Genomic DNA, 121334 nt, shown 5'->3' on the forward strand with positions numbered 1-121334 from the left:
TGATTTTCATGAATGCCAAGGTCCCACAGGCATGAGTGGGAGGGAAAGTGCATGGTATTATGTTAGGGAAAAAAGGTTTTTCTAAAGAAAAATGCCTACATTTTCAGTAGCGCTTATAATGATCCATATATTCTAGACACTAACAGAATGGTTTGTGTCTATACATATTCTTCATATACAGAGCAGCTCCACAGTCAGAGTAAGGAGAATCTGACAGGACTTAAGGTATGATCCTGCACCACTGTCTTCAATGGGTGCAGGACTGAGTCCTCATTTAGAAGAAGCATGACAATGCTCTTTTAACTGACTGAATGGGGACTATAAAACGACCTGCCGTGCACCTTGGCCTGGACTGCCTCAACTGCGTTACCAGCCTCTTCAGACTTTACCTGCAAACTGAGGTAGTGTTGTCTAGTGGTTAGATCATAGAACGGGGAATCAGATGTGGGTTCTATTCTTGTCATTGCCATTGGATCAGTGTGTGACCTTGAGCAAGTCACTTATCTCACTAGGCTTCAGTTTTTCCCACTTATACAATAGGAATAATGATATTTACTTCTCTTTGTGAAGCACTTTGAGATCTAATATGAAAAAGTACCTATAAAAATGCAAAGCGTAATGATTTTTTTCTAAACAGCCCTTCCATCCCAGTTGTCAGCCTCTTCATTGCACAGTTTGATAACTGTGCTGAATGCAGATGTGAATACCACAAAGCTCTCACAGGGTTAGTTTGAAAGCACTCTCTCAGAGTATTTCATTTGTGTACTAAGCCAAGATGTGAAACCAGGTTTCAGCAGAAATAGAAGTTAGGCATGGTAACTCACCGTCCTCCTCTGGGATCTGTACATATTCATTCTGGGGTACAATCCGTGATGTTGGTTTAGAAATTCCTAGAATAAAGTGACCATTTGAGCTGTATGATGTTGACTGCTCTGAACTAGTCACAGTATATAACAAAATCTCCAGCTGGAGCTGAACAACTAAAGCAATTATCCAGTGAGTCAAGGATGTGGATACCCCAGAGCCCAAAAGCAATACAAAACACGAGGTGGGGTCCTGGGTGTCTAATCATTCATCATTTTCATTGTCAATTAAAATATGCCATTGACGGAGAGAACAATATTATCAAGATCAATAAGCAGCATTTTCCCCATTCCATCCTTACCCTGGCTTTTTAAAAAAATAATCTAAATGCACATCTATTACAGTTAAACAGGCCCATAAATTAAAGTCTCTGACTAAAAGGGTAATGGAAGTCCATGGAATATGTGCAAATGACTCATTCCCTGATGCCAAAATTACTAATAATGCTTCACATCAGCCAGCATACCTTTCAGCAGAATCCTATTGAATTTAGGGCTAGAGGTTTTTTAAGTGATCTATGCACTGTTCATTCAGGGATTCCTTTGCATTGATCTGGAAAGGCAAGCAATTCATTTCCATAATTTATCTTGAGTATGTCTCGGAGTCCTTTACATGCATTTGCATTCTGCACAACTAGCTGTTTCAGATGTTTTTCAGTTGGACAGATGGATTTACATGAGGCTTCTACATCTACACAAGGCTTTAGCCATAATCTTTAAACTTGGGCTGCTCTTTTAAAAGTAAATACTAAATTACATGGGTGGATTCATTTTACTCCTTTTAATAAATGTTCACAAAATCAGATTATACCACGCTTAGATTACTAGTAAATGAGACCTCCTGCTTATTCCCAGTTCCCCAAGCCAAGCATAACAAAGACAATTAAGCAGTGGGTCCCCTTTCCATCCATCCCTTCAGAGATTTCAGTCGTTGTGAACCCCCTCCTCTTCCTAGTACTGAATAAATATTATTTGATTCTCCATGCAAATGGACAGCCCCATGTCTTTCCTTGACAATATCCATAGCGCTGTGCAAAGAGAGAATATGTGCAAATGACTCATTCCTTGATGCCAAAATTACTAATAATGCTTCACTTCAGCCAACAAGCACTGGAGTAAAAAAAATATCTGAAAGCTCTTTAGCCATGATTTGAAAGCAGATTTTAGGCTTCAAATTTCATCAAATTAGGCATATGTTTGCAAACCTAGGTTCCAATGCAGGAAAGCATTTAAGCCCATGCTTAACTTGAAACATCCTACAGTGGGAAGCATGTGCTTGCTGGATCAGGGCCCTAATTTGCACATATAATTACTGATTTGTGCACACAAGATAAAGAAATGGCATGCACAAATAACCACCATTAGCCCTTGGCAGGTGCAATTACCTAGTATGCAGATGCAATTGTGCCTGGATTTTGTTCCTGCCATTGTTTACCTAATTTGCTTAAAAACCAGCTTTTAGTTGTTCGCTTTTATTCTTTCTGTTTAATATTAATACATTACGTCATGAGGTAAAATCCTCATCACATAGATGGTAACTATCAAAACTGTTGACCATTAAATTATATTGGTCCAAATCCTGGCATCTCAATCAAAATTCCCATTTAGTTCACTGGGAGTAAGGACTGCAAGGTATTCAAGGTCTTTTGCATTTTCCATATACCCCAACAGTATTTGGGCTGGTAAGTCTCTGGGAGAGTCACATTCCTCGCTTGATAAATTAATGGAGACGTGAAGGACGTTGTGTGCCTGTTACATTTCATGAAAAAGAGAACCAAAATTGTCTGGTAAATTTCATGCCATTGGATGGTGGAGATTACATCCCATTTGCCAATGAAAAAATTGCTTAGCCTGGTATACTGAGACCCTTCTGCACTTATCCCTAATGAGCTCTCATGAATGATTGCCAGTAGACATGGAAGAAACTAACTGGCCATCTATTCTCAACGCTCCCCGCTCCATCGTCTCGATCACCACCTGCTAGTGCAAAGAAATTCCTCATATTTTTTTGAACACTACGCTGTACTTCAGTGCTGCCTCACCTTCTGAAGGATCCTTTGCGCCCCACAAAAGAGCTCTGCTCTAGCATGGAACTCTGGTTAGAGAAGCTCGAAGACACAGGGAATTAACCTGAAAGGTTTTAACATTCACCCCGTTGGCCCTATCTTGCAGGATTTGCTTTTTATTCTTGGTTATTAAGCGCCTGTTTTGCAGCACAGCTTCTCACTTCTTCTCTCAGAGCCCTTCACTCACTTGCCTGACAAAGCTGCCCCTAGACCCTTCAGTGTCCTGTGACATCCAGATTAGTCAACAGCTACAAGCAAAGACCCCAGCTTTGCTTTTCTGAAAGGGATTAGTGTGTTTCCAGAAGCATATCAGCCCCACGAGCCATTCGTTCTGCTCTGCTCCATGCACACGTATGTGTGCTAAGGGAGAAAAAAAAAAAAGTCAGATCACCTCACTACTTCCCAACTTTATCCCTTTTCACCTTTATCGGGGAGCCAGAGTCTAAGCCGCAGCGGATTCTGTGACTGGTGCAGCAGCTCACCATGCTCTGAGTCAGATGTTAGTAATTATTTGGCTGTTTAGTGTGCAGGGAAAATTAAATTGAATTTACATGCACCACTACAGTGGCCTTTAAAAACCTTAACATGAAAAATGCCTGGTTGCCTGGGCATTATTTATTCAGCGATGGATAGAATTTTATGAAGATCAGACTCCTTGGTCAGGACAGACAAATCTGGCAGAATTAAGTCTCAGATCTGTCATTGAATTGGACTGACTCCCTATTGCGAAAGTGAAAAGCCCTTTTACATTTAATATTTTTGCCAAGATTGAGCTTTTGGTCCTGGTAGCCCCATTTGTTTCAGGTTTTCTCTTGCTGCAGTCCAATGGCTGTGTGCATGGGCAGTTAAGAATCTCTGATGACAAATGCCCCTAAAGTTCCTCCCCTCTCTGTTTTTTTCAATTGTGACTCCTATCTGAAAAGAAAGTGCAGTCTCTGGTCCAGATGTGTTGTGAATTCTAATGAGGCACATCTCAGACTAGTCTCATAAACTGGTCTGATCCAGTATTAAGCAATACACAGACCCTACCATACATGCACAGCCACTCCCCACAAGACACAGAGCCCCATCGGTCCTGAACAAAAATCTACACAAGTCACTGCTGTCTGACAGCTTGCACAGGTCTGAATGGCAGTAAGACTAAGCATTTATATAGCACCATCCAATGTCAAAGTTCCCCGTAAATATTACCTAAACTCATTAGCTAGCGCTGACTGAGCATCTGGTCGCTCTGTGGGTTTCTCGAACGATGAATCTGAAATGTTTGGGGTCCTTTTCCTTTTGTGATTTGCAAGCTTTGAAAACATTCAAACATCCTCTGTACTGTGAGAGCTGATTAGTAGCTAGTACTAAGACATGCAACCTGAATTAGTATCCGACCCTGCATCCTTTATACGCTCATTTCTCCTGGGAGTGGGAATTCAGTCGTACAAGGAGTGCAGCCTGGGAATGAAAAAAGCAGTTGACTGGTCATTCCTGTCTGATTTCATCACACTCCAAATCCCATAAAACAGCATATCCCTTCCTTTCAGTCCCTCCATCACAAGCTCCTTCTTCTTACACCCATCTTTTCCCTTAATCTTCAGCATTTTGTTCCAGACTACAAGGAGAGGAAAGACAAAGAAAGATAGTCCAATGATTAGAGCACTAGCCAGAGACCCATGTTCAATTCCTAGCTCCATCACAGACTTCCTGTGTCCTTGGGCAAGTCACTTAGCCTCTCTCTATACTTCAGTTTCCTACCTGCACACAGGAATATTGTGAGGCTAAATTCATTAAAAGACTGTGATGTGCTCAGATATTACAATAATGGGTAACATGTAGGTATCTTAAAAAGACAGTGAAAGTTTATCCCACCAGTGATCAGATACCTCAGTGATTGAGGCCATATACTATGATACCTAGATAGGTATCTTATAACAGGGAAGTGTGACTGTCATTTGTTTCCTTCCATGGGTGGTTACTTCTGCTCATTTTCTCTCATACTAATTGTCTTGCTAAACATCCTGTTATTTCCCTAAAGATCTTTTCATTAATGTGAAATGTGTATCTCTGCAGCCGCCAACCTCCAGCTCCCAATTGATCAGTCTGTCATCTCTAAGCAATAAGGGAAATCCTTTGCAGCAGCGTATGCATGTAAACAGCTACAAAACAGTGTCATATGGCTATTTTAACAATTAGTGCATAATAAAAAATGCATGTAAAACAAAATCATCCAAAACCACAAGGAAGTAGTGAGTATAGGCTGCTTTCTGACCTCCACCCCAAAATCCTCAGGTAGGCATGCAAATGGACAACAGGTAGGGTCAGGGAAATGATTAGAGGCTGGAGATCCTCCATAAAATCTAGCCCCAAACCCATGAATATTGTGCCAGCCTTACAGCCTTTCATACCTCACCTCAGCTCCCCATTTCCCAAACAACAACTTACGGATGTGGGACTGTGCCCTGGGCATTATGGCTGGGGAAGGATTATTAATCATGTTTATTACTGCAATAGCTAAGGATCAACCAAGGATAAGGCTCCATTACATTAGGCACTTTAAGACACCGAGTAGGAGACAATCCCTGCCCCAAAGAGCTTACAATCCATTTAAACTAGACAGAGCAGAGTGAACTATGTGAGGGTGGCAGATGGTATGTTGGTTTTTGGTTTTTTGTTTGTTTTTAAGGGGTATTTAGCTGGAAGGGAGTAATCTAAATGGAAAGAAAGTGAAGAGAGAGGGGACACTAAAGGAAAGGGGGTGAAAGGAAAAGGGCAGAGGAGAAGAAGATTAAAAGGGCAGGTGTGGAGAGAACTGAGGTGGAGAGAGAAGGTTGGAGTAAATAGCCAATCAGCACAGGACAGAGAAAGTTCAGTAGGTTTTCTTAGAAAGCTCTCTGAATGCCCCAAGATCCCTATTTTGACTATTTCAAGTTATATTAACTAAGTCTCAATTTTATGCAAGGTTCAGTCTGTGGTGGAGTGGGAAACGTTGCTTAGAGTGCTTATTATCCATCCAGCCCCACAGCTCTCTGGCTTTCTTCCATGAGGACAGTAGGCTTTGATGATATTTTGCTAAAGAAAACAATTATGCAGAGAGAAAACATCTCATATATTTTTTCCCAATACATGCTGTCCCCTACTTTACCATGATTTTGCTCTTCTTGCAATGGGTGGGAGGATAGGGGCACTATAGCACAAATGGGCTTGGCCCCTTCCTGGCCCAGTGGTGGGGCTCTGTGTTGTCCATACAGGAGCCATGGATTGAATTCCAGTCTCAGTTTGTATAGCAGGAGCTGGAAGGGAATTGTGCCTTGCATCTCTCAACAGCAAACCCTCTTGGGAGCAAAATTTGACCTGCTCTATAGGGAATCCCAATGGAGGAATTCACCAGAAAGATACTAGCTACAATACAGAGCTTCAAGAAATGAGGTAAGGGATGAAAAAAAAGAAAAAAGGAGGGTGAGGTTACCATGGATCTTCATAAAGGGATATGGGGGGGAAGTCCCCTGTCCCTCTCTGTGCCACCCCCCTCCACTCACCCACAAGCATGCTGTTCAGATGAGATGCAGGCTTTATCAGATAAATACATTCTTATGCATGTACTATGTCAGTAGAATATTTCTTTCCCCTCCTTTTTGAAGGCAGTAAATGTATCATACACATCATATAAAATACAGTAGTGCCTCAGTGCACAGTAATGCTGTAGGAGCAATCTACTCTTAAGCTTGCTGGAAAATTGCTGCTTGCTGTAATGTTACTCAGGGGAGCAGTGCTCACTAATATTTGTTTAAGGCAGCCTGGTAAAGTAATGACCTTATCCACTTTGTGCGTGCAGGTTGCTCACTACAATGCTGAGCAAAACAGATTCTCCACGCAGCTGGGCAGAAGGTTTCTTTGCTACAGAATTAGGGATCATAATCTTTAAAAAAAAAAAAAAAAAAAAAGGAGAGGGGAATAAAAACTAATATGTAAAATGAGATTAGGCAGTTGGCCCCTCTCTGGGATGGAGCATGGCTTCCTACTGCCTTATATAGATGTTTACATAAATCTTGTCCTCTAAACATAGGTTTGGCTGTTTTTTTAAGGAAAGAAGCACGATCATGTTGATTTCAGAAAAAGAGTTTGCGGGAGTCAGGACCCAGTCATGTGAAATGCTGAGTGACTTCAACTCCTGCTGAAGTCAACACAGGGTGGAGGCACATAGTACCTTGGAGCATCAAGATCTAGATGCCCCTTAGAAAAGGTCCAAAGAGAACTAAGGACATAGGAAAGCCCTGGGGAAGGGGCTAGCAGCACTGACAGTCAAGCCCTGGTAAAAAGAGCCACCAGCTGACTTGTCCGGCTCATAACTGTGTCTATATTAATACAGCAGAAAAAAAATCCCAGGTACATAGTAACATCTCTTGCAGTACTGAAATATCACTAGGAGTCTGGCTTTCATTGTCTGTCTTTGGGGTCACTAAAGTGCATTTGGTGAAGGTGATATGTCACACGTAGGGAGGCAATTTATACCCTTCTGAGAAAATTGCCCAACACTTGTCTGTCAGTGTATACAGCTGCCAACTGAGAGTATTAGTCCATGTAAACAAAGAAAGTGATCTTCAGCAAACCTTTTATTTCTTGTAGTTTTTCTCTGTAACAAAAGCATGTCCATAAGAGAAGAGGAAGTTTATAGAGAAGGACATGTGACCTCTTTAGCACTGCTTTGGTGTTCTCCCATTTTTCTGACATTTGTGTGTCAGAGCCAGACTGCTGTTCTACACCAAATTTCACTCAAGGATGAGTTTTCTGAACATATGCCATCCATATTTGCATTGTGAAAGCCTCCAGAAGGGGGCATAATAGGGCTTGACCAAAATTATCTACCCACACTAAGCCACATTCCATTATCCAGAACAGTCAGAGATTTCATAGAGAGAGATTTTCTGGTGCTGGCTGGGACACAGGGGGTTTGGCCTGCTAATTCCGGTATGGATGGTAACAGCCACCCCTCTTTTTGGAAAGGAAGAGACCTGTCTGGTAAATGGCTTGTATTTTTGCCTTGATAGCCACAATTAAATACTGTTTACAGTCAAGCAAAAGTAAGGGTAATTTACACATTTTCCAAGCACCCTGGACCAGTCCCCATCTTCTTAATTTATCTGTGGGGCAAATCCTGAAATTCTTACTCAGAGCTTATATCTGTCACCCTTACTCATCTTAGGTAATATTTTACACTATAAGTAGCTACTACTCAGTGAGAGTAATGGTGGCAGAATCTGACCCTTGTTAATTACTCCTGCAAAGTAAAAAACTTCAGTGTTCTTATTAATGTTTGTAAAATGTTTTGAGATCCTAGAATGGGAGGTGCTTTGCAGTGAAACAGTTAATATCCTGCATGGGTCCTTGCAACATGGCTGCTAGTAGCCAAATGACAATAAGTGCCCCTTGCCCTCCCCCACTCCACCTTTTTCCCCCCCTTTAAAAAGTATGGCTTGCTGCATCCAAGATTATCTGAGTTCAGTTGTAAAGAAAATGTTAAAACTTGCTTCAGGGGGAAAGACATATAGTAGGATATAACACAGAATCCTTTGTCACTTGCTTTATATTTATCATTCATCAGCCACATTTTGAAGATGATGCAGGGGAAAAATTAAAATCACTCTTCTTGAAAAAGATAAAAATATTGGTTGAAATCATTCTGGGTATTCCCATAACACATTGCCATGTTTATTGTTACCATAATGGTTTCATGAAACTGCCATACATATATGCTGTCTTTACATTGGATTTTCATTTCTTGACTGTAATTATTTGGGCTGAATATTTCTCTGTCACACTGAAAACACAGAAAATCGTCTCTAAGCATTTATCTTTTTTCCCTAAATACTGCAAAGAGGCCTGGATCTATGAATTCCTTTCATGCTCCACGTCACTTTCATGGACTGGAATCACATAAGAAGCATCCAGTGTGGTACCCATAGGGCATTTGGTGCATGGTAGAGTTGCATTTTATTAATTTTTATCTTTTGTAACAGAGTAAAAAAACCAACCCCTTGTGGAATGAATTGTCATAATACTTTGCATTTCTATAGCACCTTCCAAATGAAGATCTCAAAACTAGAATTAAAGAGTGAAGCTTTGCAACCCTCCTTTGAGGTGAATATGTATTATCCCCATTTTACAGATGAGGAAACTGAAGCCCAAAGCAGTTAAGTGGCTAAAAATCACATAGGAATTTTGTTGAAGTGGCAGGAATAAAATTAAATCAATATAACCCAGATCTCCTGATTCTCAGTCTACTGGTTTAACCACATTCCATCCCTCCTGCCCTTAGAGAGATGTACTGCTGTACTGATCTCTTTTTTTTCCTATTCCATGTGAACAATGTAAGGGCTTAGGCTGTCCCCAAACCATGCATTGGTAACACATACATTGGAGCTCACATTAACAAGGGAATTTATCTGCAAAAACAGAACTTCTTTACTTGGCAAATGCACATTTTTGTAATGTAAGGAAAACCTAATTAGATGTAATTTGTTTACTTTATTTATTTAAAGATCTCCTTACCCTTTGCTGCCCTGGAGCTCTCTGGCACTAGAAAGCTATGGCTATTTGTCAGTCCATTGGAGACTGTTATTCCAACTCTATGTAATTAAGAACTTGTTTATTTCACTGCAACTAGACTAATCTATTAGTTTTTAATTCCAAAGATCTTCCTTATGTGTCCACTTCTTGCCACTCTTTAATTAACCCTTTATGCTCACTCTTGCAGGCTCTATACTTGACCATGAATTTAGTTATTGGCCCAAACCAAAGGCGAGGGTGTATGAGAGTGCCAAGATCAATTATCTTGTGCTAGAGTTCTCCAGTTAAATGATCTATTGCTGTTAGAACATGCCATTTAACAAGGGCTGATTCACAGCTAACATTGTTTTAACAGCACTTTTTCTGAAAGCAGTACTAACAGATGATCAGCATCAAAGAGGATTGTAGGGTTGCAAATATACAGCAAGATAGCCAAACCTCTTAGCAGGTGTCTAATGAGAATTCGGAATTCAGTGGAAACATTTATTGAGGTATTTTGTTTTTATCATCATAACTGGCCCTTTTATAGTACCTTGAAACCAAAGATCTCATAGTTCTGCAATAATTAATTAAGTCTCCCAACATCCTACTGAACTATTATATCCATTTGACAGGTGGATAAACGGAGACATGGAGAGGTTAAGTGACTTGCCCAAGGCCAACCAGAAAATTAGTGGGCAAAGGATCATAAAAATTAGAGATGGGAAAAAAGTCTAAGATCCCTCTGTCCAGCTTCCTGCCAATGCAAAATTGTTCCCTAAAGTCAATTATCCATCATGTGTACAATACATTTTTAAAAATCCCAAGTATTTGGGTAACTTTAGTATGCTGGCAAATGAGAAACCAATTAGTCACCTTGACTTATATCTAAAAGGTGCTAGAGAAATAAAAGATTTCTATAAACAAGAGAAATTGTGTCAGGTTAAGAAATTAAGGAACATTTTGATCTGAGAAAGAAATTCTACATGCTACAAAACATTAATGCTTCCCACAACTGACGAGAGGAATCCTGAATTTCATTTGGTTTTAAACAGATCAGGTTTGTCAAGGAGCTGGCAATCTTCAGTGAACCTTTCAGTGAACACAGTTCAAAACCAGATGTGTTCCACATCTCCTTTCAGCCTGTCATCTGTCTTTCTATGACCAGAAAACACAGTATACAGCATTTACAAGTGGGTCTGAGCAGAACTCCAGATCTGAATACCTCTGATCTTTCAAGATGGTTGTAATCTGAACTTGCATCCAAATTTTTGTGAAATGGCCTAATCACTAGAATAGGATTAACCAAAGCCCCAGATCTAAATATATGAGGCATTCAAAATACAGATTTTTATGGACATGAATGAATCACTACCTACTGATGCACTGACTTTCAATTGGAGTTGGGCACATAACTTCCCAAATTCCAAAAGGAACGAGTGCCACCTGGATCAGTCTCTGACTAGGTCCTTAAGATGATCTGGCTGAATATTTAGTTTATGTCCATCACTGGCAATCATATTACACCACCAAAGTTTTTGGTGCCCATGTGACTGCCAGTCATGTAGCAGTATTCTTTGATACACACTTTGGAATTCTTTGTTCTTCCATTCTAATAAGTCCATACCAAGAAAGTTCCCAAAACCAACCCAGTGCTGATGGAAGTGGTCACAGGTTTCAGCTTCAGAAATCCTTATTTCTAATCTTGTCCTTCATGGATATGGAGCAGCTGACAAAGTAAACAAGAACCAAAAACATTGATTCAGAGTTCTTCAGCCTTACTCAACATCCATGTGTCATTTCTGTATAACAGAGTTGATATAAATGTGCTTCTATGGAACTGTAGCTTTCTGTAGCATACTTGATGTCACAAAGTCTCCACAGGGGCCACTGAAAGGCCTGAAACATGGCAGCAGCTGCTGCTATAAAAGCATCCACATCTTTCAAGCATCCTCCAGGACTGTCTATGATGATGCTCAGATATTTGATAGTTGCCACCTGTTTGATGTCCCATCTGGATGGGTTAATATTGAGCTGGTTGTACTCAGGAGCTGGGGTCTGCTTGATGGTAATGGCCAGGGATTTGGGTTTATACTGATTAATAACCAAACCAATGCACACTGCTTCTTGCCCAAACAGATTGACCATCAGCTTCAGCGATTCACTAAATCCAATATGAGCCAATATGACAATGTTGTCGGCGTATTAGAGATCTCAAAGCAGAACAGCGTTCAGCTCAATGCCACCAACAGCTGTCTCTTTAAGCTTAGCCATTAACCAATCAATGCTGATAATTAACAATGTGACAGAACATAGCCTTGTCAAAGTCCCGTGGAGATACACTACAAGATTTCCTATCTGCCATCAACTCCAACTCAGCTTTCCATTCCATTATAAAGCTCTTCTTTCAGTGATACGATCTTCCAAGGAATGCCAAAAATCACCTCATCAGATCCCACAAACTTGCTCAATGCGCTGAATGAAAGGTCTGATGGAAATCTAAAAAAGGTACTGCACATAGCTTACTAAATTCAGGCACTCTTCTCAAAAAGCTGTCTCAAGGTAAAGATCTGGTTGGCAGTGGAATGACCAGGTCTAAAGCCACACTGAATATCCTGACCTTTACCCTGAAGTGCATCGCTGATTAGACAGACATTAACATGGAAACAAAGACTTTCATTGGGATTGACAATAAAGTAATACCTCTAAAAAGGTTACATGCAGCCTTACCACCCTTTTTGAACAGGGGCAGAACACCACCCATCTTCCAGTCATTTGGGATGATATTAGTGCACCAGATGGTATGAAAGAGCCTATACAAGCAGCCACCATACAACAGCATTCTCATCTCTCTGCAGCAACTCAGGGGTAATGTAACAAACCCGTGGTGCCGTCCCAGACTTCTGCTTACGACTGTCCCGGATCTCTTCCTGGATGAAGGAAGGTGGCTCTTTTTGAATTTTCTGCCCTTCTTTAAAGGGAAAAGGGACAACAGACAATTGAGGAGAGTCTTTAAATGATCTTCCCATTGACACAACTGATCTTGCAGACTCTGGGTGCTGCTGCCATCCCAATTCTTTACTGGACACGCTGGTGCCACCTTCCCCTAAAAACAACACAAAGTTGAATATAAGATGCAGAGAACATGCCGGGCAGCAGCATGTTCTAAACCAACTGGCTGAGTTGACCGTCAGGATTCCTCACCTTTTTTTTACACAATGACTTGATGATGTTTCAGAGTCAAACCCATTCAGCTTTTGCTCTCACTAAACACGTCTTGGAAGACTCAAACTGTAGCTTTGTTTGATGGCCGTAACCAGTTCAGAACAGAAAGCTGTCCAATAGCTTTGTTGTATTAAGGGCTTTGGGTTGAATTGGACTAACTTTAAAGTTATAGGTGACACTGACCATCATCTTCTGACAAAAGTGCAAGTTCAGAACCTCAGAACCTGTATAGCTGTTGGTAGAGTTATAGATGCTTCTGCTACATATTAACCATTAACATATGTTACACGATTGTGCATGCCCAAGGAATGCTGTCGGATATCTGTTTGGAGCACATGCACCAACAAATGTGTTTCACTTTCAGCAGCATTTTGCTGTTCTCTGAAATATTACTTGGACTTTTAATAAATCACATACATAAAAAGCCACCAGTGGAAAATGTGTCTGTTCTCATTTACATTGTATAATACAGTCACATTTTAAAGAAAAGAAAGAAATTGTACTAGTATGTCAAGTCTGAACTTGGTAATGGAGTCAGAAAATAATCACCATTTAAGAGAGAAATAGTTCAAATTTCAGGTGAAAATGGGTTCCTGATTATGAGCTAAAAGTCTATCCATTATCTGGAATCCACAGAGGATTCAATGGGAAAGCTAATGTTGCATTTCTTTTATACTTGCTGGCATTCAATATCACTTTGTATTCTTTTTTTTGACATTAATATATTGATGTTTACATCACTACTATACATAGATGCCAGAACTGGTAATGGAAAGAGAGTAGAATGCAACTAACATCAAAATTACGAGGGAAAAAAGTCCTTGAGGAGATTTATAGCTCCCAATTACTCACTGATGTGGTGTGGTTTTGTACTGTTTGGGAATTCAAACTTACTTTTAAACAGCTGTGAATAGAAAGTGATCTAAGATGTTTAGATTTTGATAAAATACTCATCTTGTCCTTTTCTTTTTAATTTCCCCTGAAGTAAATATTTGTGTTTGGGATAGGTCAGGGATTGGTAGTGCTGGGAAGTGGTATCCTTCGATCTAAGACAGAGTTTTTGACATGGTTAAATCATTTTCTTTTAAGGAGATGAAAGGTAATTCAATTTCGCTACATGCTGGATTCAAACCCGCCTCTAATTCTCAGACTCCCCCTCAATGGACTATGATAGCTCCACAATCCAGCTGTAGTTCCCTGCTGAATGAACTCAGCCAAATTCAGGTTGGACTCTAAACTGGATCCCAAAGGGATAAAGTCAATGCTTTCTTAATGCATAGCAATGTTGACTTTAAAGAGGACATTTTCTACCATTGCATGGGTAGGTACTGGAAGACACCATCAGTCAATGCTCACAAGGTTACTGAGAGATAGAGCTTAAAACACTGCAACAAAGACTTGAAAAATGTTGTCACAAAAATTAATTGTCATGTTACCTGGGGTTCTGGTTCTTGACATGCTCTCCCCACTGCTCTGCGACTGTCAAAATGGAGTAAATACAAAAATAATGCTCTAAAGCTGGGGTGAAGATACTTCACACCGTCTTTGAACTGGACTCCTCCATAACATCTCTGAGAGGACTGACTAACCCGTAGAGCTGAACTTTTCTCTCCTCAGAAACTCCTGGCAGAGAAGAGAAGGGATGATGGCACAAGTTCATTTCCTAAATTTTCATCGTTGGCTATTCTTTGATACGAGGATGATGTCTGCCAGAGCAAAAGTCAGGGATGAGACTTAAGAAGACTGAGGAGTCCAATTTGTGCTCTACAGATTTTTCCACACATATGACAGGTGGTTGCTTGGAGACGGCACAACTGCTGGCCAGGATTCTGTACACTTTCCTTCCTCCTCTGCCATTTCTCAGTCTCTTGAGCAAGGAGATTCTCTTCAAAATGGGTTCAGGCTTGATGTAAGAGGTGACACCTTGCACTCCATTGTCAGCCAGCTCTTCCCTATTCATGGGGTCAATGCCTCCTTTCTTAAGATATACTTTCAGGGTGTCCTTGTAGCGTTTCCTCTGTCCCCCCACTTACCACAACGAAGTTGAGAAAAGAGGACTTGCTTCGGAAGGCAAGCATCAGCCATCCACACACAATGACAAGCCCAGCAAAGTTGATGTTTCACAATTTTAGCCAACACTGGTGATGTCAGTCACCAACACTGGTGATGTTAGCTGCAGAGAGAATGCTGGCATTGGTGCAACGGTCTTCCCATCACACTGCACAGTACAACACTGAATTATGCATATGGGTCAGGCACTTGTGTGAAGGAGATCTCGGGGGAACCCCAACACAGTATACTCAGTCAGCACGTACGCTTTTAAAAATATAATCAACCTCATTGTGCCTCAATCTATAAAATGGGGATAATGAACACTGGCCCCTCTACAAGACAAAGGGTTGTGAGATTTACATAATTTGTAAGAGTCTCCTAAAGCCTTCAGTATTTAATTTTCATGAGACTTCCAAGACCCAAACCTACAGCTTTTATGAGGAAAAACCAGAATTTAGATAAAAGAGTCAATAGAATGATCAGAAATGGAATTAGTTTATTCATTTTGGGCTTTTTATTTAAATAATATTTTTTCCTATTATTCTTTCAACTCTGGTCAGAGGCATGATATGAAATGGTATCTAGATAATAGCTCTGAGTAGGTGGAGAATATCAATTTCAGCATCTCAGGTATAGAAACTGTTGAGCCTAATCATATTCCCAACTGCTATGTGTCATGATCTCCAGAGTCGGTACTAAATCCCCTCATTAGATGCTCAGTCTAAACTCACAGGTGTTCTCAGATGTTGAGTTCCTAGCTCTGCAGATATTGCTTAAAGTAACTTGTTCATTGTATTTGTTGGTTGGCTGGTTTTCCTTTGACCTCTGAACTCTAAGTCTCTAACACAAATTTCTTCAAAAAAGACTAAACAAATCTCTCCTGATCCTCTATTGTCATTATCATGCACTGCCTCAGGGCAAGCTGCAGGCCCCTGATGAAATAATACATAATTTCAAGTATATATTTTCAGTGCAAAAGTCACAAAAATCTACTTCTTGGCGAAGACTGCAGAACTTCATATTTTCCTGTCCTTAAATATAGTATGTTCCTCCGGTTGACTAACCAGAGAATTTACACACACACACACACAAACAGAATCTAATCCCATATCCTGCAGCTCTAGATTATTTTTAGTGTTTAACAAATGCATAACTAAGTAGTCCAGTTGACTTTAGTGGAATTACTCAGGTGCTTAAAATCATGCACCTGTTTAAGTAATTTGCTGGATTAGGGCCTAAACTGGGAAGACATCCATAAACATTTGACAAAATCTCTGAATAATCTAAGAAATTATTAAAATAAATTCTAGGAACTTCTGGTCACTCAACACTGATTCCTTCTATTCTTGCTAATGTTGCTAATTTTGTTATCCTTATTGAGTAAATCTTTTATAATTAATAGATACAGCAGGGTAAAAACCATTGTTTGCAGAGGTTCTAGACAGAACTCTCTAAGTATAGAACTGGAAACTTAGTAGTTCAGTACTGTATTTCAGCTAACTATTTCCCATACTCTAGCAGCCAACTAGAGATCCCTGGAAAGTGTCACTATTAACACCAACAATAAACACCAACTTTTATCTACAGCTTTTCATCAGTACATCTCACAGTGTGGTCAGTATCATTAGCCCCATTTTACAGATGGGGAAGTGGTGAAGAGACTTGACCAAGGTCACCCAGCAAGCCAGTAGCAGAGTTAGGAATGCAGCCCAGGTCTTCTGAGTCCAGTGCTGTATCAGGCCACTCTGCTCAGTAGAGTTGTTACCAGTCTCTGTTTACTATAATCTCTGAATGGCTCATGTTATGCCTCACTGGACTGGTGTGCCTAGCAGGAGACTGTTAAAGCTGTGCCACTCAGATGTGATATAAATAATTAGTCTTCAAAAGAAGACAAGGAAGAGCGAGAGAAGCATTACACCAGCAGAATGGCTGAAATTCATCTGGTCTATTATTGCAACACACAAGGGCTCTGATTCAGGTAAGCATTTAATCAAATGTTTAAATCCATTCTTAGTCAGGAAGTACATAAGCATAAAGTTAACTTTGAAGTCAATGGGAGTTACACACATATTTAAAGTTAAGCACGTGCTTAAGTGTTTTGCTGAATAGGAATGATTTCCTGAACTGCAACCAGGGATTGTGGGAGTCTCTTCAGCAAGGAACCTGGGAGGAAAGCTAACAAAAGGGAGAAGTCTGCAAAGGGAGAGTCAAGGAATAGACAGGGCAAGGAATACATCCAAAACTGAAAGCAGGAATAAAAAGACCTACATTAAAAAAAAAGAGGGAGAAAGTGTCTGGGGATTGTTGAAAAAAAAATTAAGACATGAGCCCTGTAAACTGGAGAGAGAAAGGGGATTGGGACGTGAAAACCAAAGGCACTATTTTTCCCTTTTCTTAAGTGTGAATTAATTCCCTAATCAATCAGAACAGGATTGTAATCTACAATCTGCTTCTTGTTTCCCTGACCTGCAAATGGAAGTGGGTTTCTATTATTATTATTCATTAAAGCAACTGTTCTTTGTGGGAGCACAACAAGCCTCTTCTCCTCTTATCAATTCTCCTTCATGCTCTGGCCATGCGTGATGAATGCTAATGAGATCAGACTTTTTCGAACCCCCATGCAGTCATGCTCTTGGCATCACAACAGTACATCCAAGACGTAGCTCTTTGGACTACTGTACTAAGTGGGATACCTCATTATCCATAGTGTATTTTGACAGTATCAGGTCAGGTATCAACACCCATCTACCTCTAATATGCAGCATTCATAGTTGGGCAGTAGATGTTCCATTCTGAGTCTGTGTAGCTCTTGTTATTTCAAATCAAAGTGAAGGTTAAGAAAAATAGTATCAGATAGGACCTATTTATGCTCTGTAATACTTTACAGCATTCGTCTATTTCATTCCAGAATATATTTCCGGGGTAGCTATTTCATAGCATATCTATATTATTGCAGGAATGATATATTCACCTGTGTTAATACCAGTTACAGGAATAGCAAATGTGATATTGCAACACATGCTACAGGGTTCATATTTTCCATGCTATAGTACATTTCAGGGTAGTATATTCCACGGGGTAATGAAAGTTGCAGGGATAGTACATTCTATGCTATATTGTAGCATACTTCTCAGCTGTCCTTCATTACGAGGAGTAGCTGTAATTTTCAACTCCAGTTCTCACACACACATACAATTGAATCAGTTTGTGTGTATTACTCTAGGTTTGTGACATCAGAAACACTGAGCTAGGGAAAAATTTATTTATAATAAAAAAAATAAACCCTGCCATCTTTCCACACTTCCTATTCTAATATGCATTTTCTTCTCGCTGCTTTTCATATCTAAAGGCCATGCCTGCTAGACTGGCATCTCAGGGGATTTGACACCTCTGGCTACTTTAAAAATGCAAAGGGCAAAATGTTTACCAGTAAAGGACTCCACAGACACAGATTAGCACAGCTCCTTTATCTCTGTGAATAGCCATGAGGAGAAGGCTGTTCCTGGACACAGTAGGTGAAATTGAACCTGTGCTGAGGGCTGAAGAGTGAGGACAGGGTCTAGCTGACTGAGTGGAGGAAACAGAAAATGGTGTGGGGGGGCTCTGAGGGCTCAAAAGAGAAGAGAGCAGAGCATGTTTCAGGGAGCTTTTACAGTCTGAGCAAATTGCAGGTTAGTTGTGCTGGGAGGTTTGGACATGAAATAGAGGCAGCTCCCTGTGGACAGGGAGTTATGTATGAGTTTCTAGTTGATAGGCTGAAGGCTGGAGAACACAGGTGGTGTAACAGCAAGGGAGCAAAGTGTAATCCGTTATTAGTCAAAGACCCCTGCAGCAGAGCAGACTGCAATGCTGCAGTCAGTGAACTGCCAGCACAAAACCAGGGAGTGAGAACTGGTGTCCAGGAAAAGATTAAACACCCGAGAAGTCTGAGGTTATTTTAATATTTGATGATGAGCTGCCGGTCCTGTACGTTCATGTTCTAAACAGCAAAACCCAAACAGCAAATGGGGATCAGCGAGCAGGTGGGACACTGAACAAGGATGCCTTCCCAGAAGGATCCTGGTCTCGGTGTCTCTCCACCTCTTATATCTCAAAGCCTTGATGCAGGTTCCCTGGCTCCACCACAACCATGTGCCAAGGGAAGGAGTGGAGAAGAGCAAGGAACAGCATTTCTCTAAAACATGTCAATCAGCAGCCAAAAATTTAATTTAATTACTCGCCTTACCAAGAGTCTATTTCACATCTTGTTCCTCAGAGATGCTGTGATTTCTTCCCTCATTTGAAAATGTCAATTTCACCTTGTTTGCCTGTGTTAACTCCTTTGGATGCCCATGGGCCCTGACATGCCAGACTTGGCCCTTTCTGAAAGGCTGCCCCAGTACTGGCCACACAGGCGCATCTCCCCCAGCTACAGCATTGCTTCTGCTAAGACGCCATTGCCTTCTAATAGCTCACATTTTATACACAGAAGAATCCTGATGCTCAAAATCAGTCAGGTGACACCAAATCTGTTTAGATCACTAAGCAGTTGGAAAAATGGGAGTTAAGAAATAGGGATATGATGGAAGAGACAATGGGACAGTTTATTAGAAAAAGGAGGTTCAGATCACTGTGATTCTATCAGAGCATCTTTCTTACCACACTATCCATGACCTGTGGATGAAACCTTGTGATTAGCACAGGAATTCGGGGACAGTAGTACCATCCATTCATGTGCTCAGGAGTTGCATAGGACAGATCAGGGCAGGCAAGAAGAATAGCACCACCAGATGCACTTTGTGTGTCTCCTCTTTAAAGAGAGCTCAGCCTTCCCCTGCAGGCAGTGGCATACCGTGGGTCTCTGACTCCCAGGAGCCAATGTTTGCATTTGAGTCCCCCCCCTTCTGGCCGGGGGGGGGGCCCTGTGCTGCTGGGGGGAGGGCATGGCCTGGGGACCCACACTGATGGGGGGAGACACATGGCTGGGGAGGAGCGCACTGCTGGTGCCGGGGAGACACACAGATGGGAGGGGTGACCTGGATGGGGGGCATGCTGCTTGACAGAGGGGAATGGACGGGGGACGCACTGCTTGAGGAGAGGCATATGCAGCTAGGAGGGGTGTGCTACTTGGGGGGAACAGACGGCTGGGGGAGGGGCTGCTAGGGGAGGAACAGACAGCGGGGGGGTGGGGGGGAATGGCCAGGGGGCATGCTGCATGAGGGGAGACACCCACACAGCTGGGGGCACTGCTTGCGGGGGCGTGGCCGTGGAGCAGACAGCCAGGGGGGCAGCACTGCTGGGGGTTGGGGATTACCTCGGTCTTGTGTCGGCCGGAGCCTGGACTCATCCCAGCACTGGCAGGCTGGGTCCCCGGCCCCGGCCCCAAGCAGTGCGGTGGCTGCCTCCCCTCCCAGCCTCACCCCTCTTCCACATTGCGCTGAAGGGCCCAGCCAGCACCCCACAAAGGCCGGCACTCGGGAGCCATGGTCCCCTTCTGTCCTCCCCCCCTCCCCGGTACGCCACTGCCTGAAGTCTCATCACACACACAACCTACGTGCATGTCAATGCTACTGCTCTCTCAGCTAAGGTTTTGCACTATAGCCTGAGGGAGATGAATGTCTTGTCTGCAGTGTTTCCCCATCATCACCGGAGACGAAAGGAGGCCCACAGTCTGCCACTGACCGTGGAAGTGTGCTGACTGTGCATCAGAGAACAGTTAAGAGGCAGCCCTTAACTTGGCATTTCCTTACTCTGCAGGGTTTGCATTGTGGGAACATCACCCTTAAACAACTTCAACTGGTTTTAAATGAAGTTATATACATGTATACACATGTGAAAGCTTCTGATAACAGCTCCTCAAACAGGACTTTGTCTTTGTTTTTGGTGGCACTGAGAGGAGGATTTGATTTTTATTGTACAGCTCAAAGAATTCAAAGGGTACAGAGGCAGCTGCTTGGAAGAGGGAACATTCCCTGCCCTGCCGTTAGCATTTTATGCTATTTTTCTCACCCCTACCCCACCTCACCCTGTACTGTGCAGCCCGAAGAAGCATAAAAGCCTTCGCCAATTATTAAACCTTTCAGTTTCTCTTTAGTCTGCTGCTCAAAGCTACCATGACTGAGCAGTTCACTCTCTCACAGGCTCTTTCTTGGCTAATCAAAGATGTAACTTGACCTTGAACCTCATTTCTGTTCCAAACAGAGCTGAGAAATGGAATAATTACATTAACAGACAAGAACGGGTTGGAAAAGCTGGCCTGTTTCTTTGATGGAATAGTGAGTTGCAGACTAGATGGAAATGGCTGCAGAGATCTGCTGGAGGCCACAACAGCTGTTTTCATTACATCTAGATTCCTCAGCTACACACCCTTGAAACAGAGAACTGCTAGAGGAGGAGTACAACCTAGTCACTGTGGATCTGTGGTCCATACAAGGCACCTTGCTATGTCCAACACAGCACTTTCTGGTTGGCAGCCCATGCTGGCTCAGACAGTGATTCTAGAGAGAGAGAGGCACTAAAAGTTCTGAAAGCATGATACAGCAACGGATTAAACATCCAGCTTCAAAAGCATAGTGCACACACATGGCAAAGAGAGGGTAACAACAGTGCCCAATAACAACTTTCTTCTTCTCTAAGGACCTGTTCGCTCTTTTTCTATCTCCCTACTTGTGTGTTGTGCTTAAAAGTGTAAAAAGGGGGTGAGAGCTTCAGGATTATTGTAGCCACCAGTGCATGACTAATGATGCTGTGAGGACAGCATGTGTGTGAAGTAGAGGGGTGCATGGAGATGAAATAGAATCCTACTATTCCAGGGGATGGGCCTGCAGCACAGAGTTTGGTTATGAATCTATACTTCCCCTAATTCAGGGCTCCTTTCTTGATTATTACATAGACTGGACTAGGCTGTAAAGCTCAGATCAGAATCTGAGTTTTCTTAAAGTTCAAGGGTCATCAAAAGGGTTTGGATTCAGTGTTCTGCTCATAATGTCAATCTCTGGATCAGGATAGGAACATCCCCAAAATTCAAGGGACGCAGTTTGAGTTTTTGACTGTTTTCAAATATTTATTTGAACTTAATGTAATGGGTTTGATTCAGAGGGGCTTACTCATGGGAAGGCTTTTTTAGACTTTGATCCATGTGGAGTTTTCATCCTTTGAGTTTCATTTTGAACTTTAAAGGAACCCAAATAAGCAAAGTGTAACTCAGCCAGAATGGCCAAGTTTGTCCTGGTTTCTGGTTGAAAGTAGAAACTTCTGGAATACCAACATTTGGAGATGAATCAGCTCCAGGGTTTTGGTTAAACAAAGGAGCCATTTGCAAAATTCAGATCTAGAGCCTAATTTGTAGTGTGAACTTCTCCACAGCTGTGACTTAATCTGAGGTTTTGATCTGGTCTCACATGTAGTGAGAGTACTATGTGAAATCAGTTGAGTCTTATATATTATCCACTTGATCTGAAACCATGAATTATCCCAAAGTCACTCTAAATTCACCCCCAGCATCACTCAAAATGCAGCCTTCATTCACCAGCTTATTTTAGTTTCAGGTTTCTAATGAATTCCAAAAAGCAGGGAGAGGGTATAAAGATGATGCGTGTCTGAAGGTGTGGGCACGACCCCTTCATCTGTCACAGCTTCTTAGATTATGAGGTGTTCTTCAGTGTCCTTCACATGGGACTAATGCATTCCACTAGTACATAAAAAATAAAATAATTGAATAGCCACCTTTTTTAAAGACGTACCAAATTCATCTCATGTTTCATCATAATCCAATCACCACAGAGCAAGGAAAATCATCATACGGGAATGTGCTTGTCTCCATCAATAAACCAGTGATTATTCAGACAATAACTAGGTTTATTCTCTTTATTTCTTAAATGTATGGAGTCTTATGAAGATACTCTGCAGAAGGGATTATTTATATTGGCTTCTGGATACCAAAAAAAGTGATGGGAGCATCAGAGATGTTCATTTGAAAAGAAATATAGACATCTTAATGATTTTCACTCTGCAGAAGGAAACTGAAATTTTAGGTTATTTATCAGATTAATCATGCATTGCTCGTTCCATTTTGTTACACCAAGGTCCTGAATGTAATACCAGAGCTGGAATTTAAATACCAAGAGAGCCAAGAGTTTTGCTTTGATTTTTATTTTTAAGTTAGCATTGCATCTCCAGCCCACTGGCCATTATTTCATTACTCATACTTGGAAACTCGGTTTCAATCATAGGACCAGATCCTTAGATGGTGTAAATCAGAGTAGCTCCATTGACTTTAACAAAGCTACATCAATTTAGACCAGCTGAAGATCTGGCCCTGATTGTAATAGGAAAAAATATTTAGTTCATCCCCACATGGATGACAAAATGCCCATTAATGGGAAGGTGGGGGATGAGGAGAATGAGAGAGAGAGAGAGAGAGAGAGAGAGAGAGAGAGAGCGCAAATTCAAATCCAATGACATCTACCCACCCATGCACTCCAGAAGACAGGTGCATGCTGTAGCATTTCATACAAACAAATGTGTTCACTGAATGCACCAAGATTGCCTGAGCCTTTTATGAGAAAATAGAGATGTCAGGAAAGAAAACCAATTCCCTCCATGATCCAGTTGCCCTCCCAGCTATTCCTCCAGATGTAAGTGTACACATGTGAAGACCACTCAGGCAGCAGAGGTTCTAGTTATGTAAGACTAAAGTGATTCTGAGGAGTTAGAGAAAAATATTTTCTTAGTGCAAACAGCAATAAATCATCTATGAATTACTGATAAAAATGTAGAGTCAAGTACTTCCGTCCTCACTCTGGTGAAACTACCATTATCAATGGGGAATTTTGCCCAGATGATCTGACCAATAATTATGATGGAGGCATGGTAATGATTTCATAAATAGTCCCAAGTAGCAATCATGGTGCACTGGATCTCAATCTCCTTTGAAATATGGGAGAATCCAAAATTAGGTAAGAATTTCATAACCAACACCTGCCTGAGCAATGATGTGTAAGATCGTGGGATGAAACCGGGAAGGACAAGATGTTATTTTGCTTAAGGTCCTAGACTGGGAGCCTGACTTCAATTTCTTAAATCCCTGGATTGGGATTGGGACTGGGATTGGATTGGGAGATTCTAGCTTCAATTCTTGAATGTCAAACTTCCTGCATGACTTGGAACAAATCACTTAACTTCTTTGTGCTTGAGTTCACCATTGGCAAAATGGGGATAGTATCATCTCCTTCCTTTGCCCTTTGTCTGTCTTATCTGTTTAGACTGTAAATTTACTACCTTATGTGTTTGTATAGCACTTAACACAAAAGATCTTGACTGGAGTTTTTAAGTGCTACTATAATAGAAATAAAAGAACAACCACCACCACCAATTTTAAGAGTTCCCATATTTTCTGCTAAAGCCTCATTTGATATTCCATAATCAGCCCTGGCTTGTTTTACTGCCTTTGAGAGAGGACCTAGCAGGGACTTACCTCCTTACTTGCTGGAAAACAAGCAGAGCCTCCCGACCTTGTCAAAGGACTGAACCAGAATATCCTAAAAAACACTTTGGGGAACATTGAAATTTGAATATACCCTCAGAATCTGAACTTCATGACTTGGATCCTTGGTTTCCAGAGAAACTTCCTATGAAAAGTCATTTAGCCCACTTTCAAACATTCACAATAAATCTTCTTTTGGCTTGACATTTCTATAATACGTTGTTGCAAAATGTCCCCTTAACAGCTGCAGGCAACTTGTGCCATCTCAGTGACCTTGTGCAGCAATGGTGTGCAAACTTTGAATGATTTCACAATCTTACAGTCAAGCTGGTAAGACAGGGAAAGGAGGAAATATCAGCAGGAGACAATACAAACTAAAGTGGGATAGGGGAAGAAGTTTGGGGAACTAGCTTGGAGAAAAGATAAATGAGGGGCAATCTATACTTGCATGGGGAGAGGCAAAAATATAGAATAATAAGTCAGACCACAGTGGGAAACTGGTGGCAAATGGACCCAAGTCCTGCTTTCATGTTTGAGCTCAGACACATAGTTATGGGTAGATCAGGGCAGTTTCCCTCTAGGGCTCCTGGAAGTAGATGATAGTGCTGTCCCAGGGTGTCCATGCACTGGAACAGCACCTACCTCAGCCACTGAGCTGGGAGCGCCACATCACTTATCTGCATAGGGAACCATGCTCTCACCAGAATCCCTCAGGTAGAACTATGGCCATGTGTTGCAGTGCAAAGTTAGGCTCCTTTACAATTTCAGGAAGCTACTTTTATTTCAATTTAACTGAAATTATTATTATTACAATAATGCCAAGAGGCCCCAACGGAGATCAGAGCTTTATTGGACTGGGCACTGCACACACACATTGTAAGAGACCATCCCCGACCCAATCTAAATAGGTAGGAAAAAGGGTGGGAGAATTTCTCTTTTCTTTCAATATATTCACGCAAAGTGAGCCTCACATAAATTTTAGTTTTCTAGTGAACAATCAAAATCAGAAAAAGCCAGCAGATGCTTTCTTACTGCCCTTTGCAATTATTCTATGCAAGTATTTTAAACAGTGTATATGAAATACTTCAAAAGAGTTTCCTGGGATATCACACATCCTAGACTTATTTGGACTTGGTTGGAATCAAGCAATCAAAAAGAAAGAAAAATTACTAGAAGGTTAATAAGATTTCAAAAGCTAGGGAAAAAAGATTTCACAGAGCTCTTGTGTGAGAGACTGTAAACCCATTTCCTATTCTCAGTTCTTATTTTAATGCATCAGATTTATGTTAGACTTGGCTGAATTTACAGCCCTTTGGTCTATCAGGTACTTTAAGCTTTTAATACCCAAGGGGCTCTATGATCTGTCAATTACCTTGTTGCTCTACAAGGCTATTTCTCTATAAGAATTCTTTATAACGTCAAAATAAGTAGTATGGACCCATTATGTGTGGTGTAGCATCTCCTCTGCTCCTACCAGCTTCACTGGAAGTTCAAGATCTTCAGTTCCTAGCAGAATGCACTCAGCATCCCACAGGATTGGATGTTCTGAAGAAAACGATTAAAGTGACCATGAGATAAATCCATATTCACCTAGTTCGGCATCCTGAAAGTTGCAGGGGAATGGTTTACATTTTCATTTTGAATGTGAAGCACCGCTGTTAATTTTGATGCTTAGTGTCTTTGCAAACCATAGCTTGGAACGCTTTCGGCTTATGTCTGTACAATAGCTTCTCTCCATACAGCAACTCTCCCACCTATTGTATAAGCACTGGCTGGCTGCAGCGAAGTCTTCCACTCAAGGCTTTCTAAGGTGTTCCTCTCAAGTCTTGCTGAGCTTTCCTACATTGTAGACCAGAAACCACAACCATGGCAGCTGCCCTGGTTCAGAAAGTACCCATTTGTCCCGACTTCCTCCCAGAATGGAGTACCTTGAATTTAGAATCTATCCAGAAGCCCCTGTTCATTGCAATAGTGCTAGGTAGTTGCTCCCGGAGACCCAGGATGCATGGGTGTAAAAGTATGCCATCTATGGACACAGCAAAATGGCTTTGCCAGAAAAACTGTTTTCTACATGCATGAAATCAACTATTTCAAGGGGAAACGCAACAGTCAATCATTTCCTCAGTAGTAGCAATTTTTCAATATGGCACTTTTCAGTTTTTCAATATGGTATTCTAAGCAGTGAGTTGCGCCATCTGACTGATAAAGAGATGGGACACCATATATGTGAACTATGTCTGATGATTTGAAATGAAATTCTCTCCACTTTTGTTCTAGCTGTGTTAAAAGAAGCTGTGTTATTTAATGTTTAGACCTAAGAGTCTGGAAACGCGAATTCTATTCCCAGTTTTGCCAATGCCCTGCTGTGCGACTTTGGGCAAGTTACTAGTTGTCTCAGTTTTCCTTTCCCAGCCTCGGTCTTGTCTGTTTAGGCTAAGTACTTTGGGGCAGGGAATCTCTCTTACTCTGTGTTAGCATAGTGCCTATCCCAGTGGGATCCCAATCATGGTCGGGGCCTCTCAGTGCTATCATAATACAAACAAACACAAATATAGGTGTCGGTATTCTTTATATACTTATGAATCTCAGTCACCTCTGGTGAAAAGTTCCAGAGAGGTAGCCGTGTTAGTGTGTATACAGCAAAAACAACGAGAGTCCTGGAGCACTTTAAAGGCTATCAAATTTAATTTCTGCAGGCATAAGCTTTCGTGGGCTGTAATCCACTTCATTAGATGTCTGACGAAGTGGGTTACAGCCCACGAAAGCTTATGCCTGCCGAAATTAAATTTGTTAGTCTTTAAAGTGCTACAGGACTCTCGGGTTTTTTTTACGTCACCTCTGGCTTTTTATTGATCTCAGTTATTAACATAAATAACTTTGTAACTCTGATGCTTTCGTTTGCATTTCAGACTGCCCTTGGCTGCAAATATGAGATATGGAATAAAGAAGACTTCTGCAGGGGCATTCCTTGGGATAGCTTATCTGTGTATCCTGTACAACATTCTTCCCAGTCACCAAACAAGCAGGCCCTTAAAACAAGGCTGGACTGGTCCCTGGGCTCCCCTTTGCATTGTCCCTGACTGGCAGAGGCAGCAATGCTTTCTCCACAACCTTCTGACACTGTTGCTCTGAAACACTCTGCTGCTGCATCAGATCTCTGCTTCGCTTCTGGTCCCACAGTGCTTTCCTCATTGCATGGCTATGCCCTATATTTTATCATGCTAAGTGAGGCTCAACACAGCACTACCCAAGTGTATTGACACAAAGCTCTATCACGGCTCCCGTTTCCTTACAGTGAGATTCACCAAAGTAGTTATTATTCGGACCTGATTTACCCCTTCTTCTCCACTCTCATGCAGCTAGAAACCATGCCCACATAACACTGAGTAATTATATTTTGTGCATCTGTAGCACCTTCCCTGTGAGGATCTCAAAGCATTTTACAAGCTAACTAATCTCCAAAGAACCCTTGTTAAATTAGGTGAATCCACCTATTTCAGATAGTTTATCATCAGAATTAGGGGACCAATTCTGCAAAGCACTCAAGCATGTGTTAAGTTGACTCCAGCATGACATAAGAACATGTTTAAGTGCTTTGTTGAATCAGGGCCAAAAAAAAAGACACCCTTTTTAAAGAGATAATTTTATTTAAATAGTGAAAAGAAAGACTAAATTGAGTAAATTACATTATACTGGATAGAAATATAGGAATAAAAATGATCCCACATTTCATCTTAATTTCTTATTCCTTTAAAAATCAGCCTCGAGAGCTCTGTGGCTCAGCATTGGGGCTACTTTGACTTATTTTTAATACTGTATTTATTGTACAATGCTTAGATCCTGCATGACAGGCATGCTAAGATGATGTTAAATAAGCGTGAGAATCTGTGCCTTGGTCCTTTATTTAACAAGTGGCTAAGAACCACTTAAGCAACATGGCATTACCCAAATGTGTCCTTGCTAAGTGGAAATTGTTAGTGCTTCCCAAGTGGGTAACAGTCATTACCATTCACAATTATTTAGGCTAACTCAGTTCCCAGAGAAAATCCTAATGAGGGGGCCAGCTATAGTAAGCCATGTATATGTTATCACTATGCTCAAATTACAGATGAGGAAACAAAGGCACAGGCAGTTTGAGTTCACACTGCAGATCAGTGGTACGGATTGAAACAGAACCCGGGAATCCTGATTCCCAGTCCCTAGTTCTAATGACTAGATGCACTGACATGAAATGCATGCACATGTGCTTTCTTCTTTCCCCTAGCTTATTATTGTATTCATTATACTTGTTGCCATGCCAATCACATTAAAAAGTGATTTGGGACTATTTGGGAACTACTTAAATGATCACATTATGATGAATGGACAGGGTTTTTAATTCTTTTTGTTCACCATAAAATACAAATATAATAATTCTACTTTATGGGTAGGAGATATTAATGTTATATAGTTGAACCAGAAGAAGTCAGGAAAAGCAAATATGTAGGGTCTCATGGTAACAATAATTTTCCCATGTTGCACATTCATCATAATTCCACTCTCTAGAATGGCTACTAATGCCTGATTTTCAAAGACCCAAAAGGACAGAGTCATGCTAAAAAATGCACATCTCATTTGCTAGTGCAATTACTGCAGCACACATCCAAATCCAGATTTTGCAGTCAATTAGTTGTAAACAAATATCTGATTTGTAAATACAAGCTCAATAACTGTGCATGCAAATTAGGTATGTAATATTACTACATGTCTGCATGTGGCTCTGGCTTCCCAATGCATTTTTATTTTGAAAAGTAACTACACAAATGGGTTCCTGCATCAATTAAGAGATGTGCAGAGAATAGGCAGTGGTCCCTGTGCTGTGAGGCTAAATATAAGAGTTTATTTACACAGAAACACTCAGGAAAATGAATCCAAATTAACCAAAGTGAATTAAAGGAAACCAAATTAAGGCCACTTCCAGTCTGAATGAGTGTCCACACAGGGATTTACTGCAGTTTAACAAATCCACTTTAAATTCACATTTTTAGTTAATTCAGATTAACTTTCCTGAGTATCCCAGTGTAGACAAGCCCTAAATATTGAACAGCTACCTCCTTTACTGTGTACTGTCCAGCCTGCACACTGAATGAGATAGCCGGGGAGGGAGAAACTGAATGCAATCAAAGGTTGTATTGTTCTGCATAGGCCATAGAGGGCAGAGTTAGGACTGTGCAGGGTCTTATCTTGGGCACTTGGTTTTTGAGCACTTTACTTAGCATCCTTATTGAGTTTTCACACAGGCATGCTGTATGGAACGTAGAATATAGCATGTGCAGAGCTGGTGCTTGACTATAGCATGGAGGAGTAGGATGATCGTGTGGCTAAGGCATTAGTCTGGGACTGAAGAGATCTGTGTTCAGTGCATGATTTTGCTACAGACTTTCTGCATAACCCTGCACAAGTCACTTAACCGCTCTGGGCCTCAGCTCCACATTTATAAAATGGTCATCATTTGTCTGGCTTGTCTATTAAGACTGTAAGCCCTTTGGGTCAGTCGCTGTCTGTGTGTGTATTTTTAGCACTCAATCAGGGTCTCTAGCTGCTACCGTAAGGAACAATTTTTTCATTTCCTGGGGTGGGTTCTGGGTGTGTGTTTTCATAGCTGTGCATCATGGATGTATTTTGTCCCTTGTATCCATGTGACAAACCATTCAATTTCACATGAGCAATTTGGAGGATGAGATGCAAGTTGTGGCATGCTTCCTCTTCTCTATTCTAAATTTCAATTCCAGCAGTCAGATAACTGCAGCAGCTTGTGTTGCAACCCCCCATAGCTTTTCCGTAGGGTGTTTCCATCCGAGTATGGATGGACTACAATATCACCTCCAGAGACAAGGCCACTTTAAACCAACTTCTTGGTCAGCCTCAAAGGCAGAGCCAGTCTTGGGCAGAAAGCTTCTTGCTTTCTTTGGCAAGAATTGACAGTGAAGGGGGGATTGAGCCAGCATGGCTATCGTTTCTAGTTCTCTGCTGCACCGGAGTCACAGCACAGAGCTCAATGGAAGGAATGGGATTCCTTCCTCCATACCCCTTGCAATCCACTGAATCAGTTGGCTATGCTGGGATTGAAATATGCATATACTTTCTCTGGAGTCTAATTGGAAAAGACAGCAGTCCGAGTGCATTTGGAGCCTCCTGTAGTTAACAGCAGCACAAAATGCCCTTTAATATCCTGTATATCATTTTGATTAACAGCTGGAGGACATTAAGTCTTATATCAGTGATGTGGTATATCAGCTAAGAACAAAGACAACAACAAAAAGCTTTCACTCCTTTCTAAACCCCTCTGGGGGTGGGGGAAAGTTTTAAACTTTTCTGAACTTGGAAAAAGTGATGTGAAAAGGATATTGTCAAAGTAGCTTCCTCAGTTTTTAAAATCCTATTTTTTCCCCACTGTTTATCATAATCTTTAGGAAGCTTCAGACTGAAAATGAAAGCTTCTTACCCAAAGGTTTCTTCCATTGCTCTGTTATTGTAGCAGTGCTAGGGAAGACTAGGCTGCACACAGTTTTGTTACGTTATGTTATTACTCTTCATGAATTCTTGGCTATTTACCCTGGGATTTTTTTCCTTAGGAATGAAACTTGGGATGCTGTGCTTAAGAGTCACATGAATTTAGCAAACAGATACAAAATCAGGGGATTTTTCAGGCCTCGTCAATGTTCCTTTAGATAAACAAGATGCACTATATCTTTAGAACATCAAAGATTTAAACTTAAACATTGGTATAATTGGCATGGGATAAGAATGTCTATTCCAGTATCTTTCATTCATATTTGGACAAAATATGGATACTGGCAGCAGAAAATAAAATATATTAATGGACACTAGAAATACAGTTACTCTTTATTCTAAATTAGGTCATTTTCTTTCAGTTTGCTCAGCTGCTGGAGTGGGAAAATTGCCGAAAATGGACAAGACTATTAAAGAGAGTTATAACTGGCATAAACAGTTCCAGTTCTCTCCAAGAAAGAAATTCAATGGAGTAGCATTAAAATGATAACTTTTAGTACAGTCCAGTGAAGCAACTATTCAGAGTTTATACTGTAATTTGCGAAACCTACAGGTGACTCCAATAATCCAGAGTCAAGGTAAAAACAAAAAAAGCCCACACGTACACACACAGTGATGTGAATTATTAAGACATATAGGGCAGATCCTCCATTGGTGCATGGCCCATTATGCCTGTGTGATGTCAACAGCTATAGATGGGGTTGGAGAGACAAACAGATATGGAATGCAAGGTGGTACAAAAGTTTATCAGCATGAATTTGGAACAGGTGCATTACTCGGTACTGATGAAAAGTGAGTTATTCCAACAGGCTGATAATACCTTTATACCACTTTACTCCATCATGTATCTTGGATATGCTACCTATGTTACAGAAAAAAGAAATTTGAAAAATGTTTTAGTGAGTTAAAAGTATTCTCAGTATTTATTTTTATCCCTGTCTCTGTAACACAAGGTTACTTAGTTACCATGAGTACCATCACACACGGCTCAGAGGGAGCCATTGAAACATCTAACAAAGATCTTAAAATAACTCTACTCTAAGAACATCATGAGTGAAATGCTGGCCACACTGAAGTCAATGGGAATTTTGTCACCAAGTTTAATGGGGCCAGGACTTCACCCCCTGACAATAAACCAGGATTTTGGGTCCTTCCAGGGTAAAAAGCCAACTGTGTGTTCTACGGGGAAGATTAGAATCTTTCCTTTCCCATGGGATAAAACTACTGGACCTGATTTCTAAAAGACCTCGGCTCCCATTTAGAACCTGGCCCAGTAGTGGATGCTGAGCAGATTCTGAAAATCTGGCCACTCATTTCCAGACCTAGTAGAGCTGTGAGATCACAAGCTTTAAAGCCAGGAGGTTTTTCTCTATCACAAAGGTGCGACTGGTACATGGCTAAATCTTCCCCATGCAAGTTCTCCTTTGCAGCCTTGCTCGTGAAGGTAAATCAGTTAGATCTGCCTGTAAATGGGATTGTGCACTGAGTGTGAAATGAACATCCTTCCTGAACTAGTTGCAGAGAAACACCATAGCTGTCCCTGTTTGTCTCAGGAACCCTCCTGTGCTAATTCCACATGAAGCATGAGACAGCAAGCAGCTGATCTGAATGGCTTGTCTTTCAACCCCAAACAAGAAAACCTTCTAGAAATTGCCAGACCAAATTAAAATTGTAAAATGAGAACACACCACCAGTTGATTACATGTGTCATGGGTGTTGTCTCTTCAGAGCATCGGGCACCAGACCTCCATTTCTTTTTATATGCCTGACCAGTCACCACTCACCCCTAAGTTTCCATTACAGCAATCTCAAGGTAGGATTATTTTGGAAAAATTTGATAGCTTTGTATCCCACATTAAGGGGATCAGACACTAACATCCTCTTATTTCCGAATAGAGCCATTTGTCAGCAGGTACTCACAGACATTCGGGGTTATATAGTAGCTGGTCCTTTTTATAGTACAGACCCATTAAACTGATAATTAATCCAATAACGCCTATACATCTCCTGTTACCTCACAGTAACACGCAGCCTGAGCAGGACATGGTTAACATACCACGCCATTCATTGTCTTTATAGTAGCTGCAAAAGCTTCAGTGAACATCCACTAAGTCTGTTTCCAAAAAAACTGGATTTAAACTGGGGGTGAAGTTCTAAGTGGAAAAATAAAAATAAATGGCCCTTTTATTTGGAAGATGGGTTCTATAACTCCTCCTCCTATGGTGGTATTCCCAGAAACATAGAATCCAAGGGAGAGATTGATTCTTTGGAGGAGCGCTCCCCCAATGAGAGCATAACCTCTATCCTCTCCCTTTTTACCTTAAGAGAGGGATAGAGTTGAGACGCCAGGATCTCTAGCTAGCTAGATGGGCCAGTACAATGCATGGAAAAGGACCTAAAAAAAAATCCTCTTTGATCGAACAGATGGAAAACTGCTAATAAAAGGCCACTCACATGGAACTTAGAATGCAGCCTTCATGTCTTATTCAAGGTAATGAAAATAAACATTTGGCTGGGTCCTAGGCCCAGCATTGAGTGAGGTCTTTGTGCAGAGCACATTATGGGCCAGATTCTCAGCTGGTATAAATTGACATAGCTTCATCTGACCCTAGGCAAGCTAAGGAGCACACTACCCTTCCAGAAGAGGTGATCAACACCTCTCAGGATCATTTGTCCCAGAGATGAAAGGGCTTTGTTTTCCACAGATTCCAGACTTTTGCTTCCTCATATATCTCTCTCTGAAGGAATGTGCAACTGGATAGAGTTTCTATTTGCTTTTGAAACAATGTTATTTGCCTTGAGCTCCTTGTGTTATTACAAAACATCAATACAGAAAAAGAAAAGAAAAATCAGAGCTTTGAAACAAGTGGAAACCAGAGTGGGAATGGTTTTTGCCACGGCAAATGAACACATGCTGTAAACAGAAAAAGGTCTATTTCATCTCAATTACAATGCTCTTCTTTCTAGTGGAAGCTGAATCTAATGGTTTTCAAACACTCCAGAGATGAGAATTCAAACGGAAATTTTAGATCATGCGCTTGCACTCTTCAGGCAATATGCTACAGACAATATAGTAAAAATAAGACAGATCCTCTACCAGCAGTGAGAGAGACTGTACTTGCCTCTCTCCCAAACCCATTGCAGATGACTAGGTTCATGGAGTTCATATAGGCACATTGCTGAGTATGTCCTGCGACCCCCTGAAGGTAAGCAGTGTTGTCTCAGAGAGTCACCTTTCACTTATATGTCCCTTTCTACCCCAGATGCCCTTTTTTCAATCATACCATAATAAAGCATATGGCATCAGACTGTGTCACTGAAGTTACTGTGATACCTTTTGTGTCACACAGCATGTACATCCCTGATACAACTTATATGTTACATAAACAGATAAACATGAATCCCCATCCAGCACTTTAACAACAAGCTTACAGTCAGTCAGCCCCCCAACCTGAAGCAAATACTCACCAGCAACCATACACCATACAAGAAGATCACTGACCCAGGAACCTATCCCTGCAACAAACCCTGTTGCCAGTTCTGCCCACACATTGACTCTAGTGACACCATCATAGGTCCTAACCACGTCAGCCACACCATAAGAAGCTCATTCACCTGCACATCTACTAATGTAATATATGCCATCATGTGCCAGCAATGCTCCTCTGCCGTGTACATTGGCCAAACTGCACTGTCACGACGCAAAAGAATAAATGGACACAAATCAGACATAAAAAATGGTAACATCCATAAACCAGTTGGAGAGCACTTCAATCTCCCAGGACACTCTGTAGCTGACTTGAAAGTTACCACACTTCTACAAAAAAAAAAACTTCAAAAACAAACTTCAGCGAGAAACTGCAGAGCTGGAACTCATCTGCAAACTTGACACAATCAAACTGGGTCTAAATAGGGACTTGGAATGGTTATCTCATTACAAGAAGTAATTGTCACTGTTCACACATTATCACCTTCTAATCAATGGTTGTGAATAGGCCTCAACTACTCTAACTGAATGGTCTTTGCTCTTCCCTACCTTCCCCATTGTTATTCCTTACCCTTAGATGTATATATATACCTCCAATCTGGTTTCTATTCCTTACATCTGACAAAGTGGGTTACAGCCCATGAAAGCTTATGCCTGCAGAAATTAAATTTGTTAGTCTTTAAAGTGCTACAGAACTCTCATTGTTTTAACAACAAAATCAAACTTTCCTCCATCCTTCTACCCAATTATAGCCTGCAAAATGCTCTCTCTGCAGGTAATTAGGCTGTTTTCATTTAGTCCCTATACAAGTTATTATGGACAGGCTCTTGCTACTGAAAATAACAGCAATACCTACAGAAGAGAAATCCAGCATAAAAGGGCAGCCCTGCTACAACAGTAATGGAGTTGAAGATTTTGTTTTTGCCTTCTGGTTTTAACTGCCCACCAGACAGTAAACTGAGCTGTTTTTAATGCATTCCTCAGTGCATACTGCATAATCTATCCTTATTCATTACATTTTATACAGTAAATGGAAAGATGCAACTGGCATTAAGTAATCAAAAATTTGCCAATTAAATATCAATGTTATTTTCCAATCAAGTTCTCTTATTAGAGACGCTCTGCAAAACTTTAGAAGTGTTTTAAGGAAGACTCCGTTCACACTTGCAGATTTGATAAATCTGATAACTGGCATTCCCTGGCAATACAGCGGTCTTAAGACATCACCTTCACCGGTCAGACTCAAGTCATCACAGACATGAGTTTCTTCCCATCACTAATTCATATTTTTTGACTCATTAATTCATACTAGGTTAGGGAAATCAAACAACAAACCCATTTTTAAAAGGTAATGAATGTAGTAGAACCCCTCCACGAGCTGTTGTCAGCAGCAAAAAGTGCTAGGTTCAATTATCTAGGGGTTCCTGCTGAAAACTTAACTCCAGCTTTAGCCCCCACCTAGAAACCCAGGAAAACTAACATCTCCTATGCACACTTGATAGGCAATACTTCCCCCTCACAAGCACTGAGTCCGAAACAAATAACTTTATTGGGTGGGGCGAGGGCACAGAATAAACTTGGAAAAGCCAGCAATTAAACCAACAACTGCCCAGGGTGTCTTTTCAATAGTCTTCATTTCCACACACCCCCACCCTATGGATATGTGAGTAGCTGCTGAGGCAACACATTCTCACATTAGCCACTTATTTCCACCCCTACTCCCCACTCACAGTTTATTGTCCAGGGTTGACAGAGTCCAAAATTCAGGTCAGTCTATCTCCAGCTCCTCAGGGAAGTGCTGCCTGGCTTGCTCCAGGAGCTCTATCACCTGACCCAGCTCAAGTGATTTCAATTTTGGTACTGGGTAGGGAGGCCCTCAAGCTAGGTAGCTGTTGCTGCTTCAGTCCAAGCCACCTCAACTTGAAACTGTCTCTTCGCTGACTCTTACCTCATCTCTATCTACATCCACACTCCCCTAAGTCTTCAAAGAGAAATTAATGGCGTATCGGACCCTTAGCAGAGTCTTTGCCTGTAGAGAGACTCTGCCCCTGGCAGCCAACAACCACTTCATACTTTTTCCCTCTTTCTAGTTTTGGCCAGGATTCTCTACCCATCTGAGCCAGCGTGACCCCTCACCCCAGGCCCTCTGGGTGCTGTTCTGTTATCCTTTCACTACCCAACAGGGATAATAATGTTTTATTGCTCCCAAACTTAAAACTTAACTGAATTTTCACTGAAGTGCCCCAAACTGTCACATCAGAAATGCAAACGAGGCCTGGCCCATTCAGTCACTTCCACTCGCTCAATAACATGGCAACAGACAGCTCCTGCCCTGCCCCCCATGGGTCCCTGTCCATCTGAGTTCTCAAGCAGCTCTGTGCTGCTCTTCTCCTGGTGCACCAACAGGTGTGACTAGGAGCTCCTTACTCTCTAGGGCTTCAAGCCACAGAGCTTATGTAGCAAAAGGACGGAATCTCTTACTTATGCATCTTGATGATATCCTGAAGAATAACAGGGGCACAACCTTAATGGCAATGGGGATCTCCAGGGAGTGGGGGAACTCTAGCCCTGCACTCACATAGAAGCCACTGGATTCTGCACAGGGGAGAGACTCCAGCAGTTGGGGAGGCAGCTCTGGGGTATCTTTGTGCTGGTGAAGCAGTGCACAGCTGCTCTAACACAGAGGCAGATCTAGCCCTATAGAAGTGTCATTTAGGAACCCAAATGTGGAATTGGGCACCTTGATTTAACTTCTCAGATCTAAAATCAAAGCCAGAGGGCACTGAAAGGGGAACAGAAATAGCACCATAAAATACAAACAGCAGCCAGACAGGACTGCACACAGGCTGTCAGGTGGGTCCTTTTCATTGCGTAACTGTAATAGTCAGTATATTTATTCCTGACTGGGGACTGCTATGCACACAGGTCCAGAATCAATACAATGTTACCCACCTAGGGTTTGCTGACAGCTGCAGCATTTCTGGTGATAAAGGTTTGTGTGTTATTGTTTCTAAATAGGCTCAGTAAAGAGACCATTTGTTTTGTTGAACTGGATGCCTCAGTAGACAGGTTCTGCTTGTTTTTTAATCTCTCTCTCTCTCTTTCCTTTTCTCTTCCCCAACTACCCAATCCCACCCTCTTCGTCTCAAGTCATTTTTTAGGAGCTATCTTTGCAGCAGTTTTATTGTATGCAGCAGAATGCAGGTTGATTTAGATAGGGAATGTCACGCATATTACCCAAACAATCTTTCATAGGGCTGGTGAGGCTGTTTACACAGGTCTCCCTAATGGTCCAGTTTGGTTTGGTTTAGTTCGGGTTTGGGGGTTTTTTTTGTTGGTTTTTTTTGGGGGGAGGGAGGGCAGAAATGTGGGTTACTGTGGGCAATATAAGGATCCCGATTCTTAGCATTTCATATTGTCCTTGTCATAGAACTTTAGAAGTTAGAGCTGGGGGGAGCAGAGAAGGCCATTCTGTTAGATCAGACAGATCATGCAGGGTTGTTCCTCAGAATCTCTCTCTCTCTCTCTCACTCTCACACACACACACACACAAAACTCCTCACTTCATTGTGTGTCACTGTGAGCTCATGGTATATTGTTTCTTTTCAGATTGTTGTTGCCATGTTATATATGCTACAAGGCGGAAGGCAGGTTTTGCAGATCCTCCAAACATTGGGCTCCAGCCCTTGGTGGGATCCCAATAAACATCTATTATTAAAAGGAGGAATCTTTACTAGGGCTAGGAAAGAAAAGGTAATATTACCCTAGGAACAAAGGTTGAGTGGGTAGTTATTGAAGGTACAGAATAACTTCTTACTAAACCCCTAGACAGGTACAAAGTTATTATTGTCCTTAAGGGTGCCGCTTCAAGTCCACTTCTCTCGGGGGGGGAGGGGGGACGACATTAAGCCTTGGGATCTGCCTCTGGAGTCATGGACCTCCTTGTTGTCTGTCTCCCATCTATCTTGAGGGCCTACATCCTCCACTATACAGCTGTGCTCCTTCTTTGGTAACAAACCAGAAGCCCTCCCACCTCCCCAACCCCGCCTGGCTTGTCCAGTATGCCTGTGTAGCTCTGCGATTGCTGCCTCCATCCTGCTGCTTAGCTACCCTGTCCTCTGTGTGTCACTTCCCCTTATGAAAAAGTCCCATAAAACTGAACAGGGAACAAAACTATTGGTTTTTATGAAAGTTACAATACAAACCTACTCAAATAAATAAAAAATAATCTCTCCTCTCGATACATTTTTGAGCCACCCTACAGAACTCTATAGGAGGAGATACAATTTTCTGTCACAGTCTACAGAATGGTCCAAAACACTTGTAGAAAAGGTTTTTTTTTCCTCCCTTAACTATTCATTAGGACTTTCCTATACAAATACAGTATGTTACATTGTGCCCCCTGCTGGTCAGGAGATAATCTGGTCCCTGCCCTCCCAAAATGACCTGTGTCCCAATTATTTCATTCCACCTGAAGGTGGCATCTAATGATGTGCTATAAAGCTCACTACACTGCATTTTCTGGTGTTGTATTCATCTTCATAAAGCTTTATATGTTTATTAACCCTCCTTGCGAATCTTGTGAGGTGGATGAAAATAGTTATCTTGATGCTGCACATACTGAGACGGAGACATTAAAGATAACATGGGGATTCAGTGTCATAACCTGGATTAGAACTCAGAAGGTCCTGGATACTGTCCTACAGCCAGGCTACTGCACCCGGCCTCTCTCCTTAGCCATGGTTGGTTTTAAGGCTCACAACAGAATTTTTATTTGTCAGAAAGGTGGGAATAAAAGAGGGGAATAAAGCCCTTGAAGCTGTATTTAGATTCCCTCTCATTATTGTCAAGGGTGGGGAGCATGCATCTTGCCATTCATCACTGTAGGGCTGAGTGATGTTCTGGTGCTGAGGACTGGCTCCAACACCGATTTGTATGTGCCGTACATTCTTGCTGGCTGAAATGCATTGTCAGACAGTAGCATGCCAAAACAACTCCCAGCAACTCAAAACCAATTAGCAGGCTACTCCATCTCCTCTGGTCCCTTTTATTTATTTACTTTAATAAACAATAAATCATTGTTACAGATAATTAAACTCTGTGTATTTTAATCAGGTGGAATATTGTGGAGGGGGGAGGAATGGGAATGAGCACCAAGGTAAAGTGTTTCAGAACGTCATCTACCTTCCAAACTGATGCTTCAGTTCAGTTATTGTAAAGGCCTGATTCTCATCTCAGTTACATTGTGTTCATGCTCCATTGACTTCAATGGAGCTTACTTCTGATTTACCGTGAGGTGACATTACTGTCAAGTCCAAGATGTTTTTAAAAGGAGAAGGCAAAGCATTGTATCCTCAATCAAACAAAGGACTAAAGCAAATAACTCCCTCACCCCTCTTTTCTGGGATAAACTCTGCCCCCTGGCCCCTAGGTGAGGAGGTCTCCAGTACAGTTCCCCCATATGCAGAGGGACAAAGGGAGGGATTTGTGGAGGATACTCAGTCAATCTGCAACCCTTACTCCCTTCACCCTAGCATACTACATTGCTCCAACAGCCACTACCTTGAGCAGAGCTTGGGGATGTGGTCTCCAATCCCTTCCATGACTGTCCGGTTCAGTCCACGATCTAGGAGGACCCTGAATGGGAACATTAAGCAACCTAGGCTGTCAGTCTAGAAACTAGAGAGCCACGGGATCTGTCTGTGTCCAGCAACCTCAGTGAAGGACACCCCTTATTCCTCTTATTCATTACAACCAAGTCCTCTCTCTACCACAAGAGACACTGTAGGTGGAGGAGCTTCTGCACAGAGCTGCTTTAGCAGGCAGTGAGCAGATGGAGAACCCTGGCACCCTGCCTGGCTATTTGGGCTGTGCACTGATTTCCAGGATTCAGCCTTTTCTGACTAATCCAGGTTTTTAATGGAAAATATTCTGAGTACCCAGATGCCCGGGGTGAGATCCCCACTCCTGCTCCTGCTTTTGCACTGGGTAAAAAAGGCTGGAGAGGTGCCAATGGGCCATAAAAGTTCCAGTTCCAGTTGGGGAAGGATTCCCCTACACATGCACTCCAGGGACAGCCATAAGGCTGTTATCCCCCCCTTTCAAGTCCTGGTATGGGTGCTGGGAGGGCATGTCAGGGCCAGGCTGTAACACACAATGCTTTGGAGATTACAGGCAGCCTCCAAAGCTGTCTAAACCACCTGAGGAGACTCTCCAGCCCCATGAGTAGTCCTAGAATGGGAGGGCACAAAGGTGACTTACAGCCGCCATAGCCTCCCTTCTTGCTGTGTGAGCACTGGGCTACATATCTTAGAGGCACAGCACAGCATTTCACCCCTGATATCCTCTTACAGGCAACAAACAGAGAGATAATGAGGCCATTTCTACTCCTGCCATTCTGCCTCCTCCTGGCCGGTTCCTAAGTGCATTGCAAAGAACTTGTACATCAACAAAGGGACAACTCCAGCATCGTCATGCATCATTATCACCAGAGTGAGCTGCACTTTGAAAGAGATTTGCCGGCACGAAGTCCAGCCTCACATGTTATTTCAAAACTTGAACTGAGAAGGCATCTGCACACACAGCACCATGGCTCAGCTGGTGGCATTCCTGCCTGTGGAAGAGAATAATAATAAAAACAATACTTAGCACTTTTCATCTTCAAAGCCCTTTAAGACTGCAAATAAGTGAACCCCCTCAACTTCCTGTAAGGCAGAGGAGTGTTATGAGACCTGTTTTACAGCTGGGGGATGGAAACACAGAGAGGCTCTTTCCTTTGCCCAATGCCCCACAACAAATCACTTGGAAAAGGAAGGCCTATAACACATGGGCCTGATGCTGATCTTACTTACACCAGCACAGTAACCACTGAGATCAATGGTATTACTCCATTGTAGAAATGGTGTAAAAGGAGACACAGGCACATGAATTCCTATCTCCATGTAAACCACATTGTCTTTCATGTTCAAGTTCCACTAAAGACTCCGACACATATTCCCTGCAGACATTCCAAGACAAAAAACATACGGGGAATGGGTGTTTGGATACTAAGTTATTAGGCCAGTTAAATAGCTCATAGATTAGCTATTGCTTGTTAAAACAGCCATACTTTAGAGAGGCAGTGTCTAGCAGATATGGCTGTAAACTGCAACTGCAGAAACATGACATTTATTTCTGACTCTGCCACTGTCCTGGTGTGTGACCTTGAGTAATCACTTTTGCTTTCGTGCCTCAGTTTCCCGTCACACATCTGTCTTCTCTATTTAAAATGTCAGCTCTTTGGGGCCGGGACCTCTCTTACAATGTGTTTGTACAGCACCTTGCACAGTGGGGCCCACTCTGATCTCAGTTGGGGTCTCTAGGTATTATTGTTATGTATGGAACAACCATATATGGGACCCTAAAGAATTAAACATTATAATGCCTGCTGCTTTAAAATCAATACAGTTAAAATAGCTGTAAGTCTCCCTAGTAACAGACAATCTGTTTAGGAGACTTGGCTATAGCAATCTGCAGATGACCCAATATCATTCAATATAATAATGAGGAGGGGATTTCTTCGCATGTATCCTTCCAATTTTGCACACATGCATGTGCGTGTTCATGTGTGACAAATTGATCCGTAACAGACTGGTCAAATGCCCTTTCACACTTCATGCAAGGAAAGTAGGCCACCCTTAATTTATATCTGTGTGACTAACTGATGGAATGCTCAAGGGCTCCCAATCCTTCTGCATTTTTAAAGGGACTCATAATAAACTTCTCACAGAAGCAGCTCCTGATACCTGCTAATATCAGCTGTTGCAAGGACCTGAATGCTTTATTTCTCTCTCTCCTTTACCTTCTTCCCCTTCTCTGTCTATCTGCAAATTATTAATATGGCACCATATGAAAGTCAACAACCTTCTCCTTGAAACCAAAAAAATAATCCAAAATGTTATTGGAAACAGAAGAAGAAAAAATCTCTCTCTTAATATTAGAGACCATCACCACTGGGCCACAGAGATTGAATTTGGCAGGGGAAAAAATCCACAAAATAATGCTGCAGTATAAAAAACAAAATACAGATATTTTTTCCCTTTGTTTAGTTAGTCGGAAGAGAAGAAAGTGACATCTCTTTTTAAAGGTTAGTCCACACATTTTTAAACAAGCTCTGTGTTAACCCATTGGGGGGGGGGGAGGGTTAAATTAGATTTGCAGTTTTTGAAGAATAAGACTGAATTATATACTTTACAATCTAGTTTATGCAGTTATTGTTTGAGCTCTGGTATATGATTTCTACTGTGCTACTTTATCAGCTCACTGTCAACTGAACTATTATGGTGGTAAAGAATGATCTTTGCTGTGTCATGTGGCTTTAACAGTATTGGGAGCTGGGTGACCTGAGTTCTATTTCTAGCTCTACTACTTGCTGTGCACCAGATTGTGATATACTTATTCATAGTGAGTAGCACTTTGCTGCACAAGTACATTGATTGACGACAAAGGGGCTACTTGTGGCATTAATTATTTAGATTGTAAAATTGGTTTGAGGCTGGGACCATCTTTTTGTTGTGTTTGTACAGCACCTTGCACAATGGGGTCCTGCTCCATGACAGGCACTCTTAGGAGCTACTGCAATACAAATAATAAATAATCATAACAGTGTGAGCAAAGGGATCCAAATCTGGCCTATGTTGTGCCTCAGTTTACCCATATGTAAATAGGAATAATATTTACCCACCATTGTACGACAGCATTACAAAAGCATTACAATCATTGGGCCAGAGCTTCAGGTGGCATAAACTGATGTAGCTCTACTGAGCTGTGATGATTTATGACGAGCTAAGGATCTGGCCAACTATTGCTATACACTTTAACAATGTCATACAACAAGGATAAATACTATAAACCAAGGCTATCATGATTCTCATGTATTTGCATATCTGAACTCTCCAGTGATCATGCCAACTAATTTAAAATGATAGAAAAATGTCATCTAAATGATTCTCTTGAAAATTCTGTCTACAAAATACAAAATACTTTCCAAGTCCCCACTGACTCGAGATAAAACACAACTAACAATCACTGATTGCAGCGGCCACAGAGTGAAATGTGGGGGCAGGGAAATGATGGTACTCTCATGCTTCACCCACAAACCACGTTCCACTCACTGGAGATGGCAAAATGAAATGCCACTCACAGCAGACTGGGTGGATGGTGAACATGTGATCATGCGTATTCTATTGGGCTACTCAAGTGTGGTTCTTTCTCAGTTTGCCCTTAGACAGGGCTGGATTAAAGCATAGACAGAACAGAGCCCTGGCTCCCAGGGTCATGTGCTGACATACTCTCAGCTTTCATTTAAAATAATAACCAAAAAATGTTTCCAGCCGTCACAGTTGCCAAGAAGAGCTTAACACTAGGCCTAAGTGTCACGGATACAGCAATGTCTGCCTGAGTCTGCAGATAGCCTTCATCAGAGGTGGGATCAGCAGCTACTACAGCCAGGGAAGAAGCCACTTAGTCCCACATCCGCCACCAGAGCTCGCCTGACACCAGCTGCTCTAAGATGTTGGTGCTAGCTGGTTGAGAGTCTGGGGCATGCCACTTGGCTTTGTGGGACTGGCTCCCCCTTGGTGAGGCTCAGATGCTCCCCACACTCTGTGCCTTCCCTTCGGCTCCATGAGTCAGATTGGGGAAAAAATACACATCTGGCACCAAAAGGAGATGCCTAGTAGATTATGCAGGTCTGTGATGCTCCCTGGTGTTTCTTACATCCTTTGATCAAAAATGAAAGAGTTAATAATATTGCCATTTAAAATGTCATCATGAGGCATCTGAGTTGACCCCCTTGAGATGACTGGAAACTTTCCTATCTCAGTGCTATTGTTTCTGGTACTTTGCAGAGATATCGGTTGGCATCTGCACTTTCTTTACTTTTCCAAGGTTTTCTTGGAAACCCCATGCCAGCTAATGACTTACTTTTCCTTTTAAATTAAAGCTTAGGTTCTGGAGAACAAGATGGCAGCCACAAATAAAGTGTTGGGTCTCTGACCTGATGTGACCCGACCCAATTCAAGCCCTGGGAGTGGTAACCTTGAATGGGAACTAATTGGGTCAATGTACTTGTAAGGCTTACTGTACAAATAGCCTTTTCTTCCCAGCGGATTAGGGCTCTGGTGCACATGACAAACTAGTCCATTAACCCTGCCAAATGCTATATTTACATTTCCAAAACAGAAGCTGTTTCTAATACATTTTCACAGGGCATTTTGACCCTTTGCATTTACTGCTAATAGTCTTATGTTTATATAATTGCCTTTCATCCAAAAAGACCCAAAGTGCTTTAATAATGTGGCATGCAAACTATACACAGAACTCACTTTTCCTACCACTGAAATGCAGCCATCGCTGGGGTGAAACTCAGCTACCGTATAGCAGTGTACTACAAGACTGTGCAATAGCTTAAGGTAGGACATGAATTATAACAACATTTCCTTTTGAAACTGCAAGAAGGATGTAATCACCTGAGGTAGCAGTTAGCCAGGATAAAACCCATACTTCTGTGAAAAGTGCCTTGAGATCTTTATTACCTTGGTTATATAGGTCATTCAAAAGACATCACAGTATCCGTAAAGCATTCTGGCGCCGTAGCGGAATACTCACCCAGAGGGCAGCTGGCCATTGATTGAATAACCAGCACCAATTCCTGCAGGAGCAAGGTGTTCTTTGGAGGTCTCCCACAGCTACCGACAGAGTGAACTCTTTTCTTTGAACCTTTTAAGTCTGGGAAGGTAACTTTGCAGATTCTAATAGAATTTATTTTTCAATAACTATTCACATCGAGAGCATGGCAGATTGCGCTTGGAGACCAGTCCTTACATGATATACATGCAGGAAAGTGGTAATAATTTCATCATCATTCATAGATTTTTCCAGGGGAAGCCCCATTGCTTGAGTCATTTAAAATTAGGTGGGCAAAATGCTGTAAATGTTCTCTGAGAATGGCCACCTAAATCTTCAGGGTTTTCATTATAGCACACACCATGGCCACTTGCATCACAATGTCAACAGAGATGGATTCTCATGCTCCAGAACCACAGGACCCAGCCCCTCATGCTAATGAAGAATTTCTGTGAGTTGAATAGGTCCTATGGCACACCCTCCATGCAGCTGGGTAGTTCTCATTCCATCAGCAGAAGGCAGTTGTGCAGGTCCACACCAGCCAGTTCATTACAACATAAAGGGCCCCTTTCCCTGCTACTGAAATGCAGTCATCTCTGGAGTGGAACAACAGGCACTGGCAGGGCAAAGATGGACTAAATGACCTACTGTGATAGGTTGTGCCTTTTCTACCTTCTTTGATTTTAACCATTAATATTTGGTCTACTGCAGAACAAAAACCTCTTCAGCACTCATCCTGCTGAAGAGTCTAGCCAATGAGTGGGAGTTAGGTGCTATCACCTGCTTCCTGTACTTGAACCTGCCAAGGATTATTATCCCTGATGATGTCATGCAGCTTTCTCATCAGTGTCTGTCCTGAGTAAAGCAACATCCACCTTCGTTGGCAGAAGGGTAATTTTACCTTAACCTATCTGCGCACTCCTTGTCAGAATCACAAGTGGGGGGTGGGGGGAAGTCAAGTCCTCTTTGAAGGACACTTGCCCACATCAGCAGGTGAGCTGAACCCTAAAGAATTCTGACTTTATCACATAATCATGCAACACAGCTGCATGGACTAGAATTCAGCATTGCTGACAGTGCAAGGCAGTTAAAAATTACTAGGAAGCCAAGAGGAAAAGAGGGTTTTTTCCCCCTTGTCATTTTGTCTTTCTGTTTTACAAGAACAAAAATCTAGTACACGAGCAGTCTAAGCCAGTTTGACTATAATAATTTGGGTGCTTTAAAAACACTAGTCATCTACAGTGTGACTATGGAAATTTCAGCATAAGCCCCTCACACTTATCATTTGGGCTCCTATTACAATCTAGAAAAAGCTTTCAAGGATAGACATGCCAAAGAAAACAAAAGGAGAACAACAAGGGCCTGTAGGAAAATTTCACTTTTAAAGGTACATCTGACTTTCCTCCATCTTTTCTGGTTCCCACACAAGCTACTGCAAACACCTTTTAACATCAAATGAGGTCCTTGTCTGTAAGTACCCCCAGAAAACAGTCAGCCAACAGCTTTCCCCAGTGCTGCTGATGCAGCCACTTTCTTGTTTCTCCAGGAGACAGCAGGAGCCTTGCTAGCCAAAATCTAAACACTCCACAGGAAATTGGGCTCATGCTAAACCTGAGCCTACCTCCCACTGCTTGAGCCTGTGGTCACTGGGGTCAGCAAACAGCTGGCAGACTTGGCTGAAGGCCCACCCAGAAGCAGCTTTTTGTTTGAGGATTTGATCCTCCCCCTCGCAGCAGCCAGCAAGGTGCCTGGGGCCATGGCATAGAAAGGGTCCAGAGATGAGGATGAGAATGAGGGCTTTGTGTAGAAACCAACACAAAGACAAGTAACGGTCAAATAGAGGAAGAGACGGGAAGCGGAGTATGTTGAGAAGCAGAAGTGGCTAGGAGGCAATTAGACCAGGCTTATTGATAGAGGAATTGCAGTGATACTCTAACAGCATCAGGCATACTGATAATATAGCTCAGGTAAATACCTCTGTGTGTATGTGTGTCTATGTCTACAACAGTGGAGTTACCTTCAAGAATGAAAGTCGGCATAGTCCTTTCATAGGAGGTCTTTCCCAGAACAATGTTAATCTTCTACAGAGACAGTGTGTGTATGCTAGGAAATTTGGCCTTAAAGGGTAGCAAGAAGTGTGCTACTGAGCCAAGGAGAGCCTACTGACCGTGGCTGGGCAAGCTGCTTTAACCAGCCCCAGGAAATAAAGGAGTGGTAGCTTTTTAAATTTTTTTTTAAAAACATGAGAGGATAGATGCTGCAATTTCAATCAAGCCTCTTCCCATTACTGTGACTAAAATAAGTGGCTGATCTTGGAGTTTATATTGCAGCTTGAACATAGAGCATGGTAATCGTGCCAATAACAATGAGCAGAATAATGAAACTTTTAGTTGTAGTTGTCTTTTACTGTCCTGTGTCTCCTTTGGGCCCTTTTTTGTTCTGGTCTATATACAATTTTTGTATTTCCTTTATTAAATAGAAACTTTTTATCCCCACTGACTCAGTTATCCAATTATACCTTCCACCCTATAATACAAATAATTTGATTCCTGGGATTTTGATCGAAGTAAACAGAGAGCTAAAGTATTACCATGATAAATGCAATAGAAATACCAGGCAAATTACAACATGACTCAGTTTGGAAGAGAGCCCTATACCTTTTTAATGAATTTAACAGGTTCTCTGTGGTGACCTATAATACCAAAGTGGTTCCTCTTCTATAGTAGCTCAATTTCACAACCCTGAGCATTTCAAAAACAGAAGTCATCCAAAGGTTTTAGCTGAAAGTTTTAAAGCATTCCATGAGCCTGTGGAAATGAGCAAATTTAGAGTGAGTGTTATTCCATTTCAAACTGCTGCCAGATGAATTTAAAGATATATAATCCTCTTTCTTGGGCATATGAGACGTATATGTTCATCTTTTTGTTATAAACAAAGCCACAAAGTTTGGATATGGAGTCAAAGTTCAGGCCAGAGTCAGGCTCTTGGCACAGCCCAGCTCTACTTTTGGTAATCTCCGTGTATGTATTGTTTTATGTACCATTCTCTTGTAACATTTCCTATTATTATTCAGACCAATCCAGAAGTACGTACATAGCCAACGGTCCCACTGGTGTCCATGAGAGTGTGACCAACGTACGCTGCTGATAAAGTTTCCTTGAAAGATTCTACCAGGCTGAGAAATGTTCTCTGTGTTTAAAACGGGGTATTACCAGTCAAACCAGTAATGTCTTTCAAACCTGTAGAAATTGTTGTACGCTATCCTCAGTTCCCGCCTTTCCATGCTTGGGGCAAGAATTAGAGGGAGAGAGAGAGGGATAGGTTTCTTTAGGCCTTTTGCTCCTCTTCGCTGAACTTGAGGCAGTTGCAGTGTACCCAGCCCTTCTGTAAATTAGGGTAGCCACAGGGCTGCTCTAATGTACTCTCTGCTTCCCAGAGCCGAGCAGAGAATAGCCGTATCAGTGTACTCGGGCCATCCCCGTTCCTTGCTCCCCCCTTTCTATTCCTCACCTCCAGCCTTTTCTTCCCTGACCCGCCCCCTACACTAGGAACTAGCATCAGGGATGGCATTGAATTCGTATGCCAGCTCCATGCAGGCTGTGGAGGTCTTAGGTGATATTTCTGTCCTTTTATTTTGCCAGAGCTTGAAAATGAGGCCTTATGTAACTGAGAATCAGATCCCGTATATACACCCACTCTAAAGACAGCATGATCCAAGCTCCTCTTGTTTTGAAGGGTTGTTTTTTTTTCCAGCTGAAAGAAACAAAAGTGTGTGAGGTTCCCACACACGAGCAATGACTGCAAGTGAGTTCTGAACCATCTTTGAAGGTTCCAAACATTCCCTTGCCAACCATCGCAGAGTAGGTTTCTCTGCCAAAACCACACCCAGCAGTTCCATGCACACAAACATACCCACTGCTCCCTCTTCACAGCACGACAGCAGCACAGAGACAAAAGAAATCCTTCAGGGTGGTTGAGACTCTCAGACACATCTAGCTTTATTTTTCCTGTCAGAAAAGTTCAAGAATTACACCAAAAAATACTTCAATCTTTGCTACCTACTGACAAAAAGCACACCACACAATTATAAATTGTTCAGTAGTTTGTTGGAGTTTTGATTTTTGTGTTGGGGGGAGGTCGGGGTTTGTACATTTCAAGTGAAAAATGAATTTACAGGCGAAATATGGAGGGGGGTGAAATCAGACAATGGGGTTTGGCACTACAGTTTTAGCTATACTGTACTATACAATTGCTTATGACTCCTGTTGCCCAAATTTACACCAAGCTATTCCCGTTCAAACCTCTAGGAGCTGTGTGTGCGTAATGAAGGACAAAACTCTGCCCAGCATGGGTTTGGCTCCCAGTTTCTAGCCCACAATACTGATCAGCAGGCTTGGTGAAATGCAAACCTTAAACTCCAAACCCAAACCTTTGTCTTGTTCTACTCCTGGCGCTTATTCTTTTGAACTCAAGCTGAATGTGATCCCAAGTATTTTAACTGTCACACTGCTGTCTTGTAGGTGGCAGCTCTAGGAAAGAGAATTCCTTTTCCTCAAGTCTTGCAAAACAGACATGCTTGTTAGATTAATTTACATGCTAGATACTGAGCCACGTTTTAATGCTGTACAGGGTTGGACTCTGCTTAGGGTTTGTTTTATGTTCATGGGTTTATAAGTCAACTAGTACTTGATAGCACTTTCTATCATTGACTTTCCAAGTATTTTACACACTAACAGACAAACCCTCACAATCCCCCCTGTGAGTAGTGGCCATAAAATATGGACAAAGGGAAAATGAAGCAGAGAGGGGGTTTTTCCTTTAAGCTGTTAACCCTTTCCTGTGAGGTACTAAGCATCCTAGGTTTACAATGAAATTATTTTGTTTCATTGCCCCTCAAAGAAGTGCTCAACATCTCGAAGGATCAGGCCCCCTGTGACTTGCCCACGATCACACACACAATCTGTGACAGAACTGGAAATAAACCCTGACTCCCGGTCCTGTGCTGAAGAGCAAATTAGTGATTTAAACACAACAGCTTCCTTCTCCTGCTCTATGTCCAAAACCCTTAAAAACCCACGGAAGATCTCCAAGACCATGACTGTGTATTCCAGATCCCTAGTTCTTTCTGTTTTTAATTCAGGCCTGAGTGTGCGCATGTGTGCATGCATATTTCTCTAGCCACAAACTAATGCTGATACCATATTTTGTGCAGCTCAGTTTGCCAGTAGAAGGACCCTGCTTTGGCAAGTTTAACTACCCAGTGATGTGATTTGTAACAGACAACCCCCTACTCTTTCATATCAAACAAGGTATTCAAATGTTCTTCCATTACATACTGCTCTGGGGTCACAACTTTCTACCAGCTTCTGTGAGATTCTCTTTGCTTGAGTCCATCTTCTCTGGTTGTTTTTCTGAATTTGCTTTTTTTTTTTAAATTTATTTTTCTAACAAATATGTAAGCAATGATTTTAAAAATATTTTTACATTGTAAGTTACAGTCAACATCAAACATGCCTTTGTACAAGAGCTTGACTCGGTTACAAATCAACGAGAACAATGCACGAAAAGAAATATCAATTAAGATGACTCCTGCACTTGAGTTTCATTTATTCTTGTCGTGCTGTTAGCACAGTGCCCTCTTTGAAGCAGAGCAATACTTTATAGACATGGTGTTGTTTCCCCACTCCAACCCCTCCCGTCACCACTGAGTAGCTTTAGTGGCCTTCTGTCTTGGCTGCTTTGGCTTCGTGGTTTACCGATCCCGAAGAAAGCCAGGGCGATACAGACCGTGAGCTGGTTTGCTTAGCCATGCTGTAATGGCTTATGACAGTATAGAATCTGCCCCGGGAGTTGGAATCCTGTGCTGAGTAATAGGCATCCAGGGAGGCTGGGATACATCGCTTATGCTGGAGAGAGGGAGAAAGCAGGACAAGTAAGGAGCAGTCACATTACTTAACATTTATTTTAACATCCCAATTCTTTTTCACATGGATGTCTGACTCATCTCACTGATCCATGGAAATTGGGCTATGTGCTGCAATGGCAACATATGTGAAACCTCCATTAGACAACTGGCTTGGGGAATGCCCAGAATCTCGGGATCGCAGGGGGTAGTGAAACTGGGTCAACAGATGTCAAGACCTGCTGGAGTTGGCAGCCCCGCTTAAGACAGGTTTCATTTTATGAACCAAACCAAAATTACTGAATGGGGATCCTGCTGCTTTGGCGCTGTACTGGCACGCACTAAGATCAGGCATCTGGCAGGGATAGTGGAAGAGGACATTGGTTAGCTCACAAAATGTTGGACTGACAGTCTTGCAGACTGAAGTTCTGTATTAATCCTCAGAAGAGATACAGGCCAGACAGAAGCAGTGTAAGCTTCTTATGTGGAGTCCTGTTACTGTGCCTTATCTCTGACTTGTAGGAAGACCTCCCCTATAGATGGCTGGGGAGTTCAGTCTCCCTGGTCCTTTCTGTGCTTCCCTCTATGCTGAGGCTGCCAGCTAGTCTCTCCTGCTGTAACTTGGACACTTGCTCACTAAGAACCGAACCGAGAAATTTGGCTTTGTAAAGGCCACAGAAGAGCCAACAAAAGGTAACAACTTTTGGTCCAACCTGATCAGATTCATAGCAGTGACCTGGAGCTGAAGGGCACCATTTATAATTACCTTGCCCCTGAGCCATCCAGTTTCCCCATTCTAGTATGATTAAACTGGGGCACAACCAGAGCAGAGTTCATGCAGTTTGGAAGTTCACATTCAGATCGGATTCTGGATCCAAAAACTCATGACTCACTTCTTCTCTCATTTTATGTACACCGAGAGAATAATTCACAATGAATAATCTATCAACTAACTAAGCCTCTTTTTCTGCTCAAAGAATATCCCCAAGTAATTTAGGACCTCCAGGAATTTATTTGCTGTAAATAATTAGTCAATGAATTGTTTATGCAAAGTTTTTTAACTCTGTGGACTAAGCAAACAGTTCTTAATGAATATTTGATATTCAAAAACTCTGTTGGTTAGCTGTGATTGGTCAAACAAGTCTCATAGTTTTGTTTCTGTTCCCCAACTGAATGTGGTGCTCAAGCATGTTTCGCAAATACTTGCACATGCAAATTTCAAATCAGTATCTGTGGACATTTGTGTATGCACTATTGAAATTTGCTTTGTGTGAACATTTATGTCAGTAAAACTTAAAACCTGAATGTTTGTGGGAAGCAAACCCAAAAATTCAGTTGCAGTGCATTCATTCCAAAATATGAGGGATTATTCAGGGACATTTGTTCATGACATTCACAGAGAACTAATCCTGACTTGTAAAATATAAAACGGTAGATGGAAGTCCACATTTTCCAAAACACCGACCACTTTTCAACACATTCTTGTAAATGCTGTTAGATCTTGACCATGTAGTCAATTAGATTCTATCATCTCTGGCAATTCATTTGGCTGGAATCTCTTACCTTATAAACAAATCCATCTGGGCAACTGTGATCATAAGTAAAGGCTTTGTATACCACAAGAAAGACTATGCAGGCAAGGAACGCAAGAGCCAGACTTATGAGAATAGTGACCTACAAAAGAGGAACAATATTACTCTACATACATTAAAATAGCATATGAGCAACCTCACAATCAAATGATATATATTAACAACCATCCTAATGGACTGCAGTCTTCACTGCTCTGTGATGTACTTAACTAAGCATAGTAATTGAATGAGTGCTACATCCAGCATCCCTGAATTTTGTCATGCTCTCCCCTCCCACCCAAGACCTTTGATGATGCATTTCCTATGTTTAATCCCTTACAATTTTCTAGATATTCACTAGGAGATTGAGTGCTCTGAAAGGCTTTGTGTTCCCACACTCTGATCTTGGAGTTCAATAGAAAGTACCTGCATTCAGGCCTGCTGATGTCAATCAGAGGTCACACACTGGGGGAATATTCATTGTTTAACCAGCAGTAGCCAAGTTTGCCTCCTGGGCCTGGTAAGACCCTATTTTTCCAGTTACCAAGGGCAAGTGTGTGGGTAAGAAGAATAAAATCTCTGTGACATACTTCAGTTCTATGCCTTCTAACGTTCAGCCAAATGTTATATGGTTAAATTCTACCTAGATTTGGATTCAGGCAGGCGGGGGTCTTTCCCTATCTGACATAGCTGCAGAATGGAGACCCTGCCCTTTGTTTTAAGAGCCAGGCAAAGGACCAGCTAACACGTCCAGTAGAGTTCTGACCATAGGGAGTGTGCTCAGGCCGATTGAGGGTATGGTGGTGATCAGGCCAATGCTTCTCTTCCACTTGCATGTCTGCTGGCATCTGGCTAGGTCACTGGGGATAGCACACAACGCTCCTCTTTGGACCCAAGTGCATGTTGTGTTCCCCCACCCCTGAGTGTGCTACCCCACCTGAGCCATTCTGCTTGACTGGTGCAGTTCTGTTTTCTCCAAACCACCCAGGTTATCCTGAAATGGAGTTACCAACTTCATTCAGAGGACCTGATCCTGCTGTCTTAAATCAGGTAAATCTCCCACTGAGAGCAGGATTGGGCCCTGAAATGCTCCCCGATCTTCTGACAAATCTGAAATGAGTTTCAAGTTTGTAATGAAACCCAAATCAGGGGAATTTTGTGTGGGTTCAGTGTGAACATCCACCTCAGCAGTAGCACTAATCCCCCAAAGGTTTTGTTTGTCCTAGCAGATGATCAGCAGGTGAGATGTAGAAAGCAAAACAAGGCTTCAGCACTGAGTCTGCCTTTGTGCTGCCTACTATGACTACCCAGTTCTGTCAAGGCTGTTGCATCGTGCTGACTGGATTGGCATTAAAAATAATCATCCCTGGGGCTCAGATACAGCCCACTGCACTACTATGGAGAGGAGAGTTCACATTCTTGCCCTATGAGATGACAGAGATGAGGACTGAAGTTACAGCTTAAAACCCCTGGGAGGCAGAGTGTTTATGCTGCTATTATGGCCACCTGTTTGGCTGACTGGAAAGGGCAGGAGCAGCTTCTCAAACAGGGCCTAATGTGTGTCCCAGGTTGCAGGGTGGCTGCCTGCACTGGTGAGGGATCATAAGGCTCTTGCTGGAGGAACAGATACTGTGTTCTGTGAAGCAGTGTAGACCCTATGATAAGGAAATTGCTGTAACAAAGGGTTAAGGCAGTAATTTGCTCTGTTCTGCCCTCCTGCTTACTACTATGGCAAAGGGAGACCCAAAGACATAGTCAGATCTATCTATCTCAATGATGCAAGTATTTTATTTGGATTATAATTAACTAACTAATAATGCGCACCCATAGTATCTGTGCCTAGAAGCTGCTTTCTTAACCTATTCACAGCAGCCTGGAGATGTTAAAAGAAAATACAGAAATATCTGCTATGGCAAAGTGGACAGAATTGTCAGGAAAGGTAGCTAGTCTCTGCACTAAAACACAGGCTTGTGCAGTTCAGAACCTATGGTAGCATGATCCAGTTCAATTTTTAAAAATTGCTGAACGTTGGATCACACTGTATTTTGCTTTAATTCTCTGCACAGGTCATTCTAGCAGTTAGAATCCTAAGGGCCAATATATTAGGAATCCATACATGGGCTCAGAGAGGCTGTTGGAATTGCTTGCAGCTCAAGAACAGACCTTCTGGCCTAGTAAATGCTCCAGAAAGATGTGCCAAATAGTGCGGCATATTCCCAAGCACACAGCATCTGGTCCATTGCTAAAACTAAACGCTGCGACGGCAAACCTGGCCATGCCACTTATGATGGTCAAGACATACAAAGCTACATTTTCAGTGCATGTGGTAAGAATGTTGAATGGAAAGAGTGCAGCTAACTTCACATGTCCCCTGCTGAATCTAACTCCAGAGGGTCCACTCCAAATCAAAAGGGAGAAAAGGAAAGGGGTGGGTGGGAAAGATGTGATTAATTAGCGCTTTGTTAAATTAGAGAGTTTTAGAGTGAAACGTAGAGAGACAATGAGGCCAGGCAAGATAGAGGCTAAAGTGACTGTTTGGTGGCTCAAAACACAAGGATTGCAGTGAATACTGCAACCTTCTCTGGCATTATAATCTTCCAAGATAAAAATGTAACAATCTAGTTAAGCCTTGGCCCCCCTCAAAAGTGAACCTTTCAAACTAACCTTCTCCTTGGGGCCTGATGTGTTGAAATGGGTCACGTAAGCACAAGGTGTCTGCGGGGGTGAGATTCAGATACTCATTGCCAGTCCTAGTCAAATATCACTTGTAGGGAATTGAGTACTGCACTGCGGGTGGTTAGTAGAAAGGCAGCACATTCACATGAAAAATAGTGCCCATAGCTATGAAGATGCACTATCTTCTGAGTTGATTGGAGGGGACTGATGGGGGATCAGGGTAAGTGTAAGAGCAAAGGAGGACACAAAGTTATACTGAATATGTGCATCAATACACCTAATACTTCTCAAAAAAGTACCTGCTGTTTCTACATAGCAAGAGTCTACTCATCCTCTGACCTCCTTTTCAATTCCCACAACCTTCCTCCATCAGGGATACAGTATCATTCATTGGACTTTCACTACATCAAAGCCCCTTCTGTTTCTGCCTACCCTGTCTGCAGCACAATATCCTGCTTTTAACAGGGCAGACCAACCAGGCGATCTCAAGCCCAGTCCTAATATCTGGGCTAATTTGCCACGAGAAGAGAATGGGAGTGGGGGTGTAGTCCCAAAAAATGTGAGATCAACATCTCCCAAACCTAGAGCCTAACATTGGCAACTGGCCATGAGGATCCCAGAGGCAAAGTCCCTCTCTAATCTTTTCCCACTGAGCCAGCTACGGTGGTCAAGTTGTTTGGTTTTTTTAAGGATGAAAGACCAGTCTCGGTATCTGAGCTCTTTGGGGCCCTGGGAATGGCCCTTCCACTTCTAAACCCCATGTTAATATACATGCTAAATGAGCAATCATTAATAATCTGACATTACCAGTCCCTTTTCACTTTGTCTGCCAGTTGAGCCTCTCATGATAATAGGCTCTTGTTAGACATGTTCTATTGACAAAGTACTAATACCCAATTCATAACCTCTTAGAACCAGGCAGCCTTTCCCTCCCTCCCTTGTGTAAATAAGCCCACTGTCCTCTCTGCTGCAGTTTCATGCACTAGCAAAATTACAGCGTGACACAATATTATACATGATGATACATAATGTAAAATTGTTCTGGGATGAAATGTCACATAAGGTGTTAAAACCTAGGGGAAGAGAGAAGAAAAATCCACCCACGGATATTTTGCCAAGCCTGAGCTAAGATCCAGCTCCCCAGTTATTCCAGAAAAGACAAAGTTTCATTAACATTCAAATGCCAAAGAATCACATAGCTGCAATAACTAATAAACCTCCACATTTTAAAAAATGAATAACATGAACCTCAGCAGTCTCAAAGCAATATAAACACTCACGTAAGGGAAATAAAATTTACTGAGCTGACAAAACCTACAAGCACTGCAGGCATGAATCTGTCATGTGTGGCAGCAGGATTGGGCTAACGGGAGAAGTTTTTGACCCCTCACATGTGTATCCCCAAAGATCTGCTGGAAAAGAGGTCCCTGGCAGGAGATCACTCTGCTGGAATAGAAGTAGGAGAAAATACGTGCACATGCACACACACAGAGAATTCCCCTGGAAACTAAGGGCCTGATCCAAAGCCACTGAAATCAATGAAAGAACTCCCATCAACTTCAATAGGCTTTTAGAGCAAAGTCCAAATTCACTTCCTCCCTCCTCCCTTCCCAAATACAAAGTAAATGCTTCATTTTCCCAAGATCCTGTGTGAAAGTTAACGTATCCCAATCCTCCAAATAGAAACAAGCCATTTCGATTTTCGTTAGGTTTACTGTAGTGAGATGATATCTAATTGTGCTGGTGTTTCTGGAAACCTGGCTCTCATACCATGAGTCTGAGCAGCCTTTGTACTGCAGCTGGTGTCCCTGGCCGGCTGCCCATGATTTTTCACCAAAAATTCCCTTCATCCCTCTTTAGTCCCAATGAAAAGCCTTATTTAAAAGCAAAACCCAGAACAACACTGGATCTAAGCAGCAGGGCATTTTGTTAATAACCACTTACATTTCAAGCTTTCTACATTTTTATTCCTTGTCTTTTCCTCAGTGTCTTGTTCCATTTTTTTGCCTGGTTTTCAGAGGTGCTAAGCTCTCACAGCCCCAACTGAAGCCAACAGGAGCTGAGGGCGCTCAGCATCTCTGAAAATCAGGCTACTTATCCTTTGATTTTGAATGGGGGTGGGGATTTGAGAATCATCCTAGCATCTTATACAGGCCCCGATTCTGCAATGATCTCTTGTGGATTGGCCCCTGGGCTGGTGCAGAACCCCACTGAAGTCAATGAGGCTCCAGCTGGGTACAGCTGTTCATCTGCATGCAGTTCATTGCATGATCAGGAGCTTAGACACAGGAAATTTGAGCTCACTGGAAATGCCAAGTACGGGCCAAATCCTGCTTGCCTTACTCCAGTGAGTAACTTATCTGAAGTTGGTAGGACTACTAATATGTACAGCTGCGCAGATATTCACAATGAAAAATTTGTTCAGACAGCTTAGTTTTCTCTCTTTATGGGACATGTGTCAGCAAATGGCAATTCGCTCAAATACATGCACTGTTTGAATTGATCCAGAAAATATTTGTTGAATGTTGTTTTTGCTCTATGGATTGGACACAGGCTGTTCACTGCTACAATTCCACATCCAAGCTATGTTGGGGAGTTGTGGTTATAGTTTTTTCACATAAGTCATGTAACACTGATTGTATTCCCGAATGGATGACTGTAACTCTTACAGAGAAGGTGGGGGAGGTAATATCTATTATTGGACCAACTTCTGTTGGTGAGACAGACAAGCTTTTGCGCTTCCACAGAGTTCTTCTTCAGGTTAATTACAATTTCAGCCGTAAACTTCTAAATCAGGATAGAGCAGTTATGGAATAAACTGCCCATAGAGGACTCAGTTTATATCCTGAAGCAAGTAACCTGAAGAAGAGTTCTGTGTAAGCTCAAAAGCTCGTCTCTCTCACCAACAGAAGTTGATCCAATAAAAGATATTACCTCCCCACCTTGTCTCTCTAATATCCTAGGACAAACACAGCTACACCACCACTGCATGCAACTCTTATAGACAGGTATCTAGTGTCAACACTCATGCTTCATATGATTCTGAGTTTCAAATCCACTTTCTGTGAGTATTTTTTTTAAATCAACATGAGTAGATAGGGATACAAAATAAATAATGGTACAGAGAAATTAAGCATTCACATTTAACCTTTGTCATAATAAAATATAAGGTGTTGTCCAGTGAAATGGAAAGGCTACAAATTTTAAACAGTTAAAGGAAATTGTTTTTACCCATCAGGTAAATAACTTATAGAACTCAAACCACAAGATATCACTGGTGCTAAGCTTAATTAGATTTCAGAAAGGATTAGACATTGATATGGATAATATCCACAATGGCATAAACTAGGATTTAAAAAAATATAACAGGTAAAATAATATATTTTAAGGCATAAACCAGTAATTAACGGTATTCAGGGTGTTGTGGAATTGTCTGTTATGAAGCTTCTTCCACCTTCCTCTGAAGCATCTGGCACTGGCCACCAAAAGAGAACTCTGGTTTAAATGGACACTGGGTTGATCTGTATGGCAAATCCTATGCTTCTCTAGTAAAATGTGATCACAACCAAAATGGCTTAAATGTGGTTGAGGCAAATTCACTGTTAAATTTGAACAAAAGTGTGCAGAAAAACTTATTCACTCATCTCTACTTGTGTGACAAAGACATGGTCTTTAGTAACACTTCTTGTGCCATTTGATATGCCTAACAAGTGAGCTTTTTTCTAATCCTTGCAAACAGATATCCTACTCCCTACACCTTTCCAAATGTTCAGACATCTTAGTATATATGTTTATGAAAGCCCAGAGCTTAGTCAAATTAGGAAGGAGCAATGGCCAATAATAGAAATTTCCACCTATAGAATTAATCACCTTTTGAAGCACCACAGCGAAATGAGTTAACACCAGCACAGTGCATACAGCTTTGTGTTGCTATGTGGCAGACCAGAATTCAGTTCCTGAGGAAAGATCATTCCTCTCATGGAAGTGTCACTGTGAGGGACATAAGTGGGAAGGAAATTTCTGCAAGCTTTTCCTGGTACTGGCAGCCATGGCAGGAATGATTTGGGAACAGTGGATTTTGGAGGCCAAGCACCTCTTGCTACCCTTTACAAAATAGTTCCTGGCACTACTAGTCTGTACCCTGCTCTGAATCTCTCTTCAGATCCAATTTTCCAGGGAATGAGGCCACCATAGAAGCAGAGCATTCAACCCTTCAAGACACTGAGTACATGACATTACTCAGCACTGGGTAATTATGTGACATTTCACTTGAAATCCCAGCAGTGAAGAACTAATGTTTTTTTGAGTCTCTCACTTTGTGCAGGAACAAGAATCTATACAGGGGAACTTTCAACGCTTAGATCTACAGGATTTCTGTCAAGATAATTTTAAAAGAAGGGGCATAATGCCAATGAAAAACAAGTCTCTTCCCATATGAGGATTTTGGACAAATTAACACCATTCCATTTGAAAACCTGTGAAGTCAATTGACACCCTAGTTGACTGCACAAACACAAAAAAATTGTTAATCAATAGTCACCACATCAATCCCCAGAGCTTCTGTTAGTCAGTAGGAAGTTTTTGGCTATGAGGGCATCTCACTATAGACTCAAGATGATTTCATTAGAAGGATTTACAGCTGATGTTGAAAAATTTAGGAGAGTAATTTTTCCCTTAATCCCATAACTTCTCCAAGCCAATAATTAGATTTTAATACAACATCTAGTCCTATCATGTAGAAACCACCTATTCCAAGGCCCAGCATTGTGCTTTTGGTCACATGATCTGAGTTGATCTGCAAACAAAAACTGATCTGGCTGCATTTATCAGGATTTTTTAAAAGCTGCATTTTACTCCTGCTATATATGAAGCCTTTGGGAAGGCAAGGAAGAAAGGATCAGGCTGAAAAGATAAAAAGAAGGGACACAATTGATTCTTCCTATTCGCTTGGGTGCTGGTTAGGAATATATAGGTCAGTATACAGCATCAGATCTCTGGTTCATCTGATCCAGTTCTAGCACCTTCAAATAAGGGGAAAATCCCCCATAACGTATCTAACTAATTTTCTGTGCTGGGGGGAAATAGCCTTTCTGACCCTGGCAATCAGGTTATGTCATGAAGTGTAAGATTTGATTATCTTAATAGGGTTAACAATCAAACACATTGGTCCCAATTGTCTCTCTGGCTTCTGTGAGCATAGAGGACCCTGATGAGATGGTTCTACCCAGGGAGCTGTGCAAGGGACAAGGGGGGAAAATGTGCCATGCTTATTCCATCATTGTTCCCCATCCCCTGAGACACTGTGGAAGCTCCCCCCAAAGTGTTCCACAGGAATTAGGTTCCATAGGTCTTATGGGGTGTGGCCAACAAAAGAGGAGGACACTATGGCCACAACATTTTTCCAAAAAATAGCAAATATATCCACTTGAAGCAGTATCGGTCATCTCTGTCCCAATTTTCTCTCTCCGTCAAGTCCTCTCTGACTCCGTTCCTGGCTCCGTCACTCTAGTTTCCACAATCTCTAATGCTGCCATACCTCTCTTTATTTTGTAATTTAAGAAAGAGATAAGTGAGATAAGATCTGTTGAGATAAGTGTTCCCACCATTAACTGCCTGTGCCATGCGCCTTGTACTGTGAGCGCAGCACAGGATATGGAACAAGAACGCCACGATTCCAAGCAGTCGGTCAAATAATTAAATTACGTACACAATAACTAGCTGGCTCAATTATATTAGCCATTCTCCATCATGTAATATAATTTCTAGTGCCTGTTTAGACACTAATAGCCTGAGATCTCTTTAGATGTGCGTAGTGCCAGCTGTGGTCGGTATGACATATTTCTGTGCCAAGTCAAAAACCTTGAATGGAAAATACATTGCTCAGTTTACAAGTCCCTGTTCCTTATGGAGGTTCAAAAATGCCATTTTCTATGGAGAGGCTTGAAATGTTGACTGCTAATTAATTTCCACTTTAATTATAAGGTTTTGCATTGAGTGCCTTAGCCTATTCCTCCTCTGTGTAAATAGCTTAATGCAGGCACATGGGAGAGGAAATAACTGATTTTTGCCTTCCAACAAAAATGAGTCCACTGTTGTCCTTCTGCCATCTTACCAACTCAACAATGGCACCATGATGATGCAAATCCCATTGATGCGTAGAAGCTGATCAGTCACTGTTAGATGGTTTTGACTGAAAGTCCTTTATAAATCAGAAAAAGAAACTCCCCTAAAATACCATTCTGGGCTTCTAGGGACATGATCCTGCAACTCTTATACATCCTTTCCTAGTGTGAGGAGTCACACTGAAGTCCATTGAGTCACTCATATGAGGGCTGCAGAAGCCATCTTTCAAGCACTCTCAGAGAACGACACTCTAAAAGTTCCCAGAGTGAAAAGGGGTTTCTCCACTTTGATGTAATGCTAAAGATGGGTCCAAAATGCAAAATTTTGAATTCCAGATTTTGAATGCCTACTTGTCCATGAGGTTATGGTTCAAAACGCCATCTGTTGGCAGATGTTACAGTTTAACTCAAGGATAAACACCAGAAGGTAGTGGAAACTCAGAGCTTCCAGATGAAACTTCTAGAGCCACAAAAGTTTGGCTAAGGCATCTTTTGAGGTTTTCCTATCATGTATAGTAACTTGAATGTTTAAATATTTGAATAAGATGTTCAGATTTCAGTCTTGGCCTTCCATATGGCTGAAGCACATAGTAACATATCCTACGCCATATGTCATGTGCCAAAGCTGCTTTGCTAAGACACATGGTGATGTGTGCAGGGGACAGGATGACGTGAATGGAATCTACACAAGTGCATCCAAGGTCAGATTTAGGGTTCTTAGTGATCAAACAGTCAAGTTCTCCGAAATGTAACTCTATGTTCCAGTCTCAGATGCTGGTTGCTCAGGAATGTCAATTGTAATGACTTTATTTTCTAATCCAAATTCCCAATTAACACATGGTATTCAGTTTTTATAAATGGACCTTCAGAAAAATGTGCTGAGCAAGAGTGGAAGTGTCTTGTTTCTAAATCGCTAATATGAGTAGGTTATACAATTAATGGACTTCTGTACAAGGACACCTCTTCCCATTGCTGACCATTCATTAGCAGCATCTTATAACATCCCCTCGTGTTGTGCAATGTCTCACCCACGACAATTCATTCTCTTTACTGCACATGGGACTTGACTTTAGAAGTGTCAGCTCACCAAAGGCACTTTTAAATGCAATAGTGGGGACAAAAGAGAATGTGATGAGTCACCAACACAATGTCTCTCTCTCAACCCTTTGGCTGACAGAAATCAATCTCTCACTGGAAGCTCTCAAGAATTTAATCTTCTCTCTGGCTTCCCTGTTTATACTGTGTTGGGTTCTGCATGGTGAAGTTGTCAGCAGCCTGCATTATTGTAGATATGGAGGTCATGCTTCCTGTCATATAGCCTCATTCACAGAGGACCTGATCTTACATGGAATCTGCTAACATGAATAGGGTTGCAGTCTCCAGTCCATAAAATAGAATCACCATTTTTAATTAAGTTTCTCAAACCCACACTGAAAGGAGCTCCTCCCAGATAGCACTAGTCGAATAGTAACAGAACAACATTAATTTGTTCAAGTGAAACCATTTGATGAATACATAACTACTAGTTAGCATGTTTTACGGGTCCCCCTCTGTTCCCAATCCACAGAGAATCTTAGTCTGTTACAGCCCCAGCCAGGGAGTCTTGCCTTTTTAGATCAAGCTGTAGCAGCTCGTGCATTTAGTTCTTCTGGTCCCTACTTCAGTCCCCAGTGTGTCAGCCAAAGTGATGGCCCTCACATACAGAGGAAGTATGACCTAGTAGGCATTGGCCTAGCACTCTGCCATAGACTGCCTGTGTGACTTTAGGCAAGTTACTTAATCTCTCTATGCCTCGGCTTCTCAGCTGTAAAATGGGATAGTAGTGCTTCCTCACTGCACAGGGGTGCTGTGAGGTGCTCAGACACTATGGTGAAGGGGACTATATACGTAACTAAGATATATGGCTATGCACAGTAAACAGCACCTACGTGGTGTGTGGGTTTTGTGATAACCCTATTGGATGTTAATTTTGTCCTTCCTATAAAACAACATGGTCCACTTCATAGACGACTAGAGAAGGACAAACAGAGAACCTATCTTTAAAAAGGGGAATCAAGAGGACCTGAAGTTTTATAGACCAGTCAATGCAACTTTGATACCAGGAAAGATACTGGAATAAGCTATTAAACTCCTAGAGAACATAGGGTCATAAGTAAAAGGGAACATGGATTTGTCAAGAACAAACCATGCCAAAACAACTGAATTTTTCTTTGACTGGGATATTGGCCTAGTGGATGGGGAGAAGCCGTAGATGTGATATATCTTGATTTTAGTAAAGCTTTTGACATAGTCCCACATGACATTTTAGCTGGGAGGATGTATCTAGTGGAGTTCTGCAGGGGTCTGTTCAGAGTCTGGTACTATTCAATATTTTCATTAATGACTTGGATAATTGAATGGAGAATATGCTGATAACAGTCTTCAAATATGTTAAGGGCTGTTATAGAGAAAATGGGGATCAGTTGTTCTTCATGTCCTCTGAAGATAGGACAAGAAGTAATCATCTTAATCTGCAGCATGGGGATTTTGGTTAGATATTAGGAAAAGCTTTCTAGGATAGTTAAGCACTGGAATAGGCTTCCAAAGGAGGTTGTGGATCCCCCTCGTGACAGGTTTTTAAGAACAGGTTGGACAAACACCTGTCAGGGATGGTCTAGGTTTATTTGGCCTAGATGACTATTTGGACTAGATGACGTCTCCAGGTCCCTGTCAGTCCAATGTTTGTATGATTTGATATGAGTAGGCAGTGTCCAGATTTTCCAGGATGTTGAGTACCTGCAACTCCCAGTGGCCTAAAGGCATTTTGGGGAGCTCCACACTGCTGAAAACCAGGCAATGAATTATTTTCCTGTGTACCTGCTCACCCATACTGGTGATAGTCAACAAAACTAAACTAAATAACTAACTGGGAAAGCATACAAAAACAGTCACTGGATTAAAAGCCATGGGGACTGAGTTGACCCTATACCTCGAAGAGAGATGCAGGGTAGGAAGATAACATAAGGAGCCTCCCCACAACAACCCTGCACAAAGGACAAGGGATAATCACAGTTCTGGAGCTGGCCAAGACTGGTGGGAGCAGGCATTTAATGACAGATGAGATTAGAAGAGTGCAGAGCTGTCCTGTTCACAGTGAGAGTTTAGGGAGGGATGATGCCAGAGTTCTCCAGACCTTTCGATGCTGGGAAAGTTTTCTAACTGGTTTAAAAACTTGATCACCTAAAATCTATTTTAAAAATGTTTAGAGACAATGAACTAGATTCTCTTCTGAGATAGGAATCCTTTGTGCAACTCGGACATGCTAAAGGGCTGGATTCTGTCCTCAAATTGTCAGCAGAGAATGCCCTACTCAGAAAGGAGCTCCCAACTGTCACAAATGTGCCATACCCATGCCCTGTACCTCTGCCCCCACCACCTCACAGGATCAGGAGCACGATACAAGTGATAGAGAGCCTGCGGGGGGAGTGGCGGAAATCCATTCCACCACCAATGGCAAATTTCAGAGCTGGAAGCTATCATCTGCTCCCTGACGCCGCCTCCTTCTCTCCTGCACTGAGCGAAGCTCTGGCACAGGGCAGAATCTGCCCCACTCTGTAGACTCAGTTTAAGGTGTTCTGATCAGGTATCCTTAAACTATCCAAAAGCAGGTTTACATTAAGGCTATAACCAGTTTAAAAAATTTCCCCTAGTTTAAATGAACCCTACAAGGCATAATCCCTGCTTGAGATTCCCTTGAAGCAACGCAACTTTGAACTACCCCTTGCTTAGGGCTGCATCTAAATGCCTTGAATTAGTTTAAATCTGACTGCTCCACTGCTTCATACATTGTTTTTTCAAGTTGAGAAATTGCAACTTCACATAACTTACCTGCTGAAGCCAGGAGTGGACAGTGCAATTATCTTAGCATGGTTTGCAGCCTCAGTATTGCTTCTCTGGGCTGAACCACAAAGCGATATTCTTCTAAGCTTCTTTCCCTGTTTGTTTGTTCTCCCATCACTTTTTACATTTCCATTTTACATGCAGCTCTGACATTTAGCACATCATCCCTCGCAACAGAGGCCTCGATTTAAAGATTTAAATATCCTTGGAACAATCGAGCTGTTACATTGAAATGCATGAGATGACTTTCCCCACTCAAGTCAGTGGACTTTTCACTTGAAATGAAATCAAAGGCCACTCTTGCATATTTTAAAGCGCCTTTGTTTGGGGCGCCCTGGTGCTCAAAAAAAAAAAAATCAGTTGAAAGTTTTTTCCTTGGAGAACGCTGAAGCAGTAAAATGCATTTCCATATCTGTATGTGTCATCATGGGTCAGGAAATAAAACTAACAGAGCACCAGCATTCATGGTCCAGTACACTCAATTCTCTCACAAAACTATACTTATGTATATGGACACCTCACACTAGTACACAGTGTAGTGACATTCCTGCATTTTCTACAAATTGGCTGTGGCCACAAATGTGTCCCCTGGGTAACATGAGAATTAAAAGTTCTTTTCTTTTAAATGAGAAATGTAGTAAGGTATTACTGTATTCAAATACAAATGTAACTTTAAAAAAAATCTCCGCTGGTGTCTTCAGAGGAACTTCACCAGTTAACCCCTACTGAGGATCTGGGCCAACATGTTTAACATGCCTGCAAGTGTTAAAAGGAGAAGCGCAGTTCTGTTCAATGCTCAGTCAGCAGCCTGTCCTGCTTTATGATAAGTAGAATGAAATGGTACAGAAAACATAGGGTGAAGCATTTCCCTTGTCCAATTTTGAGCATTCTGAGGTTTGGATACAGCACTGGAAACGCACTTCACAAGAGTTAATAAACTTTGCCTTGGCTTCAGTTCAACAGACATTTCTGCCCCTTCCATTACATTAGTTCTCTCTTGCTATAATGAAAAAAGCTAAACTGGCCTCATTTTTTATTCCACCCTAACTGCTGACAAGAAAATTACCCTACAAATAGGGGCCATAACCAAGGGAAGATACCAGAAGGAAACATTACATTTGGTTGTTAAAGACAAAGAGGCTCAGTCTAATGAAATTATTCAAACTAAACTGAAACTGCTATTAGGTTCTGCAATTTGTGTCCTGTGTGGGCACCCATCCAGTCTCAGTAACCTTCGCCCTTAGCAAAAGCCAATTCAGGATCTGTACTGCATTTGTGACACTGTAGTGAAGGGTCAATTGAGATTTTCATTATATAACTCCTTTGTTTCTGCAGAGAATACAGATTCAGGGAGCCAAATCAGTGAACTCTTACTCATCTGAGTAGTCCCACTGATCTCAGTGACTCTCAATTTACATACATGTCGTATGAACAGAAACTGCATTCTTCCCCAGAAAACTCAGCCAACAAACAAACAAACAAAAAAACCCTTCAGCTAATCTGCTTGGCCGATTAATTTTTGTCCATGTTTGCTGAAAGCAAGAAATACATTAGAGGTATTAGTCTAATTTTGGTACAAGAGAATTTATGGGTATGAAAATGAGATACTCCTGGGTTTGTTTGGATTTTTACTTTTGATACAAGGACCTCTGTTTCTTTTGTTTGTAAGGTGGCCCCCAATTCTTTCTATCTAAGAATCTAGTCAAATCGAAATGTGTTTATTTCTGTGTATTTTAGTCATGGAATCTTTATGGGGTGTTCCTGGCTTGGCTTTCATTAGGTCTAATTGTCACAGGGAGTTTGGTGTTAGCTGGAAGTGTTCATATGGGACTCAGACTTTTCCACAGGCAGAAAAATGGGAAGTTGCCCAGGCTGATAGTACTATATAAGGCTAACATAGCTGGACATATGAAAAGCAGTGCTATTTACTTTTCAGTGAGTGAGTCACAAACACCCATTCAACTCATCTTCAAAGCTCGGAATTGTCACAACTGGCTAAATCATTCTGTCTCTGTGTATGGTGTGAGAATGAGTGGGACACATATGCCAGTCTTCTTCTGTTCCCCTTCACAGCCAAGGGAAAAGGAGGGGGGAAATGATGGCTGGTCTCTAGCAAAAAGGAGATGAGCAACATTTCTTATGTATGTGTCTTGAGTGTGAGTGTAAAAGCATCCCAGAGCTGCACAGGACCTAGTTTGCACTGGCTTAAATTGGACCAAATGCCAGGGTCAGAGGCCACTAAATCATAAGTGATAGCATCAGCCAACTCAATAAGGAGGTACTGTGACCCATCACACCGGAGTGTAAGAGAATTCCTCCTGGCCATCCTTGGAGAAAGCCTAAGTCTGGAGCCCAGGGGAGAAGGCCACTCAATCATCTTCTTAAAAAGACCTAGTTACGTTGGGGGCCATCCCATCATGAAGAATATGCCAGAGGGAGAGAACAGGCTACCATTCAATTCCACTAAGAAAACACCATGTCAGAGAGAGTAGAAGGGAGTCAGGGCCTTCTGGGGAAGGAGGTTTATCTGCAGAGGCAGGGACTTGGGCCTGGTAATAGATGAGGGCTCCTTTAGAATGTGGATAAGCATCCAAACCTTCAAACATTTCAAGTTTTTCACCTCAGACTAACAGAGAAACATCCTGAAAACTGAATACCACCCAGGACATTCGGCACAGTCTGAGCAATCAGGGAAGCACATCACCACTACCTATGCTGGATGTACCCAGAATAACAACAAATTTTCAGTTTTGTCTGCATTTCACTCCTATCCCACTCACTCCAGCTGTTCCCTTGTCTCCATGTTACCCATTCACCTCCACTTGTAAATCTTCATTTTGCCCCTTGCTTTCCTGGAATATAAAGAACATTAGAGCACCGTGTGTAGTGTGCAGCCCGGAAATAATGACCCAGTTGCATTAGCAATTATCATTAAAGTGAGAAAAATCTCTGTTTATTAAAGCACTTTCCCTCCCCGAAGCTCCACTCACATTAGTTAATGTAATGGGATCTTTCAGCAGCATCCTGCATCTCAAAGATATCTGATACGTGATGTGGCAGTTGCTATGGTAACATTGCTTTTTTATTATTATTATTATTATTATTATTAAAAAGAAGTAGGGAAAATTGCACAGCTCACACACAAGCTTCTTCCCCATGAGTTACTCTGCCCTGTGGCAACTTAGTAATTAAAGGATCCTTTTATTTAAAATAGATATCTACAGTGAATGGGTACAAGGACACACTCCAGACCATTTTCTTGTAAGTGATTCATCTGTCTGCAGTTAGTGAATGGACTATCAGCACAGAGCAGAGTCCTACAGGGAAATTTGAAAAAGCAGTGCCTTACATGGAAGAGTGGAAGACCAGCACCCTGTGGGGGAGACTGGGAGAACAGCAACTTATGAGGATGCACAGCACATTCCTATCCTATGGAGAGGCACATGGAGAGTATGCCAGATCAGTATCTTATGTGGAGTGTTGGAGAACAGCACTCGGGGGCAAGGGAGATGGAAGAATGACATGCTGGATGGGGGGAAGGGGAATGTGAGAGAGCCACGCCTATGGGGCAGTGTGGCAGAGCAGAACTTCGCAGGGGAGAACAGTAGAGCACCATGTTTGGTATCCCAGACACAATGGCGATGTGCCCCTTTAGAAATGTGTGGATGGATGTGTAGATAGATCCATCTAATTTGTCCATATTACAATGCAACACACAATACGTTACAAAATCAAAACAAAAATCAAGGTGCCGTAATTTGGACAAAAATTCATCCCACAAATTCTTTGCACTATGCAGTGTGAGAAACTCTTGGTGGCAGCTCAGAGGATTGCAGCTACAGAAACAAGCAGATAAAGGTTCTGGACCCAGATATGCCTCTACTGAAGTCAATGGCAAAACTCCCTATTCACTCCAATAGGAGTATGAGCCAAACACTCTCTCTTTCATTAAGAAATGCAGTGCCTGCCAGATGAGTGTGTTTGCACTGCAATATCTATTTGACCAAACTCTTGCACAGGAGGGGCCAAATGTTCTGCTGGTGTATGCAGATGAAACTCCTTTAACATCAATGGAGCTGTACCCATTTATACCAGCAGAATATTTGACCCGGCACCTTTATCAGTCCATAATATAAAGCCATTCTTAATTCTGAGCCAAAGCATTAAATATATGCAGATTTTGATTAGCAAGGGATTATCACATTGTCTACCTTGCTGGATTTGGTTTGAGGCACCCAGGGTCTCTCCTTCGGAGGGAAAAGCTTTTATTGCAATTTACTTTTTAGTGAATAAACATGACTCTGAAATAGGCTCTGTGGTTTCATTCCATTTCTTTGGCTCAGGGTCAGAGCAAGCTCATTGCTTTGGTACGTGCATTCAGGTAGCAAGCATATTTAAATGGGTTCCATTGCACTTTGGGAACCTGCTGAAAAGTGTGTTGAATCATTAATCCAACTGCATATTAGAAACAGCTTCACCCAAGCAATCTCTGGACTTTTTGATTTGGAATGATAAGAAATGCACTGTGATTGCATTCCAAACAGGAAAGGATTACACAGCCAGTGACTCTGAAAATGGATCTTGTTATCTTATAGCAAAGGGCGAAGTTTCCAATCTTGTTTAGTGAAGCGATGATCAATACGTGCAACTGATTTTCCAGCTAGATAAATTGCTCACAAGAAAACATCTGAAATATCTTAATTTCTCCCCATCCACCCACACTCAACCTTGTTCTGTTAGATACAAGAGTGTAGTTTTATTACTTCAATGTCTGGAGACGAATGAATTTAGCTTTCTCCAGAGGAGGATCCATAAAAAGCAAATAATTGTGGCAGTCTTGCAATGGATGGTATCTACAGTCCATCACCCCAAGTGATGAACTATACCATTCAGCTATGAAGGCCAGTGCTCAACAGCTTTTATGGAGGTTAGTGATAACTGAAGTTACTCTGGTTACACAGTGAAATTATTTACTTGTAATAAGGGGGAGAAGAGATGGGGTATAAACAGTAACTGAATCAGAAGCTTCTGTTGACTTCTGTGTTAACTGGAAGGTTGAAATGGTTGTAAGAAGAAAGGCAAAGGGTACCATTAGAGACCCTGCCATTCTGAATATTCAAAAACCTTCAAAGAATAATGTACCTTGAAACCAAAAAATCCTTTGGCATGTCCCGAGTTTAATAGAAAGATGCTAACATGGACACTCTTTGAAATTACTGAATAATATTAGCACATGACGAGTTTGTTGCCGTCATCTGAAATGTCATAGGCTATAGAAGAGGTGATCCTCACCTGATATACCTAGGCCAAGATTCATTCTGACCCTACAGAAAGCAATACATTGTCTTTGCAGGGCCTTAAGGCATCTCTGTGATCATGCATTTAACTACCAGATCTTACCAACTGCACCATGGCTTCGCTACCTAATAAAGGGATAGTAATAAGCACAATCCTGACAACATGGCAAGTTATTGCTATATATTTCAAAGTAATCACTATATCCTCACCCTACCCCCCATTGATGGACCTGTCCCATCTCATGGAGGCCTGGGAGTACCTCAGTATCACAGAGTGAGAGGAAAACAGCCTACGCCAGTTCAAAATCTTCCTAGAGAGAGACACACTATAAATGTATATCAGCCTGGAAGGGATAAGACTTGTAAACGACTGCCAACTGGCTTAGAAACACTTTGTCTTTTCTTCTCTGGAGGGGGAGGAGGGATAAAATAAGGAAAGAAATTCCTTTTGTATATAGACAACTCTACCTTAATGGTATTTTAACATCATTTTCTTGTAACCTGTCTACATATTGCTATTTAAACATTTGTCAGACTATGGATGGGATGACTCATCTAGCTGAAGAATAAGCCTAATTGGTCAAAGTTCCAGGACACACTGTACTAAGCTATAAAGAAACACAATCTCATATATTAGAAGTGACAAGTTGCAGAAACTATCTAAAATTCCAGAAAGAGGTAAGACTGAAATAAGAATCATCGCCTAGAGACAGTTGCTGCTGTCAGACTTTATGATAATTAAAGAGATCAGATTTGTACTATTCAAGAGGGATGAAAGATACACATATATAAGTTTAGATTCCAACTTTGGCATGCTCATGTTAGAGGGTTGTCTAACAATGTAAAAGCCTCTTCAGTAAAAGATATCCAGTAAGGCAAAATAAAGGGCACCTGAGGATTCGATTGTCATGTACATCAGGTCCTGAAACTTCCCCCAGAGAAGAAAAAAGTTCTCTGTGATATAACTACATGGCTTGAGGAAAATGAGAGCCTTCAGAAAACCTCTTTCTTTCCCTGTGAACTTTCTGGTACCAAATGACCAACGGCAGAGAGGAATTTAACACAGAGAAAGGAGCTGACACACTAGATAAGGAACATTAACAGGCAGAGGGAAAAGCAGCTCCAGAAGGATCAGCAGCAGGTGGGTAACAATCATAAACATGGAATCCCAGCAGCTACTTTCCACTCATGATTATTAATGATAGAGTCCCACTTTGTCTTATTAACACCACATTTATTTCTGGCGGAACTGATGATAATATTGCCCTGAGGGGGAAAAGCAGGAAGCAAGACACCGCATTTCTTATCCTTTAAAGATGACGCTTGATTTATTGAGTGCCTAATCCACCGGTAAAATGACATGTACATGGGTATAAGAGATAAATCTCCTCACCTCTACCCCCATCTTTCTCTCTCACACACACACGAGCCCATCTCTCTCACCTTTTCCACACCATTCATCCTGTTGAAATCAGTGGGATGACTCATTTGGCCTAAGATACACATGGTCAGGTTCTGTTCCAGTTTACAATCAAGGATCTAACTCCCATATATACAAATACTCTCATTTTAATTGGCCCATTAATGAGAATGTGTGGGTGATATTTCTAACATATCACTCACTGGAATGCTATACAGAGCAACTAGCCAGCAACAGAAAATGATGATCTCATTTATATGGTCCTTTTTTTAAAAAACCCAAAAACCAGCTTTTAAAAGTGTAGCCAAACAGAGATGATAAAAGTTAAGCATTTACTGTTCTTTCCTCTTACAGAAAGCAAATGCAAAATGATTTCAATCAGTATCAGATAATAGATCTGCCTATAACCAGAGGGAGGTATTTTTAATAACTTTCCTAAAATATGCATCCATATAAAAATGAAGCATAACAGAAAAAAATCCAGTACAAAAGTAATAAAATATAATCTATTATCTCAACTCATTTTGGTCAGGAAATAATACCACAAACCTAATACAATACATGGAAGACTCATGAAAAACAGGCGGGGAGTGGTTAATCCACTTTCAGGGGTGAGGCTGAGTGATTAATAAGTGACAGTGAAAAGTACAGAATGAAAATCATATGGACCCAGGGGAAAGGAAATAGCTTTAGAAAGAAACTGTTGCACTGCCAGGCTGCATGGGAAGAGCTGTGAATCCACAGCGACTCTCCAGTGCAGCAAAAGGAAAGCCAGTTTAAATATTTAAACTGATTTGTCTGATATGGGCTTTGGTACCACGGCCTGCTTCCCATGGCCTGTCTCTTTGCCAAACTATTTCCGCTAAGTGTAGGGAGAGGTCAAGAGCAGATGGCAATGGGAGGGAAAGATATGGACCAGAAATACAAAGAGGAGAGGACAAAAAACTCAAGAAGAGGATCTGAGCTACGGAAGCAGGTTGAGGGGTTGAGCAACTGGAAAAATAAGATACCCCATAACAGGAGAAGATGAAATAAGATTTATAGACTCAGGTGGACTACCTTTTTAACCATATATCATAACAAATCATGGGCCTCCAACATGTATAAAACAGAAGGATCAAATCTTCTTCGTTTCCTTTTTAAATAATAGGGCCAGATCCTTGGATGGAAGTAAAATCTGATCTTGCATTGTTTGTTTCTGGGCTGAGGACTGCAGAATTGAGCTCTAAATACTTACAGTAATGATAACAATTCCATTTATTATGTGTCTCTGGCACTATGCAAATCTTTAAATAGGATGCTGTATTTTATTCCTCTGTAAATCTGTTTCCCAGGTACAGTATCTAATTTTATTACTGGTTTGCATAATGCACACTGGGACAAGTATGCTGTGTTTTCCATGACCTGGGACTTTAAACTCCTGAGCCCTGTCTATACTAGCATTTACACTGCTGCTGGGACCACTGCAGCTGCACCATTGGTGGAAAATGGGTATAAAGATTTCTAGGCAATTGTATCATTGATAATATCAATGGGTAAAAATCAACAGCATGATATGCCCCTATATAACTAACTGTGATCAGAACACAACGTGCCTCCTGAAAAAATGAGACCACTAACATTTATTCATAGATCACTTGAAAATGAGTCACGAATTTAAAGGTCCCAGATCAAATCAATGGAGTTACCCATGCGTGTCACTCAGTGAATTGATTAAAACAATTCAACAGTGTTTTATAAAAATACTACTGAAAAATCCTGAACATTCTAGCAAGTTAAACCGTTCATCCTCAAACCTCAATAAAGACAAATAAAACTGATTTTTATTGGATCATATTTTTGTGTATTATATTTTGACGTACCCTGGTGTCCAAAAGTGATATTTGTCTCCTGAGTCAGTGAGGATAGCTGTAACAAAACTGTGTTTCTACTTGAAGTCTGCATTGTTTTTAGTGTCAGATTTTGCTGAGGCACTCATGTTTCAGTGTCTTACAGAAATAATTGCAATTGGACAAAATAATGGACTGCAGAGAGTGTATGTGATGTAACATCCTAAAATTCTACAGCAAGAAATTGAACAAAGTCTTACATTATTGCAAGCCCAATCCTAGATTTTCAGAGACAAAGGCACAAGTTTTCTCATTCCCATTTAAGTCAATGACAAAATTTTAATTGACCTTACTGGATGTGGGATCACACTTTATAAGACTGCATTCCATACTTAATTAAAACATTACAGCTGCTCAAAGAAAAGTGGGGAAATATTTGTTATGCCACATTTTGGGTCTGATTTTAGGAGGAGTTAAGCCTCTCCCACTCAGCTGCAGTCAAGGAAAGTTGAGGGCATTCAGTTTCTCACCAGATTGGGCTCTTTTCTGGCTCTGAGTAGACCTGGTTGGTAATTTTTTGACAACACATTTTTTTCCATCAGAAAATTAAAATTCTTTGACAGGGTCAGTTTCGATTAATTTCTTTTTTGTAAAAATTTTGGAAAAAAGTTTTTAAAATCCTGAAATATTTGTTTACTTATTTATTTAATTTTTTTTGGTTCAAAGTAATTTGTTCCAAAATGTAAGCTAGTTATAGTTTTTTAAAAAAATTAAATAAAAAGGTCAAAATCTAAACAAAACATTTAGAAAATGTAAAACTGAAACATTTCAATTGACTTGAACCCAAAAAATGTTGGGGTTGTCAGTTTGCAAACATTTTTGAGATTTTGACATTTTGTCATGATTCAGGATGGGAATTTTTTTTTTAAATCTCAAAAATTTTCCCAGGACAGGCAAACTGTTTCTCTAGGCTATTTCTGTGTTCCTTCATAAAATAACAGCCTAAATCTCAACCTACAGAAGGGCTCTGTGTAAACTCATAAGCTTGTGTCTCTCACCAACAGAAGTTGGTCCAATAAAAGATATTATCTCACCCACCTTGTCTCTCTAATATCTTGGGATCAACCTGGGTACAACAACACTGCAAAGCTTAATCCTTATGCAGGAAAAACTCTCTTTGACCCCAGTGGTAAGAACAGCATTAAGTTCTGATATTTTCACTGTTGCATTGTATCAGTTATTATGCAGTATATAAAGCTGACATCTTAAGTAGCAGGCAATGACAATTTCTTACCTTTAATCTTTCTGTTACGCCATCAGTGAAACTGACTGTGAATTCAGCAATTTTTGGCACCCTGAGTTTTCCTTTGTTCTTCTGATCAGGCTGATATTCTGTTCTTGTTTTCACGATCACCTGAAAAATGTCAACACTTTTAAGCTTTAAGTGCAAAGCAGACATTTTTGTAATCTTAAAAAAATTGCTTTTCTATCTGCCATTTCACTGGACCCTGTCAAATGTGTCACAAACATTAATACAATTTGAGAACTAGGTCAAATAAATTAGATTAGATAAAATGACTTCATCCATTATTGAAATGCAGCCACCTCTGAAATGAAACATCAGCTATTTAACAGTGCACCACAGAAGTATTACAGTAGAACCTCAGAGTTACAAGCATCTCAGGAATGGAGGCTGTTTGTAACTCTGAAATGTTGGTAACTCTGAACAAAACGTTATGGTTGTTCTTTCAAAAGTTTACAACTGAACATTGATTTAATACAGCTTTGAAATTTTACTATGCAAAAGAAAAATGCTTCTTTTCACCATTTTAATTTAAATGACACAAGCACAGAAAGAGTTTCCTTACCTTGTCAAATCTTTTTTTTAAACTTTCCTTTTATTTCTTTAGTAGTTTATGTTTAACATAAGAACAACCATACTGAGTCAGACCAATGGTCCATGTAGCCCAATATCCTGTCTTCCAACAGTGGCCAATGCCAGGTGCTTCAGAGGGAATGAACAGAATAGGTTACCCTCAATTTAGAGGCTAGAGACACTTCAGAGCCTGGTTTTGCATCCCTGCCCATCCTGGCTAATAGCCATTGATGTGCACAGGGGCATTTTAGCAATCAGCCAGGTGTCCAAGCCACTGCCAATTATTGAGATGGACTATTAATTATTCTGCTTGCTGCTTTTAGCCATTTTTAGGCCTTTGCAGAAAATTTAGCATAACGAGGCAAACTGGGCGAGGGTTAGACAGTGAACACATGCAGTGGGCCTGACTTCGTGCATTCTCTCTCTCTGAATATGCTGGGGCAGATGTCTGTGAAAAACAGGAAGTCTGGATATATTTTAGAACTGCAACTCTGGGGAAATCTAGCTACTAAATTAACAGCTCAAGACTGCTTGCCTAACAATTTTGTGTGTGTGATATGTCTGTAACTTTTGCTTCTGCCCAGTGATTAATTTTGTTTGGTCAGCTATGTAACCTTTTCTTGATTGACATGTTTCTTTTGTAACTTTAGGGGTATAAGAGGGAGGTAGTGAGTCTGAGTCAGCGGATCACTTTGTGGACACATTGAGGGATCCCCAGGCGCAGACGGAAGGACTGACCATTCAGAAATCTGTGACTGATTCACCCGAAGACTGCCTCAGACTTGTGGGGATGATATTAAGTTTTGGGGTACTCTAATGATCTTTTGTATTGTGTTGCTTAAGGCTAATAAGTGGAGACGGTGGTGAAGGTAATCCCGAGAGGGGATTGCTGGGGTCCGAAAGTAAACCTTTTAAGTCATAAGCTTTTGGTTCTGACTTGTCTTTTGCCAGCCATATAACAAGTTCATGTTTTGCTTTATTGCCTGATACCGACTCGCAGAGACCAAAAGTTACTGGGTCGAGGAACCCTGGGTAACAGATGCACAATATCCTCCATGAACTTATCCAGTTCTTTTCTGAACCCAGTTATGGTCTTTGCCTTCACAACATCCTCTGGCAAAGAGTTCCATAGGTTGACTGTATGTTGTGTGAAGAAATACTTCCTTTTGTTTGTTTTAAACCTGCTGCCTATTAATTTCATTTGGTGATCCCTAGTTCTTTGTGTTATGAGAAGGAGTAAATAACACTTTATTTACTTTCTCCACACGAATCATGATTTTATAGACTATCATATCCACCCTTAGTTGTCTCTTTTCCCAGCTGAAAAGTCTCAGTTTATTAATCTTTCCTCATTAATATTCCTCATATCTGTTCCATATCCCTAATAATTTTTGTTGCTCTTTTTTGTACCTTTTCCAATTCCAATTTATCTTTTTTGAGATGGGGTGACCAGATCTGCATGCAGTATTCAAGATGTGGGCATACCATGGATTTATAAAGAGACAATATATTTTCTGTCTTATTATCTATCCCTTTCCTAATGATTCCCAACATTCTGTTAGCTTTTTTAACTGTCGCTGCACATTGCACATGTTGTCAGAGACCTATCCACAATAACTCCAAGATCTCTTTCTTGAGTGGTAACAGCTAATTTAGACCCCATCATTTTATATATATAGTTGGGATTATGTTTTCCAGTGTGCATTACTTTGCATTTCTCAACATTGAATTTCATCTGCCATTTTGTTGCCCAGTCACCTAGTTTTGTGAGATCCTTTTGTAACTCTTTGCAGCGTGCTTTAGACAAACTATCTTGAGTAGTTTTGTATCATCTGCAAATTTTGCCACCTCACTGTTTACCCCTTTTTTCAGATCATTTATGAATACGTTGAACAGTGCTGCTCCCAGTACAGACCCCTGGGGGACACCACTATTTACCTCTCTCCATTCTGAAAACTGACCATTTATTCCTACCCTTTGTTTCCTATCTTTTAACCAGTTACTGATCCAAGAGAGGACCTTCCCTCTTATCCCCTATGCTTTTTTCTTTTCCCGTCTGATGCCCGACTGCATAGTTCTGGTTCCAAATGAGGTGTGTGGCTGACCAATCAGTTTGTAACTGGTGTTCATAACTCTGAGGTTCTACTGTAATAAAGAATACTGCATTCAATTGAACCTGCAAAAGGTGTTCCACTGGACTATATATAATTACTTATATCGTGGTAGGACATTGAGGTTATCACTTCTGCTCTTTACTATCTACAGGACCAAAGACATAACTTTTATATTTCACCGAAATGACAGAACTTGCAACAGCACATCCATTAGCCCATCTAAAGGAAGAGCATAATTTACTAAGAGCCCAATTCTGCAAGACACTGAGCACTCACAATTAGGCCCTGAACCACCAATACGACCTTCCACATTTTCCTGAAAAGTTCTACATACAAGTGTTGACCAATCCTGTTCCTGCTTAGCTTTTAAGATTGATGAGACATAATCCAAGATGCTATGGTTGCAGGTTTTTAAAGGGACACTGTCAAATTAATAACACTGCAACTTTGATCTATATCCACCCTATTTATAATCTAGTGAGAATAACTCTAAATGTTTTATATTATATATATTATATTAAACCCACCAAAATAAATGTTACACATTGAACACATGACTACATCTAGAGTTGGCCAGGAGATGATCAGACAGAGACATACTCTGAAACCTGACAGCTGTTGAGAGAAGTAGATGTCATCTCCATTCCTTTCAAAAAAAGAAACCTAAAACACTACTGGAGAGAAGAAATGGCACATAGTTTCTAAAAGGAGGACTCCTACAAAAAGGCAAAACACACACACGGGGAACAAAATTCTGGCACTCTGAGGAACATGGTCATTCAAAATATGGGAATTTCTTGGCAATCCTTAAAACAACTGTTGAACAAAATTGGCTAGTTTTTGTAAAATGAAGAATATCAAGCCTGTTCCTAGGATTCTCCTTTTGCATTTAAATCATGTGAAACTTGGAGGAGGAAACCACCCTGTGGGTTCAAATGCAAAGCACTTACCTAATAGCTAATATTTAAACACTTGAATAATATCTCTTTCTATATTATATATTACAGTAGCAATTGTAACAGCCTTTAAAAGAGTTAGAAAAAGTGATTCAAACACATTTATATTAAAATAGCTTTTAGAACACGGTGAACCCAAACAGATCCCTGGCAACACTAAGCTAACACTTGGTGAAGCAACGCCAGGGGTGAATTTGGCCTGGCAGGTTTGAAGTAACACTGCACCTTCTATGGAAAGTAGGCTACCTTCAGTGGAAAGTAGGCTAAGGACCGAATCCTCTATGGTCCTTACTCAGTTATCACTCAGGCAAAACTCCCCCTGACATTAGTGTGAATTTGTCTGAGTAAGGATAGAGTTAAAAATAAGTAAGGATCTAGGATTTGGCCCAAAACTGAACAGAGAATGCTCAGACCCACACCAGACTGGGCCCAAACTCTCCCCTCTTCCTCTTTGCCCTGTACAATAAATTATAAAGTGTTACCTATGAGTACCTACAAACCTGTGCTCAGAAAATACCTTTTGTTCAATTTTTAAACCATCCATAATACCCAGATTCCCTTTACTCTGCTGTTTCCAGCTGCATATATTTTTTCCATGTAATTACAGAAAGCAATGCAGAAGTAATGCAACAGTGTTCATTTTCTTTCTGCTGTGTCTGATTTATTTCCAATTTAATCCCTTTGACTTCTTTCAAATCCATTTTACTTGTTTAATGTGGTTCTTGTGTGTAGATAAATACTAGAACTACAGGTAAGAGAGTTTCCCCTTATGCTCTGACAGTAGGCCTCAATGCTATAAAGCTAGAAAATAAAATATTAAGAACCTCACTTGTTTCTATATGTAATTTATATTCTTTCCTGCACATTTGTTATTTACCCTGGTTTTCTGACTCACATTTTTACTTCCTCTCTGCGTTCAGCCAAGGTCCACTCCATCATAAAGGTTTAGCTGTGCTAGCCACAACCAGCCACCTAGTATGATTTTGAAAATAAACATTGCCAGGCCCACATGACCTACTGAGTAGTCCATTGCACCATTTTGTAACAGTCTTCTCAGGAAGGGGGAGGGGGAAATCCCAGTCCCCAAGTATCAGGGAAACTATTACCCCTTTGCTGGTTGCTTGAGCAGTTAAACCTTTGTGTGGGCGGGGGACTAATTGCTCCAGCTATCAATATGTGATCAGATTCACAGGGATGTAAGAGCTGTAATAGAGGCATTTAGGAGTGTCTTAAAATCTGGTACATTCCAAAGGCCAAATATTTGCTCTCCAAAAGTATCTTTATCAAGCAGCTGATGGAATGACTGCAGAAAAAAGGCAGAGGCTGAGTGTGGATCCTATCTTTGTAATGGTAATCTCCCTCCTCTATCCCTAAATAGCCATTCATACAGCCAATGCAAGGGCTGCTGAGCCTTGAGCTGAAATTAACTCCTTGTTCATCTAGTGCCCAGTCACAGAGGGGTCCCAGTCAGGGTTAAGTTAGCAGTATCCAGAGATAGAACTGAGCAACATCAGGTGGTCAGGAAATCCTCCCACAGACCATACCTATTATCCGTTTGGCTCTCTATGCATCTATCTACAGTGATGTCTAAACTAGAGCTGGTCAAAACATGGTAAAGATTTTTCACCAAAAAAAAGGAAAATGTGAAATTCTGCCAGTTTAGAAAAGGAGTGATTTTTGTTTATTCAAAATTCTTTGTGATTTTAAAAAAAAAAACAACACTTTGTTGAAAATTTGGGGGTTTTCTGGTTTTGGTTTTCAGGATTCTCCTCCCACCATCAACATCACCCTGCTTTTTCCTTCCTTTCTCTTCTCTTCTCCTCTCCTCCCCCCCCCCAGTTTTCCCTTTTGCTACTGGATGATAGTAGACTCTATAAGAATCTACAGCCAAATGGCTGTTGGACTGTATAATAATAAAAACACCACAGTGGACTCTCCGTGATCAGAGATAATTTATGTCCTTGAAGTAGTTCTATCATAAGACCAGGATCCCATTGTTTGAATTAAAAATGAGGCACCATATATCTCACCAAAGAAGGCACCTTGGGAATGTTACAGATACATGTTATAAAACACAGAAAATATAGAGGGCTTCATTCTCCTCTCACTCATTTTACAACAGTCTGACTCCATTGATTCCAACAGTTACTCCTAACTGACACCAATATAAGGGAATAGAGAATTGGGCCCCAATGTGTATTTAATCTCAATGCAAAATGAAACAAAAGAAATTCCCAGGCTCCCTACTTGCTTCTTTCTGGTGAAGTTACAATGGAAATGGTCTTTTATGAGGGAGGCAGCTTCTCTAGAGAGCAGTGCCCTGCTGTTCAGACTTTTATTGGGTTATCAGTATTTTAGGAGGTTTCTAAACTACGGCCTCTTATGCATTGATAATAGAAGCAATCATTCACTCAAAACCTCATTTAGCTAGAGAAATAAATAATATCTTTATTGCACCCTGCAAACATGCATTAGTCTTCCAAGTGACCCATAAAGCCACATTATCCTGCCTCTTGTTTTCCCCTGGGTACATGTCTCTCTATGTTCTCATCTCCTGTCAATCTGGCCTTGACTGCCGAGGGACTCAGCATGGTCACAAGGGGCTGTGCTTGCATATCAGCATCTCACACTAAGGCCCAGATTCTCAAAGGTATTTAGGCACTTAATTTCCATTGAAATCAATGGGAGTCAGGCACCTAAACGCCTTTGAGGATTTGGGTTTAAGCTGTTTGGAGCAGCAGATCTGTTTTTATCCAGCTTGTAAAGCAACATGCACATCAATGACATACTGAAAAATAATGTTCTGTCTATCCGTCAGTGGGACCAATTTAGCCTTTCTGATTGCTGAATAATTACCATTTAACACTTGTCAGCCTTTGTGTTTGTTCACGTAGGCCCTGCGCCAGCAGAGACTTATGAATGCGCTTAACTTCACACACTGCGATTGTGCCACTGAAATCTTGCGGAGTATAGCTTTACTATTGGCTGTCCCTTTATCTATGGGCTTTGTGACCCTCTAAAACTCTATGTCATAGGTGGAGTCTAAACACATGCCAACTCAGGGGATCTTCAGGCAAAAGGATGGTACTGCTATAACTTGTTTACAATCTCCTTACTATATTTCCCAGCCAAGTCCCATCTTTCATCTACTGAGAGATGAAGCTGTTTATGGCAAAGGCAATAAAGAGGACAGAAATAAAGTATTCTGTGTTTTCTTCACTTTATGTCTACAGCAGAACTATCCTGTGAAAGCTGCTTCCAAAATGAAGTTTGTAAATAGGTTGTAAGACATTTTAGGAAGAGAAGAAAGCTGCCTAACACAACATGAAAGCACTTCTCTTTCTTTGGATCCCATCTGCCACACCCCACCTCCTTCTCCAGAAACAAGTCTAGCTATCTCATTAAGGCCCCACTCTAACAAAGTACTTAAGCATGTGTTTACCACATATAAGTAGTCCTATTAATGTCAATGGGGTTACTCAAATGTATAAACTTAAGCATATGCTTAAGTGCTTTGATGGACCAGCCTAAGACTCTTGCTTCAGTTACCTTCACACAGCGATTTATAACACCACCACTTAACAGGCCTATGGCGCTTTTCATCCATAGCGCTTTACATAACACCACATATATCGTTATCCATATCTTACAGAATGGGAATCAGAAACAGAGCAGAGGAAGTGGTTTCCTGAGTCACACCAGGAAGTCAGTGGTTGAGTCAGGAATAGAACCCAGCGTTCATGACTCCCAGGCCCATGCTCTACCTACTTGACAATGCTGCTACTCAAAATGCCCCATGTTCTCTCAGGTTCCCCCACCTGCTAAATGCAGCAGAGCTGGGACAGTGGCACATTAGGGTATAACAATGGCTCCAAGGCACACTCCATCTGAGCACATGGAAGCCCTTAGTATGCTATGGAATCAGGGGCTAGGAGGGGACAGGGACATGACCATAGGCCTAGGAAGTTAGATCAAGTGGACAGAGGCTCTCCAAAGCACAATCCCCCTTAATCCGATTGGGATACTGCAGTGTAAAATCACCCTCCACACACTGAAATAAAGGAGGATTTTATGGCAAGGGCATGATGGGATTATGGCAATTGCCCACCATGGGTCCTCAGCAGAGATTAAACCCAGGAACTCTCTCAATAAAAGCATGAACCTCTGCCTCTTGAGCTAAAGAACCAACTCTGCTGGCTGGCAGCTGCAGCATCCTCATTAGCCTCTTATTAAAATCAGCCTCTAGAAGGGGACAAAGTCTCACTTGGGCAATATGAGTTACAGGAGCTCATGGGATCACAATTCCTAATGAAGCTATTCTATGTGGGGAAAGGCTTGGAAGTAGCATGAGGGGTACTGAGACTCCATGCCAAAGCCCCAGCTCTTCAAAGATGGCCCACAATCCAAGGGTGTTCTCTGCCGATTCAAGCAGGTCGTGGCTTCGGAGAGCCAAGTCTCCTGCCCATTCCAGAAGCAATACATTCTGCTCCTCTAATGGAACATTTTTTAGGGAATTCTGAAAGCTCAAACTGACTGATTTTCCAGGCCCTATTTCTATGTAGGGGACAAATGGCCATTATTCCATAGAAACCTTTGTTATTTAGTTCATCTTAAATCCCCTGTTTACATCTTATTTCCTAATATTTGAATTATGTCCCCCTAATTTTTGACATACTGACTAATATGAAAAATGTCTCAATTGCTTCAATAATCTGAAACCCTCTGTTAGGTCACCTCAGCATCTGCTCTTTTTCCCTGGTTTCCTATCACCTTTCACACCTTGTTCAAGCATTGCAATGTCTCCTGCACCTGCAACATACCATTCCCCTGACATCTCTACCCTCCCCTTCTCCTACTCCTCTTCCTGCTTCCCAAGTTCTGCCAAAACCTCCTTCCTAAATGACTCTTCTCCCTACTCTTATCTTTGTGCTTCCTTTCATGTAGCACACTGTGCTTGCATATCAATCACTCTCTCACTCTTCATTCAAATCCCTCCTTAAAAGACCTTCTTCCATGACATTTAACAATAATAACCCTCCAAAAAGGGTTTTTATTGGGCCTTTAAAGGTGGTGAGAATGTAGATAGGCATAAGCCATATATGCCATGCTGCTCCATTTCCTGTCAGTAACATTCATCATTGCATACAAGCAGGATTTTGGCTGATGAGGTCTTTTATTAACAAACTCATAGAGGTCTATATCTAAATGCACCTGCTATGTTGGGCCTAATCCTCATCCCACTGGAGTCAATAGCAAACCTCTTTTTGTCTGCAATGAGTCCAGAATCAGGCACTTTGTTGTAATAGTATGTTGGCTTTGGTAGATTATGGGTATATTGTGGTGACGAACAATAGATCAGATGCTATGTGTGCATGTTAAAAACTATTACCTACATCCCAGGGGAAAATAAACAGCAGAGAGAATACTGGGATGCAGATGTTCAGGTGATGAAAGAGAAAGACTCTAATCAAGGAAATGATATTTAAAACCATTTGCTTTAAGCAGGAGCAGAGTAGATGTGAAATGTAACATAAGGAAAAACATTACATTTATTACTGTAGCTTTTAAAAATCACATTTTCCTCTAAAAGGATGAAGTAGGAGATTCAGAAAATGAACTGACATGAATTCCAAGTCTTTTCTCTGCCTGGTTAAATGTAATTTCATTTATTGCCACTTTATATTTGTGCTTGAGCTCTGCATTTTCCCCAAAGAAATGAATAATAATATTTAACATAACTAGCATTGTGAAAATTTTAAATTATTCATTTAGAAAAGGACATGCAGCTCTCATGTAATTCCCACTTCACTGCCAAGGCACATGTAATATATTACAGTCCAGGTGGTGCAAAGTGCAAATCATGAAAATTTAAAATACTACTTCCAGGATTATTAATAATGGAAAGTCTTTTACTCTCAGAGACCTTGGGATTGGCAAAACAAAAATAAAATCTACTGCTTCTGCCAAGGAGAAAGGTTTCTTCCAGGTTCAGAGTTAGCCTTTTTAGTCCCACAAAACCTGAATACCCCCTGAATTTGGGGGGGAGGGGAGGGCGAATTCATGGAGTCACAGATTTTAGAACCAGAAGGGACTATCAGATCATCCAATCTGACTTCCTGTGTCGCACAGGCCATAGAATTTCATCCAGTTACTCCTGTATTGAGCCCAATAACTTGTGTTCGGCTAACATGTCTTCCAGAAAGACAACCAGTCTTGGTCTGAACAGGACTGGGTGCCCAATTCCCCTCGTTAGCTTTGAAAATAGCCTCAAGTTCCTGCAATCTATGCACAGTGACCTGAGTTCAGAGCCAGCCGTAGTGCTTGTGTGTATATTAGAGCTTGCGGTGCCCTACATGAGAAAAACTGTAGTACTCAGGAGGGAGAACTTTTAGCAGGTGGGTTTGCTAACCAAAGGGGTTTTTCTGAACTTAAAGGAAAAATGCCAAAACACATGCTTCTCTGTTAGCTCTGTTTGCCAGTGTGTGATTAATGACACTGATGGGCAAACGTAGGAAGGCAGAGGCCTAGAATACTGCCTCCTTGCTATTAAAAATAAGCAGCAACTGATTTACATTTAAGAAGAGAGCAGTGATTTTTTTATATGTTGATGCACAAGCCCTGACAGTACAATAGTTTTGACCCATTTGACCACTCATTTAAGAGGCATCAAAAGCCAGCCTGGTTTGTGTTCTCATTCTCAGAAGCCATAATCCACAGCTGGCAGGACTGTGTCTGTTACAGACAGAAAGTAAAAGTCCCTTTAAAATAAAATAAAATAAAAACAAACAAACCTGTTCTCTGATTGCAAAACAAATCCAAACATAAATATAGACCAAGACCTGAAATCCTTCTCAAGTCCTTCCTCAGGCTCAATATCTCATTGAAGTCTGTGAGAGTTTCTCTTGAGCAAACATTGCGTAAGGTGAAATTCGCCCTTTTCACTTAACCCCCACTACCTTTACTTTAGGTTCCGCTGATTAATAGGGCCTTCCAAAGGCCCTCTGCCTGACTTTCACCTTTCAGGATTTGTCCTATAAATAATAAAGTAACAAGGATTGTTGGCAATTTTTAGCATCCTCTCCTTTTTTTATAACGTACTTTCTGTAACTGCTAACTCCTGCTCTACTAAACCTAGGAGCTGACCCATGATACCATTGAATTCAATGGGCTTTAGATCAGGGCCCTTGTCCTTTGGCATGTGCTCAATTCCTCAGGCCAGGGTAGGACCAAAAACACCAGGGTATGTGCCACAACTAACAAATGCATTAACAACATATACCTGGAGATGAATACAAATCCATTTAGACCAATATATTACAATGGGTTTTCACCAACAGATAATGGTAATATGATGATCATCAGAGTTGTTGTTATCAGTCCACTAGTTTTAATGCCTTGTTTTGTTTTTTGTTCGTTTGGTTCTAATTTTACAGGTGGTAACCACCACCTGAGCGATTTAAAGCCTAGTATGCCAATTAGCGCCTGAACTTGTCCAGCTGCTTTATGGCAGCATCAAAATGAGTTGCTCTTATGCATCCTTAATTTCCCCAAGAGCCTCTCAGACATTTTTGATAAATCATGTTAATTTATTTTAGTTATTTTTTTATTATTATTTTTCAGTCTTGTTGATCAGAACTAGAGGTAAAGAGCCAGTTTATCCTCTCATTTACACCAGTTCAGACTAGTCTAACTTTATTGATTTCAATTAAATTATTCCTAATTAACACTGGTGCAAGTGGAAGGAGAATCAGGCCCATTATCCCTTATTTTGACACTGTTTTGGTTTCTGCAAGGGCATGCCAATTAGTTCAGTTGCGATATATATATCACAACAGAATTAATTAATATATATATTCAGTTCTTTATTTATAGAAAATATATAACAATGTGTGTGTATATATATATAAATATATATATAAACACACAAATACATAACAGTGTGTATATTAGATCTATACACACACACATTGTTATGTATTTTCTATTAGTCTAGATATTTTTCCTATACCCATCACCATGATGTCTGTGCTTTTTACATATTTTATTACCAGTGTCTTTCAGCCATTATCCATGTTAATTTTGCTGATATCTCATTATCCCATGAAATTTAATCCTTCTTTCTGTCTTTTGTATTGATGTGACATTAATCCTGTGGTATCTAAGCACCACATTGCAGCAGCCTTTTTTTTCCCCCCCATAAAGAGCAATGACAGTGGGATCTCTTGGACATTTGATCTCATGGTGAGATGTCCTAATGGTATCATATTATCTCCTTATAACATTATTGACATGTATCATCACTGTACATAAATAGACAAAATTATTTCATAGTATCTACAGTACCTTAAAAAAAAAACCCCAACTGATAAACTCCATCCAATCAGTGATGCCCATTTCTGAACATTTTAGTGCGGCAATGAAATTCTGTGAATGTTGATTGGCTAGGAGAAAAAGCGCTCCCTCACAGAAGCCAATAGGAAAAAAGAATACATGGAATGGTCCATTACCACATTTTCTATAGGGAAGTTCAGTTGGTCTGTTCAGCTAAAATCAAAATGAATTAATATCAAATGGCCCTTGATTTGAGTAATTAAAATTAGATACCCTTCAACCTTTGTTTATTGCACAAGAATCATCTCATCACTCCCAATGTAGGTGCAAGACCCACTTGCTCACACAATGCCTCTTTTATTGTTAAGATGCATTCTATGCTATTCCTATTTAATTTTTATGCCATTTTTAGGAAAAATACATTAAACCTTTTCCCAATCTGCAATCATGAGGGAACATTTTCTGGTTTGCATATTTCATTCTGTTGTGTTAAAAAACACACCAACAAAGGAAACCCCTTTTTTATTGTGTTGCATTGATGAGGTGCAATGATTGCATGTTAATGCCTATTAGAGACCAATAACAACAGGGCTGTGAAAAGCGGACACCTGGTTGCTCTCTCTGAGTTTTTTTGTGTTTGTTGGGGGAGGAGGGGTGTTACCTTTTCGGGAGCTGGGAACTGCAGGTGATTTACTTCCAAGGGTGTGATCAAAGGAACTGTCTGAAAACCATCTTCACTGGATGGTTGTTTGCTGTTCTTGTCACTCAAATTACTCCCCAGCTTCACCATTCTTGGACCTCAGTTTCCAGACCTGAAACAAATCAAGACTGATGTTACAAGGGTAGGAGGGTGGGTGGGGCAGCGGGAAGGGGAAAGGAGATGGAGAAGAGGATTCTGCCTTACACTGCTCTATTGAATTCTGCATATCAGTCATTGCTCATTTGGGTTTTTTTACTGGATTGCTAGAGATAAAACATAACAAATCTGGAACAACTTCACTAGAGGGTACATTAAACAGATAAAATAATAAAAGAAAAACTCAAAAAGCTCAAAGCGAGTCCAAATAAAACCTCTCACAATCCCACTAATATAGCAAATATTGTGTCAGATCAGGACCAGGTTGCAAAAAGCCCTCATACACGGGCCAAATGCATCCCCTGCTGTAAATCCACTGATGCCTGTAGACTTGCACCAGCGATAAACTTGACTCGGTATTTTTGTCAATCACATATATTGTTTAAACCCTCTGGAGATACAAAAAATCCTTGTTAGCAGACAACATAAAAAGTGCACAGAAAAGAATGCTGCTGAAACTGACATGTTTCCCCTTCTCCTGTGGTGATGGGGCTACTATTCCAGACTGGATCCTGCTCTTCTGCAGGCTATTTTTGTTTAAAAACAAAGAAATAGTAACACGAGAAAGGCTCTCTGATTTTAAATGCAACTCCCCAAGCTTGAGCTCATGTCAGAGCGGGACAGGCACCCTCCAAACTGTGGCACACTGCAACTCCGGCTCAGCTCTCATTGTCCGCTGTGGCTGGTGAAGCTGTACAGGCACACCGAGAGTGTTGCACAACACGCACACACACGGAACAAAAAAGAAACCGCCATCACAGCCACAAATCTCCCCGTACTTACTGCACACCACGCTTTCCTGGGGGAGGGTCAGGCCGCGCCCTGCAGGAGCACTGGGTTTTTCCGAGCGCAGGAAGGTGGTGCTGAAGGGACAGCGCTTCGGTCCGCAGACGCCTGGTTCCAAACGCTACTGAAGGCGAAGCGGGGAGCGGAGTGCTGAGAGCAGCTCCAGCCTGCAGCGCACACACATCGCCGCACACAAACACCAGGGCAGCGGCTTCCATGTGGAATCTGGCACCACCTGCTGTTTCAGTGCATGGCCACAAGTGCTGCAGAGAAGAAAATCAGCGGGAGCAGCAGGGCAGCCGGGAAAGCGCTTACCCACCATCGCCACCTGGAGCCTGCTCGGGGAATGAAAGGGGAGTTTTCAGAGACAGGCAGGAGCGAGGATTCCAACGCGTGCCCTGATGGTACGGGGCGAGGGGTACCTAAGCCCGGAAACTGCTGTTTGTGCAGCTGTGATTTCATTTATGGCACGCCAGCAACAAGGAGTTTTCACAGCGAGGGTCAAATCCTGCAGCCCTAACTCCAGACTTAATGAGGGGAAACTTCTGTTGGCTCCAATTAGTAAATCTTGAGTAAAGGCTGCAGGATGTAGCCCCCTAAAGAAACAGGAAGGGGACTGGCTGCCTCGTGGAGTGAGTGCCGGGATGCAAAGCCTCTTACTTTTCAGTGGCTTGGATCAGACCCAGACAAGGCTGGTACTGAGTGAAGGCTACACCTACCAGTGGCCCTTTGGTTACCCCTATATGAAAGGAGATGATGGAGGTCTCATTCAGCTTGTAGAGAGCAAGTTTCTATATTGCATAACCACCTCCACATGCGGTACTAACAGGCACAAAGGCTGAGGACAGACGGAGCTCAGACACTGAACACCTCTATCTAATCTATATATAGGATCTATATTTCAAATACACTCCATCACTACAATATTTAGATCATAAGAGGCGGCCTATGTAGGCTAGGGCTGAAACACTTTGCTCAGGAGTAGAAAGTAACATGGGCATTTCTCCCGATGCCATATCTTCTGCCAGTGGCAGAGGTGAGAGCTCTCTCCTGTTGGCACAGAGTGTCTTCACCAGACATTCTGCAGTGGCGCAACTGTATCATAGTGCTGCATCACTGCCGCGCTGTATGTATAGACAAACCCGAACCCTATTACTATACATGGCCTGTCTGATGTGATTATAAATATAGAGCTTTGTCTCCAGGGCTCTCCATCTGGCATCTTTTACAAGTACTAAATTTACTTCTAAAAGGTCTGAACTGTTTGTGTAGAGAAAGCCTTTTTTGGAGCCCAGTTGCAACAATACTGTTAAGTGATACCTTGGCACAGGCAAGACAAAAAAAGTCTTTCATTACATTTCTGTGAGTTCATTCCAACTGCTAAGTATGGCTGTTGAGTGCAAGAAGGAGGGGAGAACGGGGGGAGGTGTGGATTATTATAGACAGGGCTGTTAGCACCATCTATTATTAAGGTGCCCAACACTTCCCATTATAAGATCCTGTTTTCAATTGCTTATAACTTTACCAAACTTTAACTGTTTTGGCTGAAATTTTCCATGCAGGGTGTCTGCCACAGGCTGAATAATTTTTTATACTGTATTCTATTTTATTTTTATTTCAGCCAAAACAGTTTCTGAGAAATGTGCTAGGTAAAATACATTATTTTGCCCATGATGAAAAATTCTGGCATCCTTTACTTCCAATTGTTGTAATGACCCCATGCTTTGGAGCAGGGACTTGACATTTGACAATGGGTGGCCTTTGTGCCTTTTGCTGTCCCTGTGAAAAATATGGCCAAAATAAGCGTTTGAAAAATCATACTTCACACATGTTCTGTAAACACTTAGAGCGAAATTGCTACAGGATTCCATCCACACTGAGCATGCTCCAGGGCAGAGCAAGACTTTCCTTGCAGCTGTAGCGCTGGGGGCTCTGCTGCAAGGTTTGCTGGGTCCAGACACCTCAACTGGGAGTAGGGAGCCTGTCTCACCTGTGCTGTCAATGACCACCCCTGTCCAGCTGGGCCGGGGATACCTGATTTGAATACAGAGAAGACAAGAGTCAGTTCTGTTGGTGATGGCATGGGGTACTTTGGAACAGGGAAACTGAGAGGTTGATGGGGGAACAGGGAAACCAGGGGTGCCTGTGCAAGAAGACTTGGACTGGGAGCCAGGGAAGGAAATATGGAGGGAAACTGGGAGCCAGTAGGTGGGGGAAGACTGAGGTCAGATGAAGAGCTTTGGAGGAGATTGAGACTGGCAGGATGAGGAGACTGAGAACCAGTGGGGTAGGAGCTAAGTGGGGATCTGCTGAGGAGCCAGGATGCAGGGCAAGAACTGGCATTGGCTGGGCTAAGAGATTGGGACAAGGAGCCAAAAGAGTGGGGGCAGAGGAGCACAAACCCTGAGATTGGCTGAGGAGCCTAGAGGAGATTGGGACAGGGAGACATTGGGCTCGTGGAACAGGGGCCAGGAGGGATTCAACTGGAGGCTGGGCAGAGAGGGGAGAGAGACAAATTGGATGAGGAGCCAGGCAGAAACAAATGGGACTAGCTAGGCAAAAAGACAGACTGGAAAACTGTGGGGAGATTGGGATTGAGGCAGAGAGTATGCAGGGGAAAGACTAGGGCTTCTTGAGCCAGGAGGTTCAGACTGGGATGAGTAGTCTATGGAGTGAAGACTGGGGCCATCTAGGCAAAGAGACTGGGACTGGGATGAGGAGTCAGGTGTGGCGAAGACAGAGGACTGGGACAGGGACCAGTCGGAGGGCACAGAAAAGGAAAGGAGAGAAGATCGATGCCCACTACAACATTCTCCTTCCCAGACGCTGGAATGAAATTCAAATTCCTGAGACTCATTATTCTTCTGCTGTTAGCAAATACTTGTGAAATCGAGTGGCAGTGTCCCATCTGCATCTATTACTGGTCCACATAGAGGATGACAACCTACTACTGCTATCAGTAGCTCAAGTGGCAGAAGTCTATGCGGTGGATCTAAAGGTTCCAAACCTGCTGATGGCCCATGTGGAGGTCAATCTGATGCCACATGATGGAAGTGCTGGTTTTTTTTCACTTTGCTTTTATTGGGGGGGGGGGGGGGGGGGGGGAGAGAAAATTATATACACGTAACACTACATTAAAAGAACACGATTAAGGTTGCAAAGTGAAGCACACATAAGTAGGGGTCAACCAAATTTGTAGCCATGAAAATTGCATCATGGACTATGAAATCTGGTCTCTGGCTGACCAGCTCTGAAGGCAGAGAGGAGAGCAGCAGCTGCTGCCCATGGGCCCAGCTCTGATGGCAGCGCTGCCCACAAGCAGCAGTAGAAAAGTAAGAGTGGCAATAAAGCAACCCCCCCCTAGACTTGTGACCCCCTTTTAGGTGTAAGCCCTAAGTTGAAGTAATGCTGTGGAGAAATCACACGTTTTTCATAGGTTGGTCATGGCATAAATAGCAAATTTTGCAGATGTGTAACACAGCCCCAAAATTTGATCTTTATGCCATGACCAAACAGCAAAAATTGTGTGATTTCTCCACAATTTAAGTAGGCCCCTACTCATAAGTTAGGAAATGCCAGAGATAAGATTACTTGTGGAACCTCAATTCAGCCCCTTTGTGCACATGCGTTATGATACAGTTTTAATTATGTTTTTTCCACAGGACCCCCACCTCATTCAGTGCGCAGGATGAACTTACTTTGCAGATGAATCAGGATTATATAGTGAAGACGACTGGGGTCTGTGAGACCCCTCCATTTGTTGCAGAAGTTGGAAGGTGCGTAGTGAATAAGGCAGATTGCAAGAAGAGAAAAGATTTTGTCATGGGCACAGCAATTTGAATGCTGCTGTGAAGAATTGGATTCTATTCCTGCCTGTGCCACAGCATTCCTGTGTGAATCTAGTCAAGTCACTTAAATCAAACATTTTAGATGTGGTCACTAACTGTGTTTTCCTCATTTTCTAGGTGCCTGGCTTGTGACACTGGGCATTGATATGCAGAAGTATTGAGAAGTCACAGCTGCAGCTGAGGTCTGTTGGAGCTGGGCTTTGAACATATAAAGTGCTATATAATGCTCTAAGTACTTGAAAAAAAATCAGGTCCTAGGGTATCCCAAATTGGACGCTCAAAATAGTGAATACTTTTTACCTTAATCTCTCTGTACCTCAGTTCCCCATCTGTAAAATGATAATTCCTCCTCCTCTTATGGAGGTTTTGTGAAGATAAATTGTTTGTGAAGCACTCAGATATTATACGTGATAAATGCCACTGACAAGCCCTGAGAAAGTTAATAATTTTGTCTTCAGACCATGGTTTGAATAATGTGCATGAATAATGCATGGAGCAAAAGGAAAAAATATCTCATGCTGAGAGATTAAGCCTCTCTTTTGACCAAGTAATAAGCATTATACTTTTTATTTTATTTTTTTTTCTTGGTAAAAAGTGGCCATTTCTGTTCCTTAGTTTTGAATTCATGTTAAATACTGAATATTTTGCAGATCTGGGCCTGATCCAAGTTTATTGAAGTTAGAGGGGAGTCTTTCCATTGATTTCAGTGGGCTTTTGGATTAGGTCCTTAGTAAAATATAAGAGAACTTTCAATATCATCCATCCATTTGGAAGGTGAGATTCTCTCCAGACCTAAAGGTATAATAAGATACTTTGTATCTTATTAAATTACTGAAGATACTTAGTGTAATTATCTACTGCTGAGTACACACTGGAATTATACAGCTCCTCTACCACCCAGACAACTATGTCACTCCACACACTCAAGGGAATGGTTATGAAACAATGTAATCCTTTTATGCTAACTTTTGTGCTCTTCTTGTATGAAAAGCAATTCCTTTAAAATGGCATCATGGCTTTCCATGTTTATTGTGTTAGTGATTTCCAGATAAAAGTACTCTGTTAACAAGTAAAAGGATGTTTTTCTAACTGCCAATCTTGCAAATTCACCCTGTGATCTGAAAGTGAAACCTCTCTTTCACATATATCAACACCAGTAATAAAGATCCTGCAAGCCAAATTATGTGCTCAGTGACACCTGAGCAATCTCATTCCCTTCAAATGATGTCATTAGTGACACTTGTACAAATCTGTCTTTCAAATTATGCCTTCAGCACCACCTGTGCAAACCCATTGAGACTGTGCTTGTGCTATGAATGCAGATGCAAAAATGGGACCTGCTTACTCAGCAGATTCACTCCCTTTATATATTCAGGTTTCTTTTAGTATTAAAATATAGTTCTTGATAGTTACTTCCTTTATCCCTTCAGGGCCAACACAGATAAGGGGCAGCACATTGTACTCCACTCCTTCTTCTGCATTTACCAATATAATTGTTTATTAAATTCTCTGCAGTTATATCTTGCAATACCATAGGTAACTGACTGGAACTAAAGAAACGATTATGTTGAGAATACACGAGACAGAATAGAACCCACTCATTCTGCCTTATCTCTCCAGGACTGCCAGGTGTAAAAACTTCTTTGACACTAAAAATAAGCAGGTATGGTTGTGAATATAAACCAGGAGTGCATCTAATGAAATTCCACAATGCCATTATCTGAAAAATGTTGCAACCTGATAAAGGGAAATTGCAGAATTTCCTCCATGAGACAGAGGAAATCCCTGCAGCTACTTTAGAAAGTTTAAAACCTCATTTTCATTTGAAAAGTGTTTCTTTGAAAATCTCTAATGCCAATCTTCAAAAATAGATCTGAAGTAGTAGTAATAAGCTTATAAAACTGGGTGTTTCATGGAAAATTGACATTTTAAAGCTGTCAGCAAGATCCAAAGAAAGAGACACCATTAAAGGCATTGTAAGGGAAAGCAAACTGAAAACACCCAATCAAACAGTAGCTTACAGATTTTACTATAGAGTGAATACAAGGTCTAAACATTTCCACCTCCACAAAGCAAATCAATGACTGGCAATAAGAGAAAGCAGCAACATGAGCAATAGGAATTCCATGGGTACATCAGATATTTCTTCTGTCAACAAAAAAGGGTCTCTTTTTATTCCTTTTATAAGAGTCCCAGAGTCTATTATTTTCTATTTCCAGCTAAACAAATCAGAATAGAATTACTACTTTCATTAGCAGTTAACACTAAAGAGGATTCTCTTTAAGAGACCGAAGATTTGTAACTGGCTCTCAGATGTAGCATTTCACTACATTTTTAATTTCTGCAACTTGTCAACAAGTTTGTGATAGCTACCAAATAGCCCAACTTCTACCCAGTTTAAGAGTCCCCAGATATAAATCATTTTACTCTCAATCTTCTTCACATTAAATTACTCTCTCCATCTTCCCTCGTGGTCTATGAAATATTAATATTTAAGCACATTTCTCTTTCATTAAATATATGTCATGCACAAATGCATTTTCTTCACAGTTGTACACAATACTTATGTAGCAACATTATTTCCATCAAATATATATTGGAAATCTGGGCACATAAGAGACCAATGGAAGAGTTTGGAGGTGTGTGGACAGGCAATGGGAATAACTGAGAGGAAAAAAACCCCACTGTAGCACTTTGAGTTCTGAAGAACCACAATTCTGCATGCCAAGGATAGTATCTTGAAAATACAGAGTACCTTCAGACAAGCCAGAGCATGACAGGTCATAGGGAAAAATTAGACCATTCTGCTGAATTATTAGTTTTGCTTCTAAATCATCCACATAGAATAATTTTGAAAGTGATTCAAGAGGCTAAGTGAAACAAGAACTTCTGGAGGCATAATAGGCCAAATGTATCCCTTTCCTGCTCTGAATCATTCCACTGAAGTCAACTGATTTACTCCAGGTATGACCCTATATCTGGAATAAGTGGCAATTCAACATGTAAGCAAGATGTAGTAATAATGATATCTTAACCACACTTCCTCCATAATCCCAGAATAGTTGAATGTTTCTGCTAAAATGATCTCAGCAACCACACTTTATAAATGGAAAAGACTTGCTGAAAGATTGTTCCCTACTGCACATTTCACAGTGTTTTGTCCTGTCTAGTGTAATTGTCCCAAGTGATGGGGCTTCTACCGTTTTTCTTGGGAGCTTATTCCACAGCCTACTTGATGTTATAGTCAGGAAGATTTACCTTGTAATTAGTAAAATGGACACCACTAGTTTAAGTGTAATGTAAGAAGTAAAGTAAATATACATGTTTTAAAGTAAGGCCTATCTAATGGTGGTCTCAACTATGGAGCATTTCATCCAGCACGCAAAATTACAGTGCTGACTTCTTGTCACACACAGTGACAAGGAAAAACACAAAGCAGAACACAAAAGCCATTTTTAAATGTTAATTTATTATTAACTTAAAATATAGTTAAATATAGTTAAAATTAAATTCTGCAGAAGAAGCAGCATTTCTCAGTGCTTTGATGAAACTTTGAGCACAGTTCTACTCTTGTAATCTCTCTCTATTATTTGTTTGTGCAAGAATGCCCAACTTGCAGTAATTTCCACACTTTCATAGTTAAAATAATTTATTTTCATTATGATGACCAATAACATGCACAAATCAGACATGTTTATAATCAACCTAGCAACATCCACAATTGAGTAAAACCACTTCTTACTCACACACTTGGAGCAATAACTACAGAGCATCTCATTGATGTCACATACACTGTGGAAGAAGCAAAAGGGTCCAATCCGAAGAAGTGCTGAAATCAATGAGAGGTGAAAGCACCCAGAATTTCTCAGGAGGCACTTTGTATCTCTCAGGATCAAGGCATAATAATTCCCTTTTCCTTAGAGATCTCCTTATCTTTTGCCACTGCTAAATGAAAATGTAAACACATGTATTGACTTTTACAGGCTACAATGTAAGGAGTAATTGTCATACATGCATTATCTTCATCATATCTAATCTCCATGGTACTGTCACCAATTGATTAGTGACTGCTTGTGAATATTTATGGAAAAATCTCTCTGGGGTTAATGCTCTTCCAGAGCTTTTTCTCTTTTCCCCAGAATGCAAGCTTCTATTTAAAAACAGTTTCATTTGCTACTATGGTTTGGCGCAAAACCTATTCTGCTTAACAAATCAAGGCACTGCTGTCTTGTTTACTGTGCAACTACTGTCCTAGCATCATAGTGTGGCGAACAGCCAGCTCCACCCTAGGGGGTCTCACGCCCCTGCTGTTTGTAGTGGGCCAGGGCGTCTCCAGTCACCCTGAAGAGGAGGTAGGGACCCAGGCCCACCCACTCCTCCGGGTCCCAGCACAGGGGCCCTATGAGAAACAGCTATGTGCTGCTGATTCCGTGTTCTCAACTGCAATTTCTTCCCCCAGGCTAATTTTCCCCCTCCTTTTGGCTTCTTGAGCCTGGTACTTCCCTCCTGTCCACTCCTCCACAGAACTCTGCACTCCAATCCCATGGGCACTCCTACTCCTCCAGCTAGTGCCCTGCCTGTTTGGAGCAGAGGATTTAATGAAGCACCTGGCTGGTCCTTAATTAGCCTCAGCTGCTCCTAATTGCCCCCTAATGACTCTTAGCTAAACTGCAGGGAACAGAGCCCTCAGCATTTGGGGCCTTCCAGACCTCTCTTTGAGCACTTGCCTCAGGCTGCCGTGGAGGAGACTGCTAGTCAGTGGAGCTCCTAGGGCTACTCCTGATACTGCTACTGGTCTTGCCTGGGGGCTCTGCCGGCCTGCCCCCCTCCTGGCTGGGGAGCGGGTGAGTGGCCCCTCCACCGCCACTGCTGCTGCCATCACCACCACCACCACCACCACCAGTGACGAGGGCTTCCAGGGCTGGCTGCTGCTGTTGCTTGTGAGCCTGCTGCTGCTGCTTTTGTCTGCCGCTGTTTGTGAGGAGGAGCCTGACCACCATCTTTGCTACCACTGCTGCTGCAGGAGTGCTCCAGAGCGAGCTGCTTTGTTTGCTGGACTGAGTGACTGCACCATCTCTGCTCTTGTGGTGGTGGGGACAGGTACTGTTGCTTCTGTGGGGAGTTGGGGGGCAGCGTGGAGCTCTTTCCCCCCCCGTCCATCCGCCCACCTCGACCCCTGGCACAGGGAGCAGCAGCAGAGAGAAGAGAGCAGCCGCAGGTGGAAGAGGGAACTCAAATACTGCCTTCCGGGGGTTGGCAGATGTTAGAGGGAATGACACAACCCCAGGGGCGGTAACAATATGGGAGATGGGCAGGGGAGGGGCAGGAGCTGGCCTGACCACCACCGCATCGAGGGAAGGGCGCACCTCTGCTCCTGCCAGGCCAGCCAGAACTCCCGGAAAGACGCCACGAATCCCACATCCTCCAGCAGGCTGTTGTTGAAGTGCCAGTAGGCCGGCCCCGGCCTCTCCATGGTGAGAGAGGCCGTCATGGTCACCAGATAGTGATCTGAGAAGGGGGGCCGGCCAAACGCTGGAGGAGTGGGCCCGTGAAAGAGGATGATGAGAAATATAGATGCGGTCCAACCGGGAGTGGCACGACTGATCTTCCCCCACCCGGACAAAGGTAAAGGTGACGACGTTGTCCAGGTGGTGGTCGCACCAGATGTCCACCAGGGAGTGATGGGCTATGATCTCCCAGAAGACGTCCGCGGCGGCCGGGCATTGCTCGGTCCCTGTGCGGTCCCGTTCCTTGAGGGTGGTGCTGAAATCCCCACCGAGGACCAGGTACTCGTGAGGATCCAAGGCACTGAGGAAGGCGGACGCCTGCTGAAAAAAAAAACACCCTCTCCAGGCCAGATGTTGGGGCATAGGTATTGACAAGATTCAACGCCAGCCCCTCCATGCGGACTCGGAGGTGAGCAGGCGACCCGGCATGACCTCGGTGACCCCCAGCACCTCAGGCTGTAGGTCGGAGGAGAATAAGGTGGCCACTCTGCCTGCGCAGGCGGAGAGGTGACTAAAAAATACCCTGTCCCCCCACTCCAGCCACCAACTAGCCTCAGCGGCTGGATCCGTATGGGTTTCCTGCAGGAACACCAGAGTAGGAGAGTACCTGGTTCCTGAGGAGACCCATCCTACAGCCCCTGGCGTTTAAGGTTGCGAAGATTGTCAGGGCCATGAAGAGGGCTCAGGAGGATCCTTAAGGGCATGAATGCTAGCGGTCCCCGTCAGGCCCTGCAGCAATCCGTGACTGACCCCAAAGGCTAAGAGGGAGTCACGGAAGCTGAGAGCCCATCGGTAGGAGGCAGCGTCCTGCCTCCTGGTCCCTTTCCCCTCCTCAGGATGGCCCTCACAGCCCGGAGGACGAGATGGAAATCCCCCCAGCGCTGCAGGGCAAGCTGCACCCTATTCCCAGTCCCTTGACAGTCGACCAGCGTCCTGCAGCGCCTTGGGGGCCAGGGTAGAACACCCCGGACCATCCTCCGGCCAGGACCCTGCAGCAGCCCCGTGGCCAACAGAGACGGGCAGACAAGGGGCAGAGCCCCGACGCAGCGCCGATGTCGTGGGTGTAGAAATGGTCTGTCATTCGCCGTCCTGTCCCTGGACCAGGAGAAAGCGTTCGACCGGATAGACCACAGGTATCTCCTGGGCACCCTGCAGGCGTTCGGCTTTGGGCCCTGCTTTGTGGGTTTTCTCTGGGTGCTGTACGCCTCCGTAGAGTGTTTGGTCAAGCTCAACTGGACCCTGACTGAACCGGTCAGCTTCGGGCGAGAAGTGCGTCAGGGCTGCCCGCTGTCGGGCCAGCTGTACACTCTGGCCATCGAGCCCTTCCTCTGTCTCCTCTGCCGGAGGTTGATGGGGTTGGTGCTCCATGAGCTGGAGCTGACGCTGGTCCTGTCAGCGTATGCCGACGACGTACTCCTCGCGGTCCAGGACCCAGGCGACCTGTACGCTCTGGCCGTCTACTCGGCAGCCTCCTCGGCCAGGGTCAACTGGGTCAAGAGCTCTGGCCTGATAGGCCTGGTAGGGGCCGGGTGGTGGGTGAGCTCCCTCCCTCCCACCCACGCTTCACGCTATCCGGTGGAGCGCAGGTCCGCTGCTCTATTTGGGCATTTACCATTCCGCCACCCATCCCTCCCCAGCAGAGAACTGGCACGATTTGGAGGGCAGGGTGTCTGAGCAGCTGCGGAGATGGACAGGATTGCTCCAGTGCCTTTTCCTTCGGGGGAGGACACCAGTGCTCAACCAACTAGTCCTGTCCACACGCTGGCACCGGCTCAACACCCTGGTCCCGCCCCCAGGTTTCCTGGCCCACTTCCAGACGACTGTTCTGAAGTTCTTTGGCCAGGACTGCACAGGGTCTCTGCAGGGATTCTGAGTCTTCCCCTGGAGGAGGGAGGGCAGGGCCTGTGCTGCCTCCGCAGCCAGGTCCATACCTTCCGCCTCCAGGCTCTGCAGAGACTCCTTTATGGTGCAGGTAGTCCGGCGTGGAGCCACTTGGTGCACATCTTCCTCCGCTGCCTCTGGGGCCTCCGATACGACCGGCAGCTCCTTTATCTCCATTGGAGAGGTCTTCCGCGAGACCTCTCTGAGCTGCCGGTCTTCTACCAGGACCTCCTCTGGGCCTGGAGGCTGCTTATGGTCTCCAGGCCCCTTGTGGCCACCGAGGGGGGTGGATCTCCTCGTGGAGCCCCTGCTACACAACCCCCATCTTTGTGCGCAGGTGGCAGAGACCCTCTCGGTGCGCCGGAGGTTGGTCCTGGCAGGAGTCACCAAGATCGGAGATCTCCTGGACTACGACCCGGGGGACTGGGTGGCTCCCCAGGCGCTGGCTTGGCGCATGGGGCTCTCCACCCTTCGAACCCCCCAGCGCGTACTCCAGGAGGTGAAGGCAGCCTTGCCCCCCTCTGTCCTAGCACTCCGGTGCTCTCCAGTGGGCCCCGGCCCCGCGAGCCCCCCCGGCCTCCCTCCCCCTATGCCCTGAGCCGGCTGCAGCCAGTCCTCTTTTGCACTGCGCCGAGAGACCATCTTTACCCGCTCGAGCTTCACACCCTTTACTTCCTCGCCCTTGTGTCCCACCCTGACCCAAGTGGTGGGACCTGCTGCCACCTGCGGAGGGTGAGGACTCCCAGTAGGCCAGTCTGTATTCTACCCTGACCCCATGGCCCACCGGGAACATTAGTTGGCGGCTCCTTCATGGAGCCGTGAGCACGGGTGTGTACTTGGCGCGGTTCACTCCTCACCCTGACACCTGCCCCTATTGCGGCGTGAGGGAGACCATGGTGCACATTTATCTTGAGTGCGCCAGGTTGCAGCCCCTCTTCCAGCTCCTCCAGAACCTCCTGCTGAGGTTCTGGCTGCACTTCTCCCCACACTTGTTTGTCTATGCACACCCTATCCATGGCCCCACGAAGTTGCAGGACCTCCTCATCAACCTCCTCCTAGCCCTGGCCAAACTGGCCATCTACAAGACCAAGGAGAGGAGGTTGGCTGCGAGTGTGGGGCCTACTTCTGCGAGTGTGGGGCCTACTTCCGTTCCCTTGTGTGTTCATGCATTTGGGCAGAGTTCCTCTGGGCAGTGTCCGCTGGCTCCCTTGACACCTTCTGGGAGCAGTGGGCGCTGTCCGAGGTTCTCTGCTCGGTGTCCCATTCTGGTTCCCTCCATTTAACCCTGTGATCCTCACGCCCCTCCCTGTTTTTTCATTAGTTGTCCCCCGACATTAGTTGTATCCCGTCCAGAGACTCCTCCCCCTGGGCTGGGGAAGGGCCATTAGCAGTGGGTGGGCTTGTGCCCACCCACTTCCTGGTTTACAAATAGGATCACTTTCCTACTGCTTTCTGCCCTTGCTATATCACAATAGTTAAATAAATGCTTATGCAATTAAACTACTAGCCAAAACACAAACTCTGCTTATGTCATTGCAAATGTATTTATAAGAACTATAAATAGTTGGATCCTGTTTTCTTTTACTTACAAGACCCATTGTATCCATACACAAAATTACATATCCTGCTAAATCAGCTTTAAGTCACCTCCCAAAGGAGCCACAAAACTCAAATCACCTGCTAAAGGTCATTCTTCTACTAGAGGCCATATGTACTGGAAGCCTTGAGGATATACTTGAAAGTTAAAACAGAGAGATTGCCTATTGGAGGAATGCATGCTACATTGTATGTTAACTTCCAGTGTAGCAGAAGAACTTTGCTATTCTACTCAAGCTCTGTCTAACATTGCAAGTTCCGCTTACAGTGCTGAAGTCTGCTCAATATCCCATAACAGCTGAACTTCTGCTTAATAATCAGCAGTGAAATAGCTAACAGTGTTCGTTTTTAATTAGCACATAGCCATAATGATGATAATATCCAGATTGGGTTTCAGGATGTAGGATCCTATATGGAGGTGCAGGGGAATCCCGCTGACTTGTAGCCAGAACAGACATGTACTATTAACTTCACTCAGGAATGCAAAAGACTGATCCATTGTTCTGTAACTATTGTAATCATCTGCACTAGTGTAAACTGAATGCAAAGTGGTACCTGCTCAGACCAACCCCTGAACTATATCACTTTAAGACAAACTGCTAACTTTTACAAAGCATCAAGCTTCAAATATGGATCATTACCTGAAATGTCATATCTACCTTGCATTGTGCACATACCAATCTAGATTTTTTATTAAAAACTCAAAGTAACTGATTTGTAGTTTGAGAAGAAAACTGAAAAATATTTTCCTACCCAGAAACAAGATGATACGGCATTTGCTTCTTTTCTGGGGTAATTGTTAAGGGATCTCAGGAGAGGGTCGTTCGTTTTCTGAACTCTGATGCGTATGAACTGCTGCCCTGAGGTTTTAATTGTTTATTCCTGGTTCCTTTTAATGAATCAATTTTAAATAATTTATTTTATGTATGTGGCAACTCTTTTTTTCTTGTTGAAGATGTCACTTGCCTGGTTCACATGGATATGTTATTACTAAATAACACATTCTCTCATCTACAGTTTACCTTTAGCACTTCATATTAAGAAACATAAAATACTATAGTTGGAGTATTGGTCACTGTGCTGTAGCTGTTTGATTTGATGTTCATGGTGTGGATTGCACCTTGCATAGGGTCTACGTACTAAAGCTGAGTCTTCTTTCAGACTTGTTTTTCAGAAGTTTAACTCCACTGACGTTAGTAGAGTTATTCCGGTTTACACAAGTGTATTTGAAATCAGGCCACTCTAGTCAGAAACCAGACTTCATTACTATTCAGGTACTGGGCTCTATTCTAGCCAGGCTGCCACAAAGCGGCTGTAGAACAAGCATAAAGTGCCCCAGAGAATACCCTCAGTTCAAGGGTCCTCTATACCTCAGCTACCACCCTGGCTTGCATAAGAGGCATTCTGGAGTGATCTGGGAGTGGAATGGAGGCAGGGTGCAGGCATGCCAGAGGAGAGAGGTGGATCAAAGATGGGAGGGACTATGGCCAACCTGAACCGAGCTATTTAGTGTCCCTGTAAAGCTCCACAGAAGCCACTAAAACTAGGATGCAACACTGGGTGCTAAACTAGCCCACCCCATCAACCCCTAAATAGGGCAGATTCAAATTGCCTTCCTTCTGGCCCTGCACTTGCACCTGTGTCAGCAAAACGCTCACTCTATCTCATTGGGCCTGACTCTCCACAACCATAAACCTTGTGTCGTCATTTACACATGTGCACAGCAAGTGCAGTAGGGGGGTAACATATTACCAAATAACAATGCAGATATTTACACCCACTTTTGGCAGGTACAAATGACCACACAAAGCACAAAGTAGTGAAGAATCAAGCCCACTGATATGTAGTGTAATTTTGCATGGCTCTGGAGAGTGAAGCCTATATTTATTATCCACAAAACATGAATAGCATGGGCATACTTCCTTCACATTACCAGGGTAATGTGTTTCTCTTCTCCCCAAGAAGGACCAATCAGAAAGGTGAAAGAGTCATTTAATCTCCACGGCCCATTCAGTCTGTGCCACTAAAGATGACAGCTGTAATTATAGTTTACTCAGAAATAAACAAAGAACATCAACTCTAGAGCGCACAATCTGGGATTTAGACAAATTAAAGAATCTTCATAAAGCTTTTCATATCAGCCGAGACTGCAGAAATAGAATGACCAACCCGTAAAAAAAAAAAAAAAAAAAAAAAAAAGATTAATTTCTATTAAGCAAATAGAGAGACAAGGTGGGTGAGCTGGTACCTTTTATTGGACCAACTTGTTGGTGAGAGAGACAAGTTTCAAACTCTGTAGAAGCTCAAAAGCTTGCCTCTCTCACCGACAGAAATTGGTTGAATAAAAAGCATCACCTCACCCACCTTGTCTAATATCCTGGGATCAACATCTCTGCATATTACACAATTATCAAGGGACTTACAAACTTTTACTCTTCTTGAAAAAGTTATTCATTTGCTTATCTGAATCTTTTTTCTTTCCCGAAGCTGAAATATCAACTATTTTGAGTAATGCTGAAACATTACTCTACAATAAATCACTATTCATAATGAGAACTTTAATGCCAGAGAACTCCAGCATAAAGGTAGAGTTCAGTTATTTACTTGCAGTTTATCATTAGGAAAACTGAGTTTAAACATTCCCAAGTGCTTTGCTGCTTGATGACACACTAGTTAATATCATCACTAGCATGATATTAAAGCTCAATGCTGCTGAAATTCTAGTAATTATGTCTGCAAATTCTGAGATATTTTGAAATGAAAAACTGTTCTTTCATAAGAACAAGAAAGGTCTAAGAATGATAAGTAAATGTTTTATCTATAGAGAGGAAATGCACACATGGAAAAATTATTTTTGTGGTTTCTTTGTTCCATTTACACAATTCACTAGTTAAAAAGGATTTAACAGTCAATCAAAACTCCAAGTTTAAGGTTCTATAACACAAGAAAATCACCTCATGTTACTGTTCAGAGCAGTCACATAAACAATACATTTTGATTATGAAACTATCATTATGTGCTTGATGATGAGTGATGAGGCAGAGAGGATTCACCTGGATTCTTATTTGAAATAATTGCTGGGATTTATGTATAAATAAACAGAAGGGTGATGGTATGTTATTTTAATATAATAAAATAAAAAATATTTAAAATCAATAGAATGAAAGTGGTTCATTCATTTTAGACAGAGATATCTTGTATGAAATTTTATTTTACTAAACTCATGTTTAACTATTCTGACAAGCTGCTGATTACACAAGATATATATTCATTATATAATTAACAAAATATTTTTATTCTTTTGAACGCAAACCATCACAATATAATGTTATTTAAAAAGCCTTCAAAAATTAACAATGACTAAGTGATGTATTATGGTTAATAAAGATTTCAACAAAGTAATGCTCTATAACTGAAAAGTTTAATTGAACCCATATTAAAACGTAGCTCTCAAGCGAAAATGCTAGACAAACTATGTAGACCCTAATCCAACACTCCCTGAAATCATTGTTAATCTTTTCATTAATGTCAAATGGGTGTTATATCAGATCTAAAATGAACACTAATTCAATGCAACACTTGAAACTGAATCTTCATTTACTTTCTTGCTAGACCCATCCAAAGATGGATTCATCCTAAAGAAAAAAAAAGATGACAAAACTGAAGCAATTTCTTGTAATATTAAAAAAAATGCAGCAGTTAGATCAGGTATATAATACATGACAAAGGTTAAAGGTTTTATTCAGATTCCTTTCATTTATACTTAAGAATTCTAAAAAATGCTGCAGTTCAAAAAAGGGACCCATCACATACATACTGGTTCAGATTCTTAGCCCCATTAAGTTTCCTTTGCAATGCTCCAGCAGCACAAAACAGATTTAAAGCTGATTTAAGTGGCCTGCCAAGGTCTCCCCTAGTATTAAAATCCTCCAGTGCTATCTAACCAGCATAGTTGTCCCTACACTTCATTCTTTCACAGTTCCCAGAGTAGAAGTTGTGGTTAGGGAAACATAGCATGGCCAGAATGCTACTATGCTCCTGTAATCATTGGCTGCTGGAATGGCCCTTTGAAGCTATTACAGACAGATGCAAATTAGAACAATTCTGAGGCTGCTCAAAGTTGCAGCATGACCAAACTGACCTCTGGGCATTCTCCCAATTGGGAATGGATTATGAGAGGGGTGTAATAATATGGATAAAGTCAGTGTGCTCCCCCTCCAATCAGATCCTGCACGACGCAGCACTAGATCACACCAACAGTCTAGTCTACTGTGTTTAGAATTATATCTATTTAACTGATGGCCCAAACATTGTGACTAAAACACACATACATCTTTATATGACACTACACGTTATTCAGAATACTGATAAAACATTCTCAAATGCTATAGTATGTAGTAACTTTTATATTTATATGCCATATATATACTCCTTGAAGAGACATCTCGTATTACCTGTACATTAGTGAGCCTAAATATGTAAAACAAAATAATTCTGAACTGTCTACAATTCTGGCATCTGCACTTCAATTACATATTTATAACTATGAGCTTCAGCAGATCTTAAAAAGTACAATCACCCATATTTATTAAACGTATTATGGATAACAGTTTATGGGTGCACTAAAAGAGAGAACACAATTAAACCTTTCCCATGCTCCAGCACAGGGGCTTCTATAAACAGGAATCAGAGCTGGGAGGCTACAAGCACCACCGGCAGAGCTAGCAGTCCCAGAAAGAGTTTGAGAAGAATGGGTCATAGCCATTGCCACCCACACACCCTGGCAGAACTGAACTAGGCAGTAAAGGTATAGCAAGAGCTGCTTCCCAGTCTTTCAAAGGTATAAAGCACTACTGATGACGACGACTGATACTCCTCCTCTTGTTCCCCAGCGTGGTTTAGACCCTTAAAAGCCATATTTGAGCTTTATATTTGGTAGACTACACTATTTTATAAAAACGTTATATCATTATATCTTTTAACAATATCTTTATGCATGTATTTTTGATTTTACTAAATTTACTCTGCCATTTAAGTTAGTTTGGTGTTTAACTGACTTACTTACTCTGTCCATGCAGGAAGCCTCATTCTGTGTGCTTTGGTTCACAACATTGCCTGTGGAAGAATATAAGGTATGGGCACGATACCATTTTCATTTGTACTGTATCTGATTTTTATTGCTAGTTTTCTGCTGTAGAAATATGTAGTATTAAAACTGTGACAGACTTCCATCTTTCAAGAAAACTATCCACAGAGATAATAAAATACAACATTAATTTACTAGTTGTATTCATGTAATTTCAAAAATTGTAAAACAAAACTGAAGTTAGTTGATTCAGATTTATCATTTCAATGTATTTTTGCTATTTGTTTAATGAAAAATGTAGATCAATGGGAGACTTATCACTTTGAGGCAATATTGTGAATATTTCTCTAACTAATGTATGACTGCCTCCAAAAGACTTACTACATGCTCCATTTCTTCTCCTTGGTTACGTAAAACATTTTTTTTTTTTTTTTTTAATTAAACTAAAAAAAATTATTTTTCTTGTATAAGTGCCAAATCATCCAGCCCAAATAAGGGCTGTGCAAATAAACATCCACAGTGATGCAGGTGTGCAAAGAGGGACTATGTAGGGAAAAGCTATGTATGGAGTCCTTTCATATGCTGAGAAGCACAGCTTTGCAGTGGCCTCTGTGGCAAATCTACAGAAGAAGACTGTGGAGAGGCATGAGACATGGCCAGTGGAACACTGATAAAGATCTTCCTGCCAAACCCCCTCCTGAAGAGAGGAAATGCAAAGGCCTGGAAAAGAGAATTCTATGCCTGACTTATATGGAACCATCATATTCAATGCCCACTTACTTGTATCTGCAAAGAAGAGAGAAAGTGGGCATAAGTCAGATACAATGCTACGGTTGTATATTTATTGCGTATATTCCCTTAATGCAAACAAGTAAGCAGTCACATCAATAAGTCTGGGTACCACATAAATGGTAAGACAGCATTTTACAGCAAGTACAGCCTTATGGAAGCGTTTTGGAACCATGTATGTGCAAAATTCATATAGATAAAATATACAAAGTCTTAGAACTATTTTGGTATATAGCCTGTCCTCACAGCATGAGAAAAATTTCTATTTAATACTAATGTGAGCTAAGCAGACACACTGAAAAGAGAGTATAACACTTTTAATTTAACTGAGAACATTTAATGGATTAGTAAATTCTCTTTCCTAAAATTAATCAAATTGCCAAGCCATAAATTCCAGTTATGTTTGTAAACATATACCGTATTACCTTAAATTATAGTAGCAGCTACAACAACTGTAATTCAACTTGCATCTATTCAGTGTGTCAGCTTTAAACCCTGAGTCATTTTCCACTAATGAAATAGCTGCAGTCAGGCCGCAACTTCAGGACAAATTTTGTTAGTTATTTTAAATTATGATACAATTAACATTTGTGGGAGCTAATTTTTTATGAGTTACATGAAGTCAAACTATTTCCAATTTTATGTTGCAGATGAAAAAAATTATTCATCTCCAAATATTTCCCTTAACTAGTATAGGCAGCCGAGAACAATAGTTTCATTTCATATTTTATGTGGCCAGAAAAATGTGCAGACTCCCCTCCTCTGCCATACCCTTTAATGTTCATGCTTTTCATATTGTACAGTGTAGTAAAGAGCTACTGCCACCACCCCCTTCCAATTACACACACTTACTACAAGACTCTCAATGGAACCAGAAAGTAGTTCAAATAGAGGTAACAAAGACCTAAGTATACAATAAAATCCATAATTTGTGAGTTGTGAAAACATATCACCCAAAAGTAACAACTTAATGGATCCCAAATCTGGAGCTCTTAAATCAATGTATATGTATTCTCTAATGTAATAAAATGTTATTGGTTCATTACCTACCTTCACCATTAAGTTGACTGCAAGTCAACAGTCTGCGTCTAAACTTTTCATTTTCTTCAAGCATTTTTGAAATTACCTTCAATACTCCATGAAAAACTTCAGACTAAAAATAAAGAAAGAACATTCTCAATGAACAGTGTCAAAGTTTGTTATAAAAATATCCTCTTAAATAGGATTCTGAATTTTCCAGGGTTGAACATTCAAAGATAGTCAATCTGCTTCTTGTTTGCAACTCTAGTAATTGACTAGATGTATGAACATAAACCACATTTATTTTAAAAGCCTAAAATCAGTGTTGGATTATTCCTCCATATTTTCATTCACTCTTTCTTCCCTTGATCTCTCATTACCCAGCAACTGTCCTTCCAGAGAAGAACTGGATTTGGCTCCCTGTGGGACCATTAAAGTCTCTTCAGGGTCAGCCAGAGGGGAATACATGAGAGAGATGCGCAATGATCCTTTCCCCCCAGGAGTCAAGCACATTCCCTTCCAGTCTCTTGCGTGCAGTTTAGACCTAGCACTCAAGTTCCAAATGACCTGACTTGTTCTAATATATCAATATTAATCACTTTTATGTTATCTACTGTCCTCCAGTTGAAAAAGGCACAAAATTCCCTCTGTAACTGGCAAATTTCAAATAACAAATATCAAAATTGAAGCACTAACAAATTCAGATGTGTTAACACACTAAAAACAGAAGATTACAGGATCTAAATTGCTATAACATGCTAAAGTTATGGTAACCTTTGGACTACACATTGTGAAATTGGTTTAAATCTAATGATAATTCCTTTTTCATCACACTTTAGAGCTAAAATGTAACACATTCCTTGTTCTTCTTGGAGACTATTTAATAAACTATAAGAGACACTATAACAAATTGTTAGCTGCTCCTCTGAAATCAATTGTTTTCTCCTTGTTTTAAATCATTTATCTGTGACATTGCTGTATTATATTATAGCTGATTACTTGTATTACACCGATGATAAATCTCATGAGTTACCATTTTTAAAAATGTATCTTTTTAACTTTAAGTATTGAGTGAACTACTCAACAGCACCAGAAATACATTTGTGACACAGAATGTAATTTTGTATTTCTACTAATATAATATTAATAGCCAAATGTTGCCCTCACTTATCTCTTTCCCAAGCAACTCCACTACCTAAAATATATAAGTGGTGGCAGAATTTGGCATTTATGGGTTTGATCTAGCAAGGGGAGGTGCATTCTGGCCCTGATCCAACAAAGTATTTCAGCATGTGCTTCAAATCAAAGGAATTACTGGTGTTCAAGTTAAGCACATGCTGAAGTGCTTTGCTGGACTGGGGTGAGAATTCTTAGCATCTTGAAGGTTCAAACTCTTAAAGGGGTGAAGATAATCCTATTTTTCAATCCTACAAGTGTAATTTCCTATAACATTAGAACATTGTTTCAATCCTTGTGTATCTCTCACACACACTCTTTCTTATACACATTTACAGTACAAGCAGTTTATCTTCTAAAATACTTAAGCTTCTGTTCATTTTAGTCCCACATTTTATACCTTTTCCTTTTTCCTTTGTATTACTTTAACAAGTTTTGAAGGGACAGGGAATCCAAAATCATCAGCCTGATTCTTTTGAAGACCACCTAAAAGAAAAATTAAAAATAAAGAGCTTGAATTTATCAAACTAGTGGGGATTCTCCATCCTTCAAAATTAAACAGTATACATTTCTGGCACTAGAAGATATCAGACCTTCATATCACATAATTCTGATTACCACCTTGTTTTTTGGCTTGCATTACAATTATTGGCATGATATCTCAAATTACTTAAAATAGAGATTAATACTCCATAACAGTTGATAGTGTAGACATTAGGCATTCAGGTGGCATATCATTGGTTTCTAGTTCTTATTTTTCTTGATAGTATCCACTAAAAACATGTTTGAGCTGAAGTGAAGAGGGTAATCAGAATTATGATATTAAAGTCTGATATCTCGCTTGCTGCTAGTACTAAAAATATTTTGGTAGACCAGTACAAATATATTCAATGAAGATTTCACCTTTGTGCTAGCCCTAATTTGAGCTTTTTCACAAATTCTATTAACTGCTTTTACATGGTGATAAGGATAGCAAAATAATAATAGACTAAGTAATAAAATGGTAGAACTGTTGTCTTTATTTCTGAATTACAAAGGAATGGATCATCTGGATCAATCATGCTTAAAAAAATTATTTAAAAAAAAAGTTTACTGGGACATTTTAAAACATTCCAAGGTGAATAATTCTGTAAAATTAAGAAACAGCCTCCCAGTTCTGGAATTCAACACCTCTCTGAAATCTCCCTCAAGCCCCAGGCTCTCATCTTGAGAGCTGGGTCAAGTTCTTAATTTTCATTCCATTTTACTTTCCGCAGCAAAACTGAGTTTTTTAGCAACACGTCAAGAAAAGTTTCTGAAAGTGAAAAACTGTTATTTTTTTAAAAAGCAAATAAAGGGACATCTATCCCCATTTTAACTGGGCCCAGGCACAAAACATGCGTGGACCTGAGCTTGAGTATCCCGGGGGCACTGTTCCATCCCAAGGGTCTATCAAGCCATGTCGGAGAGGATCCAGGAGCTGAAGACAGACCACACCACACCAACTCCCAGGGATGGATTTCAGGGACTCTGGTCCCTGTTCTGCTGGGTGAGGAATGTGGAAGGCTGAACAGTGAGAGGACAAAGCTGCCTTCACCCCTGAGAGGGGAGCGAGTCTCTGCCATTCACCAGTGCACGGATTCCGAGGTTTGTCACTTGCCAGGAACGTTTTTCTCCCTCCCACCAACCAGCAACACTTTTTGCTGCTCCTGGCGCAGGGTCCCTCAGTGTGCGGGGACGGGCGGTTACCAGCCACACAACGGGATGGGGGACCATGGGGCACCTCCCGGTTCAGCCACAGAGCGGGATGTGATGCGGTGATTAACCTCCCACGCCACGTAGCTAGAAAAGGGGCCTGGTGGCTGGGCTCCTAGGGGACAATCCCACAAACACAGAGGAGGCCCCGACTGGCACCTGCGCGGAGTCAGCCAGTCCCTTCTCTAGGGTGGCGCGCGCCGCGGACTCTGCTCGGTGCGCACGCCAGCCCTGGCCCGATCTCCTCAGGACTGGGGGCTCCCCCTGCCCGACCGCCCTGGCTCGGTCCCTGGGCACACACGACCCAGCTCCCTCGGGCGCCCTGTCAGGCGGACACCAGCGACCTCCCCACCCCCAGCAGCTCGCGCTGCCGCTCCCAGCCGCCTTCAAACCGGAAATAGGGGATCCCTCTCTCTCTACGACACCGGAAGCGGCGACTGCGGGGCGCCCCTGGCCGCTGCTGCCATATTGGATCACGGAGCCGCAGCGGTGGGTGCCGAAGCTGTTCACGTAAACTATCCGCATGCGCTCCCGGCTAGAGCGGGACTTCATCCTCGGGGCGGCCTGAAGGATCTTGAGGCGCGGGAGCTCGCTCTTTCCACACAGAACTCGGGGGCAACTCTAGGCCAAACCAACGGGAGAAGGAGAGACCATTGGATGGGATGGGAGTGATCCGCTTGGGAGTCGGGAGAGCCCCTGAGGGGAGACCTGCTTGGGAGAATCCATTGGACTTTGGAATTGGGACTGGAGGGGGAGAGCCTGGTAGTTGTGGGAGAGAGTGACCTGCTTGGGAGAGCCCATTGGGATGGGGGGGAAGCCCACTGGGTCTGGGAGGGGCGGTGTCCCATTCTGAGGGGGACGTTGGAATCCTGGGGAGCCCATTAAAATTGACGGATGGTCCTCGGAGAGCCCATTCACATGGGTGGGGAGAGGCAGGGTGCTGCCTCTGGTTCTGCACCTGCTTTCTGGGCTGATCTAGGTCTCAGCTGTGTCCTCCTGCAGCAGGTGGCAGTAGGGCAAGGTGAACTGGAGTCTGCATTGTGCTACTGGGAGGACTGGACAATCAGCTGATCAATTATTTAAAGGGCTCACTATTCTAAGTTCCCTGCTATGGCTTGCAGATCGCAAGACAATTAACCATTTTCTTAACTGTAAGTGGGTAACAAGTTTGTTGCTGTGTAATAACAGGTCACTGTTGAATCACAGTGACTAAGGGAAAGATTCAGTACAAGCAATATTGCAAAACTGCCATAACAACTTGTCAGAGCAACCACAAAATCCACTCACCCACCTTTGTCATGGCACTGCTGTTGATGGAAAAGCTAGTCATCATTTACTCACTTGTCAAACTATTGCCCACCCTGCTAGAGTCAGAGTCTGCCAGGTTGAATCTGATCTGTTTTACTTAACACTTTGTTCAAAGTCTGTCACCACCTTGAGTCTGGTTCTGTGTTATAGAATGTTAAAATTGACAATATCAAAGTACACATTCATCAGTATAATCCAATAAATTTGACCCTAACCTGCTGTGATTGTTAATTAGTGCAGAGTTCTCACTTGCCCTAGCTACTAGTGGAAATACAAATTTAACCCATGTATGTGGGTTTCTTCCCAAATTTGTTTTAAATTGTCATGTTGTTCCTAGTGCAACCATCATCAAAAGGTTGCCTGATGCAGTATTGGGAAGATTTCCATTAGATTTTAAATCTGTTTCATTTGAAAATGTTCTACTATGCAGATTTGGGTTTTGCCACCTAGACCTCCAGAACAGATGGGATTTTCAAGAGAACAATCTATTAACTTTTGCTTAGTCATTTAAGCATTTTGAAAATTCTGATGAATATTAGTTTAGAGATTTGATGCATTTAATTGGTCACAAGAACTAAAAAATTACAAGTTAAACTGAACAAATATTACGAGAATTCTGTAGCATTTTAAAGACTAACAAATTTAATTTCAGTAGGCATAAGCTTTCGTGGGTTGCACCCCACTTCCTCAGATGCAGTTGGTAGTAATAATATAGCAAATACAGGCAAATATTGGATAAACTCTCTTAGTATTTTTACAATGTAAAATATGTTGAAAATGTATTTATTTTCCTTGCAGTCTGATCCAAAACCCAGTGAGGTTTAAGGATAATCATTCCCTTGACTTCAGGGGACTTTGGATGAGGTCTATGATTCCTAATTTTAAAAAGCCATTTTAATAGCATCTGGACTGTCAAAATAAACAGTGCAGTTGAAAAGGAAAGTGTGGTTCAAAAATATTCCACAAGATGGCAGCCTTACCTATGTAAAAGACACCATTTAAATAAAATAAGCGTTGCTGTGGGAAACGGGATGAAATAATTAAAGACAATAAATCCTTCCCCAAGGTACCCAGGATTTTCATCTATTTTATACATTGTAGATAAAGCGCATTTTGTGCATGTGCGTGTGCACAAAAAAGGTACAACCTCCAGAAACAGAGCCTGATAGTTTGCCAGAAATATTTATTTTCCAGTGATAAATGCACTTACTATCGCCTCCAGATACATATACAATAAAAATGAGATCATGTATGTGCAGTACAACTATCAGTTGAACCCGTGTCAATGAATGAAAATAAAATACCTCCCAAGTCATGTCAAACAAACAAACAGGTAGGGCTAGTAAAGTGCCTGCTGGGTTAACAAACTCGAGTTCTTTCAAACCACGAGAGACCAGCCAATTCCAGATTTGAGGGCTGCTCTATTAAGAATACTCTGATCTCAGAGTGCAAATCTAAGACTGTCAGATGAGAGAGTAGAAGGAGGGAGGAGGGCTAAGCGACATAGGTCCCAAGCCATATAAGCAGCCATTTCTCTCAACCGACAAACATCAGTAGCACCCATTTTGATTATAGAACTGTTTACACTTAATATGAAAACCTAATCATGTATATATGCCTGCCTATGAGTTCAGTTTGCCAACTGGCACTCAGCGTCCCTCATATGGCCCCTTCAAGAGCTCTGTGGATGACAGTTATAAGAAGCTTGCCAAATGCATGGTATGGTCAGCATCTGTGCTTCATGCCGTTCTTTCACTCTTCACTGATTCACATGCACATCCTTCATGTAACGAATTCTGTCCATCCTTCCCACCAACAAGTTGCCAGAAGCAAACTTGATGTTGATAGAATCCTCAACCCAGCACCCCATTTTGCAGCTGCTTTTATTTGCAGGCAAAACTGATGTCATATAAAGTCTTTACAGTTTTGCAGCTGCAAAAGGGGAGTATGCCTCCCAATATCTCTAGCATTGGAAAACTAACTTCTTTTTAGCTACGCAGATTGCCTCCTTCCTCACAAGGGCCTTCGGTGTTAGTGTTTAGTGCTTAACCAGTGTATTTCCTTCCTAAGTTTCTAGTACAGCATAAGTTTTCACTAATCTTTCTTCAAATGTGTTTTTGAGCAGTGCAAACTGCTGCATTTTGTAATCACTATCCCCCTCCCCCCCAATTTTGTTCACTGTTCAAAAAAAATGTAATGATGTAATTTGCACCTAATCATTTACCATTTGACAGTGTTTGTGGGGAAGGCCATCCCCACAGCTGAGACTATGGGATCTTTCTTCTGCAGGAGTCCTAGTGGTGTGGAGAGTTGTTTAGCACATGCATATAAACTGCAACCATGCTGGACTCCATGTAGCATGATGGCTGCATTCTGCTGTGGGACGGTTGCTCTACTGAGCTCTTTCACCCTCCTTTGGCTGGAGGCTGCATTATCAGCTCAGCTCAAGAGGCAGCAGAGCTGAGTGCTGCTTATAAGCATCAGTGACACAGCTATTGCTTAGGGGCTAACACTTACTTAGGCTTGCAGCCATTCATATATATGCCATAGAGGAAATAGTGATATCCACACTGTTTTTGAGTTTGGTGCGTGGTCTTGGGCCAATAGTTATGTCCATAGGAGCAAATGTAAGAAAGTGTTTTATCAACCTATGTAACATAGGAAAGTTAGATCTGTGTATATCCACATATTTAAAGGCCCCTTGATGTCTTTGATTGTTGGTTTGTCTTCCTTCATTTTTAATTCTCTCTTGTGAAATACCAGATGGGTCAGCTGTTCATTCTGTACCTGGTTTCTTAGAGCCAGCATCTGCATTTCATTGGCTCTACAAATGCCTGATATTGGTTAATGGTAGATGAGGTGCCTGCTGCAGTTTGCACCGCCTTTGGTCAGTCATTCGTTCTAAATGAAGTCTGTCTTTTACTTAGTTCATAGTTCACTTGTTTGACGTTTAAGTCAATCAGTTTATGAATCAACTGGTATATTATCCTTGATTACAATTTAAAAATCTCTCATCAGGGTTACTATAACTCTTAAATGTATCCATAATTGTGCTAAGGAGGACAAAAAAGCCATTGGGGAGATGTCATTGCTTGCCAGGTAGGCATTTAAATTCATACGGTTGTTTAAGCTTATACTTGTTTCCTCTGAGGTTTCTTTGCAAACTCAGTGGACTTGGACAAAGTCTTTGGTTTGATATTATTCTGACACAATGTAACATTTAATAAGCAGTCTTGATCAGAGTGCTTAACTGTAGAATCTTAACATTTCCTTAGTCAAGGTTTGTATGTGGAAGGCAGCATACTCTTTTCCAAATAAACCTTGCTAATTAGTAATTACTAGAGCCCTGCATGGATACAAAATTTGTATCTGCATCTGATCCGCAAACATGGTCAGCAGATATAAAGCAGATAGCCGCAGATTTGCAGGGCTGTACTAAATGCACCACCAGCAATCTGCACATACACAATTATATTACCTACTTATCTCTGACAAAAGATTTAATAGCAGAGTCACTGTCACAAAATATCTTACTAGGACTTGGTTCATTTTATAAAAATTCTAGAGATCATTTACTAGTATAACTAGGAAGTATTAAAAATAACTAAAACAAAACAAGTTTGTTTGGTAAATCAAACAATACATTGTGACACTTTATTTTTGTTCAATTACATGCCCATTTGCAAAATTATATGATTTACAGTGGGATTCCTAGTCAATAGTGTAATTAACAAGGTTCTGCTGCAGAATTAAGATAGCCAGCTCAGCCCTTTAACATGCCCTTTATACAGATTATTTTATCCCAAAAGATGTCAGAGCACTTTGCAAACCATCCATACATGAATCACTTCATTCCCACCAGTGAAGTGTAGCAATTGTTTAGAAGAGAAGTTTCAAACACCAAGCCCACTTGATGGGTTTGTGTTTGCATCATAGCAAAAGTCGTGTTAGGCTGCTAATGTGCCAAGACCACTGCCTATCACGCTGACCAGCATTGTCTCATTTGTTTCCTTATACTCCCCAACCTCTCTGTATATCCATCTATCTCATGTCTTAGACTTAGATTGTAAGATCTTTGGGGGCTGGGACTGCATGTTTATATGGTGCCTATTCTGATGGGATCCTGGTCCACAAGTAGGCTTCCAAGGCACTTCAGTAATACAAATAATAAATAATGATAATGGTATATACAGATTCTGGAGAATCTCAGCTTTAATTTTTTTTTAAAGTAAGTTTCTAGCACGCATGGGTGTAAAGAAAGCCTTCCATATTTTAACCAAGTGTATACCATTCTGTGCTATCAATCTGAAACTATGGTTCTGAGAGGTGAGAACACAACCATGCACACCCCCCTTCTGGTTCATCTTGTCATGACATTAACATCTTTTCTACATATAAAAGTTGTACTGCTTTACAGTTAAAGCAGTACAAACTCCTTGTGTAGACACATTTACATTTTATACTGGTATAGCATTTCCATATGGAAAGAGGAATGATCTATTCCAGTATGGGGCACCTTTATATCAATATAACTATTCACGCTACAGGGGTTACTGATATATATCAGTAAAAAAAAATTATACCCCTAACCAAAATAGCTGTACTGCTACAAAATTTGTATGTAGACCGGGCATTAAGCCTAATGAAGACACTGATTCGCAGCCTATTTCAGTGCTAATCATGAAACTGGGAAGAGGGCGGCAGTGAATCCAAGGGAGTGGGAATGGGGAGTCACTGCAGAAAAGGAGAAGCAATGGGAATAAAAGGAAGAGATGAGAGAAAAGAAAGAAGGAAAAAGAAAAAACAGAGAAAGTTCTGCTCTTTGTTTCTCTTCTAACAGTGGGCCTATAGGGTATATTTTTCCCCACTAAGTTATGCTGAACATGACAAAGGTATTGAACAAATAGTAAACAACAAAGTTTATTTAGTAATTAAAAGTCTGAATTGCCCATGGATCTTTCTGCAAATCTCACATTGAATGAGGGGGCCTGTGGACTGAACCAAAACTGGAATTCAGCCCTCCCCGTACAGGGAGTTGGAAACCTCTGATTTAGAAGTTCTATGAGTAGGCTTGAAAGGATTAGTTTTCGGTAAATGGTGATTTCACCATACACACGCAAACTGTCAAAAAATATTTCCATCGCTAATCTAAATATATAGATAGGCAAAGAAAAATGCTGTTTGAAAACAATTTGATTTAAGGCTATTTATTTAATTTGTATATTTTGTTATATAATATTGACAGATTATATTTTAAGAGTTATAAAGCTTTAACTTTTTGAATCTCAGTATCTGTCATTAAATAATTGTCCAGCCCACAAGTGTGGAAGCTTAAATCAATAAAAATTGGAAAAATGCTTTGCAACAAACATATCCATTGAAATTATTAAAAAATAAAAATCAAATTCTGCCACACCTGCCTGTAAGTAAGATAGTAAGTGAAGAATTCCAAAGTCAAGTGAAACTGCAGGGGAATTTAGATAGACAAAATGGTCAGCAAAACTGGAATATATCCTAGACAGTGTTTCTTAAGCTTTCTGATACCAGGGACTGGCTTGCTGCCTTCCTAAACTGTGTCAGGGAGATCTCAAGGACTGGTGCTGGGACCAGTTGTTGAGAAACACTGATCTAGGGCACCAGGTTTAACAGTTTTAGGGAGGCAGCTGTGGTCAACTTGTTAGAACACAAGACAGATTCAGGACTACAATTCTGTTCAGTTTTGTCATAGTAATTTGTCCAAGGTGTCAAAGTCTAATAATTAACCTGTCTATGCTTCAGTTTCCTCATTTCCAAAGTGGGGCTAATGATGTTTTTCATGTTTACAGTTGTGAAGACTGGAGTGCTAAATTTTATTACGGTTTGTCTTGGAAAAAATGTGGTGAGATCTTTAGTGACCTCACAAGTGGTGATAAAGATAAATTTTACCTGAGGCATAGCACCGCACTGTTCTTAACACTGCTGGGGGCAGTGGTTCGGTATAGATTCAGAATGTGAATCACTAAATCAGCAGCACTACATGTGGCAGTATACTGGGTTTTCCAGGGACTTCTGTTAAAGTACTGAAAGTCTGACTTTTCTTAGCTTATGATATCTAACCTGATCACAGCCCAAAATGTGGCTGCTGGCTAATGTAGTATAGTGACCTGTGCCACAATACATCTGGCTGGATATGTGAGATGATTCCATTGGATTACAGTAATAAATATCAGAGCATACTTGTTCCTCAGTATCACATCCACCTTGTTTAACCATGAAACTAATGTCTTCCTAGTACTGTTCCAAATCCTTAGTCACATATTTCTCAGATGACATAAGAATAGTGCCAAAAGAGTTGAGTGAGGCTTCTGTCTCGGGAGGGATTGCTAGCTCTTCAAAGAAAAGTACAGCAGACATCACTTTGTTCCGCCATCAACATCTAGTCAAAAAGACAGCTCCCTGAAAAACTGACCTTTGAGCAAATTCTCTTGCTGTTGATTGGAGAACTGAGTTGACTCTGGCAATGTGTACAGAGCAGCATCTGCCTGTGAACAGCTGGTCCTTCTGAAAGAAAGCTGGGGGCTATTCTAGGCTTCTTATCATACGAACACACCTAGAAGTGCCACACATACTGAGAGCACTGCAAAACTAAAATGTGAGTTTCAAATATAAATTCAATAAAAGGAATTTAAAAGCATATGCACATCTACAGGACAGCACTTAAGCACAAATAAGGATGCTTTTAAATCAGGGCCTTAATTATTTCACTTGCATAACAGAGTATATATATCAAAGTAAATTAATTTGTGTATCAGTGGTTTTCAACTGGGATAATGTGTACCCCAGGGGGTATATCAACTCATCTAGATATTTACCTAGGTTTACAACAGACTACATAAAAAGCACTAACAAAGTCAGTACAAATTAAAATTTCATACGACGACTTGTTTATATTGCTCTATATACCTTAATGTCAGTACAATATTTATATTCCAATTTATTTTATAATTACATGGTTAAAAATGAGAAAGTAAGCGATTTTTCAGTAATAGTGGGCTAAGACTTTTGTATTATTTCTGCTTTTGTAAGCAAGTAGTTTCATTGGGGGTACGCAAGACAAAGCACACTCCTGAGTTGGGTACAATAGTCTGGCAAGATTGAGAACCACTGCTTTATATGACTCAGAAGATTGGGGTGAGATCTGGATTAAGTGAACATCTGAAAATGATCTTGGAACGGGACGACTTTTAAACGCATTACAATGTAGGTGAATTGATACCCCCCAGGGAGATTACAAAAATACATCACAGTTAATGTGACACACACAACTGCCACAGCTCTGTATATACTAACAGTATTCTGCCATCTAAGTAGTTTCAGCATTCTTCAGTCATAACCCCATATGAAAAGCATTCTGAATGCATGTTAATTTGTTATAAATAAAAATGCCAAGTGACTGATTTTTATTTAGCTAGAAATCTAATAAGGGAAGACTGCAGCAACAAAATTCATACAAAAGGAAAAACGCATGTCCATAAAATACTGACAATGAATTAGAAATTGCCTCTCAAATAATACAGAATGTGGACTGGATGGCTTAAGAACTTGGTAATGAAACTTAGAGTCTTTCCACTCTTGGATATCTGTTCAAATTGTGAGTAGACAGGTGGTACCAAAAATGGTTACTCTGATAACTTTTTAATCTGAACCAAATTGATAGTCCCACTCCATTTTCAAATGAAGAGGTAAACACTTCATAAAGCCACCACCACAATGGTTCCCTTCTTAGCAGTTCTAACTAAAGATCCAAGTACTAACCAGGCATGAAGCTTGAAATACCTTTAGAAGCTGTCCCTCCAGGGCAGGCTGGCAGATCTTAGGCACAGTGGTTATAACACTTCCTAGCTGTGTTATTCTGAATCTGCTCTGTGGTCCGAGGATTTCAATCTCAAAGTTTATCAAGCCAGTATCTTTCATGATGCTTAAAAACACCCCACCCTGTGTTTTGTCAGAAAAAAACAGATCTATTTGCATATTTTGCAGACACAGCTAAAGTGGCCCAATGGAAGTTTGCCTTCTTATGTTTTTAACATATTTGAACCAGCATCATAGATTTAGGCCTGCATGAGTCTTAGTAGAATTCTACCACAAAGCCAGCAGGGGAACACAAAATTGTCATCAATTCCATAGTCAAAGTGGGTACTGGGGTTTCTCAAACTTCTCAGTGATGGATTTAAAAAAAAAAAATATTTAGAATCCAGAGGACTTCCCATTCCAAGCAAAAGTAGGTACATAAGCTATAATTTGCCTTGAAAACAGGTGATATTTGACAGCATTAGAGAGTGTTTAGAGTTGTTAGAATCTCTCCACTACCACCTCCAAATGGGGATTTAAGGAATTGGTTATTTAAATAACCAATTCAGTCTTTTTTTTAAATTCAATTTCTACAATTGAGAAGACAGCTGCATGTATGTTCTCATCCTTGAGGCTGTTTTTTCATACTGACAGACTGAATAAGCTTATTTTACACATAGGAAGAGATGTCAGTGTTTTTCCCTCATCTGTCCATTCTGAGGCTTTGTCTTTGTTTTTCAGTAGGGCTTCAGTGTGCTTTTTGGACTGTGGTCTGAGTAGGCTTTTATAGCACTGAATAAATGGCAGCTGAAGAATCATGACAGACATTTGCTAGACAGTTTCTTCTGAGCAATCTGTCTGGCAGCAAAGAGTCTCTTTAAAGTATACCATTTTTTGATGAAAATCTACACTATAGGTTTGTTATCCCCTCCAAAAGGAACCTCAACTGATGTGGAAAAATATCAGTGAAAGTGGTAACAAAAATGTGGTCATTTATTGTTGTGTGTTCAATGCACAGTTTGTGCAGAAGGAAAATACTT

General features: G+C 41.6%; 2 protein-coding genes and 1 long non-coding RNA gene across 5 annotated transcripts; all 3 read right to left on the reverse strand.

The window, feature by feature from the left end:
- Positions 1-39275: 39275 nt before the first annotated feature.
- LOC137165367 (uncharacterized) lies at positions 39276-45578 on the reverse strand. The gene is made up of 2 exons (XR_010923350.1): positions 44887-45578; positions 39276-40852 (listed from the first exon to the last, which is right to left on the reverse strand). It is a non-coding gene; the product is annotated as an uncharacterized lncRNA (long non-coding RNA).
- Positions 45579-48877: 3299 nt separating this feature from the next.
- NSG2 (neuronal vesicle trafficking associated 2) lies at positions 48878-88792 on the reverse strand. The gene is made up of 5 exons (XM_067566762.1): positions 88517-88792; positions 87539-87689; positions 74895-75014; positions 52370-52480; positions 48878-50810 (listed from the first exon to the last, which is right to left on the reverse strand). Exons 2-5 carry the CDS (start codon positions 87665-87667, stop codon positions 50619-50621), a joined length of 552 nt encoding a protein of 183 aa, XP_067422863.1. The 5' UTR covers positions 87668-87689; positions 88517-88792; the 3' UTR covers positions 48878-50618.
- Positions 88793-104207: 15415 nt separating this feature from the next.
- CUNH5orf47 (chromosome unknown C5orf47 homolog) lies at positions 104208-111809 on the reverse strand. 3 transcript variants are annotated; one of them, XM_067566800.1, is made up of 5 exons: positions 111549-111809; positions 109823-109908; positions 108277-108379; positions 106413-106466; positions 104208-104986 (listed from the first exon to the last, which is right to left on the reverse strand). In XM_067566800.1, the coding sequence occupies exons 1-5, from the start codon at positions 111706-111708 to the stop codon at positions 104982-104984; spliced, it is 408 nt and encodes a 135-aa protein (XP_067422901.1). In that variant the 5' UTR covers positions 111709-111809; the 3' UTR covers positions 104208-104981. The 3 variants fall into 3 exon arrangements, with proteins under 3 accessions (XP_067422901.1, XP_067422900.1, XP_067422902.1); XM_067566799.1 differs by having other exon boundaries at positions 106417-106466; positions 111549-111794; XM_067566801.1 differs by lacking the exon at positions 106413-106466.
- Positions 111810-121334: the final 9525 nt, after the last annotated feature.

Source organism: Emydura macquarii, unplaced genomic scaffold (assembly GCF_026122565.2).
Source record: "Emydura macquarii macquarii isolate MOO-44397 ecotype Brisbane River unplaced genomic scaffold, CSIRO-AGI_Emac_v2 contig_2768, whole genome shotgun sequence".
Taxonomy (NCBI): Eukaryota; Metazoa; Chordata; order Testudines; family Chelidae; genus Emydura; species Emydura macquarii.

What these genes read in the sequence shown, in the direction of transcription:
- CUNH5orf47 (XM_067566799.1), bottom strand. Translation starts at nt 111,708, where the DNA reads ATGAAGTCCCGCTCTAGCCGGGAGCGCATGCGGATAGTTTACGTGAAC. An exon ending in AGAGGGATCCCCTATTTCCG is followed by an intron (nt 109,909 to 111,548) that starts GTTTGAAGGCGG and finishes TTTTTCTTTTAG; the next exon opens with GTGGTCTTCAAAAGAATCAG. An exon ending in CAGTCAACTTAATGGTGAAG is followed by an intron (nt 106,467 to 108,276) that starts GTAGGTAATGAA and finishes ATTCTTCCACAG; the next exon opens with GCAATGTTGTGAACCAAAGC.
- NSG2 (XM_067566762.1), bottom strand. Translation starts at nt 87,667, where the DNA reads ATGGTGAAGCTGGGGAGTAATTTGAGTGACAAGAACAGCAAACAACCA. An exon ending in GCGTAACAGAAAGATTAAAG is followed by an intron (nt 52,481 to 74,894) that starts GTAAGAAATTGT and finishes CCTCTTTTGTAG; the next exon opens with GTCACTATTCTCATAAGTCT. An exon ending in CAGATGGATTTGTTTATAAG is followed by an intron (nt 50,811 to 52,369) that starts GTAAGAGATTCC and finishes CCCTCTCTCCAG; the next exon opens with CATAAGCGATGTATCCCAGC.